The following is a 144,179-nucleotide window of genomic DNA, read 5'->3' on the forward strand; positions in this document are numbered from 1 at the left end:
AGCTACAGCTAACAGACAAAGAGCCTGGTTCTCTGGTCCTGCTGTGTCTCTGTATGATTAGTAAAGAGGTGCTTTCTAGTGTTTTATCAAAAATAAAACTCCTGATAAAGACAGGAGAGCTGTGCTGCACTATGAAAATGGCGATAATCACAATAATGACGGCAATGGAAATGGTTTGTGGTGTTATTACCAGCACAGTGTTACACCACAGTACTATATGTAGTAAAAAAAAAAACATTTACCGGCACATCTGTACTCAGAATACAAGAAAGAAACTGCTGTGTATTAAAGGAACATGTCACCCAGTGCAACTATGTGGCCAATTACTGTTTATTTTTAATAGCTTTGGACAACAATTGAGCTCCACAGCACAGAGGAACAAGATACATATCAGGGTTTGACTACACAGATAATATGTGTTAGTTGAGTCAATTTGTTGTTGGTTTTGGCCTTTTAATTTAATTCATTTGTTTACAGTAAGAAAAATATAAAACATCAGCAGACTTTAAGAATGAGTAAGCTTGGAAATATAATTTTATAAAGTACTGTATTTTCTCTAATAGTGGCTGGTATTCAATTAAAAGCCAGGTCTCCAATAATGGCCGAGGGTGTGGTCGACACAAACAAATACAGGCTGGCCCCAAATACAAACAATTAGATATTTTTTTTATTGATCTGATTCACTGCTTTCTTACCAGCTCCAGCTCTTCAGCACTCTCTAGCTCCCTCTCTCTCTTTCTCTCTCGTCTTTTTTTAAAATAAGTTGGGAAACCGACAGCAACACCCAACTTTACTTTTAACGTTATCAAATGAAAAGAAATGTCCGCCCCGCTCCTCTTGGTGCCTGTTATAATGTGACTGTGGTTTGTAGTAATTGTGATGAAAGTGCCATAAGATGGCAGTAGCTATAACTGAAGTATCATATAGGACCTGTGCAAGTGTCAATGACTAGATTTTCCATAACACCAATGCCACAACACTGTAGAAAGCGAACATGGCACCAACCAGACGGAAGTTTGATGTCAAATTCAAAGAGAGAGTTTTGTAATATGTGGAGGAAAATTAAGGAGCAAAAGCTGCAAGACATTTTGACACTGACCCGATAAGAATCAGATACTGAAAAAAACAGAAGCGTGAGCTGCTGTTAGCTGACATGAGGAGAGCACGGCTAGCTGGAGGTGGGAGGAAGAAAGTTAGCTTGGAGCTAGAGAGACAGCTGATTGATATTTGATATTTGGCTGTGCTGTTAACTGGCTATTAATATTTATATCCAGCTTAACGTTACCTCAGATTTGTTTAGTTTTTATGTGACACTGGCAATTGAAATGTTTGTGTAATGTTTCACAATAAAAGTCGGGAAATTAAGGCTTTTAATTTTATTAATAGCATAATGCAGTAACACAAATTTAACAGAGCAAACAGAAGCAGATCAGGAAACAGGGAGGCTTCATACTAAAATATGAGCAAATATACTTATCAAACAGAGGGAATTAGGAATAAAGGCCTCTCTCTAATATAAGCCTGCTTCCAATAAAGGCTTGGTACCCTCTGCAGTTGAGGTAAATAAAGGTACTGGCCACTATTAGAGAAAATACGGTAATCATGTTTTGAAGCTGCTACAAATTTAATTAGCTATGAGTCTGAAGACACTTGGCTCTGGAGACCTGCGGTTGGTTTGTGGTCGGGTAAGAACATGCTTGACATGGAGCGTAACAACAAACCAGAGGTCTGGTTGTGTGAGATAAGCTGGTTAGTTATGTCCTGCTGACCAAGCGTCAAAACAAACGTCAATATTATTCGTTATCACGTTCAGATTTTCATTTTGTAGTGAGTGAGGTCTGGATCTTTCTTTTAGAGCTGAAATAACTTGTCAATTAATCAATCAGTTGAGTGACAGAAAAATCCATTTTGATAATTGATTCGTTTGTGGTTTTAAAGCAAAAAGGGCAACATTTATCAGAAACAGCTTTACTGGGCAAGTTGGTTTATGCATATGAGGAATACGACTCCGGTTTCTAGTGACTCTCAATGTGCTGAACAATCTTCAGAAGAACAACAAGCCGAACAAAGATAATTAAACATGAACACATCGCTATTATGTACAAATGAATGGGTGAAAAAAAAAAGATACACACATATAGAAACAACAAGCAGACAACAACATACAATGTCTATATAGAGGTGAAACGGTTTCTGTAAATTGTAAACAAGATACAAGAATGCAAAGGTGTGTAAGAGTGTAAAGAGTGCTGGAATAAATATTGTCTAGGTGAAAAAAAGTGACAAGTTACTTTATATACATACATACATACAGTAGGCGGTTATGTGTATAGTATATACAGCCTGCTCAAATATACAGTAATGAATGAAATGTTTACATTATTGCCCATTTTGTATTTTAAATTAAAATAAATATATGTAATTTATAGGTGCAGTAGATGTTATATGGCTCTATCTTCTCAAATGCTCTACTTTCATATGTTTTTATCACTGTAAACTGGGTACAGTATTACAGTATTGTACTGTTTTTGGACAGGAGAAGAATTTTTAGCCTGCACAATTAATCTGTTATGCTAATAATTGATAGATTGTATCTGCAGGTCTTAAAGTCTCTTACTTTTCTTATCTCTTGCCTGCTGTAGACAGTAATGTTAATTATATAATGTTTTAGTATCTGATTGCTGGATGTCAGGAGATATTACACACCTATAAATCATCATGTAGACATGTAGCAAACACTGTCACTACTACAGTAGATATGAAGCTCATCATCTCATCTTACTGACATTTATCTGGGTCCAGGGTGCATTAATTTAATTAAGTATATCATTAGGAGTAATTGTTGTATACTGCTGGTAAGTGCTGAAAACTCTTCACAATATCATCCCTGCTGGTTTTCTATCATACTTTCATACTTTGGTATAATTTTAATTGTTGAATCCTGCTGACAGCCCGGAGAGATTATTTGATAATGGAAATAATCACCGGTAGAGTTTAATTTACCCAAACAGATATTTAGTTCATCTTGTTCTGCTTTGAAGGAAAGAAACAAAACTGTGTAGTTGAAGAAATATGTTTGTGTTTGTGGTTAAAAAAAAGGAAAGGTAAATGAAATTCTAGGCAGGTGAGGTATTTGATGTGACTTTATAAACCTGCACAGCGGTTCAATCAGGTTGCTGCATATGTTGATAACTCGATTATTTAAAGACCATACAGAACATGATGGGATCAGGCTCTGTCACTCTGAAACCGAAGTGAAAATCAAATCAAGGCTAAAATGTGGATTGAAGAAAACATTTGAATATCCTTGAAATAAAAAACCATACTTTGTTTACCTTTATGAGCAGAAAAAAAACCTGATCGCCCTTCTACATTTTGCCCTTCGTGTGAATCGAGCTGACGCATTTGTGCTCGTCAGACATTTCTATGTTTGTCTTTTTTAGTATTTCTTTAGTATTTTTCCTTGTTTTATTGAAAAATATGCTATTTTAGCTTCTGTTTACTTGCTGTCGTCACGTCCTCGTCCTTTCCTTAAAGAGGAATAACAGTCTTAAAGCCTTGAAAACCAAAACCTACAAAATCACATTAAAACAACATGTCAGTTTATTGTTAAATGAACTGCAGTGATGTCACATGACGTCAGTAAGTAATATTTAATGCTGCTGCAGCCCTGACACTATCAAGTTAAATCAAACTGTATTTATATAACACCTTTCATTTCAAAATTGCAATACAAGGTGCTTAACAATACAGCGAAAATACGTCAATGCAGTGAAAATAAACAGTAATATAAGGGAGTGATAATATAGGAAATAAGAGACCTGTGTAGCACAGTAGAAGAAAATAAAATGGATTAACAGATTGCTGAGCTAAAATGGTATGTCTTAAGGTTTCTTTTAAAAGTGTTTACTGATTGAGATGCCCTCAGTTCCTCTGGCAAAACTGACAGGCAACCAATGAAGTGGCTTTAGGACAGGTGTAGATGTGTGCTCTCCTTCTGGTCTTGGTCAGTACACGTGTTGCTGCATTCTGAATGATCTGAATCTTATTTATAGTTTTTTTAGGTAGACCAGAAAGGACAGCATTGCAGTAATCAAGCCTGCTAGTAGTAAAAGTCTCGCAGTATCTGCATGAGAGATGAGAGAAATGATTGCAACTTTAGCAATATTTCTAAGGTGATAAAAAGGTCGTTTTAGTGAGACTACTGATGTGAGATTCAAAATTCAAATCAGGGTCTAGAAGCACACCGAAGTTTTTTGCTAGGGGCTTGGCGTTTCGTGTCAGGGATTTTAAGTTGGTATCTCTCTCTGGACCTTTGCTCCGATAATTAAAACCTCGGCCTCATCTTTGCTTTTTTTTTGGGCATCAGCAAATATCGAGGCAGTCCTGCTGTCTTTTCACCATGCCTCGTAGAATGCTTAAAACTAAAGCATGGAGGGGAAGTCTCAATAAGAACAGCAGGTCCGTCGCTATTTACTTGTTTACAGTTATACCGAGAGTTGTATAGTTTAACTTGATGGGTCTCACATGAAACCAGACTGAAGACAAACAGCCTGATTGGTAGAGTTTAGGGAGCATTTGTAGTAACTATGACAGACTGTAGTAACAACACAAGGTAACTGATTTAATTGACTTTGCTCTATTAGCATGAATGATGTGATTAGGGTTAGGGTTAGGGGGCATTGACCTTCTCAGTCAACTATGACAGTGTGTAGGATGGCAAAGTTCAGGAAGTATGCACCAGTGCGGTTGAGATGAAGTCCGTCTCTTTTATAGTATTCACTACGGTGCCAGAAGAGACCAAAATTGTCAATGAAGTGGATTCCAGGGGTTGTTCACTCTGCCTTTTGCCAGTTGTGGAGAAAGAGAAGAGTATTAATCACGCTCTGTTTCCTTCTGAGCAGAAACAGCTTAATGATACATTTCATTCCTCTACAGCTCTCTAGGTTTATATTTATCCTTTCAGTGGGAATCCCTTTCTATCGTATTCTTCACTTTCTCATTTAGTATTCATTCATATATTGTTATTCATCCCTTTTTTCATTCATCACTACCTGATTGTCTTCACATACTTCCTCTACTTATTCAACTGCTTGTCATTTGGTCAAAGAGGCGTCTAAAACCCCTCTCCTAAAAAAAGATTCCAATGTTGAAATTGAGGATGACAATTTTTCCGTAATCGACAATCATATCCTCTTTCCGCAGTGATTGTCCAGCTGTGTGGAGATGTGAAAGTGAGCAGGGTTTAAACTTCTCTCTCTAGCTTCTTCACACAGCTACTTATGTCACTTTCCATCTGAACAAACGAGTGCAACCCCATGAATCATGATTCAAGGAGAGATCATAATGACGTGCCTCTGTCCTCATTTAAACGATTATTGCATCTCGCCTCTCTTTTTGATGTCAGACTTTATGCCTCCTCGTTCAGAACAGCGATAAACACCTCCGCCGTCATTGGCATGAAGGTTCGAAGCGGTTTGAATAAGCCACCCTGAGCTCTGTGAAATTATAACAGACATTTTCACAATTTTCTTGCATTTTATAGACAAAGCAATTACTCAGGGGCGTCCCGTTAGCCTCCAGACACATATCACATAACAGCCATGGTTCGATTCCAGCTGTGGGCCTTTGTTGCATGTTATAATCCTCTCTCTATACGTGTTTCCTGTCTATTTCTGGCCTTTCAACTATCAAATAAAGCCAAAAAGAGTGATTACTTAAAGAGGCTATAATCAATATTTTTTATAAGAACATTGAAATGACTCGGCTTTACACAGCTTTATAGCGAGTTACTTCTACTTTACTGTTTTGGTTCACTCTCAGTGCTCTCATAGCGTTGTTTTCAGCCACACCAGGCAGCTGTTTTCAGAGAAAAAGCTCTAAAAAGCCCCAGTACACTACCTGCTCAGCAGCAAACGGCAAACAGACACAGTTAGCAATTAGCTGGTGAACATAGTGGAGAATTTAGCAGCTAAAGAGCCAGATATTTCCCTCAGGAGTTGGTAGAGAGCAAAAACAGAGATAACAGAGAGTAAATATTGGACTTATATTCACCAGGTGGACAGAAACACAACTCCAATTTAATGATAAGGTGGCTCTGTAGCTGCTGGATGTGGAAATAAGCAACTAGTTTGCTAAAATGTTGAACATATCAACTTAAAACGTGATCATATATCAATATCGTGTTCACAGCTTGTTTTCCCCAAATGACCAAAAAAATCAGTTAATGCTGGTTTAAGGAAATAAAGTATAATAATAAATAAAAGAAAATAATAAAGCTAATGTTTTTTTTTAAAAGAGTAACTTAACAGCTCCTGAAAATCCTTCAGGTGGACTCCAGGACCCTGTGACATCAACGTTGGGGCGTGGTTACAGCTACATCAGAGCACGCCTCCGACCACGACCGTCAGTGATGCAACTAGACTAACTTTCAGCTTTTCAGCCTGGTGTTCAGTTACCCTTTTAAGTAGGTTTTTGGGGGATTTTTGTGCTGTTTATTTACAGAATAGAGAAATGAGAGATGGGAAAAGTGTTTATACTTGTTCCGAGCAGAAAAACACGGAGGCAAAGTGAATAGTCAGTTATCATAGAGAGTAGAGGGAGAAGCGACATCGTTTAAATGTGCAATATCAACACACATTTTCAGACAAGTCTCTCCTGGAAGACATTTATAGTGTTCACTTGAAAAGTAACAGAAATAGTTGTGCCAACAGTGGGAAAAAAAAGAAGCTAGAGCTAGAGAGAGAAATTCAAACCGTGGCTTATTTCTCATCTCCAGTCATGGTGGGAAAAACGGGTGTCGGATTGTGTATTCTGGAAAGTAACAGAAATGGACCGAAACAGTCTCATCTGACATCAGAGCGGTGTGGGTGGAGGAGGTTTCTGAAGCAATGCTACAACCCAGAAAATGCATCTGATGGAATATACTCGTCCCTTTTAACCCCTGGGCCCCCGAGGCTCCCCAATAATCAGCAATAAGTCAATGAAAATAATCATTAGTTGCAGCCCTAATGTCATTTATGTTCCTCTGTTCCCTTTTTTTGTTAATTGTTGGCAGGCAGGTAGAAATGTTCCCCTTTTTTTCTTCTTTGTGTCAGTCATTTGTGAAACTGACCTCAGGCAATGCAGCTCTTTCTAGCCTGTAATGAATGTGACTTTAATAAATGTTTCCTGTTAAATGAGCTCACACACAAGTTAAAGTTTGAAAGTTGGGTGAATAAAATCTTTGGTTTGCTTTGTGTCTCTCGTGCTTGACACACTTAAAGACTTTACAGTTGACCTATAACACTAAAATTTTACCCTCAAACAGCCCTTTGAAGAAGAAAATGGACAAAATGTTCTTACTGTTCATGGCTGAAGCTCCAGTTGGTCCTCACAAACATACACATATGATCACACACACACACACTTCTCCTCCACAGCTCTTGTTAGTCCTCTAGTGGCAACAAAAAGTATTTTTTACTTCTACATCTGTGTGAATGTGATTTTGGATTCAGGTCATTAATTTTGGCGTGAAATCCTGCTTTTGAAGTTAATTTGTAATTTGCTGGACTGTGCTCATCTGCTAATTAACTGGAACACTCCCGATTACACAGATAAAGAGAGAGAAGTGAAATAAGATAAGATAAAGATGTACCTTTATTGATCCCCTACAGGGAAAATTCAGTTTGACTCAGCAGCACAAGGGAATGAAGTGCAGAGGGGCTGTTTCTAAAATACTCATACAGTATCTGTTTGTATACACGTGTGATATCTGTGGTGGGGATAGTTTAACTGTGAGTGGTCTATGGTTATGAGTCTCAGTCAGTGGAGACAGGAGGTACTGGGTGCTGTGGGGTTGTGGAGTCTGATGGCTGATGATGGCTGATAAAGCCCCCCTAAGTGCTTCGCAGCACGTGGCCGGATGAGTCTGCAGCTGACTGTGCTCCTGAGCCGCCTCAGCTCGGCCAAGAGAGGATTGAAAGGTGTTGTCTCTCATCCTCTTCTCTGTCCAGTTCCATCCCCACCATAGAGCTGGCCTTCCTCACCAGCTTGCACCCAGTTTGTTGGCACCACAAGTCCCGATGCCACCTCCCCAGCACACCACAACACAAAGAAGATAACACTGACCAGTACAGGCTGGTAGATCATCCATAGCAGCCTTCGTCCAGTGTGTTGTTGAGTTGCAACCTTAGGACCTTGCTCCTTGGTTTTCCCAGTGTTGAGCTGAAGGTGGTTGCTGTCGTACCATCATATGAAGTTTTTGACTAGGTCTCTGTACTCCTCCTCCTCCTTACCATCTGTGAAACAGCCAACAATGGAGGAGTCATCTGAGAACTTCTGCAAGTTCCCGAGGCGAAGCAGAGGAAGCCAGAGGTGTAGAGAGTGGACAAAAACAGTGACAGTACAGTTCCTCGGGGTGCGTCAGTGTTGCTCGTCACCACGTCTGACAAGCAGCCTTGAAGCCTGACATACTGTGGTCTGTTGGTGAGGTGGTCTGTAATCCAGGCCGTGAGATCCTGGTCCACCTGCATCAAAGAGAGCACCGGAGAAACCAAAGAACATGATCCTCACAGTGCTTTGTGGCCTCTCCAGGTGTGTGTAAGCTCCTTTAAGTAGGTAGATGATGGTATCCTCCATACTGATGTCAGCCTAGTACACAAACTGCAGGCAGTCGTGTACCAGGGGTCTGAGGTGCACTAGAATCAGCCTCTCAAAGTACATCACTGCTTTGATTTGTGCAATTTGTTTATATAGTGGCGTTGAAATGTTGCAGTCTTACCTCTGTTTGAGTATTTACTGTAGCTTTTTCCTTTATTTTGCTTAGTTTTACAGTAAATTTTGGACATTCAACAACCACTTTTGACCTCCTGTAAATATTATTAGACATGTGTTGATGTTATTATAACTTAATAGTAGTAATAACTATTTTTGTTGCTTTATTTGTAATGTTTGAACCAAAAAATTATGAGAACACAGTAAATTATATCCAGTAAATGAAATAATAATGATAGAGATGATAAAAAAAAGTATGTATTTTTTTTAAAAAAACAAAACATTTTTTAACCCTTTAAAGGCTCTGCACACCTTTGGTCCACTCACATGAAATGGGTGATTTCACTTATTTTGGCTCATTAGACTTGTTCTCAGGTCTGTACAGATGGTTTTACTCAGATTGTTGAACAAAATACACCTTTATCCTTCTGAGTGCTGGAAGAAATGTTGATAATAAAAACCATCATTAGTTGGAGCCTTAGTGAGCTCAGCAAACTCCCAGCAGCACTTTCTGTCTTCAGCCTGAGCAGAGGTCCAATTTAAAACCAAACTGCCCTCAAAAGTAACCAAAAATTACAAGTTATGAGTTTACTTGCTTTTAAAACAAGCACTTCAGCCTGAAAAGATTCAATGAGGTAACCAAACCTCCTGCTTCAGTAGGTTGTAATACAGCTGGAGTGACACTAGAGGGAGCCACTCATTCATTCATCATGAGGAACCTGATCTGTACACAGCATCAAAGATTGTGTTTGACACTAGAAAACTTTAAAAGAGGATGTTAAGGAAGCATGTCGGAAGGCATGAATAGGTGCAAAACAGGTGACGTTTGATAACAAAAATATGAATGAAACAGATGCAAAAGTGAACCCTGTAAAAGCAAACAACAACAAATAAAATACACTGACTGGCCTTTTACCTTCTCAACCTCACATAACTGGAACCAACCTTCTCCTCAGGTGATCACAGAGTGAACTGGACTGTTAACAAAGCTTTCAAAGCATAAAGAACATCATTAATATAAGATCAAAACCAATGTACCAAATAACAGAATATCATTCACTACAGAACAGTTTTGATCTGCACTAAAAACAGAACTGAAGTCTCAAACAAATCAAAACCTTGTTAAACTGCTCAACTGAAACTTCACTACCACACTAACTATTCTGTTATTTGTCAAACTTGACCAATAAATTAACAGATTAACTAAAACACTGGACTGAAATTAATGATTTAAAACATGACGAAAACACTGTTGATGTTGGGAACCAACAAAGCCAAGTGAAAATGTTGAGGAGCATTAACCTTTTCACACCAAGAGAGAAGTTTAACAATACTGTTGGCTGTATTATACAGGAAATATAATACTTACATGTGCAGAATGAGGTATAACTGTTGGCTGTATGTGTGTATTTTCAGTATGTCAGTGATTGAATATTTGAAAAGCACTGAAATGTTGTTTTCTTTGAGTAAAACTGTATCTGGGTAACAATCACAGGTTCTGAAGAAAAGTCTGAAATCAGTCACATGAAGAGACCTGATGACTTGATATGTTTGCGAAAGTTGACACATGTAGAAACGAATGTACTGTATTCTGTTATAATGTAGTATTCATGTTATATTGCATGTAGAGCTGAAACATCTATAATCGACCGTGAAAAATCTACCTCTATATCTATCTATAATAGACAATCAGAAACAGAAAATCTATTGGCAATAATAGTAATAATCATTGATTCATTGTTATGTTTTAGGCAAAAATACTAGAATGTGAGTCTTTATTGGTTTCTTAGCCCTATTTCATAGTAATTTCATAGTAATACTTTGAGACTTTGAACTGTTTGTCAGACAAAACAAGTAATTTGTCAACTTAGTGAAAATACTATCATGATTTCATAAAGTTGTTTTCTGAAATTTTATAGACTATATATATATATATATGGCAGATTAATTGATATTGAAAATAATCATTAGTTGAAGCCCAAATTGCACAACATCACATTCAGGTTCAGTTTATAAGACTGAATCAAAACATCCAGCAGTTCCTAAATGACAAATGAAAAATCTAATTACAATGTCTTCCATTAAATAAGATTAAAAATAAAACATGTTCATATTTACTTTTAGTGTAATTTGAAGTTTGGTTCAGTTGTGTTTTCAGTTCTTGGTTCATATTTTGTGTTTTTATAGATTTGTCCCCACAGACTGAGAAGCAGAACACCTTCACTGTTTGATAATTCTGTTTATTTTCAATATACATTTCATTTGAAAAATATAAATTCTAAAATAATCCATTTCACCTGTTCTAAGAAGTCACAAAAAGTTAATCAAAAAAACAAAACAAACAAAAAGCAAAAACAAAGTATCAGTATTCTGTATCCTAAAATTAACATCATAAGTTTTGCATTTCATGTTGTAGATTTTTGTCCGACATGCGTACACTTTAAACTAACAAATCCCCAACATCACGTCCCAGACACAAGTCATCCTCGTCTCTGCTGTTGACGGCTAAAAAAAACACTGATGTGGAGTATAAATTACGTTGTTACTTCGGCTGATGAATTTATAGCTGAAAAACAGATAAACCGACAAAAAACAAAGTAACTTTTTGCATTTTGGTTTGAGCCAACATGCCTTTTTATGTACATGATTTACAGAGGAAGAAGGCGACTCATTTATCACACAATTTTTTTCTTAATTTTTTGTATCTATAGTGGTGCTGAGGATGATGAGGACTTCCAGTTTCAAACTAAATCTGTGACCCACTTGGACAAACAGCTCCCACAATTCATCAGCCATTAAAATCCAAGTCAGAAAGTGCTCCTCTGTGCCCAAAAAGTGATAAAACTGTTAAACTTGTACTGTAGTCGATACTGGCCAATAGCAGTCAGGTTCTCCAGTTAGAGATGCTTGTTGTAGGAAATGAGTTAGCTGTTAAAAAACTGTAAAAATAATAATAAAAATGGAGTGAATATAGAGCTGGGATCAGACTACACGAGGCTTTTGTCTTTCAAGATGATAACTGTGTCACATTAGGTGATTTAAGAGTCATAAATTCTTGCTGTAAGCTGGTCAAGAGACACGTCGACCGATCAGACGTACAGATATGATTACAAAAGTGCCAGAGACAGACTTCACTGTTCCGCCTGAAAGCTCCGACAACTATTTTTTTATGGATTTAATCATGGTTTTATGAATGAAACATTCATCGCTGCATCCGGAGGTGTGATTAAATTTGGTGTAATACTCCTGACTCGAGGGGTAGTGAAGGAGAAAGCGCTAGTATAAAGCAGCTGTGCTGAAAATGATTAACTGTTTTGAAGAAAGTGAGTCAAAATGGCAACATTTGTATGGAAGGATTAAACTGAGGCTTCAATCATTTATATTTTGTTTGATAAAAGGTTGTATTGTAATAGTGAACCACTTTTAAAGTCAGCTTTTAAAGGAATAGTTCGACATTTTTGGGCTTATTCGCTTTCTGGTGGAGAGATGGAGATTTAAAGGTTCAGTGTGCAGAATTTAGTGGCATCTATTGGAACAGACTTGGCAGAAATGAAATATAATATTCATAAGTATGTTTCAATTAGTTTATAATCACCTGAAAATAAGAGTAAATGAGCCTTCTTATATCTATATAGGGAGCAGGTGCTCTGCCACGAAGCCCACCATGTTGCACCGCCATGTTTCTACAGTAGTACTTTTCGCGGTGACTCTAAGTTCTCCTACATGCTGGAAAGTGGAGGTGGAGGGGTATTTAGTTGTTTGCAATCTGCAACTGCTAGATGTCACTAAATCCTAAACACTGCATGTTTAAACCATTTGTCTGTTGCATATGAAGTTACAAACAGCGGTTGCTTAGCTTAGCTTAGCTTAGCATAAAGACTGGAAACAGCTAGCCTGCCTCTGTCCAATTACACAGTCTGGCACATTTTGACCTGATTAAACAAAATTGAATGCATTGATTAGTGAGCTTTAGAGGTCTTAGAAATTTTGTTAACTTTGCACAAAGCTAGGTAGTATTTACGCTAAGCTAAGTAGCTTCATAATAAACTGAAATGAGAGTGGTATTAATCCCGTCATCTAAGTCTCCCAGTTTCTAAAATATCAAACTATTCCTATAAACAGTATGGCAGATTAAAAACCAGTGCAACACCTCTGGATAGAAGTGTGGTCTGTTGAAAAGAGACAGAAACAATGCAGCGATACTCTGAAAAGTCGATACTGTATGCTTTGTGCGTAACATCACTACCCGAGGGTTTACAGGTTCAGATAATTTCATTTTCATTTACAGGAACAGTTCGTCACATAACACATAGAAGAAGTCTTCACCAGTCAAGAGAGTATAAAACAGTCTCTGTTGGGTTGTCATGAGGCGTCCAAGATGCTGCGATGGTTGTCTCAACACCTGATGCTTAATTTTGTAACCCGTGTCATGTCCCATTTAGGCCGTTATCCTGCTCATATCGTTTAGTCTGATCCCAGCATAAGAAATCTTCTGCCTTATATTAGCAGATTGAGATTCTAAAAAGCAACTGTCAAAGTTTTATTATAGAAAATAAAAGAAACAAATAATAATCCCATTTTCACATTTGAAATCCGACACCAGCTGAAACATAAAGAAATAAACCTGTTTGTGGACTGAAGCTGTCCCACCGCATGCAGCTTACATGGATTTGATTCCCTTCTCATAATCCCTTGTCACATTTTTTTTAATCACATGAATTTCAGTCGGGATCGATCTGTTATAAGCCACTTAGGTAAAGTAGTTTGTGCATCACGAGCAGTTATATGATATGCATTCCTAGTTAAAGTTTGGCTGAGGAAAATCAGATGATTATGTACCGCAGAAATGTTTTCTACCCACAAAGAACAACAAAAAAAAAAAAACAGGAAAAAGTTACCAACACACACAACATAATCATTAAAAAACAAACAATAAAAGAAATGTATGATTTAATTTAAACAAGTAACAAAAAGCTTTGAAGTGAACATGTGAAAGAAAGATTCAGAAAATTAGAAAGAGAATGTGAAGCAATCAAAACTGCATCAAAAAAAAAAGTGATAATAAAAATATTTACCTCATCTGAACATACAAATATGCATTGTTAATTAACTGTTAATTAACTTAAAATAATATCTATTTGCACACATTTCCTTCACGAGCTATATAATACAGTGAATCTCTTGAATCATTTCAACTCTACAAGAGGACAGAGAGAAAATATCAAAACCCCATGCTGCGTCAAAAATCAACATGTTGCATTTGTTCATAATAAGCATTGAATCTAAAACAAGAGGTAGAGCTATAAAAAACATAATTTTCCTGCTACAGGAAAATGTTATTAGAGTAATTTGATTTATATAAAAATTTCAGACAGATGATATTTATATATATATTTATATAAAAGAGAGCAGGGAGGAAACTCCATGCGTGGTCGGAGAGAGCTGCAGCATTTAGGTTGATCAGAGATATGTGGAAGGAGTTGCATAGAAGAGTAAGTAAGGAGTTATCAGTGTTTGAGTCAGACACAAAGACTGTTTACAGTTGAGCTGAAGAAGAAGATTAAAATAGCTTCATTAACAGGGAAAAAAAACAAACAGGTTTTGTCATGTTAGACTGCTCTTTTTTTTTTTTTTTTCTTAGTGTGATCCCTTTTTTTTTTTTTCTTGTGCCACTTACTCAGAACAAAGTTTAGAGTTAAAAAGAATCTGTTTAATAAAAGAAAGGAAAGAGAGTTGTCTTGCAGGTGTTGCAGGATTTGCCCGGCGGCGGGGGGTGGGGGATGGTGGTTTTCGTTGCTCTACAGAGACGTTTCAGATCCTCTGCTCCTCCAGTAGAATGAATTATCATCGTCTGGGTCCATGTCTATTCTAATCTGAGGCACAGACTTCAGCGGACTCATCTCAAGGCTGAAACACAGATACGGCCATTGTTACGTTACGGTAACGTGTAGACATCATATAGCTTATCTAAAGTTAAAGGATCATTCTGGTTTATGACAACTTGGATTTTGTTTTTGTACTTTTGGCCATCATTTGTATCAGAATCAATTCATTGTTGAGATCTGAGAACGATGCAACATTATTAAAAAGACATCAGACAAAAGACATCAGATGATCAGACAGGTTGTAAACAAACCCCAAAGTTTGTCAGACTTTTTTGGAAAATAATTATTACCCGATCTGTACTGTAAACTTTGTACTACAGCACATGCCATGCTTGTACGTGCAGTTTTCTTTGTGCAATGAAAGATTATTACCAACATTTTCGGTGTATTCACTTTCAAACTGTCTGATTGTTGTAAACTGTCCTGTTTTTTACTCCATCGTAGTTTGATGCTGAGATGTCGTCGTGTTTGCAGATTTCAGTAATTATTTTGGCCCAAACTACAAAAATAAGACCAAACTTTTTCATAAAGTTAAATTTAATGTTTCAGACTCTGGTCAATAGTTCAAAAACAGGTTAAAAGAGAGTGAATATTGGACTTGTAAGCAAACAGTTGCTTAATTATACATCCTGCAGTTATGGAGCAACATTACTGTTCATTTGGAGTCGTGTTTCTGTCCATCTAGTGAATGTAAGTCCTATGAAGCTACGTAAAGCTGCAGAGTCGGAGGATAATTCTCTGTAGGTTCACTACGAGTGGCGCCTCTCAGATCCCACATCATAATTTGATGCATTATTATACATTATTATATACACTTGATACAAAAAACACTGATTGTAGCCGCTTTAAGTCTTCAAATGCATCCTTACATTAATACAACACTAATACGTCTTCTGTCTCTGTATATAAAAATCTTTTCTTCACTTTCTGTCTTATTCTTTATGTTAAATTGTTAATTTCAAAAATATATCAAAGTAGACGTGATGATGTCGTCTGCTCTCGTTAGTGCCACATCCTGGGGTTAAGCACTATGTTCTGGTCTCTAAAGGAAGTGCAGAAATGCAACCAGTGATCAGGGTTTGATGGTTTCTGAGGTCATTCTGAGGCACAAAGCAATTTGGCTTCAGTTTTAGTGGGACAGGATTAGTTTTAGCAGGGAGGGGGGCAGCGTTACTCCTCATTATCAGGACATTACTGCGATTCATCTCATGTCCAAATGTCACTGACTCTAATGGACACGTGCCCAGACCACTGAAATGCACACAGTCTTTGAAGTAACAAAACAAATCTGATTTTACAGCTTCTCTGTCTTTATGTTGGGAGGAGTCATTTTTCCATCCGCATGAAGCTACTTAAAGCTTCACCTTATTAACATACAAAATAAAAAAAGAAATAGTGACTGAAAAAAGTAGATTTCAGTTTCAGATCGGAAACACTTGAATAAGCATTTGTTTGAGTGCATACAGCCTGCACCTCTGTCAGCAGAATATATTAACAGAGTATTTTTAGTTTGTCACCAGTTGTGTGAACAACTAAGATCTCTGATCTCTGCAGCTGAAGACCAATTAAAAATAATCTTGTAAGTTGTTTGTTGACATCACAGATGTCCTGTGATCACAGCTGCTTTTCACACATTGTCCCAAACACTAATCCTCGTCGAACGGCGCTTTCGTCAGCACTATTACGACAATCGTAGAGCAGATGGGGTATTACAGGAACAAACTGTGACCCTGTGTGTATGACCCGTGGATCCTGGTCATCATGAGAGGTTGTGGGCATGACGGAGAAACGTAATCTCTTCCTGAACAGCGTAATCATTGTTCCAAATATTTGGCCCCCTCCAAAATAAAAAAAAAAACCCAAAAAAACAAGGCTTGTCCTGCCTCTTTAAGACTCATTGTCTCCTGTAAAGCTCATATCAGTGAAGCACAAATCTCTATTTATAACGCAAAGTACACTTGATCTAGTAATGGTGACAAGGTCGATACAGACACATCAGCTGGCCTAGTTTAAAACTCTTATTACGACTCTAAAATATTTCTCACTGCTCCCTGAATGCGCCTTTTATCTGAATGAAATCTAAACGTACAATTAATCTAATATCTTGTGCTAGTGACGGTGAGCCTTTTATAAGCCTGTGACATGTGTAATTTTGAGCATACAACCTGCACGTCTACGGATATTTGCAGTTATACACTCAGAAAACATAAGAGAACATATGTGGTTACTCAAATTGCTCATTTTTACTTTGTTGACCTTTGTAAATCAGCAAATAACATTTGTAATTAATCAGGTTGTGTACTTTTCTCTATGTATGTGCTGTAAGACTGCAGTCAAAGAGTGTGAATGAAAGGATGTCCTAGTGACCTATTTCTTGTCAGCTCTCAACTAACAATATAAATGTCCATAATAAACAACTTGTGAAACCAAAGATCTACGGAGAGGAAATATGACGCCACTGGAAGAAATCCAGTGTAGCCACTGCTACATTAATTAGCCTATCTGACCTTTAAAGTTCAGACTAGCATCATTTTAGCCACTTAGCTCGCCTTCTGACCTTCTATGACCTTTGATGCCATGATCATGAATGAATGTAAAAAAAGAAATCAGTGCCAGTTACATTTTGTTTTGTTCCAGTGTCATTTCCTGTTGGGGAAAAAATTGTCGCTGTCAGTTTTAAACACCCTGTAAAAGTGTTTTCTCACTCACACGCAAACCGAATCTCACCTGGACAAGTAGTTGGCCTGGTAGTAGCGAAGCTGCTCAGCACGATGTGTGTCGTTCAAGGAATGAAGTGGACTTCTCTCCTGTAAAGTAAAAGGAAACAGCCATTAACGTGCATGTATGTAGCCGAGCTAATATGGTATGTCCTGTCTCAGCAGGTTTTCAGTCCGACTTATCACTTTTAACCGTAGCTTCTATCGAGGTTTGGATGGATCGACAACCTGCACATTCATGTTTAGCCTCTATTAGCTTATCTAGCCAACGTCAGAATAGACAAAATACGTAACAAAAAACGTTGAAATGTGTTGTTTGCAGTCAAGGTAAAGTGTAAACAGCTACCTGAAGTAGAAACAAATCAATATATTTTGGCACATTGTAGCAAAATATTCAAGTATTTGATATGAATTTGAAATTAAAATATATAGAGAGTGTACAAATAGAAAGCAGAGAAGTATATCATGCTGCAGGATGGTTTTTATGAATGTTTTGATACTTTTTTTTGTGCCATGACTTCATTGTACGTGTAAGTGCTGTGAGTCCAGCTGCAACGTTCTTCAGCGCCACCTCTCAAGTCTACAGGAAGTGACTATTTGATAAGTTCAGTATTCCTGTAATGCAACTGTTTCCCTTCACAATGAACCAAATCAAACTCAATAGTCACTACCATTATACTATACTGTGGCTGTTCTATGATAACATGTCATTTTTTTTGTTATATTGTCCAGTTATAAAGTATTAAATAAGAATTTGTTTGGTTGCATATCCTACAGTACAGTATATAATTATATATAAACAAAGCAAAAGATCAAAAGTTACATGTAAATTTGCTACATATTAATAATATAGCTTCACGTATCTATGATATCTGTGTCCTAAACAAGCTGATATAACAACATTTTACCTCAACAAAGTAGAAATACACAAAAACATTTTTAAACAAGTCCATCACATCATATAAATATTTTAAATAGTGTAAACCGAAGAGAAAAACAGGTTAGGAAGCAAGAAAAGAATGAAAAGGCAAAAGAAAGATTTAATCAGATGTGGAAGTTTGGAACAAATTATAGAACCGACATGAAGAGAAAAGTGAAAAAACAGAAAAGTGTTAATTTCATGCATGTTTTGGAACACAAGACAGTCCTGGTGCGAAGAGAAAAGCAAATAAAACGTGTTAATATCATGCAGCGAGTAAGAGAGACAAACAGGCGTCGACTCTTTAGTGACAGACGAGGTTAAACGGGAGAGCGGAGCAGGAGTCAGGCAGGACAAAGAGGAGGAACAGAGGTTTTTTTTTTTTTTCCTCCGGCACTGCAGGTAGTTCGGGTCTACTCACTGTCGGAGGCCTTATCACCTAAGAAGGGTTCCTGCTCCATCATGTCCATGGGGATTTTAATGCTGGGAACATTCTCATTGTAAGGGTAGTCAGACTGTTGGAGAGAGGAAACACATCCTGAGACTGGACTTCTGCAGGTGTAGGTGAGTTGGCATCCACACACAAACACACACACACACACATGCACACATGCATGCACATCCACATAAACAGTTAGTGGAGATGGAGAGTGTCGTTTTTAGATTCTGGTCCGAGGATCCGAGGGAGACGAAGCTTTCAGCAAGAATCAAACTGGATTACAAAATAAAAAAAAGGATATCCGATATCTGATAAAGCTTTCCGTCAGTCCCGCCGCATCAAAGGGCACGCTAAGGCTTCAGTCGGGAGCCGCCATACTCTAATTGAATCCCACTTTAACCCATTGATGTTAAACTTCAATCGGCATTTCAAGCCGACTGTACAAGATGTAACCGACAGTCTCTGTAACATGAACCCTTTTACCCCGTCGCTCACTGCGCTGACGTTGATCTGTTTTGATGTTTAAAGTCCAGATGAAATGAAAAAAAGGCCTTTTAAACTGTTTTAGATCACATCCTTGGTCATATTATGTACCTATTTAACAATATATACCCAAAAAATTACAAAATCCAATCATGTTTTCTTCCTGTAAAATAAAATATGACGTGAGCTTATGCAGGCTTGAACCAATCAGTTTCAACCAATAATATCATGACATTAAATTAATCAATCTTGAACTTTTAGCAGCACAGAGCCAAGATTCATTATGAAGCGCCAACTTTCCAACATTCAAATCAAATTCTTCCCAACGTTATGTCCCGTCTGTCTGTCCTGTTTCCATCAGCAATACGTCACGATACAGAGGTTAGAGACTCTCGAAATGTCGTTTCATCTGGACTTAAAAAACGGAGAAACGTGCTTAAATGTCTTTTTTTCTCCAAATTGTACACTAAAATCAGATGATGGATAAATCAGATGTGAGACACCAGCTAGTCAACTGATATGTTCAAACGTGTAAAGTCACTATTTGTCATTTATCAATAATAAGTGATCAGTCTGGCTTCCATCCAGAAGTCCAATCTGAAACCGACTCAAATTCAACATGTATAAATTAATTTTCAAAAAAAAGGGACCCAATCTGAAAGGGATCTTCAGACTGTCGGACCTGGTCAAAATAGACCTGAAGATATTTAGACCTCATCCATCAAATGCAGTCAGCCTGAATAGATTCATATTGTTAAAAATAAATAAATACATTATTCTTTTGCAACATTAGTAACACATCAAGCAGTCCGAGCTAGTAGAGTCTGCCTGAGACCTATAGCTGGACAATAAGACCATAATACACCCAATTAGACTAAATATAACTTGCCAGGACCTGGATCAGGTCTCAGAAAGTAACTGATTGGACCCACAATCAGATCTACATTATGTTTTCAGCTGCCAGGCTCAAGCGACTCTCATTAAACTCAAAACCACTCTCCAAGAAATGACGACAAAGTATCCAATCTACAGTCATTTCTGTTCAATCGTTTTAAAGATATTAGACGATGGACTTAGTTAGAAATGCAAGAACCTTAAAACACTCACACAAACACATTCTCACACTCCTCGTCAGTCCAATAACCAGTATGAATCTTGACCCTTAAACTCTTAAACTGTACATGCTGCTTCAAAGGAAGAAACGAGGGGTTGAGAGGTTGGAGGTTGTTGGTGAGGGCGACACATTTGGGAAGGGGGTCGGCATGTAAAATAAGTCATTTGATGTTCCTGTCGCTCGAGGAAAGATACTAGCCGGTTAACACTTACGTCTTCAGCGTCGCTGTCTATGCTTCCTTTTTTCTTCTTCTTCTTCTCGTCCTCCTTCTTCTTCTTGTCCTTCTCTGGGATGACATCGTCCAGGAAGCTGAGATCGTGCTGAGAGAACATGTAGTCCATCGCCTTTCTGACGGCGACCAAAGCAAGAATCTGAAAGCAGCAGAACAAGATCGAATCAGGTCGATGCTGAGGGATTTTTCAAGCTTTGAGCCGTTTACATGGAACAGAGTTAAATAAAGTATATTATAAATACAGATGTTGGTTCCCCCGAAAGAGCTTTTAAATACACTAGCTCTTCTTTAACAATATACAGAGGGACTAGTTTTGGAAACTCTTACAAGTAAATGCATCTTAACTCTATATTTACACTATTTTGTAGCGTGGGACAGTTGACTTGGCCTGTTTATATTATATATTGTTGTAACAATGTTTTTATGCTGCCTTCTCAGCCAGTTGTCTCTTAACAAAAACTTGAATCATGATGACAGAAAATTCACTGCAATCAAAAAACACAAAACATAAATGTAACAACATTTGGGAGAGATTTTATGAGACTCTAAACCTCCCCAAATACAGACTTTATTTACACGGCTTCATAAACTGGTGACTTTACATTTCCTAACAGCCAAACACCTTACAAAATAGAAAATGTTTACCAATAGAAACAAACATTATGACCAAAGGGTTTAAATATGACACTAAATGTACTGTAATTGTACTTAATTACAATATTCTAGCTTTTAAAATGTCGTGCTTTTGGATACTTCAGATGGTGTATCACTTTACAATCATATTTGTACACTTGTAATGTTTGAATAATTATTTAACAATAACTTCCTGACTACAAACAATAACAGTAACACAAAGTATAAATCAGAGCTCAATAAAATTAATAACACGGCAGTCTTGAGCGCTGCATTAACGACCCTGAACTGTAATTATGTCAAATACCACAACAGTTATCTTTTTGTTTATCACTCATATAAATCCTCTGAGTATAAATGATACATTTACGTATCATTGTTGTTCGTCATAAGTCAGTGTAGTCATAACAGTCTAATCATGTCAAGCTGACTCTCTTCTTGCTTTGGTTGGCTGACAGAGAACTGATTATGAATTGAAAGTGGATGGACGTCTGGTTACAGCTACAGATATTCCAAGATAAATGTTATTTCCTGTTCTCATATCAGAAAACAGCTGAATCTACACGACAAAAACTAGAAAAACAAAAAAAGTTCCAGTAAATGAAAGACTTTATATACAGTATATACTCTGTAACTTTGGACTCTTATTACTTGTGAAAGTAAGACAATATCAATCAATAGCATTATTAAATATATATATAATAGTCTGTAAAAACGAATATCAGGAAAATCTTAGTATGATTGTCTCTTACCATCACAGGGAAGATGATGGCAGCCACAGTGGACTTGAGGATCCAGAGAAGAGCCAAGCAAAGGATCTGGATGAAGGTGAAGAGGTGGACCTTCCTGAGGGGAACGTGTCGCAGGTAAACCAGGTCCGGCTGATGTTTTGCTGGCATCAGAAGCAGCTTCAGACGATCCATAAACTGCAGACGGACAGAGATACAGAGTTAAACCTACATCTTTGATTCGTTTTCTTTTAGTGGCTTTTTTCATTTTTTGTTTCTTTAACTCCACATTACCAGAATTATTTCTATTATAAGACATTAAGAAAGCATTTACCTGCACTCCATTGAGAGAGGCAACTCCCATGTACAGGAAAACTCCGTACAGCACAGGCATGGGGATGAACTGGGTGAAAAACAACAACAATTTTTTTATTAACAATACAAAACATTTGCTTTTACTGAGCAGTGAAAAACAAAAGCAGAATGAGACTTAAACTGACAGAGAACTAAACACTTCAACATTTCTTAGCTCAAGTGTTCAAGTAAAAGCTGCTTCAAGAATTTTAATCCAAAGCATATTTACAGTATTTAAAGCAGACATGGGTAAAAAGGTAATCTAACCTTTTTATATTAGTACAAGGCAGCAAATGTGATGTAATGTGATTATGTTGATTAATTAAAAACACTACGATCAATGTAATACTTTATGTAAATGAATGCGCTTTGATGAAGCTTTCATTTAGAGATGTGCTTTAGAGTTACATTTATTAACGTTTAAACAACCTTTATTAAAACCTGATGTCCTGAGATTTCTTTTTGTAATAAAGCAGTAAAAGTCTAAAAACATTTAAAATGTTGCAAAAGTTCCTTTCCAACGTCGACCAAAAGCTCAGTTGTTTTGAAAAGATGAACTAAACATTTAGAAGTACTAATGAAATAACAACATAATAACAGGAAACAAGCTCAATATTTGATTAATTACCTTTAAAATAGGAGACATAAATACAGACAGCCCAGTGAGGATGAACACACACACACCAGTGACCCTCTGCTCTCTGCAGAAATGAGAGGAAAAAATATTATGATTATTAAAAGACCCAAAATAAAACACCTGTTGGAGATGATTCCTTTAGTTGGACAAACCAGAAAGCTTGAATAACGGAACTTATTACTTAAGCATGACAGTAATTTCACAAATTCCCATTCAAGCAGAGACATCACGATGTCTGCAGGAAGATCAGAGCTGATGTTTCAGATGTTTCTGTGTATCTCTTAAGTTTGTTAGTTCAGCTCACAGCTGACACATCAGGGGGTTTCTGAACGATGTCACCAAACATGCATGAAAACAAAAAAAATCTCTAAAAACAGGTGGAACATCAGGAGTGAAATGTCTCCGTCTAACAATGAACACAGAGGGAGAAAACCTAAAGTGTGCATGAAAGCATAATAATCTTTTTATGCTGCCAATCATGCAATTTATTTGCATAAAAATCCAGTAACTAATGAGCAGCAGAGTGGATTTTTCTTTGAGATTGATTAAATGTTCATTTAATATAATGGGGGCGATATAAACTCCTCTACTTAAGTGCTTTTTAACTACCACATGAGCCACATTAATAAGCAGAATTCAAACAGCTAGGATTAACCATCCAACATTAATCTACTGTGTAAATCTGTGTAATACTAAGCAGCTTATTACACTTCAGTTCATTACCTCCTTTATGTTTTTGGTCGAGGTTGTATGTTTGTGATTCAGTCCAAAAAATTACATAAAACAACAGATTTCACTGAAATTTGGTGGAAAGTTAAGACAGTGGGCCAAGAAGTACTGATTTGGTTTTGGTGCAGATAGCACCACCGTGTGGCCATTTAAAGAGCACCATGTTTAAAACCTCAGTATAGGCCAGAGTGTTTGTGTAGGTGGTGAGAAGTGTTATATTTCCACCACTCCTCCCACAAAGTTCATTTAATCTTCATCACATTTGATACAAGAAATATTTGGATGAGCTCCAAAAGTTATTCATTTGTGTCTTTGATATGTTTTTTATAGCATGACCTCGACTGCAACAAAACTTGGATGACAGGTGCAGATGCCTGGTCTGATGGCATCTGACCTATAGACGATACTTGAGCAACAGGATTTATTTAAATAACCGTAACTCATGAGTCATGAGATCATGAGTCTGACATTTTTAACATTTCGACCATGTATAAAGCTTTAATATTAGAGGACAGAATTTCTGTTATTCTTCAAAAAAAAAACAGGGCTGCCATCAGCGTTATTATCTATCGCTGTGTTTTTGGTGCAGATCTGGATCCAGACGCAGATTAAAAACTGAAAACATTTTCTAGTAATAAAATAAACAGTTTATGGTATTGTACAGACTTGGAGGAGGTACATGTACGCTCTCAGAGTGCTTTATGGTTGGATAATGTGCTGACAGAACATTCTCTCTATTGGATAACATATTGTACCAGTCTCACCTCACACCCAGGAACTTCGGTTGCTCTCCAGGAGCCGAGGTTTCGGTTTCCATCTTCAGACTGTCGATGTGAGCGATCGAGATGACGGTGGCGGCCACGTACCATGGAAGACCCATGAAGGAGCAAACTATCAGCAGAGCAGCAACCAAGAACAGATCCAGATGGTAACCTGCCCCTTTCTGGTACAGACAGTAAACACAAGGTCAAAAGCTAAAACCCAAACAGCTGTTTCATGGTTTGATTACTGATTATTAGTGTTTAGAAAGTTCTCTGAGATAATTCACTAGTTATCCTTAAAGGAAAAGGTCACACTAATTTAAAATGTTCCCATCTTTTCCTCTGAAGAACATATAATTTGAAGAATTTAGACATCAGGGATATCCATCAACAGTTGCAGCATACACCACTGAAATCAAAGAAATAGTAACTCAACCTCAGCGACAGCCTGAACATTTCAAGTAGTTGCTGTTTTAACTGAACTGTGTTCAGACACTCCCATGAAACATCTCTCACTCCCATGAGAAGAATGACAATCATATTTAGCTGCACTGTGAAGGTAGACAGTGTCCTGCACTGCCGGTCAAACGCTGTTGTGGGAAACACATCAAAATGCTCCACTTCTCATAAATCAGGTGTGAGGATACAGAAAGGAAGGGACAGAAAGAAAAAGCCTGTAGTCTTTCACCACAATGAGAACATTTCTGTTTTCTTTAAATTTCTAGTTTAAATTTAATTTGACAGTGAAAACCTGGAAAATTGCAATCATCTTGCATTTAACAGCAATTACAAAGTTATGCTGCAAATTCCTACTGTAAATTTCGGTCAAGTTCTGAGCATAGAGTGCTGTAATATCAGTCTTCTCATCTGTGGTACAAGACCTCAACAGAAATCACTCCTAACCCCCCTCCACCTTATATTTGTAATTGGAATACTTTCAGGTTTCTTACCTTCAGCTTGTGCTCCTTCCTGTTGACGATCACAGCGGTAATCTGTTGGTCCATGAAGACCAGGATGGTGACCAGCAGGGCAGGCAGAGCTGACGCCAGGTAAACCCACCAGGGGTTTCCTCCGAATGGGGGCACAAACCAGCCCCGTTCAGGACTTGTTGGCTACATGTGAGGAAAACAAAAGATTCAACCAGTGAGTCAACTACAGAAAGTACCGTCTTAGCCTGAACATAAGATAATATTTTATTCTTACTTTTAAAAAAGAGGGGTTCGTCTTATATTCAAGGACAAGAGAATTACATGTTCACAATACTTTTTGAACAGAGAGCGTACTGGTGTAAACCCAGCTCTTACAGGGAGTGTTGCATTATGGGCTAGCAAGTATCTCCTGTGTTCGGTTAGATCATTTTAACCTGTAGGAGTTTCTGAAGGCTTGTTTAATGTGTTTTTCTTGCCAAGGAGGAAATAAATTCATGATGAGTGAAGCGTCTTCCAACATCTTTATTGCAGAAACAGACCAACAGTCTGTCAAGCAGCCAAGAATTACTGCTGTCACAGATGATGAGGAGCTCAAACAGACAAACGGTCTAGAAAAAATGCCAACTGTTAGAGAAAATTATTCTGATGTGTTCAAGAGCCTGACAGCAGGGAGTGTGTGTGTCTTTGTAACTGATAGACAAGACACATAAATGTAGGATTTATGTTCTGCTTTAATGAGAGTATTATACTTTTACAAGAGAGAAAACGCTTCAAGGATGAGGATTCTCTTCAGGGTTTCCAACGGGATGAGAAAAGTCTTTTTCCAAAAAACATTGTTGGAAAAGGAGCAGTCATTTCATAATCAATGTCTTATTTTCAGGCCAATATAGATCCTCAGTTTAGGGAAACTTGAGTGTGTATTAAATTTTGCAGCTTGAGCCAGTGAGAAAATACCACTGTGGTGGTTTTAGATGTTTCACCTCATAAACTGCCTTTCCCCCCCTGTTTCTAGACAGCAGTTGGTTTCAGTGCATTTCACCATAGTGTGAAATTCAACTTGCAGTGACACAAAACTTTCTAGAAAAATGTGAGCTATCGTGGTAAACAAGGCCGTGATGTGCAGGATTGTTTCTGTGCTTTTGTGACAAGAGTCTGTTGGAAGTCTTATTCAGGAAGACATGCATCAAAAGAAAATGCTCTTGGATTGTGCATTCAGTATGTGCTATTAGGGGGCAGATGAGGGACTTACCTTGAATTCAGTTGGCACAATGAGTTTAGGAGTATCGACACCGACGAGCATATCGACTCCGCAGAAGATGAGAATGGCCAGGATGATGGCAAAGTCACTGATGAGTTTCCTCACCTGGGTCAAAGAAAACACACCGATTTGATTGATTTCTTTCACAGATGGTTAAATAAGTTCATATATGCTGATGTCATGGTAGGTGACTCACAGTGGTGGGGAAGAATTGGCTGGTCTTGAACTTCTTCAGACCCATGGAGCAGGTGTAAGTGCCAAAAAACAGGATGAAGGACATGAGGGTGATATCTGGGACAAAGTCACAGGACTTCCCCACCAGCTCTCCTTTGTACTTTAAGCACTCACTTTTTGTGAGGGACGACCAGGTGGCGTTCATTGGCTGAGGCAGAGGGAACACAAGAGCATCACTATTGGTAAGATACAATTATTCTTTCATTATTCAAAGTCCTTTCAGGTGAAGTGACGTTGGAGGTCTTTAAGTAGTTTAAGTAGTTAAGTAAACACAGATAACATACTGTGTCACAGTAACCTCAAAGTGGAAACAAGTCTACTTATCTTATCAGACTATTTGCTGTTGCTTGTAACATTGTTGAAATGATAAACACTCACAACACAATTGTCTTTTTCAAGCAATTGTGTCTCAACACTGTGACTGGTATGAGATTTTTGATTTCCAAAAGTCTTTTCAAGATTGTAAAAGAATTCCAGTTGAATTAGGAACAAAGTCCTCAGAACAAAGTCTTTCGCTTTGGAAAATGTTTGATGTAAGATGGTGAGAAAAACACACTCAAGTATTTTACAGCTATGGAGCATTTAGCAGCATAAATGATGTATCACATAAACCACCAAAAAGGAAGATTTTGCAATTACAGCAAATGCCAATAAAAAAGAGAACATATTTAAAGAGTATTGAAACATTTTTTTCAGAGACAGAAGTAAAAAACAAACAAACCAGGAAACACTTACCAGACCAGTGTTGTTCCAGTACCAGACTGAAGTACCTTCCATAGGATCACCAATGATGTCTGTACTGTTCTCTGCAAAAACACAACAAAAACAAACTTTTTTAACACTGAGAATATAACCAGTCTAACAACACAGTATCGGTCTCAGTATGCATAATTAGCTGACAGCTGAGGCTGATGGCTGACAAAAGGTCTGAAACTTACGTTTTCTAAATGTAATAAATATTTTTAACCCATAAGAACCCATTACCAACCCTTATACAGCTTTATCCTTGATTTTAACTCATGAAGTCCCTAAGTGACATCTACTGAACATCCTGGTGCAGTCATGTGACAATGTGTGAATCTGTGTACCCATGACATCACTTCCAAAATGGCAGTGTGCCTGGTCAGAACTAGCTAATTTTAAAAAGCTTGTTTTTTGTTACTAAAGGTAGGTTTCAACCAATTTAACAATTCTGATGCTTTAATAAGACGTCCTGTATTACATTTAACCTGTTCTGACCACATTTCTTGAACAAATTGATATAAAACAAGTTAGGGAAATATCGTTATGACATATATGTTACATTACAGATCTTTGACGCTGAAGGTAGAATTTCAGAAATGTGTTCATTGTAGTCTGTGTCATTTCATTGTCATATTCTGCTTTGTTTGTTTGTAGACGTTGGTCGTAGCAGTCACGTTGTGAGAATTTGGTGAACAATTTTGTCTTTGGTCACCAAAGCTCCCAATCACTCGTCAGTGGACATGTCTTACTGTGATCTAGGAGCACCGTTTGGTTCGACGACCACGTTTCTCTCACAGTTTTCAACTTTGGTCCCAGACAGCCCAAAATCACAAGGTTCAAAGGAGGCTTTAGATGCACTTCCATCACTCTACTCTGTAATGTCTTTTCCAAATTTCATGGTCAAGTGTCGGACTGACAGACCAACAAACACTGTTTGGTTCTGGGGAGTCAGCCAGGAGTTCCCTGACTGACTTACTGTCTGTTAAACCAGTCTGTGTTGTTTTTTTTTGCCTTTACTAGATAGCAGGCAGTGAAGAGGCAGTGAGGAAACAAGGGGGAGAGACAGAGAGATGGGTACGACATGCGACAAAGGTCCCCAGCTGGAATCGAACCAGGGATTTTTCCGGTTACTGTATGTGGCATTCCCAGAAACCATTCGGCTACCAGGGAGCTCCACACCAGTCTGTTTTAATTATGTGTCAGCTGCTCAATCGCCAGAGTAAGCATCTGTTCTTTCCCCTTCTCTGGTATGCACTGCACTCTTTATGTGGAGCTACATGGGGAATAACAAATCTGTGTGTGTGTGTCTGTGTGTGTGTGAGATATTTTCAAAACAGCAGGGGATTACCAGTAATTCTGCCCTCTCTGTCTCTCCCATCCTCCATCAGAAAAGAAAATAAAGACGCACGTTGTGTCATATTGAAGTTTTTTTCTACTTTTTCATAATCACAATGAAATGTAATTTTTAGAACTTATTTATTTAGCTTGTTTGGATTATTGTAACAATCATACCATACAAAGTCCAACTGATTCTGCGACCTATTGACTGATATTTCCATCCATTAAAGCCACACGCTCTCGCTAATGGGTCTAAATATGACAACAACTCTACATGTTTTGAGGTATTTTACTTAAAATGATGTTCTCGTAGTTCATGACTGAGATTCTAGTTATTGGAGCAAAAGCCTAAAACCATTCACACTAAACACCAAGGAACAGTGTTATCATTGACCCTGACCTAAATTTAATTAAGTGACTAAAGTGTCTTTTTATCATTTAAGAAATATTGCCACAGTCAGACCGTTTCTCTCCCGGGCAGACACAGAGAAGTTAATATATGCTTTTATCTCCAGTAGACTGGACTATCAACACTCTCTTGTCTTGTCTAAGCTCACATTAATCCAGTTTTAAAAATCTTTACATTGGTTACCTGTCTGTCACAGCACTAATTTTAAGATTCCTTAAATCACTGAATGGCTTTTTCCCATCTTACCTGTCTGACATGGTTAAGACAGATACACCTGCTGGGTCCCTTTTACATTATCTGGCTGACGGAGAGGCAACTCTGGCCTTGTTTTTATTGTTTTTATCATAAATGCCATTTCTGCTATGAGATAATTATATAAATAATGACACCATTCCTGATACCCTGTTGTCTGAACAATAATCCCTCCTTGTATTATACACCGATTGTTTTAAATCAAATTAAGGTGGTAAAATGACACTGAATCCAGAGATAGCTATTAAACACACCTGTTTTAATATAAATACCTAATAAGAAGCCCTTAAAAATAGTGAACTGAGGAAGTTAGAGAGACTATCTCATAAAAAAAAACACTGGCTGTCCAAACCTGTGACTGTGGGTTTATCAGTGGCAATATCTTATTGGCGTCCTCGCCTCTCTGACTCACTCAGTATCTGGATCAGCTAAATACCTAAACGTTAAGAAACAGCATCTCACCTAGAACAGCAGGAGCCATGCAGAGGCAGTCGAACTGTGTGACGTAGTCCTCCTTAAAGTCAGAGTTGATGGGGTAGTGGTGAGCTAACTTGAGCATCTTCTTGAAGGCATCGTAAATGAAAATGAAGCTGATCAGACAGGAGAAGCCTTCCTCAGTGAAGCGGGTGAAGTACTGCACCAAGAAGCTAGCGTCTGTGGCCACGAGCACCAGGCAGAAGAACGCCGACCAAAGGCCGATCCACAGTCGGAACTCCATGTAGTCAAAGTTATTATCTCTGTATGACAAAAAACATACACAACCACAAGCAAATATTTAAAAATAGTCAGTGAAATTCATTTAAGTGTTTCATATGACAGAGTATAATCTGAGATTTTGAGAATTAAGACATGAAAGTAAAAGATAAAGTTGTAATTTTACAAGGAAAGGGCATTATATTACAAGAAATATTTCAGGCATAAAGTCAAAATGGAAAAAAAATGACAGACTGCTCTCACCTTTTTATTACAAGAGAATATTAAAAAGTCATAATATTATGATTATTATGACTTTGTTCTTGAAAAATTACATATTGAAAATGAAATCTCTTGTCCTAGCGGAAGCCCTAATACTCCTAATACTACCTAATTAGCAAATGGGCCTTTTGCAAACTGAGAAAATGGAGAAGAGACCTGCTGAAGTTGAAGAGCAGCCGTTCAAACACCAGAACAGGACCCGTGCTGCTGAGGATGGTGAGCGGCTGACCTGCCAGCAGACAGAAGACTCCACCAGCGATGGCTGTGCCCAGAAAACTCTCCAACACACCCTGAAGATAAAGAGGGAAAGTCAGGGAATCATTCAAAGCATAAATGGTTAACACTGTACAAACTGTAAAAAGGTTCATTTTTGTGTCTGACCTGCATGTTCTCTGTAGCGTCGCCCAGCAGCCCACCGAAGGTGATGGCGTTTGTCACAGTTCCCAGGTAAATAAACATAATGGCCGACAGGGCCTGAATGTGAAAAGCATCGGTGAAGTCACTGACGAAGAAAGGCAGTTTTCTTTTGATGTCAAGTATGAGACCTCCACAAAACCTGAAAACAGAAGCAAAAGGTGTTTAGTTTTCCAAAATATGGAATAATAAAACACAACAGGAACACTGTATGTATGTTAGGCCTGTTATTGTTCATTCTCCAGGCTCTGCATACTATGAGCTTCTTTTCAATATTTAACCAATATATATTTATTAAGAAAATAGCTATATGACTCCTCTTAGTTTACAAGACAGCATTTTATATGAAACATAACACTGAGTCAGAAGGATTGTGAAGGTACATGATTGAGATCTGAGGAACTTGACCCCCACGCTGCGTAATATTTTTAAACTCCTATTTAACCGTCAGTTGTTCAATTTCAAATACCAATTTGCTCACTAAAAGGTTAAATATGCTTGAAAGAAATACATTGTTTTTCTAAATTTCACACTTCTCATTGTCCATTACTGTATTTAAAGGTCATGTGATGATACTCAGCGTCCAGGCAAATAATTAAAGCAATCCAAATATTCTTCCTATCAAATACATAAATTAAAACACTATCGTACAGTATCTGGCCTATCTGGACAGCATTGCATGGAAAGTCTTAAGGCAAACTTTGGTAACATGTATGTCACAGCAAAATTCTGGATCTGGTTTTGTTCGTGATTTCATACCTTCCGGTCTTCTTCAGCTCGTCCCCTGTAGCGTGCCCCCCTCCTCCGTGACCTCCATCATGAGGCATATCTCCGTTCATCTGAGAGTCTCCTCCTGCATACATGTTTTTCCTAAAATACACATAAACACACAGTTTTGTTCAGTCTGGAAGGTGCAATATCTCTGATTCGCTTCTTCTGTTGATACATTTGCTGCAGCATGTAGTCGTAGCCTAATTTTTCTCGCTGTCAGTAAGACGATGTTGAAATGTGCTACCTGTGAATAAATATTAAATATCCTGATCAATCAGCGATCATATTGACAGCTGAGAGTAACAAGTTTCCAGCTTTACTAAGTTACTGCAGCTTTCTTCTGTGTGACGTGCTGACGTGCTACGGTAAGCATATTGCATCATTTCCGGTTGCCGACTGTGTCTACTGATAGCGTTGTTGCTGCTCTCATCTCAGTTGATTTTCCCATATATATCACATTACTGTGGATTAATATCTGCTGTATATTTAAACTTCCGCTAGTTTTACACAAGCACTCTCAGCGCTTTTCTCTTAACGACTTTTCTCGCTAATCGCACAAGTTGTTAGTCACTTTAGCTCTGCAGCTAGCACTAGCAGCTAACTCAAACTAAGCAGTTAGCGATGGCTTCTCTCTCTCCCTCTCGTTCTCCTGCTCTCTCTTGCTCGGTGTGCCAAATGTTTAGTTATTCCTCTGCCTCCTTTAGTGATAGTGGTAAGTGTAATAAGTGTAGTCTATTTGCAGCACTGGAGGCAAGGCTTAGTGAATTGGAAGCGCGGCTCCGCACCATGGAAAAACAATCAGCTGCTAATATAGTTAGCCAGCCCCTAGTATCCGGTGTGGGCCGACCTAGCGTAGCTCCTACTCCCCCGGTAGCTCCCGAGCAGCCGGGAAGCCAGGGCGGCTGGGTGACTGTCCGAAGGAAGCATAGCCCTAAGCAGAAGCCCACGGTTCACCACCAACCAGTTCATGTTTCTAACAGGTTCTCCCCACTCAGCGACACACCCGCTGAGAAACAAACTCTAATTATTGGCAGCTCCATAGTCAGAAACGTGAAGTTAGCGACACCAGCAGCTATAGTAAAATGTATTCCTGGGGCCAGAGCGGGCGACATTGAGTCAAATTTAAAACTGCTGGCTAAGAATAAGCGTAAATATGGTACGATTGTCATCCATGTCGGCGGCAACGACTCCCGATTACGCCAATCAGAAGTCACCAAAATTAATGTTGAGTCGGTGTGTACATTTGCTAAAACAATGTCGGACTCCGTAATTTTCTCTGGACCGCTGCCTAATCTGACCAGTGATGACATGTATAGCCGCATGTCACAATTCAACCGCTGGTTGTCGAGGTGGTGTCCAGCAAACGATGTGGGCTTCATAGATAATTGGCAGACTTTCTGGGGAAGACCTGGTCTGATTAGGAGAGACGGCATACATCCCACTTTGGATGGAGCTGCTCTCATATCCAGAAATATGGCCAAGTTTATTAGTAAACCAAAACCATGACAACCCAGAGTTGAGACCAGGAGGCAGGGCTGCAGTCCTACACGCTTCTCTGCGCTTCCATTAGAGCAGTTACCCACCCAAAACCACATAGAGACTGTGTCTGTCCCCCGACCACATAAATCAATTAAATCCAAAGTAAACAAAAGAAGAGTCATTCATGAAAATCTAGTAAAAATTAAAACCACTACTGCAATAGTACAACAAAATAAGATAATTAAATGTGGACTCTTGAACATTAGATCTCTTTCATCTAAAGCAGTTTTAGTAAACGATTTAATTTCAGATCATCGTATTGATTTATTTTCTCTCACTGAAACCTGGCTGTGTCATGAAGAATATGTCAGCCTTAATGAATCCACTCCCCCCAGTCATATTAATACTCATATTCCTCGAGACACTGGCCGAGGAAGAGGAGTTGCAGCCATTTTCAACTCAAGCCTAATCATCAACCCTAGACCTAAATTTAATTATAACTCATTCGAAAGCCTTGTTCTTAGTCTCTCTCAGCCAACCTGGAAAACTTTACAGCCAGTTCTATTTGTTATAGTGTATCGTCCTCCTGGCCCGTACTCTGAATTCCTATCTGAATTCTCAGAGTTTTTGTCGTATTTAGTCCTTAGTACAGATAAAGTAATTATAGTAGGTGATTTTAATATTCATGTGGACGTTGATAGTGACAGTCTCAGCACTGCATTTCTCTCATTATTAGACTCAATTGGCTTCTCTCAGTGTGTAAATAATCCCACTCACCGTCTTAACCACACCCTAGACCTTGTTTTGACTTATGGGATTGAAATTGAACATTTAATATTTTTTCCACAAAATCCTATTTTATCAGATCATTTTTTAATAACTTTTGAATTCCTATTACTGGATTACACACCATTAGATAAAAATGTCCTCACTAGATGTCTCTCTGATAGTGTTGTAGATAAATTTAAGGAAGCAATTCCGTCAATACTGAATTCACTGCCATGTCTCAATACTACAGAGGACTCTTATGTTAACTTTAGTCCCTCCCAAATTGATAATCTTATTGATAGTGCTGCAGGCTCACTAAGACAAACACTCGACTCCATCGCCCCCTTAAAAAAGAAGATAATAAAACGTAAGAGGTTAGCTCCATGGTTTAACTCCCAAACCCGCAAATTAAAGCAAACATCGCGAAAATTGGAAAGGATTTGGCGTTCCACCAAAGTAGAAGATTCTCGCTTAGCCTGGCAAGATAGTCTTAAAACATATAGGAAGGCCCTCTGTAATGCCAGAGCCGCCTATTACTCAGAATTAATAGAAGAGAATAAAAACTGCCCTAGGTTCCTTTTCAGCACTTTGGCCAGGCTGACAAAGAGTCATAACTCTACTGATCCATGTATTCCTATAGCTCTCAGTAGTAACGACTTTATGAGCTTCTTTAATGATAAAATTCTAACTATTAGAGACAAAATTAACCACCTCCTGCCCTCAACAGGCACCGTTCTCTCCCCAAACACAGGAACCTTGGTAACGGCAGTAAATCCTGACATATATTTGGACTGTTTTTCTCCAGTAGACTTGTCTGAACTAACTTCAATGATTTGTTCAGCTAAACCATCAACCTGTCTCTTAGACCCCATCCCAACTAGGCTGCTTAAGGAAGCCTTACCCTTAGTGAGCACTTCTTTACTAGATATGATCAATCTGTCTTTAGTAACAGGCTATGTACCACAGTCCTTTAAAGTAGCTGTTATTAAACCTCTTCTTAAGAAGCCTACTCTTGATTCAGGTGTTTTAGCCAATTATAGACCTATATCTAACCTTCCATTTCTAGCCAAGATCCTTGAGAAAGCAGTCTCTAATCAGTTATGTGACTTTCTACATAACAATAGTTTATTTGAGGATTTTCAGTCAGGATTTAGAGCGCATCATAGCACAGAAACAGCACTGGTGAAAGTCACCAATGACCTCTTAACTGCATCGGACAAAGGATTTGTCTCTATACTTGTCCTGTTAGATCTTAGTGCTGCATTCGACACAATTGACCATCAAATCCTTTTGCAGAGACTGGAACATTTAATTGGCATTAAAGGAACTGCATTAAGCTGGTTTAAGTCCTATTTATCAGACCGATTTCAGTTTGTACATGTGAATGATGAATCCTCCGTGAAGGCAAAAGTTAGACACGGAGTTCCACAAGGTTCTGTACTTGGACCAATTCTATTCACCTTATATATGCTTCCTTTAGGTAATATTATTAGGAAACACTCCATAAATTTTCATTGTTACGCAGATGATACCCAATTATATTTATCAGTGAAGCCAGATGAACCCAATCAGTTAAACAAACTCCAAACATGCCTTAACGACATAAAGACCTGGATGACCTGCAATTTTCTACTACTAAATTCAGATAAAACTGAAGTTATTGTGCTTGGCCCTAAACACCTTAGAAACACATTATCTAATGATAAAGCTGCTCTGGATGGCATTACCCTGGCCTCCAGCACCACCGTAAGGAATCTGGGAGTTATCTTTGATCAGGATATGTCCTTTAACTCCCACATAAATCAAATTTCAAGGACTGCCTTTTTCCACTTACGTAATATCACAAAAATCAGGCACATCCTGTCCCTAAAAGATGCAGAAAAACTAGTTCACGCATTTGTTACTTCTAGGCTGGATTATTGCAATTCCTTATTATCAGGCTGCCCTAACAAGTCTCTAAAGACTCTCCAGCTGGTCCAGAATGCAGCTGCACGTGTATTGACTAAAACTAGAAAAAGAGACCACATTTCTCCCATTTTAGCTTCACTACATTGGCTTCCTGTAAAATCTAGAATAGAATTTAAAATCCTTCTCCTAACTTACAAAGCCCTTAATGGTCAGGCACCATCATATCTTGAAGAGCTCATAATACCGTATTATCCCACTAGAACACTGCGCTCCCAGTATGCAGGCTTACTGGTGGTCCCTACAGTCTTTAAAAGTAGAATGGGAGGCAGAGCCTTCAGCTATCAGGCTCCTCTTCTATGGAACCATCTACCGGATTCAGTCCGGGGTGCAGACACCCTCTCTATGTTTAAGAGTAGGCTTAAAACTTTCCTTTTTGATAAAGCTTATAGTTAGGGCCGACCAGGCTCGCCTTGGATCAGCCCTTAGTTATGCTGCTATAGGCCTAGACTACTGGGGGACTTCCCATGATGCACTGAGCTCCTCTCTCCTCCTCCTCCTCTCCATCTGTATGCATTCATGTAACATCAATGCATGTCACTAACTTTGCTTCTTCCCCAGAGTTTTTTTTTTGTGCTTTCTCATCTCACAGAAAAACCTGACTCCCGGGCCGAACCTTCGCGGTCCTTCACAGTCCTGATGGCATCCTTCCCTGTCTATTGATGCTTGTGCTTGTTGTTGTTGTTGTTGTGATTGTTTTTCTTCTGTCCCCCCTCCCCCTTTCCCTCTCTCTTTCTCTCTCTCAACCCAACCGGTCAAAGCAGATGGCCGCCCACCAAGAGCCGGGGTCTGCTTGAGGTTTCTACCCGTTAAAGGGGAGTTTTTCCTTACCGCTGTCGCCAAGTGCTTGCTCATGGGGGAATTGTTGGGTCTCTGTAAATTAAAGAGTACGGTCTTGACCTGCTCTATGTGAAAAGTGCCTTGAGATGACTTCTGTTGTGATATGGCGCTATATAAATAAAGATTGATTGATTGATTGATTAAATAAAATCCCCTCTGAGCTCCTCTGCCGCTCTTTCATAATTTAACACTGTGCTGTAACACCTGAACACCCCCTCAGTGATTCTGCAACTCTTGCTTTTCTATAAAATAATCTACTTACTGCACACACAGCATTCAGAGCAGGCACAGATCTGTGGCTTCTTACATGTTTAATGCAAGATGTGCCTGCACTCTCTCTCTCTCTATCTCTCTCTGTTTTATCAATTTTCATTTCTATTTTTTACCACAAAGTCGTTCTTAAATGTACTGTTGCATTGATTGTGTGCTCACTAATTGTTGAATCCTCCGTACAGTTTGATTAACGTTGCTTCTAAGGCTTGATGCTTCTCTACCTACAACTGGTTAAAATATGACACTCATAACACATGTATAAGTGCATGGATGGCACACATGAGTTCAATGTGCTGTGTCAGTTAAAGCATGTGTGTGTGTTTTCATGCAATGTTTCCTCTGTGTGTGTGTGTGTGTGTATGTGTGAAGGATAAATGGGTTAATAAATGACCAGAAGACTACAGTAATTTACAGCCTGAGGTCTCTGTAGAATCAGTGAATACTTGTGGTTGCTGTCACTTTTTATAGCCCTCATAAATATTTTAAAAATAATTTGGCATGCCAGTGACACAAACTGAAACAATTTCTGTATTTTCTTAAAAATCAAATTGAAGATGGTTGAAATTAGTAAAATGTCGTCTGATTTTCTGAAATATATGTAATCATATCATACATAAAATAATTTATATAGTATTCATTGCACGTTACATAAGATAAAACTCTTCACATGTAAAATTTGTGAACATGTAAACAAAAACTTCTGCAACAGGAAGTCATTTTGTTAGTTTTTTCAAATATAAAATAGAATTTTTGAGGGGTCATGAATTTAAACAACAGAATTTTATAAAATATAAACATGATCTAGCTCAGGGGTCCTCTGGCCCAGCTCCCTGTCGCTTAGAAACAAAATATCAATAAATAATGGCTATTTAATTTTAATTTATTTTATTTTATTTAGTTAGTTTATTTTAATGTAATAGTTGTTATTTTGGAGAGTTAGGTGATGTTGTAATATAAAAATAAAACGTTTTAATATTTTGTCGATCGAAATATACGTCACCTGCCGGGGCTGTTGCCGGGCAACAGGCAAGTGCATTTTTTGAGCGGTCTACCCCCAGTAAGCTAACGATGGAAAAATCCAAAAAAAGAAAGATTTCTGATGAAAATAGAACTTTTAATGCTTCATGGACAGATTTATTTGCTTTTACTGTTGACGAGAATGGTTCACCTGTTTGTGTTACACTTGATGTATTACACCCAAGCGGCAACGTCCAGGGCTGGAAAATGAAGCCAATGCGGAAGTGCCAAAAACTGCAGTTCCTTGAATGACCACTTGACTCCAAAAGCAGGTCATTCCCCATAGACCCCCATGTTAAAATGCCCAACTTTACAGCAGAAATAAACATGTTTACAGCCTGGTATAAAAGCTAATTTCTCCTTTCATGACAACTGTACGGGGGGGTGAATTTTTTTATAACTCACTCGTTTAAATTTTATTAAGCCGTAAAGTTATGCATAATGAAGGACATGGCTGCTTTGAGTAACAGGTCTGCCAGCCGCTAGGTGGCTTGTTTCAGCCATTCGGCCCGCCTCTTTGCCCATTTTTGATTGGCTGGACCGCCAAGATGGCGACGGCTGGAGCGGCTCACTTTGAGCTTCAAAACCGCTCTTCAGAAACCAACGGGTGACGTCACCGTAACTACATCCATATTTTTATACAGTCTATGATTACACCTGATTTTTTAACATGCTGCTTCTGATATCCTTTGAGGTACATCGTACATCCACACAGGTTGGAGTTTTGCATAACAAACCTTAAAACTATCTTAATGACCTGTAAGGCAGATTTATGATTAAAAATACTCCTGACTTTAATGACAGTGCTGAGCATATCACTATTATATCTGCAAAATATAAAATTCTTTAAAAAAAACTTTTAAAAAAAGCATTGTATATATGGCAGAATAGACACAAGAACTCCTAAAAATGTGTGTTACCTAAACTAAAGCATTTAGTCAGTCTGTAATGGCGTACAGGTTGTCCATAACATAGTTGACAAACTAACTAACAAAAATATGTTTTCCCTTAAAATATCAAAAAAGTTGTTAATGCTGAATGAATGAATATTCTAACTTAAACCACTGAAAACAAAATACATTTGTGTGTTTTTGTTTATGTGAAATATGTACCTCTAATTAGATATTCACTCATAAGTGTAATGTAACTATAAGTGGTGTAATCGTCATTTTAGGGATCGAACAGATTTTGCGGCTCCAGGTGGGTTTTATTTGGTGGGAAATGGGCTCAAATGGCTCTTTGTATGCTGAAGGTCGCTGACCCCTGATCTAGATCATATAATCATGATACAATTACACTGAAAATTGGTAAATGGTTAGATTATCGCTATAGAAGACAACTGAAGGGACACACACAGCCTTGCAAAAGCTGCAACGGTAGGTCAATTAATCGATTCGTTGATGGATAGAAAATTTATTGGCAACTATTTTGATAATTCAATAAACATTTTAGTCCCTTATTTTAAGCAAAAATGCCAGAAAAATTCCTGGTTTCAGCTTTTAAGATGTGATGATTTAATGTTTTTCTCTGTCATACATGATCGTTATCATTGTTTGTTGCATTGTTAATTATGTTTTTAGACCTTTTGTCAGAGGAGGGGAGAGACTTCGGAGGCTCTATCCTGATGGTGGGGTCCCATTCACCAGGAGGAAGCACAATCACCTCATCCAGGAACTCATCGATACCAGCCAGCAGATCCTGTCTGTCCTTGGCCTTATACGCAATGTCATGGAAGACCTGGACAAAGACAGAGAAGGACGTGGCATTCGAGTGTGAGAGAGACCTGTCAAAGCTCGCAGTGTCACCAGGCAGCGAACTGTGATATCAGATCTGCTGATTAATAGATGAGGAAGAGAGTGAGATCCCACACACACATTTGACAACATAAACATCACAAATCCAGGTGTAAGTGCACCCATGAAGCAAAGAATATATATTTACCCAGAGAGACAGAGATGCATTTCATAAATAAAATATGAATGCAATGCAGCATCAACTCACACACGCTGTACGTCTCTTAATTTCTTTCATGAGCTACTGATCACTTTGAACTTTTTTTGTTTACATAAATACTAATTCATACTCTGTATTGGAAAAATATGGTAAAAACTAAAAATGTTGATACTCATAAATACATCCTAAAAATTATTTCTTTCCCACAGGAGAACTCCAAGAATTTGAGGAAGTATTCCAGATGATTTACTACACTTTTAGCACATCTTTACTTTATTCAAAAACTGTGGAATGATCTTCAATTTTACCAGTTTGTAAAGAAGTAGTGAAGTAAATAAGATTGTCAGCCTACAGATGGTGGACAAAATAACATGAACACTTACAGTATTATGCAATCCAACAAAACTTCATAAAAAAACCCTTTAAAATGCTATTGTATTGAATCAACTACTCACTGTCAACAAAAATCAAACATTATAAGCTTCACACAGGTAGTCTTACTCCCTGTATTTGGCGAAGGGTAGCACGGTAAGTGAGACATTTACTGTCAAAACTCAGTGAAAGTGATCTGTCAGGTTAAATGAAAGGTCTAATTTTGATGTGTGTATCAGAGACTCGCCGTCAGCATTAAAATAAAACGCAGATGAAATGTGTCTCACCTCATCTGACATCAGGGTAGCGATGGCTCTACCTATCTCATGGTACGACTTGGCTTTACCTTTGGGTCCGAGCAGGATGAATAAAAATCTGCAAATTAAAAAAAAACAAAACAAAAAGAAAAGAAAAATAAATAAACCTTTATATATTTACACCTGCAGAGGAGACCTGGATGTTGAGATAAATAATGTTCTTGCATGGATTTATGTGCATAATGGGCAAAACTACCCAGTAAATTTTCTTTTTTTTTCCTGAAATACAACTCTCTGTAACCATAACTGTCAGTAATGAATAATGAAATTAAGAAAAGTACACAATTTTACAGTAATACATTCTGTTAAAGTGGCTGGTTTGGTCATGTGAAGTTTGTACAGAAAGCAGCTGTGTTCTTCACAGATTTTTAAAATATATGGACACATTTACTAAAGTTAACTAAGCACGCAGACATGACGTCACTCTGTTTTGACTGCAGTGCAGCTGCTGAATATACATTCCAGCCATTCAAATACCTTAGAAATGTTTCTACAAGCTTCATTATAACAATACAACCTTAAAGGGAGTTGTTTAGCCTGAGTACGGCCATAACAGTGACGCATTAGATACGTCTACAGCACAGAGGAGTTACTAATTCATGTGTGCTGCTTGAAAAGTTGCCTCCATTGTAATAATCAAGTGTAAGAATAAAGAATAACAGAAAATAAACTTGCTCCTTTCTCCTTGGTTACCACAACACTGGACATATAACAAACAAAAAGAAACCAGTTCAGCGAAGCTACTGTGGTGTTTCTCCCTCAGTAGCCAGAACACAAACAGGAGTTGGACACATTAAAACCTGTATGATCTATTCCAATCTTTTAAAGTATTTTTCCAGAGTTTGTAGAGTAACATCTGTCATGTTATAAAACCTTATAATGTTATGTAAGATTTTACTTAGGTAACTTTAACTCCTGACTCATGGCAACTTCTGGACTGACACCTTCTTTCTACATTGAAAATTTAGCTCCTATTTAAAAAATTCCAGGAGTAAGAACATGAATCTCAGCCACCTTGTGGGAACAGGGACTTCTGTTAAGGCTCCCAGCATCACAGCTTGCTGCAGACGAACAAATGCCACAAACGGTGCGTCTAAGAAGTCCACCTCCCCCACCAGCACGTTGGAGGCTTCGGCGTCTCTGGGCAACTTCTTCATGAACTTGTTCCTCAGCTAAAAGTACAAAAGAGAACAGGAGGAGACGTTAAATGCTACGTTCACACCATCAACCTGCCTTGTATGACGCAGTCTGAATTAGACGACCTATATCAAACAGGACAATCCCATTCAGCTTAAATACCAAACCAGGAGGCTCCCCTTGTATCTACATAATTAAAGATTGTCAGTCAAAATACTCTTTGTCTTCACAGACAGACCGCGAAACTGCTTCAGAGGTGTTTTAACAACTTCTGTGTCAACTCTCTTTTTGTCTGCTGTGATCTCTGGTGAGCTAACAGTGTAAATGTAATAAACCGTATAAACCCAATGAATTAAGCTCTAATGGTAGATAGAAAACAACTAAAAACGCACTAATTTTACCTGCAGCCGTCTGATAGTATGGCAATGACGATTAAAGGACCATACCAGTGTTTTTACATGTTTTACGTTATTTTAAATGTTTTTTACATTATATTGAGAATATTACTTAATATTTTTTCATGGTGGCTGCAATGTATTTCTTCTTTCTTTTTTAAAATTAATGAAAGCACGTTTTTGGTCTTTTGATAATGGTGTGAAAATTTTGAAGATGGCTTCCATGCTCCAAAATAATTTCTCCACATAAAGCTGGAATCTTTGCAGAGTGCTGTAGTTTCCTAGTGTGTTTGAAGTTGTGTTTATGTTTTGTTATATTGCAGTGCTGTGTTAAAAAGATCTTTAAAAGATAATTAAAAAAGGTACGACCCACACTGTTTGGTCTGACGACAGGAACACGAGTATTTTCATGACAAAACAGCAATGAAATTACATTGTAAACCAAAACCTCAAACCTGTGCATCAGATGAGGGCAACACATTTTCTGTTGTAGCTGTGGTATTTATCTTACATGTTATTATTAAAATATTATCAAGATGGTTTGATCTGTACATCAGTTTATACTCCAGATATTGCCGGAGCAGACCTTAAGACTCATGGTATATCATACCAGGTATGGTCACTGGTCACCTCTGTCCTCAGAGGAGACAATTCATGACTTTAAGTGAAATTCAAACTGTTTCTTGAACACCAGCAGCCACACCGTAATGTCCAGAGAAAACACAGTTCCTCAGCATGGGTAGTGAACATCTTGATGTCATGTAAAAGGATTTGAGGTTTACATTTTTGAAACTCTTAAAGCAATATTTTTTTAAAATGCCCTTCAGTTGCTAACGATCTCTGCCCATTCATACACCTCTGGTTGAACACTCGATCGCTTGTTCTGAAGTTCCTTTCAGTTTTCTGTGGTTTCAAGGTGCTGTTATCACACTCTTCTATCACAATGCACTTCATGCCACACTCGCTTCATTAGTTGTTCCCCATGATAACAAAGGGGGCATGCTTATTGTATGTGCAGCTTGAGATTGTTAATAAATCAAACTTCAAAGACAATGAATTATAACCATTTAGATAAGATAATCATGGAAAACCATTGTGTTAGATATTAACTTTGAGAACAGCAGAGATCCCACAGAAAACATTTACCAAGACGCAGCCAGTGACGTTTCACAGGACCTCTGTGTCCTGGATTATGTTTTACATCAATCTCAGTTTGGGTTTAAATTATTTTCTTCAACATCTCTTAACATATAACACGTAAGACTTGTATTTGAAGTTCAATGTTCTGAATTGGTTAATTGACCCTAACCCAGATATTATGTCTACTGACAATGTTCTTACCCTCTCTTGCATAAGACTGAGTATCAAAAAGATTTAAATGCAACACCCTGTAATCGCCTCAGCCGTCCATTCACAAGAACTACGCCAAAAAGGCTACGCAACCATTAGTTGACTGCTGTTCAAGTAAAGTAAATAAAGGTTCTTATTGCATTTCATCACAACCACAGATTGTTCCCCAAAAAGAGATCATCATCGTATCAGCATAACATTTATTTTTGCCTTACCACTCATATGATGGAATGGTGCAAAAAAGGAAAACTGGTAGAACCACAGGAGTAAAAATCACTGACTAAATTTCCAAAGTGTTTTATTATTATGTTGTCAAATTAGTGGGAGGATTAAATGCACTTTTATGGGTTGAGACTGTTTTCAGAAACTCTTGTGGATAATGTAAAAGAGACATAGAGCCATCCAGCTAAATCAAAGCTCTCAGAACTTAATACGTGAAAAGTTGACATTTTGGAGGTTTTTACTTACATTCTGACAGGCTCCACTGGCCCATTACACAGTAAGTAGAGTTGTTTCATTGTCTACAAGAATTGATAACAACATCAAGGAGATTCTATAATGACCTTCATCACCTCTGCTCTACCCTATTAATATGGAAGCCAAGAGCAGCTGTGCTTGCAATTATTTTTTTAATGCCATTGTCTCGAGATAACAAAGCTAGTTTTCTCCTGATAACGGGTTGATTTATCTCATTATCTTGAGAAAACAAAAGACCAATTTCTCAAGATAACGAGATCATTTATCACAAGAGAACAACTTTTTCCTTGCTGCTGGCTCATTTTGGTCAGTATGAACATGAATATTAACTGGCACTTTGCATGTCATCCCTCCATGCATTGTTCATTATGTTGAACCAATGCTACATCTATAATAGTGCACTCATAATAATTATTACAAAATTGCTGTCACAAAAGAGCACCCATGGAAGAAGAGATATGCACTCAGTGGTGGCACATCTCACTAACTACACAGTCCTATAGCCAGAAGTCAGACTACATAGCAGAATCTCTGATACTTAAAAAATACTTAGACTAATGGGTGCTTCCATGACAAAATAATATGCATTGTTATATTTTCATTAGCTTAAATTATTATTGATATGATAAAAGCATCTAAATTGTTAGTGGTGTAAACTGAACCATCATGATAGCCAATGGAGTAGGCTGCTTCAGCATGCATGCCACTCCTTTTCGCTGATAAACACACATAATAAGAGGAAACGACCTTTTGTTTTCTTGTGGTAACCGGTTGATTATCTTGTTACCTCGAGATAACAAAATAATTAACTTGTGATCTTGAGATAACAGCTGCCCCTCAGCAGGCTTCTGGAAAGCCAGCCAATCAGAACAGAGTGGGCTCATCGGGAGGGGGGACCTTAAAGAGACAAAGCTAAGACTGCCTGTTAGAGACAGAGGCTGAACTGAGGGGCTGCATAAAGTGCCGGGATAAGATAAATAAGGAGTTTTTTTTTGTACTGTGAATCATGCAATGCTAATGTAGTGGAGTCCCAGAATAAAAAATATATAGAACTGGAAATGAGCATAATAGGTCCCCTTTAAATACAACAAGGAAAGAAAATAAATCAAAATGGAGACTGGCTATCTGTCTCCCACTCATCACCATGCCCGCCATATCCAGATCATGTAGTGGCATGATCACTGCCGTCAACCTTTCAGGGTTGATATCCCATAAACTTGTGACCTTCCACTGGCGAGATCCAAATAGATCCAATCAGAGGCTGTTGAGCCTTCTTGGCAAAGAGTTTGTCTGTCAATGATTGAGTCGAGAGGTTAAACCTGCGTAACTGTAAACCCTGACCTGTGTCCGACCACCGCTAATCCACATCACACTGCTCCTGTAAACTATAGCTGACCCTATTTGATTGTAAACTGGCATGATGCACAAATTCAATTATCTCAGACATGAAATATGATTAGTTCATTTGTTTTTTGTTTTGTTTTTTTTGGTTGGCACATGAGAACTTAAAACTGAGTTAATGAATGACTTTCCTCGTCTTTTACATTTGTTAACTCTTCACCTGCCTTTTCACCCTCTACAAGATCTGTTCAGACAAATGACAAAAAAATGTAATTTTCTAATATAATCTAATTTGGCAAAGTATTCCAAACAAAAAAACAAAAAAACAACTTAATTTTAAACTTTTTATTTAACCTTTAGAAAAACCAAACGCCTAAGTGAGATGACATACGAGGCCAGACGGATTTTTACATTTTGGATTTTGGATATTGAACAAAAATGTCTGTACATGTCGGGCTTTATGGACAAAAAGTATTTTTGTTATCTTTTGCCCCTTTTTTTATTCTAAAACTATAGAGAGCTGAGGCCAGGTGTGATGTGATTAAAACTGTTTTTTTTTCTTGTTAGTCTGGCAGTGGTGTTTGTGGCAACATAAAGACACATTGCTGTTGAATTTTGAAAATCTTTTTTTTATGCTTTGAGCACCACAAACTAAATTCCATTCATTCCGATTACGTTGGGATGGGAGCAAAAAACTCAAAGATAGATGTCTTAAAACTTGGACAACAAAAACTATCTGCATGGCTAGAAACCATAATAAAATGTGCTACAAAATATTTGTATATTGTTTGTCATTTGGATAATTTGACCCTTTAAAGTCGAAACCACTACAGATGGTGAAAAACACCTATAAAATGAGACTTCAAGTAGTTTGATGGGAAAACTGAGAATAGGCAAGTCTCTGAGTCTTATGCATACATTATTAAACTCATCACGAAATAGATAAGCTCATTAACTATAGAACACAGTGTAGGCCTTCTGGACAGTCCAACACTCCAATTATGCCAATGTTGTAATGCACATGAGCTTTATAGTGTTCATAATTCAGCTATGCACTTCATCTTATTCCAGTCTTTAAATGTGGATCTGCCCGGCTCATATCTTCATTTCTATCTTATCTCAATCGTTAAGCTCTAACTTTTCAAACATGAAGCCAGTGTGAGAACGATCAGTGCATGTCAGCCCACAGAGGAAACGTCTGAATGGTATTTATAGGCTGAGTGGGTGTAGAAGCGCTTCAGTTCAGGAGATGCTCTTCCTGTCTAGCTGTCTTTTTCCTACTCTATCTGTCCCACAGGAAGACTAACTGGATCGGTCTGACCTAATTCTCCTCTCACAGAGGCATGGTCTGGGATGAGAGCATATGAACCAATGGCTGCTGTAAACTGTGGTAATCTAACTATTCAACTATTAGACTCAATGGAGTTTACAGTATGATGTCTCCATTCTGAAAAAGATCAGTGCACGGAGAATAGTTGATGGGCATGTGCAGCAATTACAGTGTAACTGGGTAAAACAGCAGCTTTCTTCAAAAGAAAGTGATTTGTAAATGAATGCGTTTTGCTGTAATTCAATTTCAATTCAAAAGTCATAAATCCAATAAACTAAATGGGAATTACAGAATTAATGGGAATTGTATGGTGAACAAAGTCTATTCACAAGCATTACTAAAAATATTTTGTGCATTTTATCCCAGCAGAAGTGCTGCAACATCACATCTGACCAACTATGAAGTACATACTTAAATAACTTTATCAATACGACACTGTCCAGTCACATTCCTATAAATCTTAAATCTACAGCTCCCATTTTTTTTCTTTGATCCACTCAACAAAACTGGACTGGGAGATGTTGTGGGATATAGAGCTACAGTAATCTGCTGCATTGTAGTAAAGCAGGCGATGCACTCTGCAGGTGGTTGATGTCGTGGTATTCTTGCAGAAACAGACACTCGCATATAAGCAAGATGGATAAGATAGTGTGAACCATACAGTTACCAGAGGGCGAAGGAGAAGTAAAGATGCTGCAAATTCAGAAAATTCAGGAAATTCAATGAGAAAATGAGAAAAAAACTCACATTGATATCTTCTCTAGGTGTGACAGTAAAAGTAATGTAGTGGAAATGGACTGGAAAAGATTGGGAGAGTACAGGAGAGTGTTTTGGTGTGTACTTTCCATTATAAATTAATCATTAATTTTATCTTTCTCACCTTGCTCGCCCTTTCTCTGTTATTCATTATACCCAAATTCTTAGTCTAACAATTGTCCTCACGGCAGTCTCCTCCTGCTCCAAAAGCTCCACACTGACCATTAAAGGAAAAGTTTATTCGGTTTTTCGACAGACTTAACAAACTGCTAAGCGGAGCAGAGATTTTACATAAGCAAGCAGAATATAGTTTTACAGACTTGCCTGTAGCAGGTTCAGAGCAGCTGCAGCAGACTGAGTGATGACAGAAGAGGTTGGAACAATGTACTTTAGACAATGTTATCTCTGCTCTGAGCTCAGTCTGCTCAGACTGGTTTCTTCAGCTCTGCAGTTGATGAAGCTGCATCTGGTTGCAAAGGTGAATGTAAGCCTCGCAATGCCAGCCTTAGATTATGTAATCATGTTCTACTACCTGGCTTGAAAGGCATTTTGTTTAGCACCTTCCAGCACTTTTAAAGTTCAGTAATTAATACAATATATATTGTATGACCAAAGCGTAAAAAGGACACGTTTTATTACTTTTGGGAAGAGCCATTTCCCTGTTTACAGTGTTTGTGCTAAGCTAACCTAACTGGCTGGTGATGGTAGCTTCATATCTACCGCACAGATATGAGAGTGGCATCGATCTTATCTTACTCTCAGCAAAATAAACAAATAGCATTTTTCCCAAACTTGAGGTCATGACCCAAAGTGGGCCATGGACCTGTTTTTATTTGGTCATCAATTGGCAGAGTAAAATGCATGTTATGACGCTATGATATGTGAATTCATTTTCCTAATTAAAATAGAAGAGTGTTCTGTTCAGCTCAGATGCTGTGTGCAGGGCTGTTTACCATTTTTCCTGTGCAAAGAGACTTTCAGGAGATTGACATTAGCCTGCAAATCGGAGAGGAAATACAGTTAGCTAGCTAGTCATAAACTTGTTTATTTTGTAATGTCACTTTTCACAAGGTTCTCCCATATTTGCTTATTTACCAAACTGGCTTCGTATTGCGGCGTCAGCCAACGCCACGCGGCAATCATGCACGACATTCTGTCCCCGGCTCATGGGCTTGTCCCTAATGTGAATTAGGCAACAAAGTGCATTTATTCAACATTGTTTTTACAGTGGAAGAGGCAGTTATGTGTGGGTTACATTTGTATTAGTTAAGTGCAACTGTGTATCAGTTTCCATGCCGCACAAAAGTCAGACATTATGTGTGTGTGTGACTAATGTAGTGGTGACGAGTGAGAGTGGTGACTTTTAATGATAATATCCTCTCTCTCATCTACCAGGCATTCAAAGGGAACAGAGCAGCACTGAGGGCATCATACCAAGTTAGCCTCCACTTTGCCAAGGTCAAGAAGCCCCATTCCATTGAAGGGCAGCTGATAAAACCATGTTTAACTATGTGTCCCTCTCTCTCTTGGGTGAGGAAGCCCACTCTCAAATAACACCGTTGCAACCAGAATCAAGGACATGGCGGCGGACGTTCAGAAGTCAGTTACAGCGGAAAGATGCAGCTAGATGAGTCTGTTGATGTTGCTGGGATTCCCCAGTTAATGGTCTTTGCCAGATACACCAGTAGTAAGGAAATCAAGGAGGAGCTCCTGTTCTGTAACTGGCTGCACACAACAACGACGTGAGAGGATATTTTCAGAGTGGTGGACAAAAATTTGAAAGATCTCAAACTGGAATGGATTAACTACATTGGAATTTGCACAGATGGCGCCAGGAGCATGACTGGGTGAAGGCTGGTTTTGTGGCTCATATTCATAGAGTGGTTCCAAATGTGAAGTTGACACATTGCATCACCCACAGGGAAGCAAAACATTACAGTGTGACCTACGAGAGGTTTTTGATATGGTTGTGAGAGTAGTGAATCAAAACACGACCATTACAATCATGGCTCCTCACAGAGCTATGCAGGGAAATGGGAGCAGAGTAGGAGCACCTGCTTTCTCACTGAGGTGAAGTAGCTCTCTAGGGGAAGAGTTCTGCAGAGAGTGTGGGAACTGAGAGAAGAGGTCATGGCCTCCTGTACCTCAAGAATAAGGATCCTAACCTTGCCAAGCATTTTCAGGAGAAGTAGTGGCTGGCAAGAGTTTCCTACCTTGTGGACATTTTCAACAAGCTCAACACACTGAACACAAGCGTTCAAGGAAAGGAGAACAGCATTTTGGAGCTGGAAGATGGAATTCAAGGATTCATTGCACGCCTGGGTCTGTGGCAGTCCCAGCTGGGTGCAAGCGAACTGGCAATGTTTTATGTCCTCTCTGCCAACCAAGAGCACACGGGGGTTCCCCTGAGTGACTCGGTGAAGCAGAACATAGCTGGGCACGTCTGGCTACAGGAGAACTTTAAACACTACTTCCCTGACTCAAAGGGATCTCAAAACCTTCAGAGGGTGAAGTATCCCTTCCAAGCTGTGCCATCAGTAGAGCTGGGTCTAAGTCAGACAGACCTAGAGGCACTGGTCACACTGCAGGTCAACAAGAGTAAGATGCGGTTTGACACAATCACCCTCTCACAGTTTTGGATTGCTCATCTCCAGCAGGTACGTAGAGTTCTCCTGCTTGGCTAAGAAAGCTGTAGATGTGTTGGTTCAGTTTGGCACCACATACTTATGTGAATCTGGGTTTTCTACTCTAGCATACCTGAAAAAACAAATACAGAAACAGACTAAATGCTCAGCATGACCTCAGACTAGCACTTTCAAAAACAAAGTTCAGAATAGATCTGCTGGTTGAAAACTTCAGCCAGTCACATAGCCATGTATTAATTTTTTATTCCCCTTCTAGCGTGTCAGGTCAGTATCATTTCAAAATAAGTCAGTAAAAATAAATCAGAATGTTGCTTAAGGTGGTCATTAAGGTTGAGGGAAGGAGGGAGGGGATAAGAAATGGAGAGTTGAGAAAGGGGTGAGAAATAGAAATGAGAGTAGAACATCTTTGTTCATTTAAAAGTGTTACATACTTGTGTGTACATATTTTATGAGGTGGTGAGAAACTTAATATTACACTCAGCAAATTTGATTAGTGCTGTCATTTACTTTTATAATGAAATAAATACATTCCATATACATTTTATATTCACAGTTTGTTGTGCTCTTTAACAGAAGTTTATAAATGTAGATTTTATGGCAATTCGTGATGTATTTTTGTCAGTCTGGTTCCCAGAGACACCAGATTTCTCCTTTGGGTCTCGAGCTGAAAAAGTTTGGGAAACCCCTGTACTACTCCTTCAACCTCATTTGAAACTTTGCTATTGATTTTCAGTTAGAAAAAACATATCCGATGTACTGGAAACATAATTTTTTTCCTAAATTATTCGTAAAACTCTGTTTCTGAATAATAGGCCACACAGCTGTCGGATTAAGCTTCGTTTTCATCTATAACATCTAGTTTAAAATGTTGATTGTCATATGTGAAGACAACTTATTTTTGTCAAAATGTCGAGCCAGCAAGCGATGTCATGATCTCCATAGTTGATTGATTTATCTAGTACACATCTAACAGGACTAAGTTGACATTCACAGGCTTTAATCTTGACCTTAATAGACTGACATTATTATTACACAGTCACAATATAACTATTTATCTAAGTGCTATCTGTTTCCTGTCAACAGTGATGTGTTTTAAATTTACAGTAACTTGGCGAAGAAAGGAGCACCGCCTATAGAAACATCAGTTTCATCATTTTTTCGAGTTTGACTGACAGGTGCAGTGCAGAAACACTACAGCACATTTAGAGACAAAAAAATCAAGATAACAAAAATGGATTTCCACTTTAATACCATCAAGCTGACTCACCTGGTCTTTTTCTGGCTTGTCTGAAATGTCGTTCATGCTGCTGGACGTCAGGTTCCGGTGAGTTGTGGTGGGACTATCTGTTAAAAAAAAAAACCCAACCCTGAACAGTTAGATCAGCTTCACCTTCACCAGGTGGTAAGAACCAAATGGAAAAGAGGAGACCAGTGACCCAAGAAAAGACAAGTGGCCCAGACAGTTTACTCCCCAAGCACCGCCAAAAACAAGGCAACAACGATCTTCATGCAACCCATAAAACAGACAGAAATTTTGGTCAACATTAACAGTCATCTATTATAACAGGGTGCCACTGTGTTACTACAATGTTGACTGAGCTCCAATTCAAATTAATTTATTATTCTTCAAACATCTTTCTCCAGACTAGGAATGACAAAATCAAATTTTATGAATCCATCCTTATTTTCTGAAAATAATTAGGAATTTTACTGTAGGGGATATCTGATCGTCTTATTGTGCGTCTTTCACATCAACGTCTTCCGCTAAGCACTCTGATTGATGCTCTGCTGACTTCAGGTTTCAGCTCGTCAACATCAGCATCAGAGGTCTGACAGAAGAACGTGACCTCACTTCAGTCCTGAAGCTGTCGAGAGATAAGAGACGATATCGGGAGAGATGAAAAATCTCCACGAGTGCAAATTCTGATGCCACTGTACCCTTTCATATGGATTGTCACCTCTGGTCCCTAAGTATTGTGGGTAATAACATGGTTGCCAGTATGATGCAGCCACTATAAATAAGTTTCTGTATGTAGCTGCGTGATGAAAAATGATTGATAAAAAAAAAAATAGTTGTGTTCATAGGATGCACTACTTGAGGATTAAAAAAAAAATACCTAAAATAGTGAATATATTTAAGGGATCTTGTTCTGACTACAGCTTTAAAATAATGGAAGAAATCCACTAAAGTAAATAAATGGAAAGTCTAAACTGACTAGGGAGGCTCTGTTGCAACTACACTATGAGAAAATGTATTTATTCAGCATCACTACTCTCTAAAAGAACATAAAATTATTCTAGTGTTTTACACTACAGGTTTGTTGTGGCTACGTTCAAACTGCAGCTCATCATTTCTCAGTTCTGATTGTTTTCACCAACATCTGATGTTTTTCTGCTCTTTCTTAACAGCAGAAAGAGGCACAAAGTCATTTTCCAATTCCCCTGCAGACAGTAAGATAACACCAATAATATAATTTCAGTGTCTCGATAGATTGGTTGAGCCAATGCTGTTATATAGAAGTCAGTGAGATAATTGAAAGAAAGCCAAATACACAAGCAACTTGGTCGTCTTCGGTTGTTGCTTCTGCACTCATGAGGTAAAAACATAGATTCAGAACTGATCGGTGGTCTGCAGTGTGAACGCAGACTGGTTCCAGTGAACTTACTAAGCCAGTCCATGCTGGTACTCCTTTGGGTCTGCAAGTCTTCCATTGAGATGCGACCCGATAGGCAAGTCACAGAGTTCTCAAGAGGACTACGGGCTTTAAAACCCCAATCCAGGGCAGCAAGAAAAAAAAGGAGGAAAAAAGAGATGGAAAGGAGAGACGACACAGGAGAGTTGATAGACAAGCCCACTGAGCCAAAGCAAGTTATGTGTTAGCAGGACAAAATCAATTAGATGTTAAAAAGATTTGTATATGATTGTTCTGTATTTTTTAACAAGCTGTGGAGGGTAAGAACGAGGCATGAAGAGTAGTTTCATTAAAATCACACCATGGGTCATTGAACAGAGAAGGGTTATAATGTATTTTAATAGATCTTATGATGTACTTTATCCTCGCAAAGTTATAATTAATTAATGATTATCAGTCACGCTCTTTATCTCAGTACTGTGATCTCGATAAGAGGCTTTCATGTGGTGAATTTCCATCTGACCACTGCAACAAAGCAGGATCATGAACAGAGGGAGCTTTTTTCTTTTGATACTCATGAACCCTGATTTATTAATATGATAGCAGGTAATAAACTACTTCACTTTCCAAAGACCCATGGCTGACAACAGATGAATTACAATGTCAAAACAGTGAAACATCTAGTTACTCAATGTGACAGAATCAAAGCAATCATACATTTGTTATTAAAGTCTATTAGACATCAGTGTGCGGTAGGGCTGTCGCTTTTTTTCTCATGTTGGTAATGACTTCAAATCTTCCAAACAAAAAAGGATTGATTTAAAATGCTGTTTGCTGCTGCTTTGAGGTTTGATTAGAGGGATATATTCATTACAGCTTTCAGATAAATTAGCCTGAACTTCACTCAGCTGAGTTGTTCATTTCAAAGATTTTATAACAAATACATTTTTATTGAGACTGAAATGCAGAATGCAGTAGATAGATTCATGTTTAAATTACATAAAAACTGAGTTACGAATCAATTACATAAATATGAACTATGAACTTCAGAGATTTTCACTGCTTTAAATGATAGTCTCTCATGTTCTCTATTAGTCATATCATTTCAAAACACTGGGTGAGTTTTATGATTTCCTTTGCCTTGGACTTTTCTCACCAGCGTCATAAATTCACGCACTGACTCTTCTATCTTCAGTGTTGAAAGTCAGTTTGAAATCAGCTCGACCTGCTTTTTTACAGGTGCTGACACATTTTTTCCATTGCTCAGTGGAATTTGATGCAGTTAGTAGGTTACAGTGAGTACAGTAAAAGTGCGGTGAAAGTGATAAAACCAATCGTTTTGTGATGAATTAGCAAAACACATCTACAAACTTAAAAGTTCACTAGTTGCATGAAAGGTTTAGTGAACTAATATGAGAGATTTTTGTGTTTCTTCTTGACATTAATTCTTTCAAAATATAGTTTTAGGGTCAAACATTCTGATAAAGTACCAATAAAAATGTATTTTAAGCATCTACTAAGCAGAAGCTGGTACTGATTCAAAACTATTTAGTGCCACATTTGTGGGTTCATGCAGAGGAGGGCAGCAGTGTGTCCCTTTTCACTCTGTGGTGTTTCTCACTGCCCTAAAAATTCAGGTCATAAACTAAGTTAGTGACAAAAAAAATCTAAATTCAACCCAGTAATGCAGGTATGAACAGCTAAATGTTTACTGAAGATAAATAGCTGATTTTGTTTTTCTTTAAATTATTAAAAAAAAAAAGAAGACTGCACCAAACTGGCATCAGTATTACCGTTTTCCTGGTTGGAAAACAGCCTACTTGCACTGGAGACCGTCTTGCCGATGTCAGCCAGAGAACGCAGGTTGGACTTCTTGGTTTGGTGACGATGTTTCCGTAGCAACGTGTACATCACCTTGTCCTTCAGGTCTGCTTTCAGCTGGCCGTTCTCTATCTGGTTGTCGGTGATCAGCTCTGAAAAGAGAGAGAGAAAGAGAGAGAGGAGAGACGAGGAAGAAGAGGAGGAAACATGATTTCAGTCGGAGAAAAGAAAGCATCTTGCATTTCAGACATGACAAACTACATTATTACATCCAACCACCAATGATTATTTTTTCACTACTGTTTAATTGATAGGCTTTTTTTTCAAATATTCAATTGCTTAAAGTGTTTAGTTTATAAAATCTGAAAACATAATGACAAACCCAAGTTACAAGTATCCAAAGAGACGTCTTACAAATGCATATTTTGTCTGACCAACAGTTAAAAACATAAATCTATTCCACTTAAAGTAACAAAAAAGTAAAAAAAAGTCAGTCAAGGCTCAATGTAAACATGCTGCAATTACTAAATGATTGGTATATTTATTTAAAATGGAACATGAAACATCATTTAAACAATCATTTATCAGAATTTAGCTCATTATTTCAGCACTTCGCTTCATTGTTACATGAATTCATCAAGCATTTTGAGACTAAAGAGCATTTTACTAAAGCTCTAAGGCACAATAACACTTCACTATTTATTAAAAATAAAGCAATAAAAAACAAATAAATGAATAAATGAACTAAATAAAACTGTTTTGTGTGTTTTTCTGCTGTTCTTTCAAATCGAGTTTCCATTATGTGTCTATTTTTTCCCTCCACGCAGCAATTTATCCCACAGTCTTAATTTAGTAACAGCATCACTTAAAGCAAACAGCTAAGTCACCGCAAAAAGTCTCTTCATACTTGTAAGGAGTCAATTAGTGCCTCCCAGTCTGTAATGCTCCTGTATGAGAGTCTTTGTGGCACGATGAAATGGCTCAATCACAAGGTCTAGCCTATTTTTAAAAAAGAAGGTCAGAAGCCTGAATGCTGACAGATAGCAGCCTCGGGGAGTTTCTCTTCTTGTGGAGAGGTAGTGCTGTTAATGGCCCATCAGTCAAGTCGGCTGGCCTCAAAGCAAGAGGCCCAGCTCCGCTCGGCCTGTACAGTCCGTGCAGCACAGTCAATTACTTCGCATTAATCACTCCTAGTGGTAACTCTTCCTCCTGCTCCCTCATGCAGACAGAAACGTTGGGGTGGTGGCATGAGATAGGAGGGCAGAGAGACATAATCATCTCAGAGCAACGGAGGAGGGTTGGCAGTCCTCAGATTAGGAAGTTTTTTGTGTGGCCCTTTACAAACTACCATTTGAGTCCACCAGTGTTCTGCTATGCAGCGCGGTAAAGCCTTGACCTGAGCTCTGGCCTTTTGTTACTCTTAAAACAAAAGAGAGGAGGGAAGAAAGTCTAAGTGTGTATGATGTGCATCAATCCATAAACCTGCACGCAACACTACGGACCAGCTCTGCATATACTGTACATCACAGAGCAGATCAGAAATCAAACTGGCAGATTGGTTCATGCTTCACAGATGAAGACACTACCCTTCATCGGGCATTACGCAGCAGTAAAAAAAAACAGAGTGTGTTATAATCCTGTGTCCCCCTAACCTGCTGCCGCTCTCCCAGTGGCCCTCTCCCTCTCTCTCTGTCCCCGTGTGTGTGTGAGAGAGAGAGAGAGAGAGAGAGAATGGAGACAGGTGTGCTTGAGTCAGAGCAGAGCCACACCAGCTGCACCTCATCACCGCTATCAAGCTCTCTACAAATACCCAGCTCCGCCACTACCACCTTGCCAGATGGTAGCTTCTGCTTCAGTCAGTGTTACGACACTTCACGCCAGTTCACCTGCATTTATCCAGTTTTTCTTGTTGTTGCCTGTTTTCCTGTGCCTAACCCTGATTCCTGTCCCCTGCAGTTCCTTCTGCTCTGTCTCAGCGCCCCTGTCTCCAGTCCCTCATCTCGTCTTGTCAGCCCTGCTTCCCTGCCCTGGATCCCCCGCTCTTCCCAGCTTCCAGCCCAAAACTCAGCCTTGGGTTCCCAGCTTCCAGCCCAAGCCCGGCTGCTACCAGTGAACATAATCTATCAAAGCTACAACAGTTATTATCTTCATGATAATTGTTATGAGTATAATGGCTGATAAAAGAGTATAAATGAGTATAACGGCTAGTATAATATTATATAATATAAAAAAGGAATTATTTGCATTGTATGTTATTTAGGGTGACATGTTTCTACATTAAAACAAGTTCTGGTGTTATCCATCAGTAATTCTATCATTTGCTTCCACTTAAATACTTAAATAGTTCAAATCATGTTCATTTCCTTAGTAGTTGAGTTAATCCATGAAACGATGTTAGACCGACCTGGTGTTTCTCTCCTCACAGATGAAAAATGACTAGAAGAGGTGACCGGCCTCTAACTTACCGACAACCTGAGGCAGAGTGGAAGCTTCCATGTCCAGCATGATGGTGCCTTTCTCTATGCACGTCCGCAGTTCAAACAGGCTGTGTAAGGACAGCGTGGCCACGTGCGGTTTACTCCAGCGTTCACCACCTTTCTCTACCTTCTCCTCAAACTTGATCCACCTGGAGAGAAGAAAAAGGGAACATGTAAACATTTAATCAGTTTAGTATTAATATTTTCTATACCATCAACTTGGGTAAGCCATTATATGGGAGTGCAATCAGTACATCAGTGAATGATGCACTAACCTACACATTGTGACATGAGAGGACACCATTACCGGAACATATCAACATGCTAAGAACGCAGTTAATTCCTAAATCATAAAAAGCCTTTAATGTGTATGGAGTTGCAAGCAGGATAGAAGATGATGTCAATTAAAAGCAATTGAACACCATTCAGATTAAATATGACTGCATGAATGTTTATATACATTTTGAGGCTTTGTAGCTGCATCACAAATCTAATAGCAACCACAACTATTTCACTGTACATAAATCATGTTAGATAATCAAAAAAATGAGGATATCTAAAAAAAAAAAAAAAAAAAAAAAAAAAAAGAGAGAGAGAGATTATTGTTATGTGGGTAGAGATTAAGTGATTTTGGCACCGAGCTCTGAAAAAGTGGAAATAAAAAACATCCTGTCAATAGGAAATGAGTGATGTGTTGGAAGTATTTATATAAATTCAAAGGTGATTTGGTTAAGGGAATGATAAAATTAAAATTGCCTATTATTACTTAAAAGTAGCACATAAACTGTCACTTTGTCACTCATTAAAGTCCAATTAAGTGCTGTCTAATACACACCTGGTAGACATGTGACAGGTGACAAAAGGTCATTGATGCTTTTTCAATTACTGCTTCCAATCTGTAGGAATTTAATAGCATCATCATTTCTATTTTCTTCATGTATTTTTTTTTTTTTTAAATCAATCAGTCCCCCTCCCATCTCTTCCTCAGAGTCAGAGGGGTGAGAAACTGAACTGGTACTGAGCAGTTGTTTCTATACCAGGATTTTATTTGGTCAGTTTGGCTGCCAAAATTGCACTTGGCAGACAGCCAGCACTACCCTGCACTTGTGAGATCTTTTATTCAGTTTGAATCCTAAGAGTGCTCTTGTTGAGACATTGCACCAGGTCTTAATCTCTGCAGTTATTTGCAGAATAATAAGTTTGACATTACCTATTCAAGGTTGATTTATTCAACCATTTGTAAGCAATACAGTATATAACAATTTAATTTCATTTTTACCTCAGAAATAGGGAACAGACAACACTTTTTAGGAGTAATCTGGAACCGCAGTCCTCTTTTAACCCTGCTGATCCTCTTGTATTCATTTCTGGTCCGTGTACTGTTTTACTGCGGTAATTCATTTGTGACCCAGTGTTGTTAGACCTGTCTGACTGTAATGATTTTTTTTTCCTGGTGGGAAAATTGAGATTTGACCTTGGGTATTAAAGCCTTTTCTTGAATATTTTTTTCCCCCCAAACACAACTTCTGATCTGATTTAGCTGATAAAAATCATCCCAGTTAGATAAAATGTTGGTCCATTTATGATGATTAAGTTTTTTGGTTTTTTTTGCAGAGTGGTTAACATGACATGATCAGAAACATAATTCCCAAGTTCACAATGTCAAATCCCATAATGCACTCTCATCTCATTTGTATTTTGACTGACACATATTTGGTCCAATCCAGGTTAAGAGAAGGTTCAGTCATGGCTGCCAGTGGGCTGGTTTCCGCACGACCGACATGTTTTTGTGTCGCACTTTGAAATTTTACATATTTTATACAGATGAAGCCAATCTTTGATAATCCTTCACCAATCAAATATCAACAATCTCCGGACAAATATGAAGAGGACTGTAAAAAGTTTAATATTTTCAACTCAACTGAAAACAGAGCTAAGCCTTTATAGCTTACTCGAGTTAAAGTAAGAGCACTTTTAAAGTATACTGCGTGACTCTGGCAGCAGTGTTCTTTAGTAGAGTTCCTCTGCAAATCATTCAACCAACAGTGAACCAAAATGTAACTTCTATCTTCAGTACAATTGGTCAGAGGTTAGAATAACAAATCAACTCATTTGGAGCCTCAAACAGCAGCCCAGGAATCCGGTTTCCCCCTGAGAGAGCTTCACTCATCCAACGCTAATGATGTATAAACAATCATCCCATCCTATCCCATCCCATCCCACTAGTGGGCCACACAGGAGAAACCTGTGAAACCCTGTGTGCTCGCTTTTTGCACTGCACTACCTCCAAATGCAATGCATGCAGAACGTTTGCTGATTTTATGCAGACAAATACCTGAAGATGGCAAATGTTGGTTCGTTTTTTTTTTGTGAAATCATTGAGGTCAACTGTTTGATGTAAAGTTTTAGAAAGTTTTTCACTTGTTTTCACAATTAAGTGCATTCACTCCTTTGAATAACTGAGTGAAAATCAATGAAAAAGGCCTCTAAGCATCACTACAGCTGTAAAAAAAAATCCAAAAGGTGTGAATACAGGAACTTGAGAGGAAGCCCAAAGACTGAGATTGAGGTTGTTACCTGGCCGTCTCCTTCCACTCCATCTCCTGTCCATCCACCGACAGCAGCTCATCCAACTCAGTGAAGAGTTGCGGGGGCGCCGGGCCGTCATCCTCCTCTCCGAGAATGAAACGGATCCTCTCGGCTGCTGGTGAGACTGTGGAGAGAGGAAAAATACTGCGGTTCATAGGCTGGCAATGCTGCCCGTTGGGCAAGGGTATGGGCACCAGCTTCCCCTCCTCAGCTGGACCTTTCCCGTTGACCTCAGGAGGAGGTGGAGGTGGTGGGATTTTCACTATGACCTCCTCTCCTTTCTCCTCCGTGTCCTCTTCTTTCTCCTCCATCTCCTCTTGGTTATTGTTGTTGTTGGACATCTTTTAAAAACTCAGTGACCCCCCTTTAACTCTCTAAATCAGCTGACCCAGGCTTTGCTCCTCAGATAGCAATCGGTAAGCAACACAAGCTCACCAGTGCAGGAGTCCCAGTGCAGCAGCTAGACCCTCATTAAAGTCCTTCTACTTGGGTGGAAGTGACAGCCACTCTCAGCTGCCTGCTCCAGCACTTTGTGAACCAGGTAGGAGGGGGCATATGGGGTTTAGGGGGTCCCCTCAGTGACAGTGTCCCAACAACTAGTCTGTTCTCCCTCCCGGCCCCCCCTTCGCTGTTCAAACAGGCCTTCCTCATTGGCCCTCCAGACTTGGCAAGCTGCCCCGGAGCCCCTCATTAACAATTAGGAAATGGTTCACAAACTGGCCTATTCTTTAGCAGAGGCTTGGCTTTCCTTCCTCTTGTCTTCTCATTTGAATATTTATAGAGCCAAACAAAAAAAAAGAGCCAAACAGAAATTTAACAGGATTGATATATAAATAATACTTTTCAGTGTTATTTAAACATGTTGCGAATGGTTGACACCATCATATTTTGTTCTAACAAGTGGAAAGTCTATTTGAACTTTGAATAAGAGCCCAAAAATAATGACTGCCCCCCTTTCATGAAAGCAGGCCTGAGCACGTAGAAATCTGTTCGCAAAGTTTATTGTCATCAGCAAACAACAACAACAACATAAGACCAGTGCACGGTGCACTATTAGAGCTACTGCTTGTTTACAGAAAAGACCAGATTAGTGAAATGATGGCATCTCTACTTAAAAAAAAAAACCTGACTGCTGCTGTGCGACAGTTGTAAATCCCTCCTCCTGTGTGCACATGCTGCATGATGGAGATCAATATGAAGTCAGATTTTCAAAGAGTGGGTCAAATAGAGTTTACTGCGCCTCCAACATTGTACACTTACACCAATTTCATTGCAGGAAAAGCACAGGTGTAACCCACAGTGAGCCAGCAGGCACAATACCAGGGCCATAGAGGTAGAGCACCTAAATCAAACACCTGTGCTTTCTTGCTATAACATGTCAAAGTGTCGGCCTTGAAAAAGGTCTAATGAGGCTAATGTCCCTGTCACAGGGACTTGCTGTGTCATGTCAGTCAGAAGGTTGCTGCATAATGTATTAGGCACCAGCTTCTGTGGGCCAAGTCTGAGTGGATGGAAACCAGTTCATTTATATTTGTCTGAGCAAGCAGAAATTAATCCCAGACAGAAACACCACTAATGTCTGTGTTCAAAATGTGGCTCTAGACTTAACATGTAGAGAAATTAGAAAAGATGATTCTATGTTAATCAGTATTTGTAGTTTTTCATGATGATACTCAAATAACTACTTTAGCTTGAATTGAATTACATACTTTTTAAATGCTGCGGCCTTGTGAGAACCTTTAGCAAGAGTTCATTTGGAACAGCCTGTAAAAAAGAATGTATTTTAGGAAATATGATAAATCTAATTTAATTTAATCCCTTCAATTAAGTATAATAATCATTTTGAGAATGCCTTCATTGAGCATTTTTGATAGAAGAATACAAAGAGGAGAATTTTATTGTGACCCTGAGAGCTCAACGCACTGCAACTTAAGAAAACACGTGCAAATAGACAAAACATAAGCAAATTAAGAGAACATCGATTTCACACGCTGCGAATACAGAAAACGCAACGGAAGTGTTTCCAGAGGACATTTAAAAGTGATGAACACGTTTAAACACGCTTGTTGTTGCCACGGTTTGTGACTCATGACGTTATTGAAGTCGGTCATCATCAGTGGTGTTGGAAAATGAACTGAAATGTTAAGTGTTTTTGGTTTATTTTAACACTGTGATCACATGTCCAGACATGTTCATCACTTTTAAGTGTCCTCTGGAAACACTTCCGTTGTGTTTTCTGTAATGTGTTGTCTGTGTGTGTGTGTGTGTGTGTGTGTGCTCTGTATACTTCTATCATTGTGATGACATTTTTGGAGAGTGAGGACATTCTGTTTGGTGGTCAGGACATGGTTTTAGGGTTGCGGTTCAGGTTAAGGCTGTTGGCATGAACTTGATTGCATCATTTAGGGTCCTCACAAGTACAAACATGTATGTATGTATGTATGTATGTGTATATGTGTGTGTGTGTGTGTGTGTGTGTGTGTGTGTGTGTGTGTGTGAGGGATAATAACAAAGTCTCCTGTTCTGATTACATAACAGCTCGCTAATGCTGTGCCACAAAATTGTTGACTACAGTTATTGAATATATTTAAATTTGACCGCTTTTATTCCCCCAAAATGCAGTCATTCAATGTTTCCCTTTACTCTTAATCTCGTCATTCTGAAAAAAACTATCATGGAGACAAAAACTCTGCATTCAAACCCAGAATAATAAAAAAAGAGTTAGCAGCTCCGGCAGGATATGACAACCCACCTCTGCAAAGGTGAGAGGGGACAGAAGCCTAATATGAGCCAGAAGAATTCATTAACACATTATTGGAACATCAGTAAAATGTGCAAATCAAATTTCATTGCAGGCATTTGAGACTTGTTATGTAAAGTAGGTGTGAAAGTGAGAAGAGGAGAATGATAATTGAGGCTAACATGAGACTCTTTCTTTTCTCTGGGCTTCATCACATCACCCACCTCATTAGGTCATTCATTCATTCATTCATTCATTCAGTCAGTCAGCTTTAAATGGCCCGACGGCTAATGAGGTGAAGTCTTGAAGTTTCCCTTTATTGCGTATTCTGCGGCACAATAACAACAACAGCAGGTACGAGCCAGACAAGCAGCTGTAAGATTACTAGGTGGAGGATTAACTGTCTGCTGGCACACATACACACACACACTCCCATACACATACACGCACACACACACATTCCCACAAGCTGCAACTAGCTTAAGTCACCCACAACCTGTTTAATAACACCTTGGGTGGAATAATTTACATGTGCGTTTCACACATTCAGCTGACACTCTCATCCAGAGCGATTTACACTGATTACAGTAAACAGTTGAAACGAGCTTTTAAATACCTATATTTCCCAAATTACATGCAAACAATAGTAAGCAGTGCAAGGTTGGGGGGTCAAAGCCTCGGTTATGTACAGGAGGTTCACACACAGCAACTACTGCTGTGTCCTTTAAACGTGTCTATATTCAGTATATATCAGAGCAATGTTAAGAGCCAAGTAAACATGTTATGTTTCCAGATATGTATGACTTTGTTTTAGGGCTGCAACTAATGATTATTTTTATTATCAATTCATCTATTTTCTCTATTAATCGACTAGTTGTTTGGTTTATAAAATGTCAGAAAATTATGAAAAATGTCGATCACTGTTTCCTGAATCCCAAGATGCAACCGATAATGTCTTGTTTTGTCCCAAACAACAGAACCACGACCCAAAGATATTCAGTTTACTATCAGAGAAGATTAAAGAAACCAGACGATACCAGAGAATTTTGGCAATTTTGCTTTAAACAAAAAAAATCAAAATAATTGCCTGTTATTTGTCAATCAACTAATGATGACTGATGATTAATCCAGTGGTTCTCAAACTTTTTCATGTCAAAGACCTCTAAGCTGACACAAACTAGACCACGGACTCCCATTTGATAGGACTTTGTCCCAGGGTCCCCCCTCTGAAGATTTTTGCTTTTAGAGGTTTTATTTCATGTTTTCTTACAGTGTAAACCATGAAAAAAATAGTCATACATTCTGTCATTGTGTTACTTATGGATGAAATTATATTGAAAATAAAGTATTCCCCTTTTCGCTGGGGACCCTCTGGAACCCCCTCAAGGACCCCACTTTGAGAACCACTGGATTAATCAATTAATCAACTAATCATTGCAACTCTACTTTGTTTTACTGTTGTCAAAGTGAGAGGTAAGGCAACAATCCACAAATATTATTATTTTATTTCTTGGTGTTAAAATCAAGATGAAAACTGATCCATTAAGCGATTAGCATAAACTAATTTTGGCACAAGATGACACCCGAAGATGGAATCCATATCTTTCTGTACCTTTCTGCATGTTCAAACCATAGACTTTATATTTTAATTTTACTAATTATGAGCAGTAAGCGGAGGAAGGATGACATGGTAACATTTATGACATGGAACATTTAAATGATGTGTGATTTTGAGACTAAAATTGTACCTTACAGAATAAAAAAAATGAATTCTCTGATGCTTCTTCTTGCACAGTCATCATCTAAACCCATTTTCATTCAATATTATACATATCCAGGACAGATTTTCTAATTCTCCATGAGAAACTGATGCTGTCTATCCATGCTGTCCCGCTGGTAACAAGCACAGTGTTGGTGTCAATGCAATACTGTCCCACTCGAGCAGTTGCTAAGAGAAAGGTGGGGATGGGCGAGGAGGGTTGGAGGGGGTGAGACTCAGGGCAGAGTGAAAGCAAAGAGGGGTGAGAGCTAGCACGAAAGGAGGGATAGAAATGAAAATCCCATCGTTCAAACGCAATTTCAAAGCTCTGTGTGCTCTAGCCAAGAGCCATGGGCATACAAAGAGGACTTTGTCCCAGCAGCAGAGGCTCATGGGATAGGGGATGGAGGAAGAATGCCCGCTGCCCGGCAGAAAGCTTAGTGTGACTGCCACTAAAGGCCTGTTTAGTCCCACTCTTGACATGCATCCTACACAAATACCTTCCATCTCCTCTGACCTTTTTGAAAAACTCACAGCAAAGGGCAACATGGGATCTAACAGCAAGTTCATTGTTTCTGACTGTACATGCGATGATAATGCAACTCTGAGTGTAATTTCATTCAAATCAATGAGAGGATCGCTGAGAGTACAGGAAATGTTTTTTTTTTCATGCCACAAAGTCTGACATTCAGTATGCAGGGCAGCTAGCACACAGGCAGCGAACAGGGATTGGGTTGAATGCAGAGTGACACCCTGAGGGTGATTCATTGAGAGCACAGTATTTATACCCAGACCATCTAGCTCTGGTATTTTGTTGTGATAGCTGAGGTGAGCAAGTTCTGATGAGAATGTAACAAATACCAGCTGGGGGCGGGGGGGGACAACCTGGAATGAAATGACCACTGTGCTGTCTCCAGGTATAGTGAAGGTGCAACCACATTTTCTCTTGTAAAACAGCACAATGCAGCTCATCACAGCAGAGTGAAGTTTATGCTTATCTACACAGTTCAAAAGGGGTCAATACATCCCATCGTCCATGAAGGCTCAGCAACATTACAAGCATTTTTGTGAATCATTCAATCCTTTGGCAATAAGAGTGAATCAATTACAGTCTTAATTATTCTCATTCATCATTTAACTTTTATTTTTCTTATCATATTACCACATTGTACAATATGATGCATTTTTCCAACCAGAGCAAAGGCAAGAATACAAGTGGATCTAAAAAAAAATAAATGCTAAATTATTGAGTAACTTAAGTGTGCAAATGTATGATAATGTTCATGGAATAATATTGGTTAATAAATTGCTTAATGATGTTATCACTGGGCTACCTGACTCGAAGCAAACTGGCTGTAACCAAAATAAGGAAAATACATTTTAGTGAGGCACTGCGTTTCAGTTCCTTGTCTTATTCTTGAAGTGTTGAAGACAATTAAATATTAATATGTAGTTAACATTACTTTACGCATTAGCCACGGATCACAGGACAACATTTAAAAGTTTCACTTTCAAAATGTTTAGGATCTTTAAATTCTTGCCTTTGCTGCTCTGTTGTTTGCCCGCCTGCTGTGTGTTTTTTTTTGTTAACCTGCTTAATCAGGCTCACAGGCTGGACACAAGTTATATGAACTTTAAAAAAAAAAAGGCATGAAAGGGTTGAATATAAATGTGATTTGAGTACAACACAAAGCAGAAATGATAAATACCACTGTAGAGGGGTACCGAAAGAACAACAGAAGTCCCAAGATAGAGACCAGATGAACACCATACCTCACATAAGGTAAGGCACTTATTTGATGTTCACATGTAATTTTAGGTAAAGTAGAGATGAATACGTATGAATGTAAAAAATCTAAACTAATATGGCAAATTCTTTAGGGTCCTGAGATCTAAATCCAAACAGAATGCACTGCAGATAAAAATAAGATAGAAACATCAATCAGTGAGTAGCCACTGTTTCAGATTCAGGTGTGAATGAGATGGACTTTGTGTCAGGTCATTTGGTTTTAGAGCTACTGAAGGGGAATTGATTTTCATTTTCTGCAAAGTTGTTTTAGTGCCTTTGGTATGTATACTGTCAACTAACATAAGTACTTTTTTATCTCAGTGTTTGTCTTATTTCAAGGAAGAATCAGCAGGGAAGAATCACTAGTGATCACCGGAACAGTGTTGAGTCTAATCAGAGAAAGTGTTCAGTGATACAAAATCAAAGCGTTAAATAACTGAAGAAAGTGAGTTTGGTAAATGAAAAGGGGGTCAGCACTGATTAATTTTCTAATTGCTGTCAGATAAGGGGATTATTTAACAGAAAAGGGTGGGGTGGGGGGGGTGGCACAAAGACTGTTTAAGGACCAAAATATTCCAATGAGTTCCTGACGGTTCTGCAAGGACAACTGTGAAATAGTACAAATGTAAACTGAGAAGAATCCAACAGAAGAAAACATTTTATCAGTAATGTTGAAAATCATTCAGGAAAAACTAGGATATTACCAACTACAGTAAAGTTAGATGAAACAAGTGGCTACTAAAAAGTAGGTACAACAAAACATCCAGTTACACACCACCTAACCTATTACTGTATCTATGAATGTGCAGCCTAAAATCCTCTTGCATTTTGTTTGCTTTGTGGTCTGAAACGGGATTGTCTTTGTCTTAAAAACTGTTTATCTTGGACATCTTGTAGCAGAAAGAGAAGCAAAAACACTATCATACAAGAACAGAGGGGTAAAGTAAGGCTGTGGACATGAGGGGGTTGGAAACATTGTTGATCTAAATATCAGTCGAAAAGATTAACTCATCAGAATGACCAGAGAGACAAAGTCGAAGAAAAACGATGGCTTTTCAGGGGTTTAAGTGGTTTATCCAATCAATATCCAGGGACCTTTTCCTACTGATATAATTAATGTTTTTCCTATGACACTGAAGAATGTCTCAAACAGTCAGTTACTCTGTGCACAGGATAGTCTCACAATGTTCAATCTATATCCACACTGTTTACATAGCAGGAGAAAGGTTTTTACGAAACCTGCTAACACTTTGTGATCTTTGTGACATGAAAATCCTGTCAGGCCATGTGTACTATAAAATACAATATCTGAAATATCTCTACAGTTTGTTATTATCGGAGAATATCTGGCACTGAGCATAGCACTACTGTATCATTGGCTCATTATGCCATTTACATGATTGCAAAGGTGACAACTCTCTTTAATAATCCATGTAAATGGGATTATTAAAGGGAGTTGTCATATTATTAGTTCGACTATCTACAGAGAGTTGTGACGTTAAGTAGCTTTGTTTACTTCCTGTTATGTTCTGTTACTTTTAAGTCAATCGCAATATAATCAAATTATTAGTGTACATGTAAATGTAGCAAAAGCTTTCAAGGTAGAATATTGTTTGCTTTCAATGTAATAGATGCAAATGTTCAGGGACACAGATCGCTGCTGGCACATGAAAGCTGGGTAGCTCCAAAATGTCAACTTTTCAGGATGAAAAAACAGCCAAGTTTCCATCTTGACCTTTGCATTTATCTAATCAACTTTGAAAGTCTTCATACATCTAAAGATTGTGCTTTCAATTCTGAGAGGAACAGGTATCCGCCCAGTGGAGTAAAACATAAAATTGGAGATGTATTCACACAAAACTGAATGCATCACAGCAGCTACAGCTTGCTCTCTCTCTCTCTGACTTTAGGGAATTCAACCCATTTGTGCAAGAACCAAGTTTCTAAGTAATCTTTGTAATCCATTATGAGAGAGCTTTTAGCCTAATAAAGAAAAAAAGACTGTGCTCGTCAAAATGAGCAGCTGTCAAATGGCCCCTTTCAGTGGACACACATGTAACCAGGAGGATGTATGCAGTTCCTGCAGCGTCCATCTGACCAAACAAGAGGATTTCAGTCCAGACAACACAGACGAGGGCCCTCCTCTGGGGGGTGGCTATGTTTCCCAGAGAGAGTAACACAGAGGAGTGCAATGAATATCAGTTGGACATGAGGTATTCTGCATGCCTGTCAGTTTTTGCGTGCCTAACAGATGCCTGCAGATTCATTTCTCAAAGGCAGAGCTGCTCTAGAGTCACAAATCCCCAAAGACACAAATAAACTACCACTTTCTTTTAGCACAGGTTAGCTAATGGAAACCTGAATGTAAAAAAGGGACTAATTAAAAAAGTAAATGGCAAAGACTTCCTTTTAATGACTGTAACATTCATGACAGCGAGGGTCAGCTCACTAGCTTAATTTCCTTTTTTCAGTTCTTCAGGCTTTATGATATCAGCTTAATCTTCTTCTTCTTGCCTTTTTCACAAAACTGTTCACATCGTCATTAAGTGTTTTTACAACTTTGAATCCCATATTTTTACGAAAGCATCAATATATTATGCAACCCATGACATACTCTACTTATTATCAACTATTTATCCAGTGTGTAGGTTACACGTGATATTTGTAACAAGGGTAAAGGTGGCTTTATGTTGTATGTGAATGTAAAGCCCTCTGACACACATCTGTGACATGGGAAGCTTCTTCTTCTTTGTCTCGACTAAAACTCCAATCTGTCCCAGCGCACCGCAGGTGGGCTCAGACCCACACTTGCCCTCCGTATGAGGGGTGTATTTTTCTTTTCAAAAGTTGTTTATATTTTTCTAGTGCTGCAAAAGAAAGAAAATAGCCCACTTTACTGAGGATTTGCTTCTTATGGTCAGAGATGTGTACATGCACCGCAGTGGTTTCTCTTTATTTTTATCTTATAAAATAAACCTTACACTTATATCCTGCTAGGCTTGGCAGTGCAACGCTGACCTATGGAACTAGTAAATAACTATAAATAACTTGGACTTGTGGCGGCAGTATGGTTAATGATTCATATCAAATGGAAAGTAAAATGTACAAAAGTCTGTTTACATACAATAAAATAAATGAACCATTGACTGTACAACAATAACAAACGTACTGTGTGCTTCTCTGTTTGTGTTGCTATGCCATTTTACTGCGCACTTCATTAACACCTTAATTCCATGACAGAATTTTACGTAACACCAACAGCGTTTTCACTATTTTACCCACATGAACCAGCAGAGCACCGCAGTGTTGACTGTTAACAAAACGTCAATGCTCACAATCTCCTGCCAACATAGTCGCATTTTTCCATGAATGGAGAATTAGCAATGTTACTGTAAACTTACTGAGGTGTGTAGGGTTTGGTTTTTTTTTCTTCTTAGGAATGAAGGACGGTTATCTTACTCTTTGACACATATTTTCTTATGTAATGGAATGTCAGCAGGTAAAAATGAAACAAACCGAGTAATTTCGATGTATATTTAAAGACATGATTAGATTGGATTGGAAGGGGAAATCAGTAATGGCATAAATGAAGGATTAAAATTAAATTTACTTCATTTTGTCACACATCTACACACTGATTGTCCTAAATGTCTACTTATGCATCATTTGAGTCTCCGTTTTCCACTTGTTTCTCCAACTATGACTGAAATATGGACGAGATATTTGGCTAAGTTTATCTTTTGTGACTATCTTATATACAGTATATATCTTTTGGTTTGGTGCATTTGTCATGATTAATAGAGTGTACATCTAGAGCTGACAGCAAATGGAAGAAACAATAAAGCTGACATTTATTGATTAATCTTATCTTACACATTAAAATATCAATTATCAATCTCTATGAAGGCACTTAACGTATGAAAGTCCTAAACAGAGAGGTTGGACTTTGCAATCATGTATCCACCAGCACAATTAAACAATAAAAAAAAACAACTACCAAACACTCCTTGACAACGTTGTCTGGCCTTTGATCCATTTAATCTCCAAATACAGGCGGCAGTTTCAAAAAAAGGTTAATCTTGTTAAATCAAGTGTGAGCAAATCAACCCGCAGGGATGAAGAGTAACTGCAATGCTGTTTATACACAACACATTGGAATATTTACCCTTCTAAAACGCAAACCTTGATGGCTCCATGAACACGACTCATTAGCTTCGGCGACTATAACTCTGCATCCCTGCGAGGTCAGTCCAAAGGCTCAACAGCCAGAAAGTTTGGTTCAACTCAGTAGTAAAAGCATTTTGATATCAGGAAAAAGAAATTTAGAAAATGTCTGTATAACTGTGTGCTATCAGGAACCATCTTTAGACAGAGCAGCATTAACAGGACACAAAGATCAAGTAGTGCAATCAAGTAGTGGTATAGAAAACTATTTCATCTGTCTAAACTACTGTGTTGGTGTAATATCATTCCAGTGGTTCCCAAGCTGGGGATCAGGGCTGCAAGTTAGGAAAAGGAAGAACAAATTCTGCTACACAAAATTACAGTATGTTAAAGCTGTAACTATAAAAACGAAGCAATCTGAGAAACAGTCTTCACTCACTCACTGGTTGAACTGCTGCAACTTGTGACAAGGGGTGACAGCTAACTATCGCTTGCCTGTAAAGGGTCACAAGCCAGAGAGGTTGGTGACCACCGCATCACATGTCGAGTCACAGCAGGACTAAAATCTAGTACGATTCATAGGAAATTCAAACAGGAAAAACCCAGAAGATGACGCTGTTCTGTATGTATGAATCATAGATATAACGTCAATAATCACTCTTTCGGGTACTTTGGAAGCTTATTACAGACCACATATAGTTTAACAGTGCCAGATTCTCACTGGCTGCAAATCATTAAAACCGAATTTCTGCAAAATATGCAACACCGACGTCAGTGGCAGCGACCAGATGGGCTGGATGTAATCTATTCTCTCATTGGATTTATGTCCTGAAGAAAATCCCCCACATCAAGAGATGTGTACACATTGTAAAATCTGGTTCTGGTGTATTTTGATCTACTTGTCACATCATGTGCATGTGTAAGATTACATAATTCTCTAGAAATGACAGTGGCCTGCCTCATTATTGGATTTGACGAAAAGCAAGGACATTTTAAGCCTTACTTACAGAAGACTGGTGTTACAGATGGGCCTCATGTAATCAGAACTTCCTATCCTTTGTTTTTCCCTGAAATTACTGCATGTTCAATTTGCGTGTGAACGGTGTTATCATCAGACGATCAGAAAACGTCTGTCCTCGCCAAAATTTAGACATAAATCAGTGGTTCCCAATGTTTTTGGCTCGCAACGACCCCTCATCTCGGGTTGCGTGTCTATGAGAAGTGAGTAGTACGACCGAAGAGTGATGTTCATTTCTCAGATTGTATTATTTCAATAGTTTTAGAGGCTTCAACAAGAAGACAAATTCACAATTTAAAATAAACCCAATCCCTGCTGTCATTACAAAGCACTTAATGCAAATAGGACTTCAGTCTTCACACCTTTAACTTGAACAAGGCAGAGAGAAAAAATGCTGACACGACTAAGAGTTGGGTTTACACTTAAACTCGTATCTTAAGTCGCAGTCACCCGGCATAACCTTTCCCAGCTCCCTTTCATTCGCATGCTTCCCTTGAACTGACCGGACCTATTTGTCCCGAGCATCCGCACATTGTAGCTGCGCCTGCGGGCACATCGCACTTTAGACTCCATGGGATGAAAGAAGCTCCAGCCAACCAAGAACGCATGCACTAACACATATAGATGCTAACACACCCGTACATAAACAGAGACGGATACACTTATGTCTGTAAGCAAGGACGAACGCACAGGAAAACACATACACATACACTCACACACTGTACTGGAGAGACTCATATAAGCAGCTAGTACAAATGTATCAGAGTAGCCATTACTTAAACTGAAAATTCACTCTGCTCTGTCGTAACAGACTCATCACCCAGGAGGACACACACAGCTATTTCTGGCCACTAAGTGGACTCAGCAACTTCTTTGGGGTCGCAGGCAGTTACAGAGGGTTTTTTTTTTTTCTAGAAAAGAGAGCGGCCTTCAGTGAAGACAGACATGAACCTTAATCAGCCTTGACATGGAGTCCATCAAAACTTACTGAGAGGTTTGAGGATGCTGTTGCTGGCCTCATCATTGTTTTCTGTGTCCGACTTGTCAGAGGTGGTCTCCGTCAACCTCTCCTTTCTGTCCTTGTGGCTGGTTCTCCGACGGTGACGCCTCCGACGTCGATAGCTCTTGGGCACCCGCACGCCAATGTAAATGGTGTGGTGACCTGCAAAACAGGAGAAGAGGAGGATGAACTCTGTAGCACATATGTCACTAAACATCTTGTTAATTTGCTGCTGTGCTGCAAATTATAAAAACAAATTTAGAAGCATTAACCTTCAGAAAAATTATGACGGGGACCGCTCAGCGCTGCAGAACGACAACAATCAACCTCAATGTTACAACGTTACCCTTGCTACCTAATCTTGACCACTTGCAGGGAACATTCTCACGTGGCCCACAACAGATCCGAGACAGCGTAGCGGAGCAGGGTTATAGAGGTTGCAGTACACTGTCAAAACAAATATTTGAACTGAAAAAAGAAGTAGCACGTAGAAGTGGAGACGCCATGACTGCTTACATGACTACATCCCTGTTCTGCATGTTGGCACGATACCAATAGGATGTGCAGTTTTACATGTAGTCAGATGGTTTTAGAGTCAATAACGACACAGACCAGACTGTTTGTTGATGACATTCCAGTGAGATGGACATGGATTTCATGCCAACGTGCTATATGGCGATGAAATGCTGAACATGGTATGTTTGTGGGCATTTATTCTCAACTACCTCGCTTAACTTAGGTCTACTGTAGGTGGGGATTTCCTGGTGGAATTTAATCCACTCATACCTGAGTGTAACTTTGTGTTTGTTTGGTTTTCATGGAGTATTGCATCACATCCCAAACACACTTTGTTTTTTTACAGCAACTGGGTAGAAAATGCAAGTATATAAAACACACAAAACTAATACAAGATGTTTAAATTCATATCAATACCAATTAAAAGTCATAAAAATGATGTATTTTTAACCAAATACATACATCTGCTGTTTTTATTTTCTTGTCTCTGTGTTTGCATTTTTTTAAACTAAGGGTTGAAAGCTTCCAAATTTAAATTGCCTTACCAAGTGATAATTTATAGCTTGTTTGATAGTCCTTGTACATGCAAGTTTACTGTTTGGAGACTTAAAATAGAAGAGGAAGAGCAAAGAGATGTACGAGCTTGGAACTAAATGTCCTTTGGTCTGGGTGTGCTTCAAGTTTTTCTCATTCCTTGTGGGCAGTAGCTCTGTCTCAGTTGGTAAGCTCATCTTCCCTAAACACAACCACAGCTGTTGATTTGGCAGGAGAAAGGCAAACGTGTCATCTTAAACATTAAGAGAAGGATATGAATTGTCCTCCCTGAGTATTTCTGCCTCAAAAACACTGCAGTATTTAGTGGAGGCTGGAGGTTTTACTGAAGATAACATATTGTTGGCTTTGGTCTCAAGCACCCCCATCCTTTAAAAAGGTGAGCTTCCTCTGCAGTTTTCGTGTAAGGAATCAGGATTGCCCAGTGATGCTTTTAAGCAAAGTATCACCATAATGCTTTCTATAGAAATATGTTATTATAGAGGTTTTTATCCTACGTATGACATCAGTACAAAGTGGCCAATGTGGGAGTAAGGCTGACACTTGTTGTTTGTTTTAATGTCTTCCTGTATTTTATATAAAACAATCTTATCAGTCTCACACATACCTGCATAATTCTCTCTTTTACAGCTAACTGACTCCCAAAAAGCTGACATAAAACCTACAACCGTGACCACATTTTTTGGCACTATGAATTTCTCTTTTCTTAGCTGAGATGGATTATAAAAAGCAACCTTTCAGAGTAAAAAAAAAAAAAAAAATCAAAAGTCCTGCTGAAACAAAAGGCTCTGTGCGATCGGTTTCAAACATCGCCTTCTGGAGCGGATCGGGCAACGCTGAGCCAAGCACTGCACATGACCCAACCAGGAAGTGACTGAACCCCTCAAAGGAACAAACAATGATCTCTCTTGAAGCACAACAGCATTCATTATTCACTTGTATCACAATGCCCTGTGTTTTAGGGGTCCATATAAAATTCACTGACACCAACGTTTCAGCATACCTAGCAAATACTGAGCATAGGAGACAAAGAAGATGGTTTTGAACATTGTCACCTAAAACCAGAAGGGATAAATAAATCAAAAAGAAAGAGAGAGACAGAAAGACAGGAAAAACAAGCCAGACAAAAACAAAGATGGAGGAGTTCTCCAGAAAACAGACAGACAGACAGACAGACAATGGGAGACAGAACCAGCATCACCCACACCAGAGCTGCTGTCCATGAGGCTTTTGGTTCAACAAAGAGGGCACCTGCCTCATGTTTATGTGATAACATAAAAACACAAGATCAATCGTACACAGCTGAAGCACTGACGGCATCCCCTGTCAAAAAGGAAAAAAAAACAAAAAACAGAATTCATCTGGAAGACCGCAGCACATTAAACTTGTGTCAGACTCGTAAATCTAGTAACAAGAGATGTTAAAGCCTTTATGAATGTTGTGCAGTGCTTTTTCCAAGTCAATGCAGACTGTTTTTTTTTTCTATAAGTAATGTTTTCAAGGCTGATACTGACATTTCTGTATTTAAACCGCCAGTAGACTTTAATATCTGTAATTTATGTTCATGAAAGATTATAACATTTAAACATTACAAATGTCAGGAGCACAGTAAATAAAAAGCCTCATTTGTCATCATGTGACACCAAACAAGCAATGTTCAATGTGTGTGTTTATCGGTCTGCATTGTTTATGATGCTGTCTGTACACATGTCATCAATTCAAGCGAATGTGCCACTTTGTGTGCCAAACTGAAATAGAGTAGAAACTGCTCCCTCCTCACTCACTCGCCCACTTTGCCAGCTGGGTTTTTGGAGCGCACCGAGTGATAAAGGTGTACGTTAACAGGTGCAAGAAAGCTAAAAGGGGAAGCCCCAATAAGAGGTCTAATCAACCGAGCTATATAAAAACACCTGTGGGGATGTACGAGAGCTGTGTAGTGAGGAATTAATTCACAAAGCCTTTACTTAAATGTCAATCAACTGCATCACATTTTTAAAGATTTACAGACTGAAATGGTTAATTTTACTCATCATTTCAGAGGAAGGCTGATATTTCCCTAATACACACATCAAATATGCTGCAACCTACTTAATATGTGGAAATATTAGTACTGAAAGGTTAATCTGATATGTGCTGCTTCATCATTTGAATCCATGTTGTTTTTTTGTACCAAAGGCACCAGAAAACCGTTGTCATCAATAGCTGTGGTTGAAGATTGAAGATTTCTGGTAAGCTAATATGTTCTGGCATTTACACATGCCAATGCGAGACTGGGTGCTGAGTAAAAACCGGGGAGAGACTCAGCAACCAGACATTTCTCCACTATGAGCGGCTGACATTGTCACTACGATGAGAATAGCTGGTCCGTCTTAAGTGAACCGGTCAGGTTAGGCTAACCCATTGTCGCTAACTTCAGGGCTAGCCCCCCTTTCACTTTAATCAGCAGGTGGCAAGCAAGAAACGGGAACTTGGCTCGGGTCTTGAGGAGTTGTAGCATTTTTTCACTGACAAATAGTCTAAACTGTGTACACACACTGCACTGCTATGTTCACAGCTGCTAAATTCATTCTCCCTGTCAAACACAAGCTCTCTCTCTCTCTCTCTCTCTCTCTCTCTCTCTCTCTCTCTACTGTCACGTCACCTAATGTTACCCCCATGTGGGGCAAACATGCGCAGAAAGAACATATTTATTCCAACCAGAGAGAAACAATCGGATTGAGTGTTTACATGGTTATTAGACGGTAATATTTTCCTATTAAAGGTTTACACTACTGCTCTCAGTCTCTTCCTTGAGGTGGTTACATAAGGCATTTTTATTCTGATTGGGCTATTATTCCGATTATTAGTGGAATATTAGGGTCCATTTAAACGTAGCCAATGTTATTTTAACTGTAGATGAATACGTTAGTGAAGGTTCTCTCTCTTTTTCTTCTAATGCAAAGAGTAATACATTTTAAACAAAACCAAGTAGCGCATGTTATGGAATAAAAATAGCATACATAATTCATTAATTGTGTTACATTTTTACTATCATGCTTGTTTATTTAGTAACAAAAGTAAACTGAAGAAGCAATCAAGATTCACCAGACAGCAAGTGGGCATTACAACAAGAGCCAGAAGCAGATGGCTGCACAGGGACAATGAAAGAAAACAGAGACATAAACAGACAGAAAGAACTAGAGAGGACGGAGCTATTAGAGCTGATAGATGAGCAGTAAAGCGGAGCGTGAAGACATTTGCACAAGCTGAAGGACAACAAGAAAGAAGGTGAGAGTGATGGAGGAGAGGGAATAAAAAATAGTCGAGTCAAGGAGCTGGACAGAAAGATTTGCACACTGCCAGAGCAGCTTTGTGAAACGACTTCCTCTTCTTTTTCTGTGTGGAAGAAGAACTTCTTTTGGAGCTGCCCATGAGCGTGGACTGAATTAAATTAAATCCTTGTGTTTTCTGGGAGGTTTGTTTAGCTCACTAGATTTCTGAGTAGAGGCAACGCCACCACCAGTTTCCCCAGTAACCCCGTCACTGGGGCTTGCCCAGACCAGCGGGGGGGATGGCAACACGCCACAAAGCACTGACAGCATGGTAATACTGAATAGCCTTGAAAATATATACATTATCCCTCTTCCTATCCACTGATGACTCAACTATACCAGCCTTTATCTGCAAACTCTAAAGTTTGAATACATTATAGTGCAGTAACTCAATCAAAAGATACTAAAGGAATACAATCTCTTATCATTAAACATGCATTGCTTCGACCTGAGGACCATTAATGTGCATGCATCCCATGCTATCTCGTAATGGGAATTATTACTGTAATAATGTCGTATACTATAAGGAGCAGGCACACAATATTTGGTTTGACCTCATATGATTAATTGTTCAAAAGATTAAAAAAATCCAGCCAGTCTATCTTAAGCGTTAACAGTGTGACGCAGAGTTCACATCCCAATATTTTGCTGGCTAATCTGTGCCTGATAAAAGATAATTTGGCCACTGGTTCGCAGCACCTCTTCCAGAGCTTTATCTTGTACAATGTGAGAAATGTCAAGCCACCTCAACCCCTTTTTTGTTCTTTTTATCAGTCAGTCTTTAAGTCGGCCTGTCGGCTGTGAGCGTGCAGCAGGGAGAGACTGAGCTCTCCAAAAAAAGAGATTTAACCAGCAGACAAGGACACGTAAACACAGCTGAGACGCTGGTTACGCACAGGAAGTTAGAGAGATTGAAGCAGGGTTCAAGCTGAGGTGACACCTGACAAAATGTTGACCTCCAGAATGAGGGACCCTGCTGTGCAAATTCCAGCTTTGACTCTTTTATGCTAATCATGTGTACAGCTAAGTGACTGACACTTCTATGCAGCACAAAAATCAATTAGCAGATGTTTTTAAACTTGTTTAACCAGCGTACTCTCACAGTGTACATCAATTCTGCATCATTTTTGTCCAAGTTGCATTTTTGTTCCATGTAAGTTTAAGTGCAGATTGATTTGAAAAGTCATTATGCATTATTACTCCATAATAATGTAACTTGTTACATAACTTAAGTTTCAACAGTCTGCTAATAGATTGTCATACTGTATAGAAATGAATGGAAACAAAAGCTGCCTCTAAAATGATATATAAAGAAGATCATATTCTACAACATGCATTTGAAAATCTTTGGCACAAATGTAAAATACATAATTTGTAGAAAAAGAGCTAAAATTTAAAAGTTATTTCAGGGAGCACGCTGGCAGCTGAATGGTTACTGCACATTGCATAACCACAATGTCCCTGGTTCAATTCCAGCCACCCTTGTTGCATGTCATACCCATCTCTCTCCCCTTGTTCCCTGTCTGCCTCTTCACTGCCCACTATCCAATAGAGGCATAAATGCCAAAAAAAAAAACCAACAAATTCAAGTTATTAAGCCTATAGATCTACTGTTCTGTGTGAAGCCTACATTATACATTATATAATTAGTATGACTTTCTTTTCCATCGTCACTTTATAGCCTATATTGCTCTCTGGAAGTCTGCAGAGTCTCCACTTGAAGCTCCTGGGTTTTTTAGTTAAGTCATTAGAAAAGACCAAATTTGTCCTTGTTCTGTCTTCTAAAATCACCAACAACAAAAGGACTGGTGCCGAAACCATTTAGAGTACTTCCACAAAAACACTCACAACAAAACATGAGGTTCTTGGATGGTTAAACTGGCTCCTTGCCAGGAAATTGGAGTGGCCTGTTGCTGATTCTAAGGAAATTTGATTGAAATACTAAAGCAACCACAAAAAGAGACCATTCTACCCGCCTTATCTGATTGTGTTATTAATTAAGAGGGATTTCAGCATAATTATTTATCCACTAGCTTCACTTGACTTTGAAATCTGCCTCAAATTAAATTTTATAGTATATTTTTTCCAATATGATGAGAAATTTAAATGTCTGCAGTTCAACTGTCTTCTCTGATTGCATGAATACATGTCAAAACCTGCTGAGAGAATACAGTTATAATATAATAAATGACAAATAATCAATAGGCACATGTTTAAGACATTTCAGCATACAGGAAGTTTTTTTTCTGTTTGTTGTCCTGTAGGTCTTTGATGAGATTAGTGAGGTAAACACAGGTTCACTTGCTCCGTGTTCTACATCGTTCTCATGCCAGAGTTCACCTACAGGAAGTGCGTGAAGTTTGGCAGCCGCCTAAAGGCTAAATGACGCCCTTCTTATTTCTCTCAATGACTCTTCTCACTTTGAAAAAGTAGACAAAGACAGAGTTGCTCAAGGAAAAAAAAATGGGGAAAAAAGTGACTTCTGAAGAACTTCTGAAGAATTTCTGAGTTTTTAAGAAAAAATGTTAAATAAAAGAATCAAATCTTTGAGAAATATTCAAAACATAGAGCTTTAAGTTTCATGACCCTGCACAGTCTACATCACATTGCATGTAAAATAAAACACTTTATCGATCCAATGCAGATAATTTAAAGTGTACGAGAACAGATAAACTTACCTTCTACCTCCTCCTCATCACAGATGTGCTTGACTAAGGACGCCCCTCGGTCCAAAACCGCCTCATCCTCCATCCTGTAGTAGTAAAAGAGGAAGAAAGACTGCTCACACTTTTCCTCCAGCGACAACGTGGAGCCATAGCTCCTAGGCTCATTCACCTGCAGTAAGTTCGGACTGGGGCTCAGTCTGGTGCTGCTGGTGGCGCTCATCTCCACCCATTAAAGACTCATTGACAGACACCCTGCCTGACTACCAAGATTTGCTATTCAATGAAATAAACTATCCTCAAATGAATGAATGTGGGTCGTCCTTCAGGAGGGCAAAGTGCGCAGCCAATAGGTACGGTGTAATGGATTTAATCTGGCAGAGGGATGTGAGGGAGAGGACAGGAAGTCTTTACTAATTGAGTGTGATGGGCCAGAGTGACTGGTGGCAGTCATGCGCAAAAAAAAACAAAAAACGCCCGACTGACTCAGACTTGAACCCATCGAAATCTGGATCCGGCTCTTCTGTCTCCGCTCCAACCCTTAGACGTCTAAACAAGGTGTTGCGTTTAATTACTCAAGGAATAAAAAGACATCTGAAAACATATCACTTATGTTGTGTCTAATCAGTCCCACGCCCACACACATTACAAAGCCTCTCCATCTGGTCGGTAATGCTTGCCAGCCCCCCCCTCTCCACCGCCCTCCACCTAAGAAACAAGTGGGGCATCACATGTCTTTCTACTCATCCGCCCTTACAGGATTACGTCGGCTTTACTTAAGTGACAACACAGATACAAGCCCGTAACAGGCCGGCACATTGGAACCTCCGCTCCTCTCCGAGACGACTCCACGCACGCTTGTCCTCACCTCAAACAGGCCGTGATGTTTCCTGACAAACATCGACGTGAAAAAACAATTTAAAAAATGTGTCATTCCTGCTGCTTCTGTAGCTGTAATAGAAGTTTTGTTTGTTTGTTTAAGTGGTGAGGGGCGATACAGTCTTCTCAGTTCGCTATGTGAGAGAGTGACTGTCACAAAGATGGAAAAAGAAAAAAAAATCTATTTTACATAAACAGAGGCTTTAGATATTTACATTAAACACATCTTTATATTAACACATACTCTCAGGATGAGCAGTGTTGAGAGAGAGCTCTCTGTTGACGGAGACAATCATTTAGGACCCTCCTTTAATCCACCAACACACAGACACACGTAATACCGGGAATACTTAATCCCTGGGTTTTAGTCTAATGGGATCTCAAACAAATTGGTTTGTTTTGTAAAATAATCGCTATAACATTGTTTTGTTAATGAATTCATTGTAACAGGCTCATCATTGTTTTAAAATACTTTTTTTTAATCATATAAAATGAACTTTGAATTGAGTTTGATTTGGCCAAAGTGCATCAGAGATGTCTCAATAAGGGTTTTTTTTTTTAATGAATTTAATTTAATTGATTATTATTAATATCAATATTATTATTTGTAGAAGAACTGATGTAATATTATTTTCAAGTGTTGATTGGAGATTCACTTTTTTCTCATGAGGTGGTCGATTAATGTTGTTAGTGTATCCAGTAATCCCTTGAACTGATTGAACTCATTAATACTTTCAATCATTTTCACCGCTAACTTAATCCATTCTAGGTCAAAGTGGACTGGACAGCGTGCGCCGAGGAAACTGTCGGGGAGATACCCCGGACACAGTGGTCTCAGATGTCAAAGGTCAGAGACAGAACAGCATACTTCCAGCTGGTCAGGATTCAGCGTCCTGCTCAAGGACGTTTCAAGCATGAGAAGACACTCTGCGCTCACTGCATCGTGACACATGACGTTCATGTCACATATACGAACAGATCCGGTTCGTTATTATCTATTTTGAGCGGTTACAGGGAGAAAAAACAGCATGAAACCAAGTCTAATCCTGCCACTGACAAATCATCTGTTATTTTAACTCTCAGACTTTAATTTAAAGTAATTTTAATACTTAGTGATGATCAGCCACCTCATGGCAACATCAGCTCTGAGTGGACAACTCTCCAATCAACACTTAACTCTAGAATACCTCCTGTGTTAAGTGTTTCAGCTGTGAAACTCACAAACTAATTATTCTATAAATAAAACAGTTTTTATCATTTGAGATCATATTGATGCTACCAGTATGTTCTAGTGCTTTGTTACTGGGCCTCAAAGTGTTTTTCTCTTAAATTAAACATGTATATGTATATTTCTAGTCATTCATAAAGGTAAATAAAAATATGACAGAATATCACCTTTAGATTCTGGATTTAGATTCCTACTAAAAATGAACACATTACATCTAGATTTAGATTGGCTGTTTCATCATTTAAAGGCAACTGTGGGCTCTGGATTAACTTGTAAAGTTGAGATTTAAAACAACATCATGATTCAGCCATAGTTAAAATCTGGGGTCTTTTATCTCTGGATCTCACCAGCTTCCCCACTAATACTGGCGGTCCTACTCCCTCCATTGCCACCTATGGACAACCACGGATATGACAGGCTAAACTCCACTCAGCCTGATGTGACAGCCCACACGTGCCTGCAGCTATGCAGCATTTCTCTGCTCGTATTGTCAGAGCAGGAAAAGACAATAACATGCTTTTGTAAACTTATTTAGCGAGAAAGAAACATTTAACGTTCTAGCTTTGCATCTGATGTGAGGCTGAAAAAAAATAAATCCACTGTTAGATACTTCAATGTTGTTAAATATCAACAATTTTATGATGTTATGTCATTTTGCACGCTTTCCCTTGACCTGCTTTGTCTGTTTCTACAAGTGATTTCCTACAAAACGTAGGGGGAAGAGAAGTGCTGAGAGTGCATCTTGGTCTGAAATTCTCTTTTTTTCCCCTAGAATCGTTTTTGTGGTTTTGAAATGCTACCAAAAATGATGAGCTTTGGACTTTAAGATTATATTGTAATCAACAAAAGTAATATCAGTTAGGGAATATAATAAACACTTTACAGGATTTAGAATTGCAAAATGAAAGATAAGCTACGATGAGTGAATGATTAACTGATTACTCTACCTGATGTTATAGTAATGATGCATCAAAAGCAGCAGGCTAAGGAGAAGGAATACAAATACTGTGACAGTGCAAAACGTTTGAATGCTTCTTTACTGTGTAGTCTGCTGATATTGACTTGTAGCAGAAGGAGAATGTGTTATCCTAAAATGATGGTGACATTTGCTGTAGCTCTTTTAAACGCCACTAAACCGCATGCACTGGGATTAATTCAATTTCATTCGAGTTCACAACCGAATCAAAGTTAAGGCAACTGGTGAATTGAGCATTTATACAACATAACTGCTCCTAATCTTACATTGTTGGAAGACAGCTGCTGTTATACAGTTTTGTTTTGGTTTTTTTACCGGGGATGCGATGAGTAAGCCGCCAGATTGTCTTGACAAAAACAAGCAGCCGCACAAAACATCTGTTCGAAAGCATTTTATGTCACAAAATGCAAAAGAGCGTTAACTTAATGCGCTCCTTCTAGCTATAATCAGGCATTTTGTTTCAAGAGACTACAATGTAGACAGAACAGGACTTGTTTAGCACTTTGTCCTAAAGTTTAGGACTCAAAGGGACTTAATTTGAAGTTTGGAAATGACTGTGTTTTGCTCGTGATGTGTGGTTCCACCTGTCCCTTTTATGTTATAGATCACTAAAACATTTTCTGCTATCAAGGAAATAATTCAGTGTGATGTTCTGGCATTTAGCTAGTTGCCAGCAGGAATGCAAATTACACATCCAACACCTGTGCTTTTAAAAGTGTAAAAGTACTTACTAGTAAGTGTTTTCTCTTTGAATCAACATTCTAAGTCATGTTATGTGTATTGGTGATCAATAGCTAAACTGTCACACAACCCTACTATGAGCTGTACAAGTAATCAAAGTTTGACAAGCTGTTACTTTGCACTCATGATTGTACATTAGCTGCTATCTGTCAGTCATTTCACAGATAACGTATCAGTCTTCATGTCCTTGTAGAACCTACAGTAATCTGCATATAGCCTACATTCACTATCTGTCTGGAGAGGAGAGTGTGTTCTCTGTACCCGAGCTGATGCAACTGACAACTGTGTGTCCTAACCACGGAAACATCGACTAGCCTCGAGGCATCCAGACTTTGTTATGGTACACAGTATCTGCAGTAATCATCACATGAGATATGAATAAATGTTCCCCCCGGTGTATGTATCTTGTATCCTGTACTCCAATCAAGTTTGCAAAGTTAGATCCCTCGTGCGGTGACGACAAAATGGCATCGGATATCGGATGTCTCTGAAATTCAAAAGGCTTTTGCCACGTAATAAAAAGGATATCTACAGTTTTTGTTAAATGATAGCGATACGGGGCATTAACCCAGTATCACCCTAACAGTAGTTTTCAGTGTGCGCAAGGTTGAAATTCAAGGCTTTGTTTCTTGGTAATTGTCAGACAAACCACACCAAAACCACTGCTTACACTAGATGAATAGGGGTCATATGGGGAACAAAATGCAGGGTTCAATAAGGATTTCACGCCCTGGAATAATGGTTGACTTCAGGATTCAGCATTATTTGGGTAACAAAGGATTTTAAAATTCCCATCAATAGCCTGTTCTGTGAATATCAAAATGAGAAAAGTAAGTCACGAGCACACAGGCTGCAGATCAGTGTGTGAATTCTAACTCTTGCTTGTGCATTTCTTTAGCACTGACTGGCGCTAAATTTATATAATGGCTTTCTGACAAGCCCAGTAATGCCAAGTCACCATGATACAGTGTCACCTGAGCTGTGACTGACCTTTAAAGTTAAAGTTAAAAGCTCCATCATTCAGTTTCAGGTCAAAATAGTCACCTTTAAAATAAAACTGAATGTAGGTGAGAATGTTCCTCTCGGATCTAACATTAACCTGATTTCAGGCTTCTCAATGACAGCTGTAATCGTGCGGCATTAGAGCAACAAAGGTCGTGTGTTTAGGGTCGTTCTGATCGGGAGTTTACACACACAATTGTATCTGAGGTATGTTCTGCTCCGAGGCCAGGATCCTGGAGAAGCAATTACATGGCTGTTCATGTCTTGATGTTTAAACTTTAACATGTTCAAACTCTAAATGACCTTTAAGAAACACCCAGGTTTGGTTATACAGATGGAATTTGTTAGACGAGTATACAGAGTAGATTAGATATGATTTTCTATAAACTTGAAAATTGGCTACAGCCCACCCCAGTCTGAAAGCATGGTTTGAAAACATAAATATCACCTTCTTGCCAGTCAGATCATCTTCTTTATCTTGTCAGCCTCATTACTGAACCACCTGCTCCTAAAGTGCACACACCCCATAATAAACACCTGCAGCCTGTAGCTTGTAGGCTCTCTTTAACACTCGGGGGTTCTCGGTTTATTTAAGATAAATTAGCTAGGCGTAGAGTGAAAAGCACCCCTGTGAGGCTTGTCGATGCCACTTACTTCTTGCCGCCGCTCATCTCTTCAGGTTGCGTGTGATAAAGCTCCTTACTGAATGTGCTGAGCGGAGCGGATCACCGGAGCAGCTGCTGATGTTTGATCTGACAAAGTAACAAATCGGAGGGGTCACTTCTCTGCTCTCTGTGGACTCATCGCACACACACACACACTCACACACACACTGACAGAGCCTTTCACAACCGAAATGCTTCACTGAAGGAAGGACAGTGACAATTTTCACCATGAAAACACTCAAAAAGGAAAATATACAGTACAGATGTTACACAATTAGATTTATGCTGCAGGTGCTGTTAGTTCAGAAAGTATGATTGAGGATGAAGCGAGATAAAATGATCACACACACTTGATAAGGAATATCACACAAAAAAATAATGCTGACACTCTCTTTATAGCCATTTATAGTAACTGTAGTGATCCTATGATACATTTAGGAAACTATAGGAGTTCAAAATTTAATGCAGCTGCTTATTTTGCTCCAAACACCTAATAGTGAAAAGCACTAGATTTCAAATAGCAGCATAACATCACTGTAAACTCACTTTTGAGTGTCACAGATGCACTATAAGCATTTCAGCTGGCTCCAACAAACCGCTTGACCAAAACAAAACGCTCTTTCCAGCTGCGCATTTACGCACAAGGCTACCTCTAATCGCGCAATAAATTACAACATTTCAACCAAAACTTGAGACCACGCAGATAGCATGACTCAAAATGCATCAAAAGCGACATAAAGCACGATAAGGTCGCTGAAGTCCTGGAGGAACGATTGACACGTTGTTAGGTAAATCAACAAAAGGCGCACATGTACACAAGGCCTGCAGAAATTAGTTTCAGTTGTCAAAAACTTAAAAGTTGGAACAAGGGTAAATGACATACCGCTGTATGTTGATCTTTGGCTCTGTGTGCGTTTGGATCCAGTTGTCACCCCTGCGGTGGCATGAAGGTAAAGTCGACTTCCACTGCTCAGTTTGTATGTGGCATTGTGCGGCGGCTGCGCTCAGCATGCTGCCGCCTCTATCTACTGGACCATCCTTCTGTCAACGCCACTCCTCCAGTGGGAGGTCAAACTGCTCCACTGCTGCAACATCATCCCTGTAACAGCCCCCCCCCCCCCCCCCCCCCCCCCCCCCCCCACTCCCTCCTACCTCCCTACCCCACCACCTTCAATTGAACCAAGTCTTTGTGCAGATATGCCAGCCAGGGTCAATGTTTGAACACACACAGTTCAACATTAAGTCAGCAATCTGTGGACGTTATTGAAAACATAAACAACAGGAAAGCATTTGTTGTCTATGTAATTAAAATTCATATTGACAACATCTGGTTAGAAATGATAAAGCAAATACATGCATAAAGGTATTGTAAAATAAAAAAAATGCAAACAAAAGCGCCCAAAGAGTCTTAAAAGACAAAACTTTTGGACTTTAAACATTTCTGATTTGTGGTGGTGGTTATATTCTAGTTTATCCTCTGCATTTCTGTTGGCATCTGCCTCAATTTTAAATATGTCTGTTTAATTTTTTTTTCCTTCCGTAAAGCTGAAGCATACCTGTGGCATTATGATATATTTTTGTCACACTTTATATTGTTTTTAATGCCTAATCATACAGATAAAGCATCCCTGTAATACTCCTAAACTAACATATTTGGGATATTTGTCGAGCATCCCATTACAATGCATTGCAGGATTACTACAGTGTCCTCATATGGGACCCTTGATAGGATTGTTTACATATTTCAGCTGTGGATTGTGTATTTTGAATCTACAGCGCCATCTGTTGGTGGCCACATGCAATTATTTGCTGTCATCAACAGAGTTGAGTTGACATTTTTTTAATGAGCATCCATTTGTGACCTGTTATATCAGCTTCAACATAACAGATACAACTACAACGGTAATCAGCTGAAAATATGACTTTTAGATGATTCTTCAGGTTGTATTTAAAGCAGAGCTGCAGCAAGTATATTTTCAAATATTGAAAAATGATAATACAGATAATAAAGATCAAACAAAGTCCGGTTAGTGGTCTACAAGAGGTCGTGTGTTGTGTCAAAGTCTGTTCCCCCCTCCAACAATGCCACCCTCCTGTTGAAAAGGTGTTTACATAACTTTACCAATAGATGAAAAACTACTATCGGCACGAAAACCAGTCCGGATCAACAGCCTGTTGACTGACGTTACTGGCAGGGAATCCCGTTCCGAGTCAGTGGTCGGTAAATTATTGCACCGGTTCCGTAGCCGGTGCCTTAATATAAACTAGTAGCCAATGTTATTAAGAAATAAGCCCTGTTTACATGTTGTTAACTAATGATGCAACACTTACTTCATTTTTTTTTCTTTTTCCGTTAAAAGACGAACAGATTTTTCTGCAGTTTAGCAATGCTATAATGTACGTTAAGCTATGTACGTTAGCTGTTACGCTAACGTTACGTCTGTCATGGATTAAAAATAATTTTTTTTGGCTTTTAAAATTACTCACTGTACTGGAATGAAGTAATATGATCTGGTATTGACAATTTTGACAAACTGAAAATGCTAGAATTTATATATTGTTAATGCTATATTATATTTACAGTTCTTGAATTAGTTTTTCTTGAAGTTTTGTGGCGGTTGTAACGGTTCACGCATGCGCACTTCAATAATGTGTCAGTTGAGGTGGACAGCAGTGGTGGAAGTACTCAGATCCTTTACTTAAGTATCAGTACAGAAATGTAAAAATACTCCATTACATGTAAAAGTCCTGCAGGAAAACTACTTATGTTAAAGTACATAAGTATTAACAGCAAAATGTTCTTCAAGTATTGCAGAAAAAGTAGTGGTTTGGTCCCTCTGACTGATATATTATTATATATGACATCATTAGATTATTAATAATGAAGCATCAGTGTTAGAGCAGCATGTTACTGTTGTAGCTGCTGGAGGTGGAGCTAGTTTCAACTACTTTATATACAGTTAGCTAGTTTAGTCCAGTGGTTCCCAACCTAGGGGTCGGGCCCCTCCAAAGGTTCGCCAGATAAATCTGAGGGGTCGTGAGATGATTAATGGGAGAGAAAAGATGAAAAAACAGTTCTGATACACAAATCTGTTTCAGTTTCTGGACTCTTTCTCTAATCTTTGATTTTTGCTGAAATATTGGATCACTTGAACATTTATTGAAATGAAACTATGTAAGAAGTTTAGAGGGGAAAATCATAATTTGGTGGAACTCATAGACATCTGAAATGTGACCCCGACTACACACTGCTTTTTGTAAGACATCAAAAGCCAAAAAGGTTTGAAACCACTGGTTTAATCCTTAACTAGACGTTGTATTTTAAAAGCTTGTTATGTTATCCATTGGGTCAAATCTTCATCTGAAAAAAACTGTCATATAAATGCATTAAATGGAAATATTCAAGTAAAGTACATGTACCTCAAAATTGCCCTTAAGTGCAGTATTTGAGTAGCTCTACTGAGTTACTTTCCACCACTGTTTAGCAGCACCACCTTCAAAGCTCGACAATATGAGGCTCGGTGGCCAAATGAAACCAGACAAGACTTAATGTCAATCTTCAAGTTGCATCAAAAATAACTGTCGCGGCCATTATTTACCGGCAGAGGAACTCTAGCAGACAGACATGCAGCCCTGATCCAGTTGGGTTCATGTTTCTGCCACCTGACTAATGCAAATCCAATATTTGCTCACCTCTTAACTGGTTTTACCTGTGTAAATGATTTGTTTGATGTAATGTATAACTGCTGGAACGCAGCAGCACTGAACTGCGATTTGACTAGTGATTTTGCCTAATTTTCCATGATATGTAGGCCTATTGATACAGGAAAAATGTTCTTATTCATATCTTGATATTGGTTTCACCCGTATCGTCCAGTTTGTTTGTTTGTTTAACTCTAGCTCTGAGTTTAAAGGAGTGCTTTTGGGAAACACTTGGAAAGAAACTTGCACTGATGTCGTTAATGTTCAATTGCTCGAAAGCTAAAACCTTGTGTTTGGTATCTAACACTCGACTCAGACATGTTTTCATTATCTGGTTTTATGACTCAACCGGGAATCCTTGGCAGTTTCCTGAGCTTCTACAGTTTAACCTTAGTTGCTGTGTAACCTTTTATTCAAACATTTCACTGAGCTCACGTTTCTCCTGAATTATATACAGTAACTTGAGCATAATATTTAACCTGTATGAAAATCATGTTTCATCATTGCTCGCTGGGGATTTCAAATGTTTCAGGTGTCATCTAAAACATGCTCTGATACCTGATACTTTTTGGAAAATTAGGAGCTATTGACAAAACAAACCCAGGAGAGGGACATCTGATGTCAGGTGATTTTGTTGTCTGGGAGATATCATCTGTCTGAACTGTCTGACCGGAGACATTTTGAACTGAATTGAACTCAATAACCTTTATTTTGAAGAAATAACCAATAAAATTAACAACGAACACATACAACAGACTCTCAATAAGCAACATAAATAAACATTTTATGTCCCAGAAGGAGTAGGAAGAAGCGACATGCTTGTCTAGTCGTACCACTATTCTATATTAATCAACAAACTTAAGGGTCCATCATACACAACTAAACCTCTATGTTTGTTCTCCTCATACATAATCAAACACTACCACATCAAGAATGTTAGAAAAAGAAAACCAATAACAACGGTCAACATTAGCAAGTGTTACATTCCCCTTCGTCATTTCTGTGCCTTGCAAAAAATTTGATTTCTTCATCCAGACCATTCCTCAAAGTCCCCCCACAAACTGAAATACACATACTTTTCAGATTGGTGCCAACAAAATGTTGTTTCAAATTCAATTTTCCTCTGAAGTTATAACCCCCCCCCTCTCTCTGTCTAAGAACGTTTTTTTGTATGTTGTCATCAAGTAAATTATTTCTTTCTTTGTACATTGTTTGTGCCGTCTAAAATTCCACCAGATCCGTGAATTTCAAAGCATGTGACTTTAAAAACAGCTTGTAAATGTTCATGATATCCTACATTGCTTACTATCCTTATGGCTCTTTTGGGTTAAGGTGCTTTTGTAGGTCTTGCCCCATACTTCCACACAGTAATTCAGATATGTAATATGAGTGAACAGTACAGAATGTACAAAGCTTTATGATCCAGAATGTGCCTCGTTTTTCCCAGAACTGCAACGCTGCTCCAGATTGGTAAGGCGAGGGTAGCTTTCCATCAGCTGAAAAATGTCTGGGGATCCTCAGATCTGACCACCAACACCAAGATTAGGATCTTCAATACCACTGTAATGCCTGTTTTGCTGTATAGAGCAGAGACCTGAAGAACAACTCTCATCGCCATGAAGAGAATCCAGACATTTACCAACACCTGCCTGAGAAGAATCCTACAAATTCGCTTATCAGCGACCAGGAACTGGGGCAGCGAACAAGACAGCAGCCTGCAGAGGAAGAAATCCTCCGAAGACGCTGGAGATGGATTGGTTACACTCTTCGAAAGCCTGCATCCAGCAGACCAAGAAACACCTGGCACCGTGACCTGGAGGCATACATGAAGAGAACTGACCATACATGGGGACAGCTGGAGAAATTGGCCCAGGACCGGGATGCCTGGAGAGCCATGGCGGCCTTTGGCCAAAGTGGGGTCACAGGCTTTATGTAAGTAAGTAAGCAACGCTCCTTGCCAACTTTGCTCGCGCATATCTTATATGAGGTTTCCAGCAGATTCTACGGTCTAATATCTCAACCAGAAATTCATTTTCATATACGTTTTCTATATTAACATTTTCTACCATAACTTGAATTTGTGTGTTTATTTTACAATTTCCAAACAACATAAGTTTGTTCAGATTTAATGATAATTTGTTTGTGTCAAACTACATTTTTAATTTACTCATTTCTGTCATGACCACTTCCAAAGGCTGCCGTAAATTTTCACCAGAACAGAAAACATTGGTGTCGTCTGCAAATAAAACAAATTACAAGACTCGCGGTACCTTACATATGTCATTTACATACAAAATAAACATTTCAGGGCCTAATACTGACCCCTGTGGGACTCCACAAGTAATATCCAAACATGTTCATTTGTAGTGCACCTATCCGCAGTTGTTGCCCGTTTCCTCCCCTCTGATACCATAACTTCCTTTTTTATTGAGTAATCAATGGTATCAAATGCATTTTTTTAATCTATAAATACTCCCACTGCATACATCTTATCTTTACAACTGGTTTCTTCTTCTATTAAGTCCATTAATGCCATAGATGTTGATCTGTTTGTTACAGAATCCATACCATCCCTCAACATTTTATGCATTTACTTTAAAACTGATTTGGATTTATACAGTATCTGATGAGAGACTCACTAAAAACATATTTATTTTGGGCATTTCAAACAGATACCACTGGGCAACTGAGGTAAAATCTTTATTTTCTATTAATATTTTACATTTAAATATTTATGTTACAAAACAGTTACATTTTGATTTTTGGGACATTTGGATAAATTGTTCCTTATTTATAAAGATAAGATTGCAAACATTCTGTATTGTCTCATGAGAAAAAGATCGCTATTTATAAGTGTGTGGTATTTATTGTGTGGTGTGTCTTCACGTCACTGAAGCAACTTTTGTTTTTGGTTCTTATGAGCTGTTTGGACAAAAATTAAACAACTAATCACTCAGTTATGTGTACATGCATCAGTGTTTTTTGTTTGACAAGACTTCTTTCCTGATTTCATGTAAGCAAAATGGTGAAATAAATCATAGAAAACAACAGAGAGTATGTGCAGTTATGGTATTTTTGTCTCATAGCAAAGATACTAATATTACTGAATGCATTCATTACCATGATTGTGTAACGTCTTTGAGTAATAAACAGCATTTTACCTGAACATATAATAGTCAAGTGCTTTTACCATCTACTTAAATTTTCCACAAGTTGAAATTTGTCCTCAAAACAATGTTTTATGTTTTTATTCATAACACAAAATATTTTTAAGGCTAACATCAGTATGACTGAGACAAAGTAGTGTGAGAGGGGATTGTCCCACATACATGGGTGTATAATGCAAAACAGATGCTGTTTTACACATTTAAAAGCCCAAGCATGTCAGCATTTCCATGTTTGCCCTCACGACAAGTTTTATTCATGGAAAAAAAAAAGGCTGCAAAGTTGTGAGAGAGGGAAAAACAAAATAGGATCCTGAAGTTCAATCTTGAAACATAAAGCCTATTAAGTATTTGACTTGATTTTCCCTTTAAAGGAGGCTTTCAAAGGTATTTGCATTGGCTTGTTGGCGCTTTGTAGTTTGAAATGTGTGCTCTGTGTGACTATCTGATGCTGCAGTTTTGATTCCTGGTGTCTTTCCACGGGGTTTTATTTTGTGCCAACGCCTGCCTTTGAAGTGAAATTGTTCCAGGAAAACATGCCCCACCACCTCCCCTTTTCTCTGAAATTCTTCAAACCACACCATCACTTTAAAAATGTGCAAAATTGAGATTTTATTATCAAGCAATTGCACTAAGTCGTCTTACCAGCTGGTAAATTAATCGACAATTTGAACAGAGGCAGTGATTAACTATCAGATGTTTGTTTGTTTGCAGTGTTGTTGTCTTTCCGAGTAAATTATTTTGTATTTGTTTGGGAAAAATATAAGTTGACTTTTTCTTGTCATCAACCACAATGATAATTACCTTTCAGTCATTCGAATAACCAATACAAAGTCAAGTGGAGGTTTATTCTTGTGTTTAACCGTCATTAATATTTGTTCCATAAAATGTTTGGATTAAAAATACTTGAATGACACAGAATAGTTAAATACTTTCACAGGGCGTCACGTTATCTCTGATCAAATCAGTAATTATCTTCTCTAGTTGTCTTCATTTTTTAAGCCTTATTTGGTGTCGTTGGACTTTGGAGGCTATTGCTAAATCATACAAGGGCAAATGCGTCACCCAAAGGAATTACATACAATGCGGGTTTCGCAAGGCAAATTCAATCTGAAGTGATGGTTGGAGCTTGCTGATTGCTTTTCTGTCTTCTTCCAGACATGCTGATTACCTGCATCTCCAGACAAAGTCCAGCTCGTCTAGGTGGCTATAAAACATATGACTCAATCTGAAATCAGTAAATTACAGTTATACAGCAAGAAAACAACTTTTCACACTAAAGAGATATGGTGATACAAATAAGTAATGCTTGAACCCTGGAATAAAACCAAACGGGAGGCCGGGAAAGCAGATGGATTCATCACGAGCTGAGGACATAAACAAATATGACAAGACAAGTGCTGGATTACTGTGCAATGAGAGGAAAACCGGGAATGTCAAAGGAAAACTGAAAACACAACAGTTTTTTGGCGTCAGATCTTATAATGACTTGGTGGCTCTTAATAGGTAATTATAACCATGTCATGAATATGATATTGTCCTGAATAGGTTTAAATGTACATTGTTTATAGCATTTGTTGATAGCGTAATGAGAAATGGCCTTGATGCTTTAGTTTGTAGCCAGATGTTCTCATACCTCATACAGCTGTGAGGTTTCAGTGTAAGCTATGTAGCAGAGCTCTGTGAGGGGAAACAGAAAAGTAACCTTTGAACTTAAGTGAGCATAGACTGTATATACAGTCAGACCTAATGCCCAGTTGGGCCCAACTTGAACTGACTGTGCTACACAAAACACAGGGGAAGCTTGTTGTCAAGCCACATACAGTACTGTACAAAAGTTTTAGGCACTTTAGATGTTTAGATTCGTATCCATAATGCAATAACATTAGAGAGGCGTCCCACATTTATTCTTCAGCATGACAACAGCCCCAAACATACAACCAGAGTCATAAAGAACTATCTTATAGACAAGTAGAACATAGAGTCCTGCAACAGATGGTATCGCCCCCACAGAGTCCTGATCTCCATATCATGGAGTCAGTCTGGGATTACATGAAGAGACAGAAGCAGCTGAGACGCCTAAATCCACAGAAGAACTGTGGCAACTTCTCCAAGATGCAGGAACAACCAACCTGCCAAGTACTTCTGTTTACTGAACTTTGTATGACGTTATTTGATGTATAAAAACTACTCATGGGATTTTTGAAAGCATCCAAACTTGACTTTTAGTGGCTAAAACTTTTGAACAGTACTGTATTTCAGGAATAATAATTTTTAATACATATTTATGTCAATTCCTGCTCATAAATGTTGCTCAGTTATGTTTGTGTTTAATTTATTATAAAATACAGCTGTGTATTTTGCATGAACTGTCTATTAGAATAACACAGTAACTAATAGCTAATTGGTTTAATAGTTTGCCAGGTTTTACTGTACAGTATGATGTAATATATTGTATTTGAGCTGGTGAGTAGTATATATATACTCCGTCAGTCATCATACTTTGCAACGCAAAATGTAGAAAATACAAATATATATTTTAAAGATAGATCTAATTTGTTGTATCTGAAATTACCCTCAAGGTGGGGTCATGTGTTACTAGAATGGGGTTTTTGAGGTACATTGAAGTACAGGTTCAAGCTCTAAACTATCACCATTCCTCAAAATCTGTGGACCGACTAACCGAGTCAGTAGTTTTCATGTAACTGTTAATCTATCACAAAAGAGAAAAACACAGAGCTGACCGGCTGGTGTGTCCCCTCACGTGTGGTCTTCCCCCTGAAGGAAATATGTACCTTCATGTTATTGCCCTGAAAAGATTGAACAATGTAATGTAGTTTGTGTCTTGTAGTGGTCAATTTAGCCCAATAGTACTTTCTTTGAATGGGAAACTAATGTCTCCAGAAAAAGAAAGAAAGCACTTATATATTTTCCAGCCTTTAAAACTGTCTTCTGTCAGATGACTTCTTATCACCAGTCCTGCATCTCCCCCTACTGTCCATTTTGGGCATTACATGTGTAGCAGATGAATCCCCTCATGTGGCCAATAGGTTTGTTTTATAGGCCCATACTTTAAATAAAAATAAATAAATTACTGAATACTTTGAACCAAACCTGATTAAACCTTGTACTGATACATGTTTTAATACATTTGCTAGATCCTTGATGTCTAAACATAATTTATTCCGGTCAAAACGTCATCATTTCAACCTTATTGACCCGTCATACATCTCTTCTGCTCATTCCCAACTAACAACATTTTTATAAGTTAATTATATCTTAGTTTTTCTGCAAAAAATAAAATGAAATAAAAATCACAGACTATTTTTTGTGAATTGTGCCCTGAATATTTAGGCTGTGTCATGTATTAGTCCTTTTCCTATGAAAATGTACTGTAATTACTCTTTTTGGCCAATAAGTACTATATCCAAATTAATCTGATCGTATTGCTAGCTACTAAAAGCACATTCACAAATCAACGGACTCCAGCTGGTCATCATTCTTAGTCTTATGAAACAATTCAAAGCAACAAATCTATTTTGTACTCAAAGAAAGCTTACAAAACAATACAATTAGGCTTTTTGCTTTATTTATGTTATATTCTTGACCTTTAAAGGATGTAGTGTATGATTTCGGTCTCAGAATTCATGGCTATTTGTTGTTATTTGTTGTCACAGTAAATGTTTATTACATTTAGATTTTTAAAAATGTGTCATTTTGGTACACTGTATGGATCAGGTCATTTGTAACAAGTTAGTGTAAGCAAGGTTATCATTAATAATCCAGGTCCCTTCATTTGGGGCCATTATTCTCAGGTTTTGCTTTTCGAAACAGTACATTGAATCTTGTTAAACATAAAATTTTGCTCACTTTATTGGATATCTTTATTTAATATTCTTGTCCATCGATTGTCTAGGAAACCCTTGTAGTGTTTGTTGTTGTTACAGTAAAGAAAAGGTTACATATAATTTAATTTTGGACACTGTGTGGTTATTTGTAACAAGTAGCCTAGCTGCCATTTTTCCATAATGTTAGCTATAGTCATGTGTTGTCTACCAAATAATTTCATCGTTGTCGCTATTTCTAAATGCTAAAAATGTCCTGAAAACCCAGAAAGATATAAATAGTTCATCAAAGAGCCTTAGAGAGAGGAGAGGCACAAGACTACTTGTAAACTAGAGCGGCACAGAAAACCGCAATGCATCATGGGAGCACAATTGGTCCCGTACTGGTCATGAATCCACCGCTAGTAACACATCTCCCTCTATTTGTATTGTCTCTGGCAGTGTAAATGGATTGCTGGACCGCTGACACAGCGCGCAAACTCTCGCGAAATTAGCAACAGATTTGACCAAAATACTAATGCTTTAAGATTTCCGGGTCACGGGAGGGTTGTGGAGGACAGGACGAAAGGCGGAGTGATTACTGGAGATATTTTGGAGTAAACTGACTGGCCTGTGTCGATTGTTTTTGCTAACCACGGTTATGCATGTCTCCAGCAGCTAACCCCACGTAGCCTAGCTGAGCGCTGACAGCCGTTGGTCACATGAAGTGAATCTGGTCGGAGGGAGGATGGCGGAGCGGGACACACCGCCTGGAGAGCTGCTCCTGCAGTCATCTTCAGAGCTTTCAGAAAGTTCTGAGAGACAGAATTCATCAGATGAAAACGGACACGTTGACAGTCCGGATGAGACTCTCTCTCCTACCTCGGTGATATACTTCAAGGAGGCTTTAAACTCCTCAAACTTGAGGTTTGGGACGGCTGGGTCACTGTCGCCCACTCCGCTTCGACGGTATGACTTCCAGATTGAAAGAATCGATTCAAAGCGCAGAAGTAAGTGCTAACGTACTAGTTAACCACCCAACTAGCAAACGTTATTCCCCCTAATTACCCAGTTTATATAGATTACCTACTGTAGCTTCAGTTAGCGTTGCTAGCTTGTTAGTTTAGTTAGCTAACTTTTAACTGTCACGGACAAACAACTTCCTACCTTGTGACTGAGGTACCACCAACTGCTAACTCAACTGGCTAATGTCAGGTAATAAATAACGCTTAACCTTTCGGCAGTTGCTTCTCATGCTCATATCTCTTTGCAAAAATCGCAAAAGAGCAGTCTAACATTAGCGTTAGTCATTTGAAGCAAGTAACCTTCAGGTAACACAAGCTAATGTCAACAAGATGTGTGGTTTAGAAACGTATCCAGCAGTAGCCTGTGTTGTTTTGACAGACCTGATTAAGTACATTTACTCAAGTACTGTGTTGTGAAGGTACTTGAGTACGATTTTGAGGTACTTGTACTTTACTTGAGTGTTTCCATTTGATGACTTTGTACTTCCAGTCCACTACATTTCAGAGGGAAATGTACTTTCTACACCACTACATTTATATGACAGCTTTAGTTACTTTTTAGATGAAGATTTGACACAATGCTCTTTATGTAGATAAAGGGCTCATTGTAAGGTTACGAAAACACGATTCTTATTTTCATGGGATTACACAGTGATTAAAACATATCATATTCCTTTTCTACCAAGTCTGTTCCGCTAGATTCCACTACATTATACACAATACACCTTTTGTACTTTAACTACATTTTACTGCTGATACTTTTGTACTTTTTACTTCAGTTGAATTTTTCATGCAGTACTTTTACTTTGCTGCATTGGTTCTTTCACTTTATGGATCTGAATACTTCTTCCACCACTGAACATTTCACATTAACCAACCAACTAAATATGGCCAGTTATAAGTACCGGAGTTACCCACTGCTCTAACTAAATACCTAAATAAAAACCCAAAGTTCCCACTTCATAGAAACTCTGAAGGTTGCTTTCACATGTTCATTATGTTGCTCATAAGAGGATGTAGAGATTAAGAGATGTAGAGGTAAAAGTGAAGTAACTACACGTTAAAGGACAGGTTCACAATTTTATCAAGTCTGTCTTAAAACAAAAGTCTGGTGCCCAAATGAAGACTGAAATAGGTTTTTCTTGCTGTAATCATTCCTCCTGTTCATACTGACTATTAGAAGATCCCTTCAAAATGCATTTACAATGTAAATGATGGGGGACAAAATCCACAGTCCTCCCTCTGTGCAAAAATGTATTTAAAAATTTATCTGAAGCTGATATGAAGCTTCAGCCGTCCTAATGAGTCAAATCAAGTAGATATCTTTCAATGTTACAGTCTTTTTAGTGCCAAAGTTCCTCTTTTTGTTACTATATTTCCACCGCAGCTCAACAGGGAAACACTGTCCGAGGAAACACAAAGAGGGAATTTGATGCTAAAAAGACTGTAAATGTGTCAGATATCCACTGGATATGACTAACTCAGACTGCTGAAGCCTCACATAAGCTTCAGATAAACTTTTAAATGCATTTTTGCACAAAATGACTGTGTGGACACACTGTGGATTTTGGCCTCCATCACTGACATTGAAAGCACATTTGAAGGGGATCTTTTAATATCCAGTATGAACAGGAGGAATGATTACAGCGAGGAAAAACCTCTTTCACTGTTCATATGGACACCTGACTGTTGTTATAGGACAGACTTAAAAAATTATGAACCTGTCCTTTAATGTGTAAGGACAGTAACAATATATGAACCCTGTTACACTTTCAGAATTACACCAAAACATTAAAGGCTGTCCATTATAGTGTGATATGAAACCACATATTGTCTGGGATGTAGAACCCTCTCGATAGATTAATGGTTGAGTAAGATTTTGTTTTTGTATAAATTGTCCTTTATTGTTTTCTTATCCATTTATCTTTTTTACAGGTAGTGATACTGGACTTTTATGCTGATATTGATATTTCAATATCATTTTAAAAAATATGCTACCAATAAATTAGGGCTGCAACTACCGATTATTACCATTATCCAGTAATCTGCAGATTATTTTCTTTATTAATTGATAAGTCGTCTATGAAATGTCAGAAATAGTGAAATGTGATTGTTACAGTTTCTCAGAGTCAAAGGTGACATGAGCTTCAAATGTCCTGTTTTGTTGGACCAACGGTTCAAAACACAAAAATATTCAGTTCACTATCACGTATGACAAAGAAAAGCATTAATTCATCACATTTGAGAGGTTGAAAACAGCATTTATTGGCATTTTTCCTTTTAAAAAATGACTAAAACGAATAATGTGATTATCAAAATAGTTGCTGATTAATTTTCTGTCGATCGACTAATTGATTAATGGAGTAATCTTTGCAGCTCTACAGTAAATTGGCTTATATTTATTTGTATATTTTTAAGTAACCACATAAACACCAATTTATCAGTTAGGCTCACATATCTGGCATCACAATAATACAACACTGAAGAAACAATTTGACTTTTTTTTCTAATATGTGCAGCCAGTTTTGTAGCAAGGATTTATAAATACTGAGATCATTAGTCCAAATCCCTCCCTTTACTATACTTTTCTGATTTCATTTTATAACTATATCATGATCTAAAAATACTTTTTCAAAGGCCTCTCACACTGCCAGGAATATAACTCGTGTGAAAACATCCTAAATCCCTTGTTGACCATTTTTGCCGGGAAAAAGAAAAACTTACATTTAAATACGTTGAGACAAAAAAAAAAAATGATAACATGACTCGTGTATCTTCAGTGGTTGCTATGGCTTTGTCAACAGCCCTAAAACCTTTCTTTATTAATAACATGATTAAGATTAAATATTGACATTTCTTGGTTATTAATGCTTCTGTGCAGTGAAATGATTAACTGAACTAATCTGATTGTCGTAACTGAATGAAATGAACACTGACTACCTCTGCTGGTTGCTATGGTTACCCACACAACAATTTTTTTTCCTTGTCTTCCGGTACCACCAGACATCATCCCCTAAACATCATCTCCTAATTAATATAAAGTTATGTGGTTTTTAATGTGTGTCAGCGGGCAGCAGGCCTGTAGATTGTTTATCTACAGATGAGTGTTTGTCTTTTTTTTTTTTTATGAGATGTTACACTTTTCCTAAATTGAAATTAAAACAACACAATAAGCGTTTACATCCAGGACCTTTTGGCCTTATTAGCGGTGTTGCTCACTGCTGTTGCTGTTATGCTGTGCTCCAGCAGCCAGCTCAGTAACTGTTAAACACCAGACCTCTGTTTCAGGTCAGGGGACGCTGCTGCTGATGATGCTTGAGAGACAGATGAGTCTTCTGCTGCATCATTAGCATTGGATGGATACTCTAGGGACCCCCCCGCCCCCCAACCCCCACCTCCTCCCTCCCCCCCTTTTTTTTTTTACGCATGCACCATCTGCTCACGTGATGATGTGTTGCTGTACCCAACACTACTGTCAGCCATCTTGGTCAACACCCACCCAGTGCATTCACTGCGGTGCACAGGCAGTCCAATCAGAGCGAACCAGTGCTAAGCAGACCGGAGGAGGGTAGTGATTTTCAGCACAGTGCTCTCTTGCATTTTAAACCCCCCCCCCCCCAGCCTGCACAAAAGGGATAACAAGAGGCTGAAGAGGGAGGAGGTGGTTGGAGGAGGAGAGCGCAGGGCTTTCTCAAGACAGAAGAGTATTTTTTTTTACTCAGTTGTAGCAAAGAGGGAGAGGAGGGTGCAGGCATAAAGAGGAAGAGAAGCAGCACCTGCTGGAAAGCTGCTGTGGGCCCTTTCTCGTCTTGGCCTTTTTTCCTCTCTTTTTTTTTTTTTTTTTATTTGTCGGACGCTCTTTTCATCCTTTCTTTTTCCCCCCTCTGACCTGTTATTTTTGGGGCCGTCACTGGCGTCTGGAACAAAAGCTACTGCGCCTTTTTCCCCTCTCGGCGGTGTTGGTTTTGCCTCGCATCAGCTGAGTCATCATGTCTGATCTGACGCCTCAGAGCGAAACCCCGACTCCCACCACCGACAAGATCACCCAGGCCGCCCGGGAGACGATTTATCTCTGCAACTTTCGCGTGTCGGTCGATGGCGAGTGGCTCTGCCTCCGCGAGCTCAATGATATCTCCCTCACCCCGGACCCCGAGCCGGCCCATGAAGGTAATGTGACGGATTAGCTCATCGTTCGGGAGGGAGGAGGTTTAGGGCACGGTGCGATCTCTGTCAGGGCGTGGTGATACACAAGGGGTCCCCAGACGCTACACGTTTCACCTAGTGAACTGTGGTAATGCTGTGTCATGATGGATTTAAGGGGGAGACGGTTTTGATGTCACTGAGAGTTACACAGCAGGATGACGCTGCGTGTAAATAAGGCAGGGCCGGGCAAGAAAACAACAAGGAAGTACAGGCTGGGAGGATTTTATTAGATTGAGTTTATGAGATATCAGTAAATCAAGCTGACAACAAGCACTCAATAAATCATATTTGGTATCTGTTTTCCTTAATCTTATGAAATCTAGGATGTAGGTTTGCATGTTGTTGAGCTTCTTCCTCATCTCTCGCCACGCCTTCTCTTACATCCTGCACAGAGGAGGCAGATTGGCAGGTCCACAGTTTTCCTGAGCCAGACTTATGTTCAGACTTCTTTTTTTTTCCAGCCAGTTGGCAAATTCAACACTGCAGCACTTCAGCCTGTAGCGCTTAAGAAGGTTAACAGTCTACCGTAATGGCATTAAAAAAGGGGCCACTAACAGACAGAAACATTTGTTTTGTCAAGATACTGTAACTAAATCGCTTGCTACCAGCGTCTGTGTGTTGTATGTCAGCTGACTCGTGTTTATTGTTAGAGATGCTCAGGTTTGAATGTCTGATAATCAAGAATTTCATCGGTCTTTTCGGCCAACATTTTTATTTTCTTCATTTACATTTTCAAACGTTTTGTTTCTTGTAATTTTCTTTCCTGTAGCAGGTGGATTCTTTTAAAGGTTCACAGTTTTAAAAATATCTAAAGAAGAAGATTCATTTCATTCAGTCATCACAAAGATTTACAGAAATTATGTTGAACAGACTGACTCATTATGTCCTTTATTGACTATTAAATCATGTCTGATATGTTTGTTGTTTTTGTAAATTTGCAGATTCATTTTTCTAAGCTTCTGTAGCACTCGACACATTATTATTTCTGCACGTAATTGATTTACTAGATGCAGACAGACTGAAGTGATTTGGTTTGAATCAGAAGTGATGACGTCATGTTGTTGCATATTGTTTTTTAAGTAACAAACTGTTATTAGATACTCCTCATAATTAGCTCTACACTATTATCCAAGTAATTCATTGTTTAGGTGTGTGTTGCACTTAATGTAATTACAGCTTTTAAAATCAGATATTAGAAACAATGGATCTCATGCATGAATGTCTTCTTATTTTTCTCTTATATTCGTTCTTGTACAAATCATCAATAAGAGGAAAATAAGAAAGTCTTACGTGGGATTCAACAAACTCTCTTAACCGCCTGAACTTATCATAAAATACTCATTTCAGCCTGATGATTGTCACCTGTTCAAGACATTTGTGCACATTTGTGTTAACAAAGAGTAAAAACACAGCACAGTTTGAAGTGCTGCTTTCAGAAACCAGAAGACAAACACATAACAGATTTAGGAGTGACATTAGAAACAATTAGAAAATATGACTCAAGCTAACATGTCATCAGAGCAGCTCTACACTGTGACAGAAATAAAGAAGGAACGCTTTGATGTGAAGTTAGATGCTAAAAAACATCTTTGTAAAGCAAAGCGCTCCGTGATGAGAGGCGGTCATGTGACAGTGGCAGAGATATTAGAGGAGAGAATATTACAGCTGACAGCAGGTGACGTTACTCTGTCAGCTGCAACACAACATGATGCTGGACACAGACTCAGCTACGCCAAAATATGCCAATAAATCTAAAAAACCTTTTAAATAAATCGGCAGCTGTGATGATGAAAATATAGTAACAGAATATAAATGTTGCATTGAGTTTGTTTTACTTATACATCACATTTTTTGTTAATTTCTGTATCATGTTTAAACTCAAAATTAGTTCAGATTAGGGCGTTATAATCCTAAATGAAACAGTTTCTCCCCAGTGAAGAAAGACAGAGATGATGTAGTCATGACTCATACGACAGGTCTGGACCAATCGTAACTTTTGTTTGTACTTAAGAGAAAACTGACAAAAGCCCCAAATGTTCTTATATCACTCGTACGCATTTTAAGAACAAATCTGTTTGTACGAGTGCTTCTTGCATGAGGCCCAACGATCACAATGCAGATTTACACAATTTTAGAAATAACAACCAAATGTGTGTTATTCATCTTTTTATTGATTTTTTTATTTTGGATTTCTCTATATTTGCTCTATAACCGAATTCCATGTTAATGTAAACTAGAGACCAAATGTATTAATAATGTAAACAAATGCTGTAGGATGACTTAACCCTGACCAGCTTCTCTACTAAAAGCCTCTCAGTGTCTGTTGTCCTCTGACATAAATAATGGATTAGACATCGACATGTAAATGCATCATACCAAGAATAAAGGGCTAACTTTATTAGGTTTGGCATATTTTCCTAGTTGAACCATCAAAGCCATCTGTTGTTGTAGATTTACATTAAAAATGTATGAAAGGTGTCGCTATGTTGGCTCCTGAAGTCAGTTTTACAGTATGTTTCATATTTACAGATTGTAATGATGAAATGTATATCTTGTTGGTGATTTCTGTTGTCCTCGTAGACACCGGTTTAACAAATGTTTTAAGCTTTGCATCATCATGCCTCGTGTTATCAAGACTATTCATTTCACTTCCTGGAACAACAGCAGATATTTTAGTAACACAGAACTGACTAAAACAGATTTTGTTCCCCGATAGCTCATGAGTCATCCCTGCTGTCTCTCTCTCTCTCTTTCTTTCTAGATCCCAAGGATCCCATCACAATCGAAAGGCTTAACCTGATGAACATGGCCAAACTGAGCATCAAAGGCCTGATCGAGTCTGCGCTCAACCTCGGACGCACCCTCGACTCTGACTATGCACCGCTCCAGCAGTTCTTTGTCGTGATGGAGCACTGTCTGAAACACGGCTTGAAAAGTATGAATAGTACACTTCACATCTTCACACCATGCTTTCAAAACTACTTCATTACTGGCTCTTACAAGTCTGCGAGGTTTGAACGAGGGAATTTGAGATTGTGAGCAAAAAAAACCAACCATTGCTCAGTCATATTACTTACAAAATACATGCGAAAGGGTCTAAAACCTTCTATATTCTCTGAAGCTAGCGTATTTATTTTTGTCTTTTCTGTATACTGTATTTACTTCCTGTTTGGTTTCCGTCGCTTAGTATTAAGTCCTGTGTGATGACTAAGTGACCCAAATTCCTCCAAAATAAAATGACAAAACACTGTCTCTCAATCATCAGCCAAGAAGAGCTTCCTGGGCCAGAACAAGTCTTTCTGGGGGGCTTTGGAGCTGGTGGAGAAGCTGACGCCTGAAGCAGGAGAGATCACGGCCAGTGTAAAAGACCTGCCTGGCCTCAGGTAGGTCTGTTTATATCTGTTCCCTAAAGAAGGAGGAAAGATTTCTCCCAATCTGAACTTTAGACTTTGTTGATTGTTAATTTTTAAGTCCAACGTCCCCGTGTTTGCCAACAGAACTCCTCTAGGAAGAGGGCGCGCGTGGTTACGACTGGCCTTGATGCAGAAGAAGCTCTCTGACTACATGAAGACCATCATCAACAGAAAGGACCTGCTCAGGTGTGTTCATACTGTTAAATAAAACTTTTTTATCGTTATCTCAGTACCGCTCTAGCACACGATTCACGTTCAGAAACGCTTAAACGGCGACTAACGCTCGTCTCCTTTATTTCTCTGTAGTGAATTCTATGAGCCCAACGCGTTGATGATGGAGGAGGAAGGAGCCGTCATCGCCGGGCTGCTCGTCGGACTGAATGTCATCGATGCCAATCTGTGTATGAAGGGAGAAGACTTGGACTCACAGGTTATTCTGCTTTCACTTTCACTAAATCAGATGCACCTCATTTTTGACTCGAGTTTGCGGGAAGGAAGAGAGAAACAGACAGTTAAGTTTTTACTTTTTTCATTTTAGCTTTTTCATTTTCCACCAAAAGAAACTAAAGTAATGGGGTAGGAGGTATTTATTTATGCACTGTAAGTATTTAATTTACAGTTTGGGACATTTGGAGATTCAATTCAATTCAGTACAACTTTATTTATCTCTGTACAGGCAATTATATACAGCAGCTCACCACCCAGATCAACAGATACACACACAGTTGACAGGAAAAGAAAGAAAACAGAAAAAGGATACATGTTTTCAAACTGAACGCAGCCACTAATAAATCCCCCTTTATTCATATTTCCTCTCTCAGAGTATTTAAGAGTTTATTTACTGGATATCTGTTATGTCAAGAGAATCTGTTTACATGCTCCAAATCTCAAGTGTGACACTTAAGAGCCATTTTAAAGCAGGCTGATATTAAAATGCTTTACTTTCCAGTTCTAACACAATCAAACAGCAGTGGTTTTATCTTCGTCGTTGCTCCTGTTTTAATTCTACTGACAGTCGGTAACCTTAACTAAGTGATTTAGGAATCTCTGCTTCATGCATGGGAATGAGTTCAGAGTGACTGGGAGGAATGGCCGGCTGCCAGTTTGTCAGCAGGTTTCTAAACAAGGAAGAACAAGTGAAACCGTTCAAGAACAAGCTGCTTGTTTATCAGAGGCTGACCTCTGAAATATTTACATAACCTGAGTGCATTTAAACACTTTTTTTTTTTTTTTTTTTTTTTTTTTTTTTTTTTACACATGATGAGGGATTAAACACCGTGCTGTATGTACAAACAAGGACGAGACAGCAGATAGTTTTGCTCTTGTGGTTTCGGTTGTCATTGATTTTCTGTTTCGTATGAAATTACCTCTGCAGGTCGGGGTGATCGATTTCTCCATGTACCTCAAAGACGGCGGACACAGTAGTAAGAGCGCAGAGGGGTGAGTGCTGCTTCCTGAGCTTCAACCACAGTGACTTTCATTTTACTTCCTCAAAACTGCTCAGTAACAGTTACAGTAATGCAGTCGGTGCAGCTCTTATTACTGGAGATGAGCTGTTATTAGTGATTAAAGGATAGATTCACTGTCCTAAAACAACAGTCAGGAGCCCAAATGAACATTGATACATGGTTTTCTTGCTGTAATTATTCTTCCTGTTCATACTGACCATTAAGAGATCCCTTCATAATGTACTTTCAGTGTTAAGGATGGGGGACAAAATCCATTTAAATATATATTTTATATATTAATCTATAAACAAGAGAACAAATAAACAAAGGGTTACATGAAAGAAAAGCTGCTGGTCACAAAGGTCCTTTAGTTTTACAGAGTAAAAAGCAATAACTAACAAAAGAAAAGTGTATTTAAAAGTTAATTGCTAATATGAGGCTTCAGCCATCCAAATCTTTCAACATTACAGTCTTTTTAGAGCCAAAGTCCCTCTTTTTGTTACTATTCTTCCACCACAGCTCAACAGGGAAACACTGTCTGTGGAGACACAAAGAAGGAATGCTTTACTTTAACTGTGGAAGATATCCACTTTATTTGACTAACTCAGATGGCTGAAGCATCAAATTATCTGTAGATAAACATTTAAATACATTTTTGATCAAAACGAGGACTGTGGCTTTTAGTGCGTTTGGAGGAGATCTTCTAATGGTCGGTATGAACAGGACAAATGATTCCAGAAAACAAAACCTGTTTTAATGTTTGTTTGGGCTCCAGACTGTTGTTTTAAGACACATTTGAAAAACTGTGAACATATCATTTTGACGTTAAATACAGATAATTAGTTGAGATTTCCTTTGTAAATCTGTCTGGATTGATGCAACAACACCATTTACTGCATCCTTTTATTTAATATATGGATCTACTGTCAATGTAAATCTAACATTTACGATTTGTTGTTGCTCAGCTACTAACTTTTGAAACCTGGCTCAGTAAGATGCTAAAGATCTTAGATATATGATACATTTTGGGAACTTATTTGCAGTCTGATGTCTGAGTCTGATGTTTCACACTTAAACATTTCTCTTGTTATGAAAAGCATTCCTTAATGTGCTGCAACCAATGACAAACAATTGAAATTATAATCCATCCATTAACTGACTTAACTGTTACAGCACTGACTCTTTCAGACCAGGTTTTTTTTAGGTCTTTTTTTCCTTGTCTCATTCGTCTTTTTCTTTTTTTCTCCTTTAGTGACGGTCAGATCACGGCGATCCTCGATCAGAAGAATTACGTGGAGGAGCTGAACAGACATTTAAGGTTCGTCATAGCGACCGACTCTTCCTCACCGTCTCCGCTTTCCTCAGCAGCTTTGTTTAAACGTGATGATTAAATGTGAGCGTTATGTCTGTTTATAGCGCATCAGTAAATAACCTCCAGGCCAAGGTGGACGCTCTGGAAAAGTCCAACACAAAGCTAACAGAAGAGGTGAGTTCAACTTCTCAGGTTTTACTCGTCTCTAGAAACGACAGGACTGTCTGGTTCTCGGCTTAGCTGCTGGCGTTCTTGTTGACAGAACTGTTTGTTGTCTCCGCAGCTCGCAGTGGCGAATAACAGGATCATCACTTTACAAGAAGACGTGGAGAGAGTAAAGGAGGAGAGCTCATATCAGCTGGACTCCAGTAGGAAGGTGAACACATCGTCAACTCGATCAATTTACCATTTTTATCACATGATGAGGATTACTTGCTCATAACACGTCTAATCTTTGCTATTGCAGTGAGGCCTAGAGACGTTCTTAAACAGTCCTGAATTATGAGACATGGTCCAGATCTATTCAAATATTATATATCATCCGACAGTTCAGTCTGACTCCCACCAAAGCTGTAAATTAAGATATTTCCAGCTCAGTAAAACATGAAGAAATTCTGGAAAAAAAAATGTTTTCAACATTAGTCAACAGGATAGTTTTTTATGGATGTGATGGTTTGTTTTTTTTTAAGTTAAAGTTAAAACAAAACTTTTTTATGAGTCTGAAGTCAAAATATTTTTTAAGTACATTGTGCTTTTGAATTTATCTTTTTAGTAGCTTTAGTAGTAGTTATACTAAAATTTTGTGAACTAAACAACAGCAACATTTCACATCGGGGTCTCTGAGCACATAACTAGAAAAGATTTGTTGTGGGTAACAACAACCCTGTAGGGCCGGGCCATAATTCAATATGGAAGTTAATTGACTTTCAGTGGAGTCATATCAGAAAAATAAGCACCGTTTGCGTTGTCATTTTGCAAAATTTTGTTGTTAAAATTCATGACTTCAAGCTAATTTTACTTTTAGGAGTTATGAAGTGTTTGTTTTACACATGTGACGTGTTTTTCTTTGATATAATCTGCAACAAAAGAACACAGTTCATCACATTAAGTGTATTTAGGATTTTAGATATTCATATCATGATAATTATTTCAGCCATATTTTCAAGCCTTGATTGAACTATGATACATCACTTCATCTTCTTACTGTTCTCCAAGAAAACACAGGATTTGCTTTAAAGTTCAGTGTTTGTACAATATACGTTTTCAATAAAACTCTTGTTTTTTACTCTTTTAATGGACGTGATTCTTTTCTTCAGGCATTAAGAAGTGACTCGGCACCAGACGGACAAGCTCTGGGCGAAACACGCAAGCAGCTCAAAGAGGAAACTCTGCTTCGACTGGTGAGTTTCAGGCTCTGTTTACATCTTCATACCGTCGTGGAATCGGTTGTTTGTGTCTGAAGCGGAGCTGATCTCTGCGCAGGACGTGGAGAAGGAGCTGGAGGTGCAGATCGGGATGAAGCAGGAGATGGAGCTGTCCATGAAGATGCTGGAGAAAGACATCTGTGAGAAGCAGGACGCTCTGGTGGAGCTCAGACAGCAGCTGGAAGACCTCCGTGCCATCAACCAACAGCTTGGCCACAAGTCACAGGTGAGGCTGCCGTTTCTGATCCTTTTAAACGTGACCTCATCTGTCCAGGAAACACGCGGGACGCCAACTGGTTGTTTTGACCGTTGTCTGAAAGTATCTGTGGAGTTTTGATTTTGGTGTTTAACAGTAGTTGTGTTTGAATGTAAAAATGTGTCCAAGTTGATTTTTACAGGATAAAAACTCTACAAATTCTGTTGAAATTGGCAAAATGAACAGTGATTTATACAAAAACACTGAGAAGAACAGACATGGTGAACACAGCAATGATCAGTTATTTTTAAAATTACTATCAATCTTTCTGTTAAGATTGCAAATATTTGCTCTGCATTAAAGCAGAAGGTCCAGTGATAACTGTCATTTTAAGGGTTTTACTAATAATATGACTTTTGATTATTTGAAATGTTGCAGCTTAATTCTCATAATTATTTTTTTTGTAAAATTATGACTTTATTCTCATAACATCACAATTTAATGTTCAAACTCCTGATTTTTTTTGCCCTAATAGACACCAAAATACTTTATTATATATCTAATCTAAATCAAAAACATGTTTGAAATACCCCAAATCATCTCTCAAGAGCTAGAAGTGTCAAGATATCATGAAAACTTGATCTACAGCCACATCTGATGGCAAAAGTGACATAAATAACTCACGCAGATAACTAATAAACATATTTTTGAGGTTTTCACTGTTCCAGCTTTTGTAGTTAAAGCCTGAAAACAACCTGAACTGAAATAAAACTCAGAAAGTGAACTCTGCTGCAGAAAATGTTTTGAAGATCCCCTCCAGACATGTTCTAAGATATCTAAAAATACTCTCCTCGGAACAATAATGTGTGTCCTTTTCTCTCCTCCTTGTCTCCTTTTCCCTCATTGAAAAGTCCAGAATCTATGAATATACAAATATTGGTCTTAAACTCAGATTCTCGGTGAATAACTGTGAAAACAAACTTTTTTTTTCTCTCGTGAGACATAATTATTGTCGTAGCTATTTATTGACCAACGTGCTTCGTCTCCCTCAGAGCGCAGAGTCCAGCTCCAAACAGAAGAGCGAAGCCATCTCTCGCTTGGAGGAGAAGATAAACCAGATGTCAGGGACTGTAAAACAGCTGGAGAGCAGGTGAGCCAGAGAGATCACACAGATTTCACACAGATTGGCGTGCGTGTGTCAAAAGTCTTACAGTTAAATCTCTTGTTGTCCCGTTTGTCACATTTTTCTTCTTCACTTTCATTATCATTTTATTTATTTTTTTTTTTTTCCCATCATTTGTAATTATTTTAACCGCTCAATCAGTGAGAAACATCTGGTGAAGCAGGCCAGAAACCTGAACTCAACCGCGGGGAAGCTGCTCCAGCTGCAGCAGTAGCGGAGCCTCCCTGCCTCCCGCCCCGCTTTCATACATCCGAATACAAACATACAACCCTGCCTAATATAGAAATAACCAAAGTAGGATGTTATCTTTTTCTGTACGATGCTCCTCTGTTGTTGAAAAATAAAAAAAATAAAAACCCATCTTTCCCACAACCTCCTGCAGTGGCTCTCCGGCATCAGCTTCGAGTAGTGTGGACTGAATCGATCCCTTTTAGCAGCCCCTTAATCCTTGTGTTCTCTGACAGATCTGTTCGCCACATCAGGGTTATACTTTTATTTAGAAAGCATTTCTTCAAATAACCCCATTAACGCTTCTTGGCAAAGATAAAGACGAGTCGTGTTGTGTTCAAAAAAATTCCAACCCCCCTTTGAACACGTTTTAAGACTTGATGGACTGATGATGATGATTTAATGTGCCGACACATATATATCCTGGATATCTGGGAAGGTAGCGGTGTTGCTGTAATTGTAATCCCAAAGAAATCGACCGCTACCGGAGACCGTACGTGAGTCTGAACTGATGTTTTAGGATTATGTTTTTTGTCATTTGGTGATCCGCATTCAAGCGTAGAAGGACAGGACGGGAGTAAGACGAACGAAGGATGGAAAAAGGGCAAAATTAATTCATTAATTTTGAATTGTATGTGAACATAACATTGGTGTAAACTGTAGTAATCATTAGGCTAATAAAACGATAAACAAAAACGGCCTGCTTCATAATTCTTTGGCTAAATTTTTCCCCAGTTGTCCTCATTGAGTTTGTCAGACTTGTCTTTTTTTGTTGTTTTCTTTTTAGTTCTTTTTAACCATGTTTGTTTACATTTTTAAGTTTTTATTTTACCATAAGTTTATGTGACCGCCCCCCCCCTCCCCTTCCCCCTCCTCACCCCCCCCAACCCCCCAAACCAGATCCAAACAGGCTGAGAAAGAGAGGGATCTGGCTTTAGAGGCCAACCGGCTCTTCAAACAGGATTTTGGAGACAAAATCGAGAGCTTGCAGGTGGAAGTGGAGCAGCTGAGGAAACACAGGTAAAATCCTGAGGGAAGTGTTAATGAGATGCTAAATGTCAGGCTTTTAATGTGCATTTTTTTAAGGATAAGTCTGGTGATATTCTATATTTTTTTATTATCAACAAATCCCATGAAAAGATTGATCCAACTAACAAGTTTTGTCTGTGTATCTAAAGCCTGATGTATCAGGAGGAATTAGGGCTGTAGTCAACCAAAGAAAATCTTGGTCGACTGAAATCGTGGGGGAGGGGGGGGGGGGGGTGTAACGGGACAGAGTGCGTTTGCCTTTAGGCTAACCTATTGTTGCTAACTTTGGAGCTAATGAGCTAACCCCATTCACTTTTCCAGCACTTGGGGAAACAACAGACCTGACTTCTTAGCATGTATTAACTGTTACACTGGGGTCTGTACTGTACATTTACTGCCAGACTGACAACTTACCGCTAACCTTTTCCTCTGCTCCGCTCGCATCAACCGTCACTTTCCCGCCGCTCTTTCCCCACTCGCTACGCAAACATACTAAGCACTGCCCTATTCCGAAACGGAGTTACGCTACCGATATTTAGCGTTATTTTTGGCATTAAAAAATATCTTTTGGCCTGGCGGGAGTTCGTTGATATTATTACACGAGAAACGCCGATTCAGTAGACATTCATTACGTTCAGTTAACACTCAGTAGACGTTGAGTTCAGTTAGACCCAGCAGTCTCCATTAGGTTGGGCGAGTTCAAAGTTGTGAAAACAACGGGGGTGTTTTGAATACACCCCCGTTGTTTTCACAGGTGATTTGTTAGTCTGCCCCTCCCGCCGCAGGAAATAATGGATTAATCCTGGAGAGTTATTGATGTAGCACTTTTCTCCTTATGAAAGTAACACGGAGATTATTCGACCAATGAGAATTTAGTCGGACGAGAGCATATCGACCAACTAATCGACCAGTCGACTACAGCCCTAGAAGGAATCATAGAGGATGCTAATTTTATAATTGATGGTATGTTGGTTTATTGTTAATGTTGTGATTTTTTTTTCACCTTTAGTTTATTTATATTAGAAGACATAATATAATTTACTTTTTTAAAATAATAATGTACTTTAATACTAAAAAAAAAAAAAGGGAAACCAAACCTCGGTGTTGTGAATATTTGAAGTCTAGACGTGTGTTTGTGCTTGTTTGTTGTTTCAGGTCTAATCTGGAGGTGGAGCTGAGGAAGGAGCGAGAGCGAAGAAGTGAGCATCACGTCGACGCCAGACAGTCCAGTACTCCTCGGAGGGAAAGAAAGCACCCAGAGAACATACCAAAAGTAAATTTGTGATCATAATTGTGCTCAATCAAAGGGGCTGTCATCGATATTTTTATAATAATGTATGATGTGTTGGTCGTGGCTCGTAGTGATGAACCTACAGAGAATTATCAGCGACTCTACAGCTCCTCTCGGCTTTACGGAGCTTTATAGCGAGTTTCAGCTCATTGCTAACAAGTTCAACATATCAACTTAGTAGGTGATGATGTCAGTGTTGTGTTCACTGCTTGTTTCTTCTGCCTCCAAGTGGCCAAAAAAAAAATCAGTTAATGCAGATTTAAAAATAAGTTTTAAAGTCTCGTTACACTCGTATAGTTTGACAAAATGTGTTCATTTTACCCGCAGCTTCTCCCAGAATCCCCGTCAGTCAAAAGGGAGATTGATCAGTTACACACGGGACCAGACGACAAAACAAGTCTGAGCTCCAGCTTGTAAGTAGTTTAGAGAACTGCAGCTTTTAAAATATGGTAAATATTATGAGACAAATATTTATATATATATATTTTTATGTCTCCTCTTTTTTCCTTTAAGGTCCTTGTCACATCACGAGGATGAGCAGGTGAGGCCTAAGAGGCTCTAAATCAAATGTTCACTTTTTTATTACAGATTAAATCCTGTAAAGAAAGTTTTGCTGCCATTATTTCCTTTGTCCTGATCAATTAAAAAGTCGAGATTGTTCTGTGAAGATGTAGTCATGAACAGGCGCTAGTACTGAAGTATGTCCTCATGCACAAATATCCAAAGATTTCTAGCATTAATGCCATGTTTCTTTTAATTTTCTCCAGGATGAGTCATTCGTGGAGATCAGTCAACCAACCATCTGTACAATGTGTGAACAGGACGACTCCCTCCTGAAGACAAAGGTACGAGGATTGATGATTGACCAGAACTGAATCATCTTTCATTAGATATTTAGCGTCAGTATGAATCAGTGGAGGGTGTTTATAATAGTTTATAGTGGTTCCGTGGTGTTGCAGGTGAAAATAGGAAACAGTTGAGTGTAAATATGCTGGCACATGCATGAAAATATCACATGGTGAGATAATACTAGAAGACATTTTTAATACATAAAACATATTCTACAGAGAGATGTTTGTTTAGGTTTGAGAAGGTTGAGATTAAAGCCTCTGGAAACGTGGCTTGAAATCATAAAAATGCATATATGATATCAAAGTTGCATGTGTCATTAAGCATCCACAAAAATCTGAATGAAAATAAACATTCATAACTATTAGAAAACTGAGCTCAAAAACAGCTCATTTGGCTGCTCAAACCATTTCTCAGGACTGTGTGGGCGTGTCCAGATCACGTTTGATTGACAGCAAACTTTCAGCTCAAGTACCACTTTATTTTCTATTTATTCACTAAAACGTTTTGCTGATATGGAATAAACTACTAAATCTATCAAATGGACCCTATTTGGTTAGAAAGCTTGACTAATCAACTAACTAGAAGAACAGGTTAGACCACCCAAATCTGTGTTTTTATTTAACTATACCTCCCGGAGTATGACGCTAATCGTTTTAGCATTCTCCATTCACATACGTGAAACGGTTAGCATAGCTTAAACATTTTGCTATGAACTACCAAATCTATCAAATAGACCCTACTTGGTTGAGAGCTTGAATAATCCTCTAACTAACAAACTAGGTTAGACCACCTGACAATGTGTTTTTAGTTTAACTAACTTATACCTCCCGGAATATGGCGCTAATTGTTTTAGCATCTTCCATTCACTTACATGAAATGGTTAGCATTAGCTTTTCTATTCAAAACTTTTGAGCTTATTATCAACTATCCCAGTGGTCTTTTAGTTATGTTGACTAATCGGCTAACTAGCAGACTAGAGTAGACCACACATATCTGTTTTTATTGAACTATACCTTCCAGACTACGAAGCTAAGTGTTTTAGCATCTTTCATTCACTTACATGAAACGGTTAGCATTAGCATTGCTATGCTACACTTTTGAGCTACTTATCCACTCCGTGATTAATACAGATTTGGATGGTGTACCCAAGTTTGATAGTTAGCTTAACACAGTAACTTTCAAACCATATCAGGCTCATTTGAGTTCTCAATCTAGCTAAAAGCAAAGAAAAGTGCAGTGTATTGTTTTCTCATGGGAGAGACCAGAGTAAGTGTTGTGAAGTCAGCTTGGCCAGACAGCCACGTCAATCATCTTTCTCCTAAATATGATTGGGCAGGTATTTATTAGGTAATAAATACCCTAGCTTAGCCCCACCTAACCTCAACCCACTAACAAGGGTAGAGAGAGAGACTTTCTAAAGAATTACATAGACTATGTCAAAGGCTATGTTCTCATACTTTTTAGGTGTTTATTAAATGCACATTAGGTCCCAAATTACATAATTAATAACCAATCATGGATTTGCCTTTCCAGGGGCTTTAAAGTCTGTCAGTCAGTCAGTTCACCACTTTAATCCAGACTGAAGTGTCTTAAAATGCTTACAGATGTTCATGTTCCCCTCAGGATGAACTGTAATAAGTTTGGTGATCCCCTGAATTTTCATCCTGCTCCATCATCAGGTCTAAATTTCACACTTATTGTATACATTACATCCTATACACTGTATATAATGCAGTTAGTACACAAGTAATCCACAACATCATTTTATAAGAGCAGGAATTGCAAAGAAAATCAAACTATGACTTGAGAGTCACCACCAGCTAAACCAACTCAATAATCAAGTTATTTTTTGTTCTCTGATTTCTCCCTGCAGCTGTTTCACCATCATCCAGCTGTTAGCATCTCTTCCGTGTAATTTGTGCATCGAGAAGGAATAAGCACACTCATAAATCAAGAGCTTTTTAGTCTTTATGCAGCTGTTTTAAATAAACTTCATGTGTCATTTTTTCCACTGTGAACTCACTACAGACTCAAAACTTGCCTAGAAGTAATGTGTCGTCTGAGTTTGGGACTCAGCTAAATATTTTCTGACCTCAGCTGCACTTTGTGTTAAGTGCTAATTAGCATGCTAACAGGCTAAACCGAGACAGCGAACATGATAAACAAAACATTAAGTCGCTAACGCGGCTGCAGACTCTTTGACATTTTGCCAAACCATCACAGTAAACTGATTTCCAAAGATTTTAGAAGCCCGAAGCCTGTTTTCAGTCCAGTTGGGTTTAAAAAATATTGACGTTTAATCTTATTTGTGCTTCACTCACAGTCTGAACAGGAGATATGGAAACACAATAACAAGAAAACAGTGATGACTGTAAAGAAATAATTTGGTTTCTTCTTTTTTTTTAATCTTCAGTTGGATCAGCACAGATGTCACATAATTTAATCCTAGAAGGAAAAGATCAAATTGTCATTTATATTTTTTTTTTTAAAAAGTCAAGCAAGTATTATAAAATGCAGCTCAGATGGTTTATCGAACGCTTTTTGTTTCTTGAGTTTATCGGCTATCGAGCTCCTGCGACGACTTTTCCTACCTGAATTTGTAAAACAGTGAAAGGTCACGTAGAGGTCAAGACTTAGACTGCGGTCACATTACAAACTGAAAAAGCCCAAATCTGATATTTTGCCTCCAAGTGACTTAGATCTAATTTTTTTTGAACAAACCAAATCAGATTTTTGTCATATGAGATCTGGACCACTGGCACATGTGATACTCGATCTGATTCATATCTGATCTCTGGCCGTCCAACTGATGTCAGATCAGATTTTTAATTTATTTATTTTAACGTTTCAGTTCTCTGTTCAGGCGCTTTTCATCATTCGGTGTCGGCGCCTCACAGCCCGGTAAAAATAAAACATGGAGGACAGATAAGGTTTTTCTGAACCATCAACAGAAAAAGATCAGATCTGACTAAAAAAAATCAGGATTTAGCATTTCTTAGCTGAAGACACAGCCAGCATCTTTTATTTTAAACACTCACTTCCTATAGTTTTATCATTTTTATATATTTCTTTTCCATTTTTTGTCAAATATTATAATCCTGTTTTTTCCTTTTTTTTTTCTAGAAACAGTGTAAGAACTGCGCCGGCGTTTTCTGTGAGAGCTGCGTGTGCAACGAGCTGCCGTTACCTTCCTCCATTCTGCCAGAGACTGTGTGCACTTCCTGCTACTCTCTGTTACTCCAACAATACGCTTCAACGCCGACATGAACTGACTCGCCGCATTTTACCGCCAACAACGGCTGACGACCAGACGCACGGAAACCCGGAGGCATTGATTTTTCTAAAACTGGCACTGCAAAAATGCACTTTTTTTTTTTTTTTTTCATTTCATGACTCAAGACGTCTGATGGAGTCCTGAAAAAAATTTTTACCTCCTCAAAGTCAGCGATGGCCAAAAAAAACAAACAAACAAAAAAAAACATGCTACAGGGAGCTGCGTGTGTGCAGGTTTTCATGTCAATCAAATACTGTCGGAGCCATTTTTAAATTCCCTTTTCTGGTTGAAAGTGTGTTAAAATAGTCAAATTCGGCTGCTGTGGTTTTTTTTTTTTTTTTTTCTTATTTTATTTTTTTTGGAGTGAAAACCTGAACTCACACAGTTGAAAATGGCATCTAACTTGAATCATCTCATTCATGGACGCATCCACGATGTCCACTGAGTGGATTCTGGATTAAACTGATAATATTTTTAAGCTCAGTTTTTAATCATAAAAAAAAAGGAAAAACTGGATTTTTTTTTTTGGTGACAACTCAGTATTTTGCAACACAAATTCACTCTAATCATAACACAACAGTTAACAACAGTTATCGTAATAAAAATCAATGAAATTTTGCATCATTTCACTCGGATGAAGCGTTCATTTTCATACTTTTTCCAAAGTGGTTTCTGATTCAGGGTGATACTGACAAAATCAAATATCACACACAAATAACACTTTTAAACCAAATATATTTATGTTCAAAATAAGTTAATATGTAGAGAAAAGGCTCTTACATGATATAAAATTGTTAAAAAGAATCATAAATATACATAAATGATCAATTCAATCAGTCTAATAAGTTAAGAAATATGTATGTGACAGCGTTTAAGAAAAGACATATTTAATAATCTCGACTCAAGGTTCACTTATTAGCTTTTTCCTGAGCTTTCAAGCGCATCCCGCAGTCTTCCTTTATCCTGCAGACTGACAACTACACATAACTTAATAAACTCTGCTTATAAAGGCCGCGAGACGCAGTCGAAGCTCAACATTTATTAAAAAACTTGTTATGACAACCAAAATCTTATCGTGTGTTATTGATATTTGATCGATCGGCTCCGAGCTGATTCTGCAGCTGCTGTTCAAGTCTTTGTTTTTCGTAAAGTTTTACAAAGCTGAATATTCAGGATAGAAGATTTTCTTTACTGTTGCTGTTGTGTTCTGAGTTCATTCTTAACTGGCATTAACCAAAAAAAAAAAAAAAAAGCTATAAAACATGAAATCATCTCCCGTTTTTACAAATTCCTCTCATCCTGTACGTTACAGTCGGGTCGGGCTTTAAACAGTGCTGCAGTCATTTCAAACGTTCAGATATTCAGATTCTAGTCTTTTCTTCTCATTATCTCATTAACTCCGTTTCTGGGTGTCCTTTAACATATTTCAGCACTTTTTTTTTTAAACGCACGGCTCCCTGTCTTGACTGGTTTGAAGTGGGCATATCTGTGTATGAGGCATATCTTTATAACAGCTGTTTTTATTTGTTTTTGTTGAGATTTATATGAAGAAATAGAAGCTGCGTTAAAAACCAGTTAAACCTTTAGTCGTTTTTTTTTTTTTTTTTTGTAGAAGCTAATTAACATGTGAGATGGAAACGCTTCTTAGATGAACAATAAACTTTTATTCAATTTTACAAGTGTACGACTCTTATTTTAAACTTGTGTTTCACTTTTTATTACCTGCATCCAGAAGCATGAAGACCTCGACCCTTATATTTTAATTTCAGATCGTCTCTATGGATCAGCAAAACTAAAAACTATGAGCAGTTTTTATAAAGTATCTCATAAAGCACCTTTTAAACTCTGGTTTTAAACTCTGCTACATAGAGAAGCTATTATTAGTTGTGTGTGTTAATTCTATTTTATTCTATTTTGTGTGCAACATGTTTTGCTAATAAAAGAAAAGGTTAAAGTGGGAAACACTGTTTCACCTACACAACTTATTAACTTAATAGAATTTTAAAAGTTTCATTTTTTAAAGAAACACTATCATTTTTGATACTAATTTGTGTTTGTGGCAAAATAGTTATCTCATTGAATACTTTTTAAATCATCATATTAAAGTGAATTTTCAAAATTTGAAGCTTTTTCAAAGTTTACAACTAAAAAGTACACGAGTGTTATTAAAGTCCTCCTCTCAAAAACATGTTTTCTTCCTCAGTTTGGATGTTTGAGCTTCACTCCCCAGATTGATGAATGTGCAAAGTTTGTTTTTTGACATTAATTTGCTGAAGGAGGAAAGTCGTGAACCTACGAGCATCATGTGTGACGTCACAACTAGTTTGGAGCCAATCGTGATCCAGTATTCAACTGACACAAGTGTGATGTGGAAACTTGAAGCCTCCAGTGCACAAACACTGAGAATAAACTTTACAGTGAAGCAGGAGACGTCCTGCAGTCCAGCAGTTAAACTTTTGAATTTAAATATATATTTGCATATTTATAGATTCTGGAGTTTTTAATGAGAGAGGATGAGATGATGTCATTTTAAAGACCTTTAGGTAGTTAACTTATTTGTAGAGAAAACATTGGACACAAAATAGACATTTCATGTCTTAAAACAACTGTAGAGGAGCTTTAACATATTTGCATTTTATCAACTTTGAAAATGAATCAGCTCACACGGTGCTGACTTACACTTTTCTTGATAGATAATAATTTTTCTATACTTGGTTGTTTTAATGTGAAATTACACTGAAGGACAAATTTCTTCTGATGACATTCAGATGTGTGTGAAACCTGAAAGAATGAGGTGAATCTTGTGTACAATATTTAGTTCTCTTAACTGCTGAAAATAACAATTTTAAGATCAACATCTCTATGATTTTGCATGAAGTTACAGTATTTTTTAAATCTTTCTTCCCTTTTGGCTACATGTGGTGTTAAATGTCTCATTTTAGAAACTCCCACATTAGATCAAACGAGCACGAGTCACAGCAGGTTTTCTCACAAAGTGTTGATTTAAATCACAATTCATCTGAATATCACATGTACAGAGGGGAGACGTCGTGTTAAGTCAGAAACTTTTTGAGAAGAAACAATTTTGACATAAAGCTTCAGTCTGTTTATTTCTCTCGGAACATGTTGAACCATATTCTTCACAACTATTTTGAAACATGTATAATTTAACATGAGCTCGTCAGACAAAACTGCATTTTCTTCCGTGTTATAATGTCAGTAACCTTTACTAAATAATCCAGTAAAGTCCACATTCGTTATAATCTTTATTAATGGATTTCATACTGTGATTAACTCCTGTTGGATGGAGACGGATCAGACGGTTTCATTTGACACCAGGAATGTTTGTTTGATGTCGATGTCAGGCTGGGAAATAAATACCAGTAAAATAGTCCTGTGTGTTTATTTGGCATCTGTGCATCAGCTTTCACCTGTAGGAAAAAAAAAACACACACACACTGTGTTAAATCACAAAGTTTAACCTGAGGGATCAATATTCTGCAACATGCAACATTTCTTTTGTTTAAAACTGAAATATTTTGATAGAAAAACCAGTTTAACATTCAAATTTACTGAATTTATTTACGTTGCAAGAGTTTCAAAATGCAGTAACCCTCCCTACGTGTATTTGTCTTGTTAAGAAGACTCTCTGGATCTGCTTCAGTGTTTCTCACCTTCCATCAGAGTCTGGTGCAGAGTTCAGGAATAACTCGATGTATCTTTCACCTAAAAGTTAGAGAGAGACCAAACAACAACAATTATTATTACAACGTTATATTTTAACTGCAATATGATAATAATCTGTAACACAGTGCAGACCAGAAAGTATCTTAATCCTCAGCAAAGTTCTCAAACTGCCAAAGTTCCCCAAACAACATAAACCACAACGCAGAGCCTCACTGGGAACACTGGTAATCATGGAAGCTGAAGATCTGCTGCACTGAAAATGCTTTAACCAGTAAAAACATTTCCAGTTCACTTAAAATGACAAAAATATGCTTCACTCAGCAACTGAACCTTCACCACAGCTGCACAATCCTCTAAATCTAGAAATATATATATTATAGAGGACAGAAAATGTTTATAATCTGCATTAAAACAGATTTAGTGACAGAATTATATTGTTTTTTTAAGAGTTTAACTAAATCCTGTCAGGAATATCAGGATTTTATAAAGGAGAGATGAATTTAAAGTGAACGTTAAACTCATTTAAAACTAGAAGAGTTCACTCAGACAGCAGATCTCCACCAGGTGTGTAAGTTTTCTTTTATAGATGTATGCAAAGTGTTTAATAAAGTGTAGTCAGAGTTTTCTTTAACATGCATAGAATAGTGTAATGATATTGTAACCGAGTGTCCCTGGTTCACCTGACTGTATAAACTTTATAAGGAAACAATAAACAAATGATAAGTCCAAACTTCTCAATTTAAACTTTGTTATTTATTTAGACAAAAAAAGAGAAGAAGAGTTGAATCTCACTCTTCCTGTCCCTACTGGCTCCCTCACAGTCAAGATGGCGGCGAAGCTAACAAATACGGGGGTTTATTCATCTTGTATCGTGCCTAACTTCAGTGGATCATAACATATCATGTATGGAATTAATCTGCAGATGATCCGGTTTAAGATGAGACTAAACTCCTCTATAGACGTCAGTTTTTGAGACACGACAAAGGCCAAAACGTGTCCTGCGACAGACGAGGTACGGCTTGTTTTTAGCCTGGCTGACTGCTGATGAAATGCTTTTTGCCACGTCGTGTCGTAAAATGGCGAGAACTGCTGAAAAGATGAAATACTGAGCTTTACTACAGGCTCATAAGGAATCACATTATAAAATAGGTTTTTCAAATATTGTGAATCATCGCAACCATGAGAGTTACTTGAACATACAGTCAATAAATGTACACAAAAAATATTAGACTGATGGGTCCGATAGCATGTGAGATTAGCTGCGGACAGATACACACACGACCAAATGCACGATCCACTCTGGAGATCCACCGATAAACAAAATGCCAAATTTAGCAGGATGGATCAGAATATGCTGAATATGTGGACTTGTCCTGGTTTACCGTACTGTGGAAAAATAGCAGAGAGGCTACATGTAAACACTTGAAACTGTACTTCCTGAGAATAATGAAGATTTAACAGTAGACACTCGCCACCATGTCTGCTCAATGAAAACTGAGAAGCTGATTCTTACTTGAATAAATATAAAACCCAGACTGAAGATCAGCGTCTGATAAAAACACAGCAGCTATTTTGATTGTTGTTAACGGCTCTCTAACAGTCTCACCTATGTGCATTCTGTCTCTGGACATGGCAGCCATGGCGTCCTGGTGGCAGCTGAAGTAAACGTCGGCCTCTCCGCTCGGCCTCCCGTCAGGACCGCACTCGATCAGGATCTTTGACACAACTAGAGGAGAGAAGAACTGCGGGAGGAAAAGAAACATGTTAGAGAAAACATTCCCACCTGTCGTCTGATTCAACATTCATCATCTTTTTTTTTTTTTTTTTTTTACCTTCACAACGTCTTCTCCGGACGCGTTGAAAGGAAGACCTCTCATGTGGATGTAATGAAGCGGTAGAGACGAGCTCTGAGAAGATCCTGAAGGAGCGAATAAAACAGCTTTTAGTGGCTACAGTAACAAATTTAATCACAGATATAATCTTAAAAAGATCTCCTCACTTTACTAATGTTTACTAAATGTCTCGGCTTCAATTTCTATTCAAAACATCTTTTCTGTTTTTACCAATTTTCATTAAAAGTTATCTACATTTTCAGAAAGGAGTAGATCAGTTTGAACCATTTTTCACTTGGATTTTTTATCCCTGTGGATCAAAAAGTGTTTTATGTTGCAAGAAGACACTTAAGTCCATCTAAAAAAGTACAAAAATAAACAATTGAACTACAAACTGTAATTTCAAAATCAGATTTGAGCTTTTTCTTTATCTATTTATCACTCTTTTTTATTAAAAAACCAAAACAAACACCATGTTTTTTTTCCTCTATATTGAACTGTAAAAATGCTCTCACCAGTTCTGGGGTTGGTCATTGCGGCAGAGACGGACCTCCTGGTCACTGACTGAGAGCTCATCTGTGAAGAAGATGAACTCGTCCTCCTCCTCCAAGTAGAATGAATTTCTTCGCTTCTACTGGGAAACACCTCGATGTATCTACCAATGATATAAACATCACAGGATCAGCAGCAAATAAACTAACAAAAAATGATTTGTGCTGCTTTGATTTGCTACTTTGTTTCTCCAGAAATGAAATAAATATTGGACAAAGGATTATAAAGCTACAGGTCTTAATATGAGCGTTTATATATCAAGCAGCATCCGACCTGTTTCCTATGACCTCTCTGTCTCTCTGCAGAGCTTCATCAGCTGCTTCTTGGGAAGAAAACTGCACGTAGGCCTCCCCAGACTTCCTCCCTCTGTTGTCTGTGACGATGGTGATCCCGTTCTCCACTATATCCAGACCTGAGGTGCACAGATTCAGATTCTTATTTTTCTCATTTTAAGATACATTCGGTGACTAAAGGTAAGATTTGTAAAATATCAAAAGAACTTCAGGTTTATTCCTCTGTGATGAAGACCTCCAAAAACTGTTAAAAACACATCAACATGTACCTTTGCCTCCAAGAGTTTTGGGCATGTTAGTTTGTTTAGAAACGGCTCCGAAGACGTTACGTTACTGTAGCGATCAAAGGATTATTGTCATGAGGAAGCAAGATAACTTAGTGGCACGTAGTCCGTCAGACAGAGCGGTGTCCAGTGGTATGACGGCACATGGTTGAGTCACCTACCTGAAAAGAAGTGGACGATGTCGGACTCAGTGCAGGTGAAGGGGAGGCCTCTGATCCGCACCACCCCGCTATCAGCTGGAGGCTGGATGGCTTTCTTCAGGATGGATTCAGCATCAGCGTTTGTTATTTCATACACTGCAAAAGAGCAGAACATGAACATTTTGCTTTTATTATTTACACAGCTGGGACTGTTATTATGTCTTTAAAAAGAAGCTTTGCTGTATCAGAGGAGTGGTTGGATTGGTGATCTTCTCTTCAAGGGAGGATGTCACTTAATACAACAAAATAAAAAGTTTATCATGATCAATTTTGTAGTGCAGTTTCAAAGATTAGATTCACACTTTTTTATGTCTTATAACCAAAGTCAGCTGCCCGTATGAACATAAGAAACGGGTTTTGGTTGCTGCAGTCGTTCCAGAGTTTATCACATCATCACAGCTCAGTACTGAAACACTGTTGTTGCAATTTTGCACTAAAAAGGTTGTAACTTTGGAAGGTATCCATGTGATTTGATGGACAGCTGACGCCTCGTGTTTGCTTCAGATAAACTGTGGAATACGTTCTTACACAGAACGAGGATTGTGGCTTTTGTCCTCTATTACTTACAGGAGGCATGTCAGGAGGGATTTCATGTAAACAGGAGGAGTGATTACAGTTTCTATGTTACATATGGACATGTGAGTATTGTTTAAAGACAGACCTGAAAAAATGTGAACCTACCTAAGATCACATTAACACAGACACCTTCTTTATTATCTGCATCTGCATGAAATCTACTGAAAGCTTTATCAGTACTGGTTGATCTCCGATGGACAGGATCAGACGTTGGTTTTCCAAATCATGAAAAAAAACAACAGGCCTACAATTTAAAGTTAAGCTTAATTAGTAAACTCTTCAGGTGCCTGTAAACATCGTTTAAACAGATATGAAAGAAGAGTTTTTTGCAACATGAAATAATGTAAACTCTGAAGAGAAGCTGAGTCTCTGCTAACTTCAGATCCTGAACTGCTGCTTTCCAGGACTCTTTCACAGTCGACACATGTTACTAATAACATTAACGATGGCTCTGCTATATTCAAGCGTCCTATTACCAGTGTAGCACCCTGACACCAAACAAGCTAAATTTAATTCAGCCATCATTAATTGTATTATTTACACCTAAACTTTTCCTACTGCGACATGTCAAAATGACGAACCTTCGACGTAGCGAGGACCGAGGTACTGACGGTGCTTCTCCAGAGCTTTGTTGACGTCTTCCTCGTGCTCCATCTCGATGAAGGCTCGTCCCGTCGGCCTCCCCAGCCTGTCCACTGTGAGGTGGATCCCCGTCAACCCGTTACGGATCCTGCACTCTGAAGCACAGGAACAATATATGAGTCATGAGTGCATGTGCGCACGTATGCAGGAGACGTGATGCAGGGTCCTGCCAGCGGTTTCACACTGATCAGCTGATCTACAGGCGGCTGTAATGCGACAAGAAGTGACGCAACGAGCCAACAAAGGCAGAAAAGAAGAAGAAGATCGATAGCAAGTAACATCTATATAAACAATACAGGATTCAAACTTTTAAGAAAAATCAGCTTTGCAAATGTTTTATGAGGATGGATCTGACATGTTTGTTAGACATCAAGGATGCACACATTGAGTTTTGGTGAATGTAAACATAACTTTTGTTTGTTGCCGAGAAAACGTCACCGGGCACCTTTAAGTACTTTTTATGTTGAACAATCATAGAGGACAGTAAACTTAACGATTTCATAGTACAATGCTTGATAAAGCTTTTGACTTAAGACGCAGATTTTTTTACATTGATTTAGTGATTTAGGAGTTATGACAAAGATATATTTTGTACTGAGACAGGATGTTAAACAGCTGAACAATAATCTATACAGTGATCAACCACTTATAATGATCAAACAGCTCAGGACAGAATCATTCATATACAAATGCTGTTTAAATTATTTTAAATAATTTGCTTATAGTAATCAAGTAGTCCACTTACAGTGTTCATTTTGGCTCTTTTCATACATGACGACATATGTAAAAACATTTTAAAACTACGGTAATTCTTTTTTTTTTTTTTCTTTAAATCTTACTCCCATGATACATGTATGATATTGACTTAGCGGCTGCAGCACCATTATTAGGCGTTGCGGCGCACCTCTATAGGTTTGTGTACTTTTAACGTTGTCAAACGAAGAGAAATGTCATCTCCTCTTTCTAGTAATGTTTTTGTCCTTCCTCATGGCAGGGTTGTACATCTCTAATCAGTCTGATCGCCAGCTGTAATATACAAATGTCAATTAGATAGTAATCTGCATGAGAAATAAAGAAAAAGAAAAAAAAAACGGTTGTAATAATTATCCGCTTATAGTGATCAATTTGACCTGGACAGACGTGATCACTATAAGCGGTTTCCACTGTACTATCAAATATGATGAAATTTTGAACAGTTATAAATGAAGACTAAATAAAAACACAAACTTTGAAGTTCACAAAAGATCAAAATGCAGCAGCCTCACAAACATTGATGTACTGCAATTTTTAAATGTGTGTTTGCCAACATTCATCCTGACACTGATGTATCTGTTATTAACCAACAATATCAGCCAGTTGATTTATCAGTTGGACTCTAATAAAGGATGTTGAAGGACGATCACTTTCTGACAATGTGCTCAAGTGAAAATCCAGAGTCTCACCTGAGAAGAACTGCAGGATGTCCTGAGTCGTGCACGACCACGGGAGACCTTTCACCTGTACGATGTAGACTTCCTTCTTCTCTGGCTCTGAATCAGCCTGATAGGCCGGCAGTGGAGGGTATTCATCCTCACAAGGTGCCCCTGCCTGGAAGACAAGGTGTCAAATATTATTATTTAGCCACAAAGAGGATGAATTTTCTTGCAAGTCACAAAGAAACTACAGGCCGCGACAGCTTGACGTGATGCTTGGAGCACTACAAATCCTCTTGTGCATAATTGGCAAACTGAAATCACCGGAAATGTGAGACTGTTTTTGTAACTGATCAAAGTGAACTCTGTAACAGAAAGAAATGGTGTGCAGGTGCAAGTTTTCCAGGTTTTTTAGTATCCAATCCACATTTTATTTCTCAAGTTATCACTAAACAATTCAAAAGGAGGGTAAGAATTTACTTTAAGTCCCCCTATTTAACAATTACAACCAGTATACAAACATTTAACAAATGGTTTATAGGGACATTTTAAGTGTTATTTCAGCAATTATAACTTCTCATATGAAGACATATTTCATATTATCACAACTGTATTTTATTATATTGTCATTCATTATCTGTTAGTACACCAGCCTCATCTTATGAGTAGAGATGTGCTGATATACAGAAGTGTTCCTGCCTTCATCCAGAGTTTTGTTTGGCCACAAGTGGCCTGTAAGAGCCCAGTATACACTCACAGACCACTTCATTAGGAACACCTATGCAATCTAATGCAATCCAATACGACAGCTCTGCCATAAATTCTACATTTACGAAGCTTATACATTTTCAGTTTGTGTTGACATTGTCAGAAAGGTGATAATTCTACTTTTTGTTTATTATTGAGAGTCATAGTGAGTGGTGGTGCTGTACTGGGGTGCATTATATTGAATGGTGTACCTAATTATATATTAGAAACACTATCTGGTGACCCTTTGGAGGGGCCTGACTCCTAGGTTGGGAACCACTGGACCATATAGCTAAGTGTATCTAAAGTAGTTGAAACTAGCTCCACCTCCAGCAGCTACAACATTTACATGCTGCTTACACACTGATGCTTCCGTATATGTAATAATAATAATATATCAGAGACCAAACCACTACTTTTACTGCAATACTTCTGTTAATACTTATGTACTTAAGCAGGATTTTTCATGCAGGACTTTTAAAGTTATCACTCACCTTAGTACAGAGGCTTTGTTGGATGCTTTTCAGTGCGGGCTGAAGCTGACAGAGGCTCCGCAGACAGTCTGTCCGGGTCGTCGGTGTCCGCTGCTGAATGAACCCGCACCTGGCTGACAGCACGCCGCCTCTTGTTTTGATCCCTGCCGACAACGTTACATGACGCAGTGAGATACAGCGCCGCAGTAAAAACAGCACAGACTTACTGTTGCACGCCATGTTAGCCGAGCCCAGCCGGAAATCAGATAAAATAAAATAAAATCGTAGTTTTCGTTTTAGTGTGAATGCAGCAGGTTAATGTGTCTTGCTGCTACCCGGCTTAGCAGCAGGATAGGAAGTTATACGGACTCACGTGGGTCAGTCAAGGGCAGCGTTGGGCTCGAGCGTTTTAACGGCTGCGTCGAGTTAACGGCTGACGCTTATCATTTCCGCTTTGATACTGTCAAAATAAATCATAGCAGTACAAAAACACATTTATCACCACTATTAAATGCGATAAAAGGTGTTTCATGATTTTCACGACTTCAATTTCAATCAGAGATGGTTGAGAAAGAACAAAACGTTGATATGTATTTTGGTATTTAGTTAGATTAGTGGATAACTCTGGCATTTATAACTGGTGATGTTTAGTTGGTTGGTTAATGTGAAATGTTCAGTGGTGGAAGAAGTAATCAGACCTTTTAATTAAGTAAAAGTACCAATACAGTATTGTAAAAGTACTCCATTACAAGTAGAAGTCCTGCATAAAAATCATACTTAAGTAAAAGTACACAAGTATTAGCAGCAAAATGTATTATAAAAGTTTCAAGAACAATATTATCAAAGTACAATATGCCCAAATATTTGGATAGTACACAATAACAGTAATAAAACGCACCTGTCCAAGATGGCAGTCCCGCTCGCGCATGCGCTACTCAGATAGGGCGGCGATAAGGTCGAGCTGTTAGCAGTTAGCAGTTAGCAGAAAGTTAAACCGTTACCGGTCAGTGGCGCCGTTAAACGTGATGATTTATTCACTGTGAGCGGGAAAACGGCGACAAACTAACAGCTTTCCGGTTCACGCGCCGATGCTGTTACGCGTTACTTGACACAGTAAATGTAAAACGTTATAATGTTTGTAATACTTCGTTACGGCTAAAATGAATTTATTACTGTAACTACACAATGCGTTTACTTTATAGAATCAGTACTACAATACATAATTAACAGTGTTGGGGGTAACGAATAATATCTAACGTTACTGATTCTATAAAATAAAGAAAACCATAAAAAAGGAAGTCTAAAATCTAAACGCAAACTGTAGTCTGAACCAAAACAAGCAATTAACAACAATCAAATAGTTAAATTTGCTCAAAAATAACAAAAATGAAAATAAAAAATGAAAGTCCACTTACAAGCCATTATGCATCTTGTGCTTTTGAACCGCGGTTGTCATGGAGATGGCTCAGTAATGAGAAAAAAAAAGGAAATTATTATTAGTAGTAGTAATAGTAGTAGTAGTAATGATGTGGAATAAACAAACAAATAGAATATAAAACAAAATTAAGTAAATAAAATATATTAAAAAGTCAATTGTTAACTCACAACCAGTTCAGAAAATATTAAAGCAAATTTTGTTCATTTAAACTGCTTTATATAAAACTAAAAGACAGGCCTTCTATTGTGTAATTTAAGTTTTATTTTATTTTTTGTTTTCTTATATGTTTTCTTCTTTCCTTTGGCCTGTTCGTCTACGACAAAAATTACTAACATAATTTGCTATAAACTGAAAAAAGGGAGAGAAAAAAAGAGCTGCCTGTCTGCTAAAATTCTCACATTCCCATTTCATAACATAAATACACTGATGTAATTTGTTTTTCACGAGGGAATCTACATTTGCAATTTAAACTGCTGTGTGAAAGTTGAAATATCAAAAATAAAAAGCATTTCAACACATTGAGAACAATATTGACTTTCAGAATCATTTCATTGTAATTAGTAGTCAACAAAGGAAGTGGTGTTGCTGCTAACTCCTGTGAACTTGACAATGATCTTCTCTCTCAAGCACTTCCTCTCTCTCACTCTGCTCTTGTAAATGTTTGACGTTCACTGCCATCTAGAGGTTTGGATGCCATAAAAGTCACCATGATATCTTGTGCGTCATTGCAGTTATTTTCATTCCTCACCAAGTCATCTCTGTAACACCTTCCATGCAAATACAGGTTTGGCAATTTAAGAGGAGCCATCTTCCCAACTGAAATGTGCTCCATGGCAGCCTTGAGGCCTAACAGTGGGCGCTAAGAGTACATGTCTGTTTTCCACTGGAAGATAAAAATGAGATTTTTCAGGACTCTTTCGCTGACACAAACTCAATGAACTCAGAGACTGAAACAAGTCTATACAATGGAATATATGACAGCAAAAAGAAAAGAAAGAAAAGCCTTCTGTCAAGGACTGTTTAATAGTGTTCTATGTTCTGTGTTACTGACATTAATATTTGAATTAATATTAAAAAATGGCTTGTTTACACAGATTATCAAGCAAAACATGTTAAGATATTTGCGTACTATTTTTTGATTACTTTAATCTTGCTTTTATGCATGCGTTTTTTATTTGTATCAGAGCGTCTAAAAAGTCAGATCATAGAGAATTTTGGACTGGTATAAAAGAAAGTGCTCCATATTTCTGGGTTTATTTACTGTGGAAAAAGAGCCACAACTGTAAAACTAAATATAAAGTTGTGTAAACTGTCGTGTTCATGTGAAATACCTAAATGCACTACTGTTAAAAAAAATCCTCTTTGTATGTTTCTATGCTCCAGTCTCTCCTAATTAGTAAATGAAAAGGGAATTTTAACATTTATAATCATTTCTCCCTGTAGTTTGTCCAAACAGCAATCTATTCTACCTGATCAAACCAGTATGTATTGCTTTAATACTTTAACAACATTTTGCTGCTAATACTTATGTACTTTTATTTCAGTAGGATTTTTCATACGGGACTTTTACTTGTAATGGAATATTTTTACATTGAATACCTCTGAATACTAAATACTTCTTCCATCACTGCTAAGAGTAAGAATGAATAGGAAGGATTTATAAATAATAAATAGAGGATTTTATCTTTTATGTGGATGATCTAGTTTCTCAAATGTAGAAAAGACAGTGAACACAGCAAATTTCCTTTTACAATCGACTTGTCTCACTCAGCAGTTACATGTTCTGTTCATTTAATAGTGGCATGCATGTCACCAGTTTGCAGCCCCTGATGTAAAGATAAGGGTTATAGACATTGTCGAAAAGTTAAACCACGAAAACAATACCACAATTAATGGAGTGTAATAATCATATACTGTAAAAAAAAATACATATATATATATATATATATATATATATATATATATATATATATATATATATATATATATATATATAATGGACGTAGTTTGGTCAGATGTTCTATAACTTTCTGAACTGACTGGTTTGGTATCTTGGCCGGCGCCATCTTGGAGCCAGAAGTGACCATACTTGGACGAGAGGGTGGAGCTGACCCTAACTAGCTGCTAACTGCTAACTGCCAACTGCTAGTCAATGGTTAACTGTGATAATGCCAATGCTAATTTTTGCTTGTGAAAATCAGGATTAAAACCATTAAAACAAAATGTGCTCACCAGAAAAACTGAACATCCGACTCATTCAAGGGTCTTGGAGTACAAACAAACGCTAAACAAGACTTTTTAAACGACCAAAATGTTACAATTAACTTTCACGAACTGAAAACACACTGAAATAGCAGCAGCTACGTCTATACTCTGTGAATCTGGTTACGCCAGGTTTACGTTACGTAACCAACGTTGTCGCCGTGGTAGTGACTTGTCAATCACAAGGTAGCCACATCCTAAAGCATATCCTGCTTTATCGTCTAATTTACTTTAAATGGGACCATAATTTACAAAATGAACACCAAGACATATTGATGAAGACTTGAAACTAGCGATTTAGACCATTAACTTACTAAGCAGGTGTTCACTGAGGTAATGAAACAAGGGAGAGGTAGAGACTATTTGTCATAGACTCCTATACAATCGAGTCGAAAGGGGCCTCTTTCCTGTCATTTGGATGTTGGTGTAAATTACCGCATCGACTGGTACTGCTAGTCTTTAAGTTACTTCTCGGTTTGTAATGACAGTATAGAACATCAGCAATATCTTAGAGGCCAGCGCATGCAGCAGTGTTCTTTATGTCAGCTCTTTTCATCTGACATCATATTATTCCTACACATAGAGAGGACGGGACACTACCTGGCGTTACTGCAATGCCAGGCAATGCATAACATGACTGAGGAGTTACCCTCAATCACATACCCTCAAAAATTCAATAACGAAAAAAAAAAAAAATTTTTTTTTACGTTATTGGCTTCCATAAAGGAAACACGTGCATAAACACTCTGCGGGTAAGCACAGAGTGGTACATAAATAGTGTCGGAGGCACAGGTGTGATCCTCTGCACTATCAGACTCACTGACGGTTAGAGAAACTCTTTTTCAACAACAAAACCATACGAGAAGATATAGACAACATAACCTAGACACATCAGATGAGTAACTGAAGAAAGTAAAGGTGGGAAAAAGTATTATTTGATCAATGACTTCTAGATATGTATTATCGTTGTCATTTAGGGGTTTGTAAATTAAAGAGCACAGAAAAGTGAAGATTGTACAGGACACAGAAACATAATCAACACACAGCAGATGAGTAACAGAAGAAAATAAAGGTAGAAAATATTTAATTTTAACAAAGTAAAGTTGTTGCGTTGCTCACGTGACATAGTCTAGTCCAATAGGAATTAAAAACGAGAGATCAATCCTATTATCATCAGAAAGACAGATGTAACTGATTATATACTTATATTTTAAATAAACACAATCCCATCTGAACTTTAAAAGGGAAAAGAAACTGTGAATCACATTAGAGTTTGATCTCTGATGGAGAAAATAATGTTTTTTACGTTATATTAACTAACTGAGTTCCAGCTCCATCTAGAAGAGAAAACGGTGAACTGCACTCTATAGTCTACAGTATTACAGGATAAAACACAACGATTTCTAAATATATATTATCGTTGTCATTTAGGGATAACTAAACTAAAGAGCAAAATAAAAAAGGGATTTTTTTCCAATAGAATTATATTCTTGATTTTGTGGATATTTTTTTGAAGCAGCATGTAGACCATCATGTTGGCAGATCAACATTCTGGCAAGACGAAACAGAAAATATAGCGGTTAAATGAATAAATATCATGTTGAAAATCACGTCTACTGCATTACAGGATAAAATACAACGATTTATATATATATATATCAATCTTGTCATTTAAGGGTTTGCAAACTAAAGGGCACATAACATCAGACAGTCTTCTCTTTACAAAGTGTTCACTGTAGATACAGTCAGTTAACTGTCCAGTTTAACTCAAGACCTGACAGGTCGTCTGTACCAGTTAAAATATCTATTTTAAGCATTCATACAAACTTATCATTAGTTGCAGGCTTATACTAGGATATAATATTACATAATTACTATAGCTCTCCTCTTATATTTGAATCAATGGAGGTACGTGTGAAAGGGTTCCATGAACATTAGGCTATATGTTATTTTACGTTAAATTATGATACTTAGGGTTCTGTTAGATCCTGATAGATTCAGCCTATTTACTCCGTGTTTGTGTTGTTTAATTTTTGTTAAATATCATTGTTTTATTCACAGTAGACTTGCATTATGATGTGTTGTCATGTTAGTGTAAACATGTGCACTTGTAAACTGTGTGGACTCCAGGGAGAAAATCTGCCGCTATGCAGTAGCTATTGGGATCTAAATAAACAAACCACTACATGCTGAATGGTCTTGTATTTGAACTAAAACGATGTCGATGAAAACTTCTCTCCACTGGGGTTCCTCATGGCTCAGTTTTCAGCCTCCTCTTCTTCTCCAAACACAAAATCTCTTGACTCTGTGGTCTCATCTCCAAAGTTCCCGACCACTGCAGTGGCTGTCAGAGACTCTGGCAAAGAAACTCTTTCTTTGCCAATAAAATCCCTATAAATCACATCTCTGTCACAGTGAGTCCTTCTTTAGATAATGCAACAAATTAGGCTGCAGATTTGATTACTGAGTCAGTGTCAGGATAATATATATTTAGAAATCTGTTATCCGCATGTCCATTATATAATATATTGTTTAATACATTATTTTCTCCATCAGAGATCAGACTCTAGTGTGACTCACACTTTCTTACCCCTTTAAGAGTTCAGGGGAACTCTAAAAGGGATTGTGTCTGTTTAAAATATAAGTATGAAATTAGTTACATCTGTCTTTCTGATGATAATAAGATTGATCTCTCGTTTTTAATTCCTATTGGACTAGACTGTGTCACGTGAGCAACGCAACAACCTTACTTTGTTAAAATGACACGTTTCACACCTTTATTTTCTTCTGTTACTCATCTGCTGTGTGTTGATTATGTTTCTCTATCTTCTGTGCTTTGTGCCTTCTTCTATATTATGTGCCCTTTAGTTTGCAAACCCCTAAACGACAACGATAATACATATTTAGAAGTAGTTGTTTACCACTAGCTACAGTATGAGGTGTTCATTGTTTTCTCCGCTTGATGGTGCTAAAACATTATCAGTTAATATGTTGTTAAATGCTTTCGTTTCCTTAGAATTCAGACTTTCATGTAACCAGGTTTCTATTTACCTTTAAAATTCAGCTGTGCTTGCATTTATATAAAGTATAATCATTAAAATAAGTCATATATTTCTTTCTGGTAATAATAGAATTGATCTCATTGGACTAGACTGTGTCATGTGAGCACACACAACAATCGTACTTTGTTAAAATGACACATTTCCCCACCTTTATTTTCTTCTATTACTCATCTGCTGTGTGTAGGTTATGTTGTCTCTATCTTCTCATGTGGTTGTTGTTGAAACAGTTTCTCATACCGTTATTGAGACTGAATGTGCAGAGGATCACAGCTTTGCCTCCGACTTCCTTAAAGTTAAAATAACTAAACTCAAGACTAAACGCCAATCCCACATTTAAGCCCTCGGGCTGAATGAATGTTTTTTTGGGACTGGGGAGACGGGTTGAATTTAACCTTCACCCACTCCACGCATCGCCTGGTATTGCAGTACCTCCAGGTCGGTGCACCGCCCTCACTCTGTTAATAATAACAAACTAACAGAACTTTTAGTAAAAGTTTAACAACAAACGGTCATTCAACTTACAGTAATCGATTAAGTAATTCTTTCACCTTATTTTTCAAATACTATTACCAAGCAGAAAGTTCCGGGTCTGAAAAGTCTGAAGTCTATGCGGGAGTGATTGAAATCTTTCTTATGATCAGCAGAAGGCTCCAAAATAACTCAGATTGTATAGAAGTCTGTGAGAAACTGTCCCTTCTTCTCACTTGATTTATTACCTCAATAAACAGTTTCTTAATGAGTTTATGGTCTCAATCGCTAGTTTTAAGTCTTCTTCAATACAGCATGATGTTCATTTTGTAAATTATGGTCCAAATTAGAGTAAAATAGACGATAAAGCGGGATATGCTTTAAGGTGTGGCCGCCTTGTGGTTGCAACTGACGAGTCGCTACCACAGCGACAGGATGTTAAAGAGTGTGTTTCTCCTGGTGTACGTTGCCTGTTGACGGCCGATTAGAGGTGATTACTGTGTGACGACACTTCGCTTTTATTGTTATATCTATATTACTTACCCCTACTGCATCTGTACAAAAACACTGTCCTTGGCTATGCTAGCTATGGATGGATGGATGGATGGATAGCAGCAGGAACCTGGTTTCATTTACACACGAGGAACAGCAGCGTAACTTCACTGATTATTTAAATCTTTAGACAGGCCGACAGGATCGGTCAGGATTTATTGGTAATTAATGTTCTGTGTTCTTCTGCACATCCAAAAGGTCAAAAAGGTCAGCTGTTACACACACAGTCCAGGTTAATACAGTGAAATTGTTTAAAGTAAAGCAGACGTCCTCCTGATAAATCCTGAGCTCCGTCAGGGCTGTCTAAGAACATTTATTTCTGAATAAATATTTCCCAATAAAATCCGTATAAACACATCTCTGTCACAGTGAGTCCTTCTTGAGATAATGCAACAAATGAGGCCGCAGATTTGATTACTTAGTCAGAATCGGCTGTGTCGTCACACAGTAATCACCTCTTGTCATTACGCTGATTATATATAGTAGGTTACTGTTGTCACCATCTTATCCCTAATCTACCCAACTTCTTCTATGTCAATCCTTTATTTATGCATGATTTTTATAACAGGGAGGTCAAAATTCCAAAAAACAAAACAGAGAATATAGCTGCTAAATGAATAAATATCATCTTTAAAATCACGTTTAAAAATAAAGTTTGTGATTCGTGGTTGTTTTTCTGGAAGAATTTGGATTCATGACCTCAGTATTTCTTATAACACTGTGTCCACTCGTTCTCCATGAGGTTCTGTGTAGAAAGTTTTATAGTGTTAAATACCCAGGTGTGTAAAATACACAAAAATATCAAAGAGCACTAAGTAGAGACTTTAGGTGGAAATAAACAAAGTCATAACAGGTTATTCTCCTCTTCTCAGCTGACTAATCTAACCAAAACTCAAATTCTCTAAGTTTTTCATATTCTTCAGAGTGAAGGTGGTGGACCAGACTTGGAACTACTGCGAGTTCAGGGGGTGCATGGGATGGATGTCATTACAATCTCACTCAGTTTCCTAATCCGAAAATTATATTTAAGACGAAACGTTAGAGCGATATTAGGTTTAGTATACTTTATCTATAGTAGTTTCGGTTTCGTTTAGTCGGAGGCAAATGTGTGTCAAACCGTCAGTCTCACTGACGGTTTGAGAAACAAACTGTTTCAACAACAACCACATGAGAAGACAGAGACAGCATAACCTACACATATCAGATGAGTAACAGAAGAAAATAAAGGTGGGAAAATGTGTCATTTTAACAAAGTAAAAGTTGTGTGTGCTCACATGACTCAGTCTAGTCCAATAGGAATTAAAAACGAGAGATCAATCCTATTACTAGCAGAAAGACGGATATGACTTATTCTAATACTTATATTTTAAATAAACACAATCATACCTGAATTCTAAAATGAAAGAGAAACTATGTATTAGAGTCTGATCTCTGAGAAGAAATGTGTTTTCCGCATTATATAGTCTAACAGTGACAGCACCATCTGGAGGGGCAAAGTGATTCCGACGTGAATGTGTGGCTCACAAAACATTTAGGGATTTGCAAACTAAAGGGCACAAAAGAGAAGACAACACAGGGCACAGAAGATATAAAAACATAACCTACACACAGCAGATGAGTAACAGAAGGAAATAATGGTTTAAAATGTGTCATTGTAACAAAGTAAGGTTGTTGCGTTGCTCACGTGACACAGTCTAGTCCAATAGGAATTAAAAACGAGAGATCAATCCTATTATCATTAAAGTGACACATTAAAGGAAAAACCAACATAAAGTGTCTCAGTAAGGTGTTCTTCCATTCTTCCAAATAATATTTCCTCATTTGAAGTTTTAATGATGATGTTGGAGAGCGATGTTCTAACAGGTTGCTCCAACTGGGTCGAGACCTTAATGGTCAGATCTTTTGAGTCCATTCAGTGTACTTTAATATTCTGTATGAAGATATCTGCATGCATTATGTTTGCATGAGAATTAGATGCAGTATGTAAAATGATTTTGATGGTAAATGGTTTATAACAAGCTATAATTAATTGTAAGCAGATATAAGTGTTGATGGTACACCAGTATGTCACCAGTATGTCTTCCTTGGACATTTGAATGGATGCTAATGATGTGCTTTTCCTGCTATGACAAGGGTAACATTTTACTTTAAGTCCCCCTATTTAGCATTTATAAGCAGTTAAGTTAAGAAGTTATGTAAAGACAAGCTATATTAACAGCCTCTTAACTTACACAATAAAATATGAATAAAATGTACGCTAAAAAACTGAATCAGTACAACAAAACAATAATATTATTTCTGGTGTGATTTATTTTATCATCATCGACATCATGAGGCAAGATGCTCTGGTGCAGTGCCGTGGTATCCTGCTTTATCGTCTATTTTACTCTAAATGGGACTATAATTTACAAAATGAACACCATGTTGAATTGAAGAAGACTTGAAACGGGCGATTGAGACCATAAACATAAACTCATTAGGAAAGTGTTGACTGAGGTAATAAATCAGGTGAAAGTAAGGTCGTTTGCTCATAAACTTCTATATAATCTGGGTTTTTAGGTGATCTACGCATGACTTCACTGTGGATTTCTCGCCTGGAAGACTATCATGTTTTTAGCATTTAAGCTATTGTTGTAAATTGCACATACGTCTGTTACTGGTCTTTAATGCCAAGGAATCTCTTACAGTCTTCTATTTCACAAGTACGAGGGCGGGGCACCGAACCTGGCGATAATGCAATACCAGGCGATGCGTGAGGTGAACGTTTTTGCATGATTGTTCGCCTCCCCATATTAAAAATTTACATCAAAGTCCGCAACTTCGATGTTGGGGCTGAGTGATTCATGCCATTTTATCGACTTATCTACTCAGCTTGTTGTCGATTATTGGCGCCTAATCGAAATCATTGCATAACGTTGGACGTAAGGGAGTGATCCTCTGCACAGTCAGTCTCACTGACGGTTTGATAAAAAAAAAAAACTGTTTCAACAACAACCACATGAGAAGATAGAGACAACATAACCTACACACATCAAATAAGCAGCAGAAGAAAATAAAGGTGGGAAAATGTGTCATTTTAACAAAGTACGATTGTTGTGTGTGCTCACATGACACAGTCTAGTCCAATAGGAATTCAAAAAGAGAGATCAATTCCTTTATTACCAGAAAGAAATATATTACTTATTTTAATGATTATACTTTATATAAATGCAAGCACAGCTGAATTTTAAAGGTAAATAGAAACCTGGTTACATGAAAGTCTGAATTCTAAAGAAACGGAAGTATTTAACAACATATTAACTAATAATGTTTTACTACCATCGAGTGGAGAAGACAATGAACATCTCATATTACAGTTAGTGGTAAACAACTACTTCTAAATATGTATTATCGTTGTCGTTTAGGGGTTTGCAAACTAAAGGGCACATAATATAGAAGAAGGCACAAAGCACAGAAGATAGAGAAACATAATCAACACACAGCAGATGAGTAACAGAAGAAAATAAAGGTGTGAAACGTGTCATTTTAACAAAGTAAGGTTGTTGCGTTGCTCACGTGACACGGTCTAGTCCAATAGGAATTAAAAACGAGAGATCAATCCTATTATCATCAGAAAGACAGATGTAACTAATTTCATACTTATATTTTAAATAAACACAATCCCATCTGAACTCTAAAAGGGAAAAGAAACTGTGAATCACATTAGAGTTTGATCTCTGATGGAGAAAATAATGTTTTTAATGAAAACTAACAGAGTTCCGGCTCCATCTAGAAGAGAAAACGGTGAACTGCACTCTATAGTCTACAGTATTACAGGATAAACACGACGATTTTAAATATAAATGATCCTTGTCATCTATGGATTTGCAAACTAAAGTGCAAAATAAAAAGGGATTTTTTTCCCACTAGAATTATATTCCTGATTTTGTGGATATTTTTTGAAGCAGCATGTAGACCATCATGTTGGCAGATCAACATTCTGTCAAGACGAAACAGAAAATATAGCGGTTAAATCAATAAATATCATGTTGAAAATCACGTTTAGAGTTAGACGAAAGTTTGTTAGTGGTGGTTATGTTTTTCTGGAAGAATTTGGATTCATGACCTCAGTATTTTATTTTTATAACACTGTGTCCACTCATTCTCCAGTTTTATAGTATTAGATACCCAGGTGTGTAAAATACACAAAAAATAGCACAGAGCACCAAATAGAGGCTTTAGCTGGAAATAAAGTCATAACAGGTCACTCTCCTCTTCTCAGCTGACTGATCCAGCCAGTCTCTGATGCTGTGCCTCTGGAGAGCCTGTGATATTTTGTTCTGTATAGTGGATGTTATGAGTCAAAACTTCAATAAAAACAAGTGAAATGTAAAAACTAAAAGCATTTTTGCTCCTAAAAAGTATAACTGGAGGCGCACATTCCTTCTTTGCAGCAACAGGTGTCATATTACTGTTATCAACGCTGTTATCCTGCTGTTCATATCCCTCCACTGGAGGATGCTCGCATCAAATTCAAAACCCTGACACTTACTTACAAAACAGCAACTAAAACGGCTCCTGCCTACCTAAACTCCTTCATTCAGGTTTTACACTCCTTCTCGCTCACTACGCTCTGCCAATGAAAGCCGCCTGGTACCACCACCACCACCACAACAGGGCCGTAAATCACCAGCTAGACTCTTCTCTTCTGTAGTTCCCCGGTGGTGGAACAAGTTACCAAACTCAGTTCGATCTGCAGAGTACCTCTCGATCTTTAAGAAAAGACTAAAGACCCAGCTCTTTCGCGAACACCCAGAAAAGAAATTTAAATAAATAAATAAATAATCTACTTCTATGCAATCTATACACTCTATGCATTGCCTCGGTGCACCGCCTGTTGGCATCTACGTCCTATCGGACTCAAACTTAAGTTTAAGCTTTATGTGTCTCCTGATTAAGATCCCTGCTTGTGTTGTATCAGTCTCAGATGTAACGTTACGTCGCTTTGGATTGATTAATTTGATTTATTGATTGGGACAGTGTGCAGTTTTAAACATTAAAGATGCACTGCACTGCTAAGCTAATTTGCATCCGTATTCCCCCACAATCAAAACATAAAACAGCACAACAACAAACCCCACACAGAACACACCGTACAAAATACAAAATACAAAGCTACACACAACAGCACATCACATACACCCAAAATGTCAATTAGAAATTAATAATGTAAACTAGACTCAGTGGTCACATAGCTGATTGATAAAAGCGTCTGCTAAATTAAATTGTAAATTGTAATCAACACTCTTGATTTATACCTTTACTACACAGTTTCTTGTTTGTTTACTGAGAACTTATTATTCCTCATCGTCCCAGCAACAGAGGGATTTCAGTGACATGCTTCTCATACCATATGTAAGAAATAAACATAAGTGACACATTAAAGGAAAAGCCAACATAAAGTGTCTCAGTAAGGTGTTCTTCCATTCTTCCAAACAATATTTCCTCATTTGAAGTTTTAGTGATGATGTTGGAGAGCGATGTTCTAACAGGTTGCTCCAACTGGGACGAGACCTTAATGGTCAGATCTTTTGAGTCCATTCAGTGTACTTTAATATTCTGTATGAAGATATCTGCATGCATTATGTTTGTATGAGAATTAGATGCAGTATGTAAAATGATTTTGATGGTAAATGGTTTATAACAAGCTATAATTAATTGTAAGCAGATATAAGTGTTGATGGTACACCAGTATGTCACCAGTATGTCTTCCTTGGACATTTGAATGGATGCTAATGATGTGCTTTTCCTGCTATGACAAGGGTAACATTTTACTTTAAATCCCCCTATTTAGCATTTATAAGCAGTTTGACTGATTGAAGTTATGTAAAGACAAGCTTTATTAACAGCCTCTTAACTTACACAATAAAATATGAATAAAATGTACGCTAAAAAAAAAAACTGAATAAGTACAACAAAACAATAATATTATTTCTGGTGTGATTTATTTTATCATCATCGACATCATGAGGCGAGATGCTCTGGTGCAGTGCCGTGGTATCCTGCTTTATCGTCTATTTTACTCTAAATGGGACTATAATTTACAAAATGTACACCATGTTGAATTGAAGAAGACTTGAAACGGGCGATTGAGACCATAAACATAAACTCATTAGGAAAGTGTTTACTGAGGTAATAAATCAAGTAAAAGTAGGGTCGTTTTCTCATAGACTTCTATAGAATCTGAGTTTTTTAGGTGATCTTCGCCCGCATGACTTCACTATGGACTTCCCACTTGGTATCAATATCTGAATAACATGTTGATATCATTACTTAACCGATCACTGCAAATTGCGCGCGCGTGTATTATTGGACTTTGATTTCAAGCTCTCTAAATTCTTTATATTTTACAAAAATGAAGGCGGTGCACCAGACCTGGAGATACTGCAATACCAGGCGATGCGTGAGGTGAATGACATTAAATTACCATCCACCTCCCCGGGCCAAAAACTTACATTTGAGCCAGAGACTCAAATGTACTTGCTGAGAAGTTACCGCCAAGTTATCGACTTATCCTCTCAACAGGCCGTCGATAACAGCGTTTTTGTTGTTTCGGTTTCAATATGTCGAAATTAGGGGAGTGATCCTCTGCACAGTCAGTCTCACTGACGATTTGAGAAACAAACTGTTTCAACAACAACCACATGAGAAGATAGAGACAACATAACCTACACACATCAAATGAATAGCAGAAGAAAATAAAGGTGGGAAAATGTGTCATTTTAACAAAGTAAAGTTGTTTTGTTTGCTCACATGGCTCAGTTTTGTCCAATAGGAATTAAAAACGAGCGGTCAATCCGATTACTACCAGGAAGACAAATATGACTTATTTTAATACTCATAGTGTAATGAAACACAGTCACAGCTGAACCTCAAAAGGAAAGAGAAACTGTTTGCATTTGAATCTGATCGTTGAAGAAAGACATGTTTTCTTCATTATATGACCTAACGGTTCTTCAGCACCATCCATGGGGCAAACAAGTTACACCAACCGCTTTGTCCCTGTAACAAAACTACCTCTAAATATGTAATATCGTCGTCATTTAGGGGTTTGCAAACTAAAGGGCACAAAACATAGAAGATGGCACAAAGCACAGAAGATATAAAAACATAACCTACACACAGCAGATGAGTAACAGAAGAAAATAATGGTTTCAAATGAGTCATTTTAACAAAGTAAGGTTGTTGCGTTGCTCACGTGACACAGTCTAGTCCAATAGGAATTAAAAACGAGAGATCAATCCTATTATCATCAGAAGGACAAATGTAACTAATTCATTAATTAATCAAACTGCAAAAGCATTTCCAGTGTCCAGAGGAAGGAAGCTACATACACTGTAAATATGTTTCAGAAGTAGAACTACTGAAGCCTTGTGTGAATGAGAAAAATTCTAGAAATGTAAGACAAAACTGAACTGAAGTGTTGAGCATTGCACAAAGTTTAAGCCACAAGTATTATGATGTAGGCAGCTCTCAGATAAGTGAGCAAAAAACTACCACTGCAGTAATGTGCTTACTGTTGCCTGTCTGTTTTGTAGGACATTTGCATCTAACTGGTAATTAAAAATATCTTTTGCGTTTCTATGCTCCAGTTCCTCCTAAATGGTAGATTTTTTTTATTTATTATAATTTTTGTTATAATCTGTCCAAGCAGTCAGTGCTCAGCCAGATGTCACGCCAGAGGTTTTCTCTCAGGTCTGTAGAAAGAGGAAATATGTTTTTTGGAGGAATGTAGTTTAATGAAGTTTCATTTCACAGAAAAACGACACACACTCATTTGCATTTTTCTTTATTAAACACAACAGAGAGAAATCATGAACATCATTCTGTCTTGAAGAAGACTTGAAACTAGCGATTGAAACCATAAACTCATGAGAAAAGTGTTTACTGAGATAATAAAGTGAAAAGTAGGGTCGTTTTCTCATAGACTTCCATAGAATCTAAGTTATTTCGGAGCCACCTGTTGACCATTAGAAAGAATGCAGGTTTATAAATCACCTCCGCATCGACTTCACTTCTCAGACCCGGCACTTCCCGCTTGGCACAATCACCCAAATAATATGTCGATATAAGTATCTAATAAAACACTTTAGACAGCGAGTGTTTGTTTATCGTATAACGTAAGTTACAAATACACAATTTCTATCAACAGGTAGAGGTCGGGGCACCGGCCTGGACGTACTGCAATACCAGGCGATGCGTGGAGTAGAATAAGCAATAAACTGATTCCGTCTCCCCATCCCAAAAAAATGATCAATGTCGCACGTGCCTTCATCCGGAAGGGATCACACACTGATCGGTTATAGGAGGAGTACTCCAATTACGCTTTGCCATACGGCTAGTACGAGCATGAGCTCAAGGTAGCGACACTATACTTATGCCATAAGCAAAGAAGTGATCATCTTCACAATCAGATTCACTGACGGTTTAAGAAACTGTTTCAACAACAACCACATGAGAAGATAGAGACAACATAATCTACACACAGCAGATAAATAACAATAAAAAATAAAGGTGGGAAAATATGTCATTTTAACAACTTAAGATTGTTGTGTGTGCTCATGTGACACAGCCTAGTCCAATAAGAAATAACAAAGAGAGATCAATCCTGTTATCAGCAGAAAGCTAGATTTATTTTTAGCATTACTACTTTTAATGAATATAGTGTCACCTGATTTTTTAAAGGAAAGTAAACTGTAAGAAGAAAGTCTGATCTATCACAGGAAACTAAACTTTTAAATATTCTGCATTACATATAATCATAGTAACCTGCGGGGGATGAGGCATCAAAAGATATTTCCTTCCTCACACGTGACCACACAATGATTTCTAATGTATTATCGTTGTCACTTAGGGGTTTACAAACTAAAGGACACAGAACATAGAAGATGGCACGGAGCACAGAAGACAGAGACAACATAACCTACACACAGCAGATGACTAACAGAAGAAAATAAAGGTGGGAAGTGTTTCATTTTAACAAAGTAAGGTTGTTGCGTTGCTCATGTGACACCGTCTAGTCCAATAGGAATTAAAAAAGAGAGATCAATCCTATTATCGCCAGAAAGAAGATGTAACTAATTATATACTTATATTTTAAATAAACACAATCCAATCTGAACTCTAAAAGGGGAAACTAACTGTGAGTCACATTAGAGTTTCATCTCTGATGGAGAAATAATGTTTTTTTACGCTATATTAACTAACAGAGTTCCAGCTCCATCTAGAAGAGAAAACGGTGAACTGCACTCTATAGTCTACAGTATTACAGGATAAAACACAGTGATTTTTAAATATATATCAATCTTGTCAATTAGGGGTTTGCCAACTAAAGGGCAAAGAACATCAGACAGTCTTCTCTTTACAAAGTGTTCACTGTAGATACAGTCAGTTAACTGTCCAGTTTAACTCAAGACCTGACAGGTCGTCTGTACCAGTTAAAATA

General features: G+C 38.1%; 3 protein-coding genes and 1 long non-coding RNA gene across 15 annotated transcripts; 2 read left to right on the forward strand and 2 right to left on the reverse strand.

The window, feature by feature from the left end:
- Positions 1 to 10,973: 10,973 nt before the first annotated feature.
- On the reverse strand, positions 10,974 to 85,762 carry slc4a4a (solute carrier family 4 member 4a). Of its 3 annotated transcripts, XM_067571771.1 has the most exons (28): positions 85,531 to 85,762; positions 84,637 to 84,734; positions 79,172 to 79,245; positions 72,103 to 72,276; positions 59,633 to 59,768; positions 57,044 to 57,204; positions 54,551 to 54,730; positions 52,791 to 52,886; positions 51,392 to 51,468; positions 41,708 to 41,865; positions 40,664 to 40,751; positions 39,634 to 39,788; positions 31,698 to 31,808; positions 30,906 to 31,080; positions 30,681 to 30,814; positions 30,012 to 30,286; positions 27,542 to 27,612; positions 26,769 to 26,954; positions 26,564 to 26,677; positions 25,336 to 25,497; positions 24,389 to 24,567; positions 22,887 to 22,959; positions 22,239 to 22,307; positions 21,929 to 22,102; positions 20,524 to 20,682; positions 18,697 to 18,790; positions 17,367 to 17,446; positions 10,974 to 14,661 (listed from the first exon to the last, which is right to left on the reverse strand). In XM_067571771.1, exons 2-27 carry the CDS (start codon positions 84,651 to 84,653, stop codon positions 17,403 to 17,405), a joined length of 3,336 nt encoding a protein of 1,111 aa, XP_067427872.1. In that variant the 5' UTR covers positions 84,654 to 84,734; positions 85,531 to 85,762; the 3' UTR covers positions 10,974 to 14,661; positions 17,367 to 17,402. The 3 variants fall into 3 exon arrangements, with proteins under 3 accessions (XP_067427872.1, XP_067427879.1, XP_067427884.1); XM_067571778.1 differs by lacking the exon at positions 52,791 to 52,886; XM_067571783.1 differs by lacking the exon at positions 52,791 to 52,886 and having other exon boundaries at positions 54,578 to 54,730; positions 85,531 to 85,761.
- On the forward strand, positions 55,390 to 57,273 carry LOC137168929 (uncharacterized). The gene is made up of 2 exons (XR_010924366.1): positions 55,390 to 56,687; positions 57,004 to 57,273. It is a non-coding gene; the product is annotated as an uncharacterized lncRNA (long non-coding RNA).
- A 10,018-nt stretch (positions 85,763 to 95,780) lies between the features above and the next one.
- On the forward strand, positions 95,781 to 117,576 carry rufy3 (RUN and FYVE domain containing 3). Of its 7 annotated transcripts, none has more exons than XM_067571834.1 (19): positions 95,781 to 96,347; positions 103,327 to 103,500; positions 103,831 to 103,948; positions 104,063 to 104,164; positions 104,285 to 104,408; positions 105,354 to 105,418; positions 106,679 to 106,744; positions 106,843 to 106,912; positions 107,022 to 107,114; positions 108,055 to 108,138; positions 108,221 to 108,388; positions 109,411 to 109,508; positions 110,670 to 110,789; positions 111,954 to 112,071; positions 112,417 to 112,502; positions 112,603 to 112,630; positions 112,857 to 112,934; positions 114,565 to 114,620; positions 116,065 to 116,287. In XM_067571834.1, the coding sequence occupies exons 1-18, from the start codon at positions 96,086 to 96,088 to the stop codon at positions 114,574 to 114,576; spliced, it is 1,866 nt and encodes a 621-aa protein (XP_067427935.1). In that variant the 5' UTR covers positions 95,781 to 96,085; the 3' UTR covers positions 114,577 to 114,620; positions 116,065 to 116,287. The 7 variants fall into 7 exon arrangements, with proteins under 7 accessions (XP_067427935.1, XP_067427942.1, XP_067427906.1 ...); XM_067571841.1 differs by lacking the exon at positions 116,065 to 116,287 and adding an exon at positions 114,815 to 114,947; XM_067571805.1 differs by lacking the exon at positions 114,565 to 114,620 and having other exon boundaries at positions 116,065 to 117,576.
- A 1,730-nt stretch (positions 117,577 to 119,306) lies between these two features.
- Positions 119,307 to 130,652, reverse strand: grsf1 (G-rich RNA sequence binding factor 1). 4 transcript variants are annotated; one of them, XM_067571887.1, is made up of 11 exons: positions 130,584 to 130,652; positions 126,935 to 127,077; positions 125,724 to 125,868; positions 124,221 to 124,376; positions 123,025 to 123,159; positions 122,560 to 122,698; positions 122,250 to 122,389; positions 121,735 to 121,820; positions 121,509 to 121,644; positions 119,890 to 119,941; positions 119,307 to 119,646 (listed from the first exon to the last, which is right to left on the reverse strand). In XM_067571887.1, the coding sequence occupies exons 1-11, from the start codon at positions 130,606 to 130,608 to the stop codon at positions 119,643 to 119,645; spliced, it is 1,161 nt and encodes a 386-aa protein (XP_067427988.1). In that variant the 5' UTR covers positions 130,609 to 130,652; the 3' UTR covers positions 119,307 to 119,642. The 4 variants fall into 4 exon arrangements, with proteins under 4 accessions (XP_067427988.1, XP_067427996.1, XP_067427971.1 ...); XM_067571895.1 differs by lacking the exon at positions 130,584 to 130,652 and adding an exon at positions 128,329 to 128,377; XM_067571870.1 differs by lacking the exon at positions 130,584 to 130,652 and having other exon boundaries at positions 126,935 to 127,280.
- Between the last annotated feature and the right edge of the window lie 13,527 nt (positions 130,653 to 144,179).

This window comes from Thunnus thynnus, chromosome 2, assembly GCF_963924715.1.
Source record: "Thunnus thynnus chromosome 2, fThuThy2.1, whole genome shotgun sequence".
NCBI lineage: Eukaryota > Metazoa > Chordata > Actinopteri > Scombriformes > Scombridae > Thunnus > Thunnus thynnus.

Coding starts and splice junctions, on each gene's coding strand:
- grsf1 (XM_067571870.1), bottom strand. CDS start 127,153: ATGGCGTGCAACAGTAAGTCTGTGCTGTTTTTACTGCGGCGCTGTATC. Junction 125,869..126,934: donor AACAAAGCCTCTGTACTAAG/GTGAGTGATAAC, acceptor CTTGTCTTCCAG/GCAGGGGCACCTTGTGAGGA. Junction 122,699..123,024: donor CATCGTCCACTTCTTTTCAG/GTAGGTGACTCA, acceptor TGTGCACCTCAG/GTCTGGATATAGTGGAGAAC.
- slc4a4a (XM_067571771.1), bottom strand. Junction 72,277..79,171: donor TGATGAGGAGGAGGTAGAAG/GTAAGTTTATCT, acceptor CCTGTTTTGCAG/GTCACCACACCATTTACATT. Junction 22,960..24,388: donor CCGAAGTTCCTGGGTGTGAG/GTGAGACTGGTA, acceptor TCATTTCTGCAG/AGAGCAGAGGGTCACTGGTG.
- rufy3 (XM_067571805.1), top strand. CDS start 96,086: ATGGCGGAGCGGGACACACCGCCTGGAGAGCTGCTCCTGCAGTCATCT. Junction 103,949..104,062: donor AAAGACCTGCCTGGCCTCAG/GTAGGTCTGTTT, acceptor GTTTGCCAACAG/AACTCCTCTAGGAAGAGGGC. Junction 104,165..104,284: donor AACAGAAAGGACCTGCTCAG/GTGTGTTCATAC, acceptor ATTTCTCTGTAG/TGAATTCTATGAGCCCAACG.